General features: G+C 55.0%; 3 protein-coding genes and 1 long non-coding RNA gene across 31 annotated transcripts in view; 1 reads left to right on the top strand and 3 right to left on the bottom strand.

Moving 5' to 3' along the window:
* ABCC3 (ATP binding cassette subfamily C member 3) overlaps positions 1 to 49,564 on the bottom strand; it is a 57,250-nt gene extending 7,686 nt beyond the window's left edge. Inside the window, exons 1-28 of one of the 4 annotated variants that reach the window (XM_057300212.2) lie at positions 49,212 to 49,564; positions 27,861 to 28,037; positions 27,046 to 27,171; positions 26,690 to 26,827; positions 25,666 to 25,791; positions 25,377 to 25,438; positions 24,506 to 24,637; positions 22,760 to 22,951; positions 20,008 to 20,185; positions 19,755 to 19,916; positions 18,624 to 18,716; positions 16,109 to 16,312; positions 15,857 to 16,003; positions 15,349 to 15,436; positions 14,947 to 15,013; positions 14,600 to 14,726; positions 14,338 to 14,514; positions 10,740 to 10,907; positions 10,220 to 10,409; positions 8,495 to 8,609; positions 8,196 to 8,340; positions 7,881 to 8,088; positions 7,383 to 7,693; positions 6,027 to 6,226; positions 5,751 to 5,877; positions 4,069 to 4,170; positions 215 to 361; positions 1 to 22 (exon numbers count right to left, since the gene is read on the bottom strand). The exon at positions 1 to 22 is cut by the window's left edge and continues 137 nt beyond it. In XM_057300212.2, the coding sequence (XP_057156195.2) occupies positions 1 to 22; positions 215 to 361; positions 4,069 to 4,170; positions 5,751 to 5,877; positions 6,027 to 6,226; positions 7,383 to 7,693; positions 7,881 to 8,088; positions 8,196 to 8,340; positions 8,495 to 8,609; positions 10,220 to 10,409; positions 10,740 to 10,907; positions 14,338 to 14,514; positions 14,600 to 14,726; positions 14,947 to 15,013; positions 15,349 to 15,436; positions 15,857 to 16,003; positions 16,109 to 16,312; positions 18,624 to 18,716; positions 19,755 to 19,916; positions 20,008 to 20,185; positions 22,760 to 22,951; positions 24,506 to 24,637; positions 25,377 to 25,438; positions 25,666 to 25,791; positions 26,690 to 26,827; positions 27,046 to 27,171; positions 27,861 to 28,037; positions 49,212 to 49,256 (3,976 nt within the window). In that variant the 5' untranslated portion in view covers positions 49,257 to 49,564. Of the gene's footprint in view, positions 23 to 214; positions 362 to 4,068; positions 4,171 to 5,750; positions 5,878 to 6,026; positions 6,227 to 7,382; positions 7,694 to 7,880; positions 8,089 to 8,195; positions 8,341 to 8,494; positions 8,610 to 10,219; positions 10,410 to 10,739; positions 10,908 to 14,337; positions 14,515 to 14,599; positions 14,727 to 14,946; positions 15,014 to 15,348; positions 15,437 to 15,856; positions 16,004 to 16,108; positions 16,313 to 18,623; positions 18,717 to 19,754; positions 19,917 to 20,007; positions 20,186 to 22,759; positions 22,952 to 24,505; positions 24,693 to 25,376; positions 25,439 to 25,665; positions 26,160 to 26,459; positions 26,648 to 26,689; positions 26,828 to 27,045; positions 27,172 to 27,860; positions 28,038 to 49,211 lie in introns of those variants that run through there. The other 3 variants (XM_063599263.1, XM_055100972.2, XM_063599264.1) reach the window with 3 other exon arrangements.
* A 7,492-nt stretch (positions 49,565 to 57,056) lies between these two features.
* On the bottom strand, positions 57,057 to 124,057 carry CACNA1G (calcium voltage-gated channel subunit alpha1 G). Of its 22 annotated transcripts, none has more exons than XM_055100954.2 (38): positions 123,051 to 124,050; positions 115,774 to 115,886; positions 115,468 to 115,601; positions 114,963 to 115,060; positions 112,713 to 112,872; positions 111,896 to 112,196; positions 111,637 to 111,729; positions 108,426 to 109,209; positions 106,188 to 106,564; positions 94,042 to 94,193; positions 93,041 to 93,226; positions 92,804 to 92,918; positions 92,565 to 92,720; positions 89,588 to 89,656; positions 87,971 to 88,055; positions 87,694 to 87,887; positions 84,364 to 84,795; positions 83,397 to 83,497; positions 83,048 to 83,171; positions 81,334 to 81,402; positions 81,023 to 81,207; positions 79,957 to 80,083; positions 78,216 to 78,341; positions 77,257 to 77,346; positions 76,228 to 76,420; positions 74,263 to 74,316; positions 68,696 to 68,847; positions 67,803 to 67,912; positions 66,616 to 66,749; positions 66,258 to 66,328; positions 66,061 to 66,139; positions 65,844 to 65,965; positions 65,179 to 65,532; positions 64,345 to 64,488; positions 62,365 to 62,499; positions 60,102 to 60,270; positions 59,648 to 59,817; positions 57,057 to 58,161 (listed from the first exon to the last, which is right to left on the bottom strand). In XM_055100954.2, exons 1-38 carry the CDS (start codon positions 123,289 to 123,291, stop codon positions 57,427 to 57,429), a joined length of 7,134 nt encoding a protein of 2,377 aa, XP_054956929.1. In that variant the 5' UTR covers positions 123,292 to 124,050; the 3' UTR covers positions 57,057 to 57,426. The 22 variants fall into 22 exon arrangements, with proteins under 22 accessions (XP_054956929.1, XP_054956931.1, XP_054956932.1 ...); XM_055100956.2 differs by having other exon boundaries at positions 108,426 to 109,158; XM_055100957.2 differs by lacking the exon at positions 74,263 to 74,316.
* LOC130540915 (uncharacterized) lies at positions 122,173 to 128,550 on the top strand. Its single transcript, XR_010110687.1, has 2 exons — positions 122,173 to 122,821; positions 127,283 to 128,550. It is a non-coding gene; the product is annotated as an uncharacterized LOC130540915 (long non-coding RNA).
* A 354-nt stretch (positions 128,551 to 128,904) lies between these two features.
* SPATA20 (spermatogenesis associated 20) lies at positions 128,905 to 137,665 on the bottom strand. Of its 4 annotated transcripts, none has more exons than XM_003817441.4 (17): positions 137,494 to 137,665; positions 136,997 to 137,044; positions 136,311 to 136,481; positions 136,146 to 136,210; positions 135,800 to 135,954; positions 135,578 to 135,721; positions 135,277 to 135,478; positions 134,649 to 134,779; positions 134,452 to 134,556; positions 134,156 to 134,230; positions 133,849 to 134,058; positions 133,576 to 133,768; positions 133,087 to 133,255; positions 132,586 to 132,797; positions 130,291 to 130,490; positions 129,445 to 129,525; positions 128,905 to 129,265 (listed from the first exon to the last, which is right to left on the bottom strand). In XM_003817441.4, exons 1-17 carry the CDS (start codon positions 137,568 to 137,570, stop codon positions 129,095 to 129,097), a joined length of 2,409 nt encoding a protein of 802 aa, XP_003817489.1. In that variant the 5' UTR covers positions 137,571 to 137,665; the 3' UTR covers positions 128,905 to 129,094. The 4 variants fall into 4 exon arrangements, with proteins under 4 accessions (XP_003817489.1, XP_003817488.1, XP_008968903.1 ...); XM_003817440.3 differs by having other exon boundaries at positions 136,997 to 137,099; positions 137,494 to 137,510; XM_008970655.4 differs by lacking the exon at positions 137,494 to 137,665 and adding an exon at positions 136,603 to 136,721 and having other exon boundaries at positions 136,997 to 137,099.
* Between the last annotated feature and the right edge of the window lie 895 nt (positions 137,666 to 138,560).

The raw sequence follows: 138,560 nt of genomic DNA, 5'->3' as shown, positions 1-138,560 counted from the left end.
CAGTGCGGCCCACAATCCCCACCTGGACAGAGAAGGGAAGGGGCTCTGAGGGGGAAGCTGAGAGGTCAAAGGCGCATCTCCAGGACTCCCCTGGAGGCCGAACAAACATGTGGCTGGAGCACTTGCGCTCTCAAAAGACCCAAGCTCCCCACAAGGGCTGTGGCCGTGTCTGCAGGCATGAACACACACGCAGGCCCGCCTACCCCACGCATACCTTCTCGCCACCGTGCACATGCAGACTCAGGTCTCTCAGCACCAGGTCTAGGCCCGGCCGGTAGCGCGCAGAATAATTCCGGAACTCCACCTCCCCAAGTGGGGGCCAACCTTCGGGAGGGCGGCTGCCTTCCACCACCCAGGGCGCCTGGCAGGAGGGGCAGATGGGGTCACATCAGCTGCCCAGTGAAGCCCTCTTTCACCTTTCGGTCTCTCTCCCCCAAGGCCCCTCAATCCTCCCCAACTATGGTCCCTGGGAGGGTCTTTGGCACCCCTGTGGCTCAGCCTTGTGTTCAATGACTCCTTTATCCCTCTGACTTTATTCCCCACAGACCTACTCCAACACTCCCCTGTCCTTCCCCTCCCAGTCTCCCTGCTTGCCCATGTTCCTTTTTTTTTTTTTTTTAATTTTTGAGAGACAGGGTCTCAATCATGGCTCATTGCAGCCTTGAACTCCTGGGTTCCAGCGATTCTCCTCCCTCAGCCTCCCTAGTAGCTAGGACTACAACAGGCACATGCCACCATGCCTGGCTAACTTGTTTTGTTCTGTGACAAGTTCTTGTTCTGTCACTGAGGCTGGAGTGCAGTGGTGCAATCATAGCTCACTGCAACCTTGAATTCCTGGGCTCAAGCCATCCTCCTGCCTCAGCCTCCTGAGTAGCTAGGACTACAGGCCTGTGTCACCACGCCTGGCTAATTTTTTAAAGAAAAACTCTGAAGAGACTGTGTCTTGCTGTGTTGACCAGGCTGGTCTCGAACTCCTAGCCTCCAGGGATCCTCCTGCCTAGGAGGATTCCCAAAGTCCTGGGAATACAGGTGTGAGCCACTGTGCCACACCTTATATTCCTTGAAGTGCCCTCCCTGCCTGCCCTAACTCCCCCTCATTACCTTTACCCATTCATTGTTACTGGGTGGCAGCCCAGTGCCAGGCAGTGGGGACACAATGGTACCCCATTGAAACAGTCCTCACCCTCGTGAGATTTATGTTCTAGTAGAGGGAGGCATATAATCAACAGATAAGCAAATCTATACAACGCAAGAAGTGATGAGTGCTAGGGGCCAAGAAGTGCTTAGTGTTGCTGCTTTATACAGGGTGGTCAGGGAAGGCTTCCTGGAGGAGGCAGACTTTAGTAAAGACCCGAAGGAGGTGAGGGAACAAGCCAAGTGGATATCTGGAGGGAGGGCATGCCAGGCAGAGGGAACAGCAGGCATAAATGGCTCTAGGTGTGTTCTAGAGCACACTGGCAAAGGCAAGAGGTAAGAGGCTGAGGTAATGGTGGCTCCATCATGTAGGGCCTTGCAGGCCATTTTAAGGACTATTTTTTTTTTTTTTAACTCTGATTAAGATGCAAAGCCATTAGAGGGCTGTACACAGAGGAATGACGTGATTTGATTTTTTTTTTTTTTTTTAATCTCTTGGCTGCTACAAGCAGAATAGACTGGCAGGGCATAAGATGATGGTGGCTTTGAGATAGGATTGGCTACATAATTTGGGAGGCCCAGTGCAAAATGAAAACCTGAGGCTTCTTGTTGAAGAATGATGGAGAATGTCAAGGCACTGACGGCAGAGCATTACTCTAAACGTGCAGTTCTTCCAGGAGTGGGGACGCTGTGACTATTCCTGTGGAGCCAGCCCTGCTTCGAGGCAGGAGAAACCACACGGCCAGAGGTGAAAAAGCAGAGCAGCAGGCACAGATTGGTCTCTCGAGGAGGCGTCAGAGAACGGGCCGTGGGGTTGAGGGCAGACATTTATAGGATACAGAGACAGAAGCATGGGTATCCATGCAGGAACTGGGCTGCTAGACATGAAGCAGGAGAACTGGAAACTCCCAGACAGTGAGGGGTGAGGGGCCAGAGGGTGATGCCTGGGGAAGCCAGGCTGGGGTCAGGCAGGTGGACTGGCGGGTGCAATGCAGGCCACGGAATCCACGAGGACTCCAAGAAGAAGGGAGAGGTCATTTTATTGGGACGTTGCTAAGAGGTTGAATTAGACGAGAACAGAAAAGCGTCCCCTGGATTTGGAACCAGGAAGGTCACTGGTGAGCTGTCTCCGTGGAGCGAGGGCCAGAAAGAGGACTGCAGGAGGCAGATGAGATCAAGGCTGATGAGGAAGCGGACGCAGCTTGTAGAGACCATACTTTAAACCATGCTTCATGACAGAGGAGAGCAGAGAAATGGGGCAGTGGAGTGCAGGGGGGAGGGTTTGCGTGTGTGTCTGGAATGGAAGATGTGATGGAATATTTTTGCATGTGGATGGGAAGCGTCCAACAGAGGGAGCAAGAATGACAGGAGATGGAGGGCGGGACTGAGGAAGCCAGGTCCTCAAGCGGCCAGGAGAAGAAATGGAGGGGCTGGGCTTTGAAACAGAAAGGGATGATTCCTGCTAAAAGTGAAAAGGAGACAACGGTGAAGGAGACACAGGCGGGTTTAAAGACTGAGAGGCAGGAAGGTTGAGGGAGTTCACGTCTTAGAACCTACTTTTTATGGAGGTGTCAGGCAAGGTCGATGGCTGAGCAGGAGGGAGATGTGGGGTTTGAGGACAGAGATTATTCAACAGAATTCTTTCTGAATGTGAGAACATGGGCTTCTTGGGGAAGCAAAGCAGGAACATGCAGCCGTGGTGTGTGGTTATAAACTTGTCAACTCAGTGATTTTTCTCCTGCAAGCTTTTTTTTTTTTTAGACAGAGTCTCACTCTGTTATCCAGGCTGGGGTGCAGTGGCGCAATCTCGGCTCACTGCAACCTCCACCGCCTGGGTTCAAGCGATTCTCCTGCCTTGGACTCCCAAGTAGCTGGGAATACAGGTGTGCACCATCACGCCCAGCTAATTTTTTGTATTTTTAGTAGAGATGGGGTTTCACCATGTTGGCCAGGCTGGTTTTGAACTCCCGACCTCAAGAGATCCACCCACCTTGGCCTCCCAAAGTGCTGGGATTACAGGCATGAGTCACTGTGCCCCACCTCCTGCAAGGTTTTAAGTGCTCAGTGCAGGCATGAAGAAGGCAGATTGGTGGGCTCAGCTGGGGTGGGTTTTGGAAGTGAGTACAACTGAGAGAGAAGAAAGAGAAGGGCGAGGCAGGTGAGAGCGTTTGTGTTGGTGGAGCATAGACTCTAGGCTGGCCGGGGAGGGAGGTGAAGGCAGAGAAGCTGATGGACAGAGACACAAAGGGAGGTCATGGGATTGGGAGTCCCAGTGAAGGCAGACTGCTGTGACAGTGGGGGACTTGGAGCATGAGAGCGAGCAGGATAGGAGCGTGGGCCAAAGATGGGATGCTTGACACTGATGCTGCAGCTTCTGGGCATGAAGAGGGCTGAGGTGTGACCATGAGAGGGGGCGGTGGAGAAAAGTCTGGAACCCCCAGTAGGGAACAACTCCTTTTCCCCAACAAAGGGCATGCTGCCCCACCTCCACTCCTTTGCCCAGGCTGGTCTCTTTGGCTGGAATGCTCACCTTCCCACTGCCCACCCCACCATCTTACTTAGTCTATCAAAGCCTGTCCATCCTTCTCTTCTAAGCTCGTCTCCCCTGGTCACCCCAGCTGAAGGATCTCCCTCATCTGCCCTCTCCAGGTGCACCACGCCAGAGATCTGGTCATCCACTGCAAAGCCCTGCAATAGGTCTTACCCCTCCCACCAAATCAGAATCACCTGAGGGCAAACACCGTCTTGCTCAACTCTGATCTCTCTATACCTCCTAGCATAGAGCATTGGTTGATGCTCAGTAAGGAGTGAATGGGTAAATGAATGAAGAGCCCCATACGTGGCAGGCCCTGATGTTGAGGGAGAGAGGGCCACCAAGCTTTCTTCCCCAGCTACTTCAGATTCCCCCTGTCCCGGGCTCATGCCAGTACCCACCTCTGTCTCTGTCTTGGAGTACTCCTTGACCCTCTCCACAGCCACGATGTTAGATTCCAAATCTGACATCATTCGTATCATCCAGTTCAGAGCAAATGTCACCTGGCCAAAGGGACTGGGTTATACGTACGGCGATCTCCCCTCCCCACCGTAATGGCTTTGGGAGGAGTTCAGACTCCTGGATCATGTGCCCATCCATGGGATCCTAGCCCGTGGATGACCCAGGTGGGCCTGGATCAAGCCCACAGGCATGCCAGCTGGGGCTGTAATCACGAATGACTCCCTCAGGCGGTGACAGTGCAGACTTAACCAAGGACCACCTCGCCTTGGTTTCTGTTTCTCCAACTTTAATATGTATAAGACTTCCCAGAGAATCTTGTTAAAATGCAACGCCGGATTCTGTAGTCTGAGGTGGGACTTGGAACCTGAGATTCTTCATTTCTAACAAGCTCCCAGAGGATGGTGATGCAACTGGCCCATGGGCCACACTTTGCGTACCAAGGAATCTTGATCAAAATGCAGAGTCCTGAGCCCCATCCTAGGTCTACTGAATCAAAATGTACATTTTAACAAGTAGATTCATGTGCACACTGACCTTTGTGAAAATTGACCTTTCTGGATTGTTTTTTGTTTGCCAACGCGTTCAAGGTTTGAGCCACCTGAGGCATTAACAATGTGATCTGCTTTACAAAAATTCCGTTTGCAGTTAGGTGACTCTTTGACAGTACAAGCTGGCATCAGGATGACCTGCCTGACCTGCAGACCAGGCTTCAGTCACCTCGTCTGTGTACGTTCTCTGCAAGCATGTGAACGTGAGCGAGCGGTATGCCAGCCCTACACTGTCCTGACCTGTCACATGAGCCTACAACTTGCCCAGAGACAAGAGAAATTCTGTTTGTCCTTTGGGGCTAAGTTCCAAGATCATTTCTACAACACCCCAAAGCAAGAAAACTCCTCTGGACTTTTTTTTTTTTCTCTTGAGATGGAGTCTCGCTCTGTCACCCAGGCTGGAGTGCAGTGGCGTGATCTTGGCTCACTGCAATCTCTGCCTCCCAGGTTCAAGCTATTCTCCTGCCTCAGCCTCCTGAGTAGCTGGGATTACAGGTGCCCGCCACCACGGCTGGCTAATTTTTGTATTTAAGTAGAGATAGGGTTTCACCATGTTGGCCAGGCTGTTCTGGAACTCCTGGCCTCAGGTGATCCGCCCACCTCGGCCTCCCAAAGTGCTGGGATTAGGTGTGAGCCACTGCACCCAGTCCCTCTTTTGGGCTTTTAAAACATTTTGTTTCTCCAGCCGCAAAGACCTGCTCAGCCTGCAGCACAATCTCCTGCTGATGGGGGTCTCTCCAGTTGAACTGTGAGGTGTCAGGCAAGGTCGACGGCTGAGCAGGAGAGAGATGTGGGGTTTGAGGACAGAGATTATTTAACAGAATTCTTTCTGAATGTGAGAACATGGGCTTCTTGGGGAAGGAAAGTAGGAACATCCAGCCATGGTGTGTGGTTATAAACTTGTCAACTCAATGATTTTTTTCTTTTTTTTTTTTTTTTCTCACAGTCCTTGAGAACAGACCCTGTGGCTGGTGCCCATACTGAGCAGGGAGGGGCACTCGGGAGATGCCTGGAACACCTGTGTGGTTTCTGTCCCAGTGGTGGCCCTGCCCTGGGGTCCAGGCCCTTCATACCTGCAAGGAGTAGGACACAGAAAGGCCCACCAGCCCCGGGTTCAGGCTGCTCCTCCCGATGACGGCAAATAGTGCAGCAAAGAGCACCACGCAGTTCCCCACAAACTCCACTCCAATGCTCAGCCACCTGTGGGGGATCAGATGAGGAGGAAATGGGGCAGGGGCAGGGCGGGGCCAGTTTTCTGCTTAGGGGAAAGGAGGGACAAGGACCCTGAACACCAGAGAGCCTGCTGGGAATTCCTGGAGGAGCAGGGAGCGAGGGAGGCGGCTTCTGACCGGTTGGAGATGATGTAGGGGTAGCAGCTTCTCTGGTTGGCATCCACCTTAGTATCACTGATGATCTCAAAATCCCGGCTGCGGTTGTAGGCCCGGATGACACTGGCACCAGTCACTGTCTCCGAAAAGTGGGAGTAGATAGGTGAGCGGCTGACTGATTCCAGCCGCTTCAGTTGCCGTGATGTGGCTGCATAAAAGCGCTGATGGAGGGAGAAGGAGTTTGGGATCAGGGCCATGGAACCCCCAACGCAGTCCTGCCTGTCTCTGAACTCATCCATTTTCAGATGAGTCCTCCCAGCCAGCCTCACTCCCACCACGAGACATCGCTGCCTTCCCCCACCTCCAAGGACCCAAGACTTGGGGCCTTGATGTGTCATTCACTCCCTCCCTCTGATCATCTCTGCTTCAACCCCACAACAACACGGCTCTGCCTCCAGTTTCCATCCTCTCCTCTGTGGCCTCAGATATCCAGGCTATACAGGATGTCTATCTGATTCTCCCCTAGCCCAGCACAGAGCACAGCCTAGATCATGGTCGCTATACCCAGGTGTTGAGCATCTATCCCCGGGAACTGACTAATTCATTACAGAACAGGAGTTCAGTGTCTGCAAAGGCCTTTTACAGTTAGCTGTATCTGAAGGTTATCAACTCATCTATGTTAAATGCATGCATACACGTATGTTTAGATATGTATAAAAGGAAGGAAAGGATAATGTGTCCCAAACTGTTGACAATGTTTTATCAAAAAACAGCCAACAGGAAGGCCGGGTATGGTGGTTCCCACCTGTAATCCCAGCACTTTGAGAGGCCGAGGTGGGCAGATCACTTGAGGTCAGGAGTTCAAGACCAGCCTGGCCAACATAGTGAAACCCCGTCTCTACTAAAACTACAAAAATTAGCTAGGCGTGGTGGCGCATGCCTGTAATCCCAGCTTACCTGGGAGGCTGAAACAGAATTGCTTGAACCTGGGAGGCGGAGGTTACAGTGAGCTGAGATCGTGCAGCTGCACTCCAGCCTGAGTGACAGAGCGAGACTCGATATTCCGTCCCCCCCACCCAAAAAAAAAAGCCAACAGGAAAGTCCCAGTGCCAGCTACAATGTATAACTACTTCATTTTATTCTCTCACCAACTCCATGAGGAAGGTCTATGAGTCATTCTATTTTACAGGTGAGGCAAATGAGTTTCAAAGAGGTTAAGTAATGGCTCCCCTAACATAAATGTTAAGCAACGACTGCCCCTAACAAAACTCTGTAATGTTGGTGGCCTGAAGTGTCCCACCCCTGCTGCCCCCGCCCATGTGTTGCCCCGCCCCATACTAGCACCACGCCCACACTGGAATCACGCCCACCCCACACCTGCACTAAGGTGTAGAGCACAGCCAGGGGCAGGATGACCACAGTGAAGAGCGGCGTGCTGGCCACGATGACCACAAGAGTGGAGATGGCGTTGAAGAAGGAATTGAGCAGCATGAGGATGACAGGGGCCAGAACCTCATCAATGACATAGATGTCCTTGGAGAAGCGGTTCAGGATGCGGCCTGAGGGTGTGGTGTCAAAGAAGGACTGTGGCGAGCGTATCTTGTTGTGCAGCAGTGCCTGGTGCAACACACGGGCAGCCTGGATGCCACCCGCTGCCATGGCCATGGCTGCCAGCATCACCAAGAGCCCTGTTGGAGAAGGCAGAGGGCGCTGGCTCACCTGGACTAGTGAGTGGGCACAAAGGGGCAGAATCAGAGACACGGGTTGACCAGAGTGGGTTAGGGAGGCTTGGATGCAAGGGCACGGTTTGGGGGGCCTGGCAGCCCAGAGCAGAAGGGATATTGGAGCCCCTTCTGGACACCCCCACAAGCTCACCTTGCAGAATTCCTAAAGCAGCATAGACGCCCAGCCTCAGGGAAGTGTTGTTCTGTCTACTGTCTGCCATGGCATCATTTGTCCAGGCACTGAGCCACACATTGGCTCCAATGGCAGCCGCACTTTGACCCACATACAGGAGACAGATGGCCAGCGTGGTACAGAGCCCCACGGCCTTGGCATAATCCCAGAACACACTGAGCTCCACCTGTAGGGAGCAGCCATGGCAGTCAGGGACAGGGGACTCCATAAACCCTGGGGCTGCTGGGGCCTGCCTGTCCATCTCCTCCAGCCCCTCTTGCCCCACCGACTCACAGTACCAATGGCTGCTTTCTCCTCCTGGGTCAGTGCCCCATCTGCCTTCGCCTCTGTCACCTGCACCTTCTCTGATGGACCCAGGTGCCTCCGGGGTACAGGCCGACCCTGTCCCTCCCCATCTGAGGACAGGGCACTCAGCTGTCTGTGGAGGCAGCTAGTCAGGCCCAGGGAGGGGGCCTCAAGCACCCCCCAGGACAGAGGCTGGGAGTGTCAGGGAGAAACCTGCACCCCACCTGGCAGGGCTTGGGGAGCCCTGATACAGCCTCCGGGAGGGCTGGGAGCTCTCAGGAACTCACCTCATAAACTGCTTCTGGACCACATAGGTGACTGGATCATTGTCTGTCAGATCCGTGTGGTTGCTGAGTGTGTCTTCAATCAGCAGTGCCTCCTTATCCTCTGCACCTTCCAACGCTGCAGTGGGATGGGAGGAAGGAGATAGGGTTCAGCTAGTTCTCCCTGCAAGCCCCTGGTATCTCCCATTCCCCACTCTAATGAAAGGGGTTCAACGGACAAGCATGAAAATAAAATGAGGGGGATTGAAAGGGCAACAAGAAAGACTTGGGTTAAGCAACAAGAAAAACTGTCTTCACAAATTATGGAGAAACGGACTCAAATACAAGGGTTAGGAACTTGGGGCTCTGGAGTTAGACTGGCTGAGCTTAAAACTCACGTCCTTGGTCGGGCGTGGTGGCTCACGCCTGTAATCCCAGCACTTTGGGAGGCTGAGGCGGGCAGCTCACGAGGTCAGGAGATCGAGACCAGCCTGGCCAACATGGTGAAACCCCGTCTCTACTAAAAATACAAAAATTAGCCGGGCGTGGTGGTGGGCACCTATAATCCTGGCTACTCGGGAGGCTGAGGCAGGAGAATCACTTGAACCCAGGAGGCAAAGGTTGCAGTGAGCCAAGATCGCACCGTTGCACTCCAGCCTGGGCAACAGAGTGAGAAACTGTCCCCCAAAAAAAAAAAAAAAAAAATCTGCATGACTGTAGGCTTACAAGAAAATGTGTCCAGTGTGTGAGCAAGGGGCACAGCACTTGGTAAATGCTCAAGGCACGTTGGCTGTATGTATAGCCATAGGCAAGAAAGCCCAGGAAAAGGTCTGTGAGCCAATCCAGAATTGGGGGCTGGGGAGCTGGGTCTGGGCAACAAGGAGCCAGGGGCATGTTGTGAGCCCAGAGACGTCAACAAGCTCCATGAGGACTATAATTTTTTTGTTTGCTCACTGCTATAGCTTAGTGTCTGGAACAGTGCCTGTATATAGTGATTGTCCAATAAATTTTGGTTGATAAATAAGCGGCTTTGCTAAGCACTTGCATACTTGCCAAACTATTTATCCATGAAGCAGCCTTGCCACACAAGCTGGGCCTGGGCCCTCCTATGCTTTCAACAGATGGAAAACAGGCTCTGAGATCGGGCAAGGTGGCTCACACCTGTAATCCCAGCACTTTGGGAGGCCGAGGCAGGCAGATCACGAGGTCAAGAGATCGAGACCATCCTGGCCAACATGGTGAAACCATGTCTGTACTAAAAATACAAAAATTAGCCAGGCGTGGTGGCACGTGCCTGCAGTCCCAGCTACTCGGGAGCCTGAGGCAGGAGAATCACTTGAACCTGGGAGGCAGAGGTTGCAGTGAGCTGAGATTGTACCACTGCACTCCAGCCCGGCGACAGAGCCAGACTCTGCCTCAAAAGAAAAAAAAAGAAAGAAAGAAAGAAAGAAAGAAAGAAAGAAAGAAAGAAAGAAAGAAAGAAAGAAAGAAAGAAAGAAAAAAAAAAACAGGCTCTGAGACCGGGGTGGAGGATCTGAGTTCCCACAGTTAGGGTAGAGTAGGGTGGAGGAGGCAGTGGGACCCGACTATGTCCAGTTTACTTTCCCTCTGGTGACTGTCACACAGATGGCCCAAGTTTCCCAGAACCTGCCTGGCACAACACTAGGCCAGTCTAGACACACTCAGAGACCCCAGACAGGGGGAATGCTGGGAAGGCATGGGAATCAGAGGGCCCAGGATGGCAGATACCGGTCCAGCTGTCCTCCAGGTGCCCTTGGTCCTCGTCGGGGGCATAGTTGCAGAGAAAGTTGGCAAAGGAGTCGTTGCGCTGTAGCAGGGCTGGGTACGGGCCCATCTCAGACACCTGTCCATCAGCTAGCACGATGATGAAGTCTGTCTGGGGCAGGAAGCTAATGCCGTGCGTCACCAGCACTCGCGTCTGGGGAGAAGGCAGCAGGCTCTCACCCCTACCACCCTCCAGCACACCCCTGGCACAGGCACGGAGCCACAGAGTGAGTGTGAAGTGTGCCCATGTGCCAGGGAGCTTGGACAGGCACATGGGTGACTCACCCTGTGCTCGCCACAGCCTGCTCAGAACCTCGCAGGTGGGGGAGTTGTCCCCACAGGTTTCTCCTGATGCCCAACCCACATGCCCACTTCTTGCGCCCCCCACACCTCCAGGTCTCATCCAAACCCCTCAGCCTCTCACCAGCTCTCTCTTCGGGCCTCAGATCTCACCTTAGCCCCCTTAGCCTCTGGCAGGCCTCACCTTGCCTGCCAGCACACCTTCTGGCCCGATGACGTGGTCAAAGATGTGCTTGGCCACATGAGAGTCCACCGCGGACAGTGGGTCATCCAGCAAGAAAATATCGGCATCACTGTAAACAGCTCGAGCCAGACTGACCCGCTGCCGCTGGCCCCCAGACAGGTTAATGCCCTGGAGGGAGGTGGGGGGTGGGAAAAATGGGGTCAGACAGGCACAGGGAGACAACAGCCTGTCCACTGTTATTTGGGATGGCAGATTTTTTTTTTTTTTTTTTCCTGAGATGGGATCTCACTCACCCAGGCTGGAGTGCAGTGGTGCGATCTTGGCTCACTGCAACCTCTGCCTCTCGCGTTTGAGCAATTCTCATGCCTCAGCCTCCCGAGTAGCTAGGATTGATTGCAGGACCACCATGCCTGGCTACTGACTAAAATGTTTTATTTTTTATAGAGACAGAATCTCCATATGTTGCCCAGCCTGGTCTCCAACTCCTGAGCTCAAGCAATTGGCCCACCTCAGCCTCCCAAAGTAAAGTGCTGGGATTACAGGTGTGAGCCACTGTGCCTGACCAGAACAGCAGTCTTCTGAATCTATATTTCACATGGGGCCTAGTCTGTCCCTGCAATGCTGTGAGGGACAGAGGTAAAGGGTAAGTCCTCCTGGGGCAGGTGAGGCCATTCTGCTCCATTGGTCACCACCCTGCCCAGCTTGGTGTCCTGCCCAACCCATCTAAGGATAAATGGGCACACAAATGTGTATATACATATAATGAAATATCATTCAGCCTTACAAGGAGGGAAATTCTGACACATGCTACAACATGGATATGCCTTGAGGACATTATGCTAAGTGAAATAAGCCCGTCACGAAAAGACAAATGCTGGATGATTCCACTTACGTGAGGTACCTAGGTGATATGGTTGAAATATTTGTTCCTTCCAAAGTGCATGTTGAAACTTACCCCCCAGTGTGGCAGGATTGAGGGGAGGCATTTACCAGGTGATTAGGTCATGAAAACAGAGCCCTCATGAATGGTTGATCCATTTATGGATTAATAGGTTGATGCGTGAATGGGTTACTCGGGGAGTGGGACCGGTGGCTTTATAAGAAAGGAAGAGAAACCTGAGGTCGCGCGTGGTGGCTCATGCCTGTAATCCCAGCAATTTGGGAGGTCGAGGTGGGTGGATCATTTGAAGTCAGGAGTTCAAGACCAGCATGGCCAATATGGTGAAACCCATCTCTACTAAAAATACAAAAATTAGTCGGGCTGTAGTTGCGTGCGCCTGTAATCCCAGCTATTCGGGAGGCTGAGGAAGGAGAATCGTTTGAACCTGGGAGGCGGAGGTTGCAGTGAGCCAAGATCACGCCGCTGTACTCCAATCTACAGTCTGGGCAACAGAGTGAGGCCTTGTCTCAAAAAAAAAAAAAAAAAAGAAAGGAAGGAAGAGAGACCTGAGCTAGCATGCTAGGTCCCCTTGCCATGGGATGCCCTGTATGGCCTTGGGACTCTGCAGACTCCCCGCCAACAAGGAGGCCCTCTCCAGATGCAGCCCCCGGACCGTGGACTCTTCAGCCTCCATAACTGTACAAAATACATTTCTTTTCTTTATAAATTACCTAGTTTCAGGCATTCTCTTATAAGCAATAGAAAATGGACTAAGATACTAAGTAGTCAAATTCCTAGGAACAGAAAATAGAATGGTGGTTACTGGGGCTAGGGGCAGTGGGGAATGAGGAGTTGCTTAATAGGCACAATTTTAGTTTTGCAAGATGAAAAGGTTCTGGAGATCGGTTGCACAGCAATGTAAATGTACTTAAGATTGCTGAACTGTACACTAAAAAATGATTAAGTTTTTTCTTTTTTTTTTTTTTTTAAGACAGAGTCTTGCTCTGTCGCCCAGGCTGGAATGCAGTGATACAATCAATCTCAGTTCATTGCAACCTCCGCCTCCTGGGCTTACGCAATGCTCCTGCCTCAGCCTCCTGAGTAGCTGGGACTACAGGCACACGCCATCACACTCGGCTAATTTGTTTGTATTTCTAGTAGAGATGGGGTTTTATCATGTTAGCCAGGCTGGCCTTGAACTCCTTACGTCAAATGATACACCTGCCTCAGCCTCCCAGAGTGCTGGGAGCCACCATGCCGGGCAAGATGATATATTTTATGTTATGTGTGGTTTTTACCACAGTTAAAAATTGTTAAAAAGCAAAGCCCCAAATTTTCCCCAGTGTTCCATGTTTTTTAGAGTAAAGGCCAAAATCTTAACCAAGGTAATCAGGGTTCTGCCTCTCTCTATCTTTTCCCTCCATTTCCCAACCCCTAGTCATGCCAGAGAACTCCAAGACCCCATACAGGGTTCCATGGCCCCAGACAGAGCTTTCTGGCTCCAGACGAGGCTCACTCGGTCTCTTTGTTGAGTTCTCTGATTCTCAGTGAGGATTTCCCAAGCTACCTTAACCATTCAACTCTGCAGGCATTCCTGTATTCCTTCCCCGCTTTATTTTTTCCACTGAGCATTTATCTAACATATTATATATTGTACTTATTTATCTTACTTATTATCTCTTCCTGCCACTAGAATGTGAGCTATATGAAGGTAGAGATATTAGCCCGGCATTTTAGTATTCACTACTGTATACTATTTCCCAGAATAGAGTGGGTGCTTAATAAATATATGGTAAATGAATGAACAGATACATGATGAGCTCCTCCTCCTCAGTTGTTAAAACTGAGGTCAAAAGTGATGCTTAAGGCTAGGCGCGGTGCTCATGCCTGTAATCCCAGCACTTTGAGAGGCTGAGGCGGGGGGATCACTTGAAGCCAGGAGTTCAAGACCAGATGGGCCAACATGGCAAAACCCCGTCTGTACTAAAAACACAAAAATTAGCCAAGTGTGGTGGTGCGCACCCGTAATCCCAGCTACTCGGGTGGCTGAGACACGAGAATTGCTTGAACCCGGGAGATGGAGGTTGCAGTGAGCCATGATCCGCGCCAGTGCACTCCAGCCTGGGTGACAGAGCAAGGCTCTGTCTAAAAAAAAAAAGTGATGCTCAGCCAGGTGCAGCAGCTCATGCCTGTAATCCCAGTACTCTGGGAGGCCAGGGTGGGAGGATCTCCTGAGCCAGCCTGGGCGATATGGCAAGACGCTGTCTCTAAAAAAAATTAAAATTTTAGCTGGGTATGGTGGCATGTGCCTGTGGTCCCAGATACTCAGGAGGCTGAGGCGAGAGGATCACTTGAGCCCAGGAGTTCCAAGCTGCAGCGTCCCATGATGTCACCATGGCACTCCATCCTGGGCAACAGAGTGAGGCCTTATCTCAGAAAGAAAAAAAAATAAAAGTGATGCTCTTCCTTATGTAGGCTCCCTGCTGTGCCCTCCCTGTACCCTGCACAGGCCTTCAGCCTGGCTCCTGGAATATTCAATAGTTCCTACTTGTTCACTAAACAGATCTGCTAATAGATCTGTTTCCCCAGTGCCTGGCACAGAGTTGGGCATAACGTTACACCAATGTGTGAATGAAGGGATGAATATATGGACCCGGGCTGGGTTGAGGTGGGCAGCTCTATGCGCTAGCCTCTTAGGGATGGAAGAGGACTCTGTACCTTCTCTCCAATCTCTGTCTGATCCCCACCAGGCAGCATCTCCAGGTCAGCTAGCAAGGCACAGGCCTCCAGAGTCTGCTGGTAGCGCTTGGGGTTCAGGGCTTGGCCGAAAAGCACGTTTTCCTGAAGAGTGCAGTTCTGGATCCATGCCTGCTGGGGCACATAGGCCACGGAGCCCTGGCCACAGGAGAAATTTACCTCGGGGCTTGCCCAAGGCCTGGCTGAGCCCCACACCCTGCCCAGGAGCCCCTGCCTCTCTCACCTTCATGTGCACTTTGCCTTCTAGCTTCTCCATCTCTCCCAGCAGGGCAGACACCAGGGAGGACTTCCCACAGCCCACAGGCCCCACCACGGCCACCAGTGCCCCTTTCGGGACCTGGATGTCTAGGCTGGGGGCAAGGACCCCAGGAGTCCAGTTAGAGGCAGGGATCAGGGTTTTGGTCTCCAACCCTCCACCTGCAGAACCAAGCCCTCCGCCCTTCCAGACACCCCCCTGGCAGGCTGAAGCTCTTCCTGCATTCTTGGTCAAAGGCTTTGCAGGGTGCTGCTATCGATCTGAACTTCCAGCCCACCGTGGGCAGCTGGGAAGGGAGTGGGAGAAGCTGGTACCTGTGCAGAGTGGGGGGCAGGTCCTGGGCCCAGGTGAAGGTGCCACTGTGTATGGTGATGGCATAGCCTGAGAGGACCAAGGTGGGCAGGGTCAGGGAGGGAGCTCAAGGGATGGGGTAGCCTGCAGGGAGGCTGGGGGGCAGGGGAAAGGAGGACAGGGGAGGAGCCTGGGCCATGGGGAGGGGATCCTTGGGAAAAGGGAGGAAGAAAGGGATGTGGGGAGCCCTGTGGAGGAGGGCGGAGGAGAGCAGAGAACCCGGAAGAGGGAGGAGGTCAGAGTTGAAGCAGATGTGAACAGAGGAAGAAGAAAAGGGGTCAGGAGAGAACAAAGGAAAAGCTTGAAACAGAGGTTTTTCTGGAGCAAGGACTGGGGCAGGCAGCCCAGGTAGGGGCTCTCTAGACCTGGGGAGATGGTCTTTCTTTCCACACTCTGGGAGTCAAGTTCCTCTTGGCTCAGGAATTGCTGGATCCGTTTCAGAGACACACTCGCCTACGGGAGGATGTGAGTCAGCCCTAGAGACTGTACTTTCCCAACCCCCAACCCCTACCCTCGCCCCATCCCCAGCATCCTGGGCTAGGCAGGACCCCCTGAGGGCCCAGACACTAGCACTGGGGTCCCTCCCACGACTGAGTCTTCCATGGCTCCCACTGCCCAAAGAGAAAGTCCAGGTTGGTAAGAGGAGGCTATCTACAGAACTCAGGTTTCCAGACACCCGACCTGACCGCCTGTGACTCCAAATGACCCCTGACCTTAATGACCTCATTCAACCTTGAATAGCTCTTCATAATGCTGGCAACCTTCCCTGACCCCAATAACTCCTCCTGCTTATCCCTTGCCCTAAGTGACACTTCCCTGACCCCAACAACCTGTTCCAACTCCAGTAGAGCCCCCAGCCCTACCCAGGGTTACCTGAGTCAGGTTGCTGATTAACTGGGGCAGCATGTTGAGGGGAAGTCTTAAGATATTAAACAAGGACACAGACACAAAGGCCTTCTCGGCGTCCAGCACATTGTTTGGGTCCACGTACACGTACACCCAGAGGGTGATCAGGGTCACCTGAGCAGCGTGGAGGTGGTGTCAGGGTAGAGTCCAATGAGCCCTGGCCATGCCTGGGCACCCAGAGCCCTGGAGGCAGGGACCCAGCCCTGTGCCAAGCCTCACCAGGAAGGGGCTGCACATCCAGGTGAAGGTGGTTGTGGTGTGGAGGTAGGCCGCCGTGCGCAGCAGCTGGAGCTCACCCTGCCTGATGCCCTCCACCTGCTTCAGGAAGCTGGGCTCCCAGGCGTACAGCTTCAGCACCTTGATGCCGTTCAGGATCTCACTCATCAGCTTGATGCGCGAGTCCTTCAATTTCATTTGCTTTACCTGTGCAGGCAGAAAGAGTGTCAGTGGCACACCTGCTCCCTCCCCCGACCTCCTGCTCACAGGGTCCTACCTTCCATCCATTCTCATCCATTGCAGCCATTCCACGCTGCCCACCATTCCTTCTCACAACTCCTTGCTGGGCCTGTGCTGTGCCTTGGCCTGGAATGCACAGCCCCTGCCTCCCTGTGTCCTCTGCCTGACAAGATCCATCTCCACCCTCAGTGCCACTGCACTGGCCTCCCCAGGCAGCATCCTCTGTCCCCTGCCCTGGGTTTCTTCTCCTACTACTTCTTTTTCTTCTTCTTATTATTATTGCTAGTATTATTTATTTTAGAGATGGTGCCTCACTGTGTTGCCCAGGCTGGACTGCAGTGGTACAATCATAGCTCACTGCAGCCTCAAACTCCTGGGCTCCTTTGATCCTCCTGTCTCAGCCTCCTGACTAGCTGGAACTACAGGCATGAACAACCATGCCCAACTAATTTTTAAATTTTTTTGTAGGGACGAGGTCTCACTCTGTTGCCCAGGCTGATTTCAAACTCCTGGCCTCATGTGATCCTCCCACCTTGACCTCCCCAAGTGCTGGGATTACAGGTGTGAGCCACCACACCTGGTCGCCTTCCCTGGGTTTCTAAAGCACATTGCACTTTCCTTTTGTTCCATAACCATTCCTTTACATATATGTTTCTCTAATCAGACTGTGAGCTTCCTGAGGGGATGGACTATTTATCTCTCTTTGTTCTCCAAGACCTTAGCCCAAGGTATGGCACACCAGATTAATGTATTCATTCAACCCCTATTTATGGAGTGCCTACTATGTGCCAGGCCATGGGCTACATGTAAAATTTGTCACGATGAATTCAGACAAGGCCCCTGCCATCATACAGCTGACGATCTGATGGGGGAGGCATACAATAAGCAAACAATGATCTGAATAAATGCTTAATTATTAATCATTATGTGTGTTCTGATGGGAAATCACAGGATCCTGTAAGAAAGTAATGAGGTGATGGCAGGGAAACTAACTTAGACTGAGACTGGGCAGTCAGGGTGGACTTCTGGAGGAAGTGACTTTTTTTTTGAGACGGAGTTTCGCTCTTGTTGCCCAGGCGGGAGTGCAATGGCGCGATCTTGGCTCACCGCAACCTCTGCCTCCTGGATTCAAGGGATTCTCCTGCCTCAGACTCCAGAGTAGCTGGGATTACAGGCATGTGCCACCATGCCCGGCTAATTTTGTGTTTTTAGTAGAGACGGGGTTTCTCCATGTTGGTCCGGCTGGTCTCGATCTCCCAACCTCAGGTGATCCACCTGCCTCGGCCTCCCAAAGCTCTGGGATTACAGGCATGAGCCACCGTGCCCAGCCGAGGAAGTGACTTCAATGCCGAGAGGTAAGGGAAGGAAAGGAGTTAGGCAGGCAAGAGGGGGATGACAAGCATTCCAGGCAGAGGGAATAGTATATGTGGTGGCCCCTAGAGGTACCCTGAGCTTGGTGCTGTGGAGAAAAGAAAGAAGACCAGACTGGCTGAAACTTGGCCACTCCGCAGGGGGTGAGGACTTGCAAGGTAAGCAGAAGCCTGCTGAGTCTTCTTAGGGGGTTTGTCATTTTTCCTATGGGCAGTGGGAAGCTAGTAGATTTCAATAGGCCAGGTGTGATGGCTCACACCTGTAATCCCAGCACTTTGGGAGGCTAAGATGAATGGATCACCTGAGGTCAGGAGTTTGAAACCAGCCTGGCCAACATGGTGAAACCCCATCTCTACTAAAAAAAAAAAAATACAAAAATAAGCCGGGTGTGGTGGCATGTGCCTGTAGTCCCAGCTACTAGGGAGGCTGAGGCAGGAAGATCGCTTGAACCCGGGAGGCAGAGGTTGCAGTGAGCCGAGATCATGCCACTGCATTCCAGCATGGGTGACAGAACGAGACCCTGTCTCAAAAAAAAAAAAAAAAAGAAAAAAAACACTTCAAGAAATGTTTGCAAATAGTAGACTGAGTGACTGGCTATTCATGCTTAGCACAGTGCAGCGGGAAAACTCCTTGTTAGACCAGGATAGTCAGGTTTGAGTCCCAGCCCTGCCTGATTCTGGACTGCCATTATTTCTCTAAGCGTTGGTCTTCTGCTACAAAATGAGAATGTCAGTAAAACCCTCTGAGAGTTGTGAGGGAAGAGTGAGCTATGGTTTCTGCAAATGGCTAGTAGCCATCCATACTCAGGAAGCAAGGTAGTTGGGAGGCCCCAAGGTTAGTGGACACCTTCCCCCAGGCAGCCGGCCGGGTGCTGCAGGCAGGAGGATGCACCTCTGACAGCACCTACCTGGAAGGCGCGCATCTTCACGGCCACAGCTCCGTTGAGTGGAATCAGCAAGACCATGAAAGCGACTCCAGCCAGGACAGAGGGACCTAGGTTCTGAGGAGGCACCGGTGGATAGATGTCACATAGGGACAGATTACCAAAGTCTACAGAGAGAACCCAACAGGCAAACAGAGGCCTGTTAACTTGAAATGTGTAGATGGGCAGGAAGCAAAAGATGGTGGTTGGCCAAACAGATAGAAAGTCAGAATGACCACAACATTTGTAGAAGCAGCCAACCATTAGATAACGACGACAGGGACAGACAGCAGATATAGAAAGGTGTCCAGACACACAGGAAGGCAAATATAGACGATGACAGCCAGAGTCACACCCACCTCCCTCCAAGTCTTTCTTTCCTCCCTGGCTTCTGCAGGAAGGATAGCAACAGATGCTGGGAAGATTCCTTTGCAGACATCAGCATCCTCGAAGTCCTATCCCTCCATCCCCACCAATGCCTAGGGAAGCTCTTGCGTCAATTCTTTTTTTTTTTTTTTTTTTTTTGAGACAGAGTCTTGCTCTGTCACCCAGGCTAGAGTGCAGTGGTATGATCTCGGCTCACTGCAACCTCTGCCTCCTGGGTTCAAGCGATTCTCCTGCCTCAGCCTCCTGAGTAGCTGTGACTACAGGCACCCGCCACCACATCTGGCTAATTTTTGTATTTTTAGTAGAGATGGGGTTTCACCATCCTGGCCGGGCTGGTCTCGAACTCCTGACCTCGTGATCCACCCGCCTTGGTCTCCCAAAATGCTGGGATTACAGGGGTGAGCCACCGTGCCCAGCCAGCTCTTGTGTCAATTCTATATCCCCTCTGCTAACCCAGAATAACCCTCCTTCTTTTTTTTTGTTTTCTTTGTTTCTTTTTAGAGACAAGGTCTTGCTATGTTGCCCAGGCTGGAGTGTGGTGGCTATTCGCAGGCACAATCGTGGCGCACTGCAGCCAGAACTCTTGGGCTCAAGTGATCCTCTTGCCTCAGCCACCTGAGCAGCTGGGACTACAAGCATGTGCCATGCGCCCAGTTCCAGAATAATCCTCTCTTGCCACTTCTGCAGCATGTCAGAGGAAGGAGGCAGAGGTCAGGGTTGGAGAGTCACCTGCCAGAGGAAGTAGATCGCCAGGATGATCTGCAGGGGTGCTGACCACAGCAGATTGAGGAAGGGGGCAAGGTCCATGAAGCGCTGGGCATCCACTGACATGAGGTTGACAATTTCCCCCACAGTGGACGCACGTTTGACTGAGTTGGTGATAACCAGAGCCTGCAGGTAGACAGTAGTGGGTGGACTTGGCTGCGAGCCTCTTGCAAGCTGCCCAGGGCCAGCCTTTCCCCTGGGCCCTGCTCCAGCTGACCTTCCTGTAGATGACACCCATGATCCCAGTACGAAACTTCAGCCCAGTCACAAAGATGTAGTGGTAATAGTGTTGTAAGATCAGCGACTGCATCATGGAGCACAGGAACATCAGCCCAGCCACCAGGAAGCCCCACCAGGAGGGGGCCATGGGGTTGGAGATAAACCTGATCAGGATGCTGTGGGGAGGAGAGAGGAGTGAGGTGGGCAGTGCTGCCCCCATGGCTGCTCCCTCCTCTGCTGCCCTTTGCTTTTACCCGCAGTCTCCACTGCACCCCTGGCCTCTGAAACCTCCACCCCCTCCAACCTCTTGGGCCAGGGAGGGTCAACCCAGTACTGCCTCAAGACCACGACCTCCTGGCTCCACTCTGCCTTCACCTCCTTCTCTATCCACCATGGACCCTGCTGCACGCCCTATCGATCACGCTCTCACCACCAGCCTCACCTGCCTGCCTTCTTACCTCCTGACATATGGCGGGAAGAAATGCCACGTTTCCATTGACTGGACTTCCCTGCTCCTTCTCCTAGGCTGCTGGGGGCTCTAGATTCCGCCACATGACCACAAAGACTCTTGCCGCTCAAATCCACCTTTCCAAACTCAGTGGCCCCCAGCACTGCCTAGCAACCTTCTCTAGGTCCCTAATCCGCCCCCGCTCTTGGGGCCTTCTTCACCTCTCTTCTCTTCCCTTCAGGCCCATCCCAGCCCCCCACCCCTCTCAGCAGCTACCTGCCTTCTTGCTTAGCCACCCACTGAGAACTCCCTGCCACCCACAAACTCCTTGCCACTCACAAACTGCCCTCCAGTGGCTTGTCCTCCTTTTTCTGGTGCTCAGGCTGTCGGAGGCTGCCCCTGCCCCCGAGCCCTGGCCTTCCTCTGCCTCCTCAGGAACTTGCTGCGCTGTTGCCCCCTTTGCCGCTGAGCTTCACCCTGGCCACCTCTGCTGGAAGCTCTACACCTTCACCTATTGACATGACCGAGTCTCTTCATTGTTGGGACACTCTCCTCTCGACTACATGGAGCCCTCCAGCCATAATCATAGCCAGGCCTCCCCTTCTGTGATAGCTTAAGTTGTGTCTCCCAGAAAGATATGTTCAGCTCCCAACCCCTGGTACCTGTGAACGTGGCCTCATTTGGTGAGGTCATATTGGAGTAGGGTGGGCCCCAGTGGCCCCAGCCCAGTGACTGGTGTTTCTCTCTCTCTCTCTCTTTTTTTTTTTTTTTTTTTTTTTGAGACAGGGTCTCTCTCTGTCACCTAGACTGGAGTGCGGTGGTGCCATGACAGCTCACGGCAGCCTCAACCTCTCAGGCTCAGGCAGTCTTCCCACCTCAGCCTCTTGAGTAGCTAGGACTCTAGGCGTATGCCACCAGCCCTGGCTAATATTTTAACTTTTTTGTAGAGACAGGGTCTTGCTATGTTGCTCAGGCTGGTCTCAAACTCTTGGGCTCGAGAGTTTGACTTCCAGCTAGCTGGGAATCTCCCCTCGGAGGACCCACTGGCACCACTGGCCCCACATGACCAGACTCCATCCACCACCTTGCCCCCCACCCAGCCTCCTCCTCCCACCGAGCCCATCAGCTCAGCAAAAGATCCATCGTCCTCCAGTTACCCAGGCCAGCACCCAGGTTGCCTGGCACTCCTCTGTCTCTCTGGCGCACACGCCCATCTCCCAAATCGCTCCTGAATGCTTGTCTCATTCCTGGCCTGGACTCCATCTGACCGGGTTGGCCCACTTCCATCCAGCCACCCTGCCCTACATCCCCCACACTCCTGGCAGGAGATCCTTGAAGCCAGATGCCCCTCCCTGGCTCAGATCTTTCAAGGATATCCTTAGCTCTCCCTTTCTCTGTTTTCCTGCCCCTCCCTCTCATTGCCATTTCCTCTGCCACTCAGAAACACCTGAGTCATGCTGTTTCAGGGCTTTGTGACTAAGCTGAGGCTGAACTTTCCCCTGTTTCTTCATCTACTTGTCTCTCCAAATTCGTTGACCTCCCGAGCCAGTGGGTGCTTCCTGCTGCGTCCCAGGCTGGCTTCTTTGCCCCTCCCGGGATTTTCCAGACACCCGAGAACACTTCTGCCCCCACTGAATTCTAATTGATTTACACGCTGGTTTCTCCCATAAGACCTCAAGACCCTGTCTTATTGACCTCTGTATCCCCAGTATCGAGCACCATTCTGGTACCCTGGAGGTTCAATAAATGTTTGCTGAACAAATTAATGCATGCACGGAGGGGCAAGGAGGTGGGGACTTAGCTACTAGGCAGCTCTCCTTCCCACCCTCTCATTTGAGAGCTCGTTCTAGTCCAAGCCATTCCTGAGACAGATGTTAGAGCCTGATGGTGGCGACAGAGCACCTCAGTCGGAGCTCAGAGACCTGGACTCAGACCTGATTCTTTCTTTGCTGTGTGCCCTTGGCCAAGTCACTTCACCTCTCTGAGTTCCTGCTTTCTCATCTGTGACATGGGAATGGGGCAATTCCGCATAGGATTGTTGGGAAGATTTAAAGACCCAGTGCTTGTTAACGTACACACCATGGTGCCCGGCACATAGTATAGGCACAGCAATTCTAAGTTGAATGTGAGTGAGGAAACAAGTCAGGCAATGCCACTTGCCAAAGGTCACACAGAAAGTGGAGCTAGCCTCCCTGGTTCCTGGTCTGGGGTTCTTTTCACTGTACGTTGTTCCTTCCTCTGGGCTAGCCAGCCAGCCCTGCTGCCCAGGGCAGGGCTATAGTGAGCTGGAGTGTGGAGAGACCTGAGCAGCTGTGGATTGATGAAGGAGAGCAGGTCCTGGATAAGCTTGAAGCAGGCGCTGAGGAGGAAGCTGGAGCCGAAGGTGGCCAGCAGGGCCTTCAGGAAGGAGGGCTTCCGGGGCCTGGGCTGGGCACCCAGCAGCACCTCGTCCTCGCCGGAGGCATTTTTCCCAGGTGCTGCTGAAGCCTTGTGTCTGGTCCAGGGAGGAAGAAGCAGTGGGTTAGGAATGGGGACAGGGGCTCCAGGAAGCCAAGGGCTAGGCTGGGCTGGCTAGGAGTGAGGAGGAGGAAGGAGCTGTTTTCTTGGCTCTCAGAGCTGGGAGGGGAACAGACAGCATAAGAATTGCACAAGTGACTCTGTCCTCAGCTGCCAGAGGGCATCTGAAGGGGTGGCCAGACTGCTACCACAAGGACTCTAAAACCCAGCTATCCCCCCTGTCTGGCCCTCTCCCCGCCTCCCCAGTGCTGGCTCCAGGGAGGACGCCAAGAGGGAAGGTAGATAAGATCAAGGATGGCTGTTGGTACAGCCACCGGGCAGCTGAACAGGGAGGGGGTGGAGTGGCATGGAGGGACTGAGAGGGGGTGCAGCAGGCAGACTGGGGGCCCATAGGTCTTCCTGGAGGCTCCAAGCCATGAAAGCCAGGATACTGCTAACCACGCCCAGGCCCAGGTTCCTCCAACAGCTGGTGACAACCGGAAGCTCCGGGCTGAGCAAACATTGAACTCCTAGGCCTGGATTGTGGATGGGAGGAGGGAGGGTTCAATCCTGGGGTCAGAATTGGGTGGAGAAAGATGATGCTCAGCGCCAGCTCTCTTGGCGAGGCAGTTGGCCAGAGACAGGTTTGTGGTCCTTGATAAGAGGCTGCCAGTGGGAAGACCCCTCAGGGGAAGATCATCTCATTCAGCCGCCGCCTCCAGACAGGAGGAGGCAGAATTGGCAGGGGTGTGCTGGCTCCTGGCCCTGGAATCAGCCCTCTCAGTCAGGCAGGGTGGTGCAGTGATATGAGGAGAACCTCTGGGGCCAGCCGGCTCCATGTGGATTCCAGCTCTGCCACCACCAACCTGGGGACCCTGGGAGGCCCTCTGTTAAATTTCTGTGCTTCGGTGTCTCCATCTGTTTTTGTTGTTGTTGAGAAAAGGTCTCACTCTATTGCCCAGACTGGAGTACAGTGGCACAATCTCAGCTCACTATAGCCTTGACCTCTTGGGCTCAAATGATCCTCCCACCTCAGCCTCTCAAGTAGCTGGGACTACAGGTGCACACCACCATGCCCGGCTCATCTTGTTTATTTTTTGTAGAGACAAGGTCTCACTATATTGCCCAGGCTGGTCTTGAACTCCTGGACTCAAGCAATCCTCCTGCCTCGGCATCTCAAAGTGTTAGGATTACAGCTGTGAGCCACCACATCCGGCCCCAGTGTCCCCATCTGTAACACAGGGACACTAGAACCTGCCCTTTAGGGCTGTTGAAAAATTAAGTGAGTTCATTTATATCCTTAGGATGGGACCTGGGATGGGGTAGTTGCTCCAAAGTGCCAGCCATTCTCCTGCCCCCACCAGAGCTGGGAGAACTAGCCCCATCCAGGCCTAAGCTTCCCATAGAATGGTCCCGAGGCTGCCAAGAAATCACCTGGTCCTGCTCTGCTTGCCACCCCGGCAATGCCGCCCTCCAAGGTCTACCAGCGTCCTCTGCAGGAGATCTGGGGTAAGCGAAGGGGCTGGGTGTTGGGGCAAGGGGAGGGCCTCACCGTGCCGTCTGCTTTTCCTGCTTCCTCCATGCCTCCAGCAGCTGCTGCACCACCATCTGGGATCTGTCCTCTTCCTTCAGGGACCAGAGGTCCTTCTCCTCCAGGGGATGCCGGTAGCCATAGATGGCCATCCTGGGGGGAGGTGAAGCCCGGCAGGCAGCCCCGCAGAGGGTCAGGGTTTAGCAGCCTGGAGCCAAGGGTCAGTGTCTCCAGGGCCCCAGGGTCTCCAGAAAGGAGGGTCTCCCTCGGGCACTGTGACCATGAAAGGTGTCTCCTTCATTTCCTCAGCGAATAGGCTTGAGGTCACTGGCTCTCCCTCCCAAGTTCCTACCACTACCCCCTTCTCCTCCTCCTCCCCAGGTGTCCCATCTCCTCCCCACCCCAGGCCCTGGTGATGGAATCCACGCTGGCTGGGGCCCTGGGTGAGGACGAGGCCTGGGGAATTCGGCCCCAGCCTCGGGTGCTTCCTCAGTGCTGTGGGGTTAATGAGCTGTCACCCAGGTCACAGACACAGTTATCCTGCTCAAGCCGCTCTGAGGCGCAGCCAAGGAGATGACAGGCTGCAAGTTTATCACAAACAGAGGCGCTCAGAACTAATGACAGTCTTCTTCCAGCCTCCTGGGCCTGTCCCCACACCTGCCAGATGCAGGGCTGGCCTGTAACCTGGGGACGGCGCTGGGCCAGGCCAGGCCTCTGCATTTGGTCCCCCTCCCAGACCACTTCCCTACCCTCATCTGCCCTGTGCCCACTGCGGTGGGGGGTGGGGTAGGTGGCCAGCCCGGTCCCTAAACTGCTGCCCTGCTCCCCTTCCTCCATCTCACCTTCCATCCCTCCCCTCCCTCTGGCCTGGCTGGTGGAAGAGCCAACTCACTTTGTGAACCACCAGAAAAACAGGCGGGAGAGAAAGCCAGCGCTGGTCTCAGGGTAGGGGTTCTAGAAGGCGAGAGAATAGGACGGGGGAATCAGGAGTGCCCACCACCCTCTCAAAGCAGAGTAGGGAAATGGAGGGGACCCTTGTTCCTGCTCCAAGCCCCAGTTTACAGATTGTGGAGATGACCTCTCTCCCACTTTGAAAGGAACTGGAGGGGTTGGGGGCTGCTGGTCAGAGTTGGGCTGAGGACTCAGCTGTGGAGCCCCCGCACCCTCCATGGGAAACTCACAGGGTCGACATTCTTCACGGAGAAAAATGGAGGTTTCTCCCTGAAGCAGGCCAAGATGAGGGCAGAGAGTACCAGGGCAAAGTGGATGTAGAAGGTGGTGAAGCGGAAGGGGTCTGAGATCTCACCCTGGGTGGGAGAGTGGAGGGGCGTCAGAAGCACTGGAAAAGCCTGGGCCTGCAGCCCCTGCCCTGCGGAGTCCCTTGGGGCATCAGTCTCCTCTGGGGCAGGAGGCAGCACCTGGGGGCCTCCAGGTCCCCACTCAGAGGACTCTGAGAGATGAGGAAGGATCACAAGGGAGCTCTGGTTCAGCGAGGACCAGGTGTGGCACCTGTGCCAGGTGTGGTGCCATCACCTTACCTACATGACCTTGTCTAACTGGGACATCAGCCTACAGGCAGGACAGCTCATGACGCCCTTTCTGCAATTAAGGAAATGAGGCTCCAAAGGTTTCAGCGACCCGCCCGAGCCCACATGGGGAGTAAGTGGGTTGTTCACGGCCTATGTTCTTAGCTACTCTCCTTGCCTGCTTCCCGCTGAGATGGAGAAATGGGAGGCACTAGGTTGGCCTGCAGTGTTCCATCCCACCAGCCCAACATCACAGCCACTGAAGATCAAGAGGAAGGCCAGGAACTGAGGGAGGCGGGAAGAAAGGAAGGGAACATGCTAATGGGACCTCTAGGTAAGCCAGAACTCTTCACACGTGTCTGCATACATGTGTTCATTACACGGACACTGACTGACACCCACGTCAGACATTGCACTTGGTGGGTGGGTGCTGTGGAACAGCCCCCTACCCTCACATGACGGTCCAACAGTGGTGGCATCTTGGCTCATTCCTGTGTTACACTGGTGCCCCCTCCTCAGCCTGCTTCCAGGTAGAAATGCAGCAAGTGGAGAACAACACAATTGTGTTTGTACTTGAAGCCTCGAGGGAGGGACCTGGGACCCAGCAGTGACTTTGAACCCTGAGGTCACCCTCCTATCAGGGCTAAACCTGGCAGGTTCCCCTCTCCCCCAACCTTACCTCTGCCTTGGCTAAAAGGATCTTGGAGCGGAATGGGACGATGGCGCAGACCACACACAGGAACCAGAAGATAATGAGGACCCCCGAAGACTGTACGCCCTGCAGCCGCTCATACTGTATCAGCAGGGTGGCCAGCAGCTGTGCAGGGAGGGCAGGGAGGCCCGGGCAGAACACACACATCTGGACCTGCCTCCATTTCTCCCCATCCCACATGGCCAGAAGTTTCTGGGGCCACCCCCTTCTTCTTCCCATTCCCAATATGTCCAGCCCTCTCCTCAGAGCCCACAGTTTCCCTATCACAGTCCACAACCCAATGGAGACCTCCCCCATCCACTTTCCCAGGGCCCCACACTGACCATGGTGACCCCCACCACCAAGGGGGTGACAAAGAAAACAGGGGCAGGGGCCCGGCCATGGACCAGGCCATGGAAGGAGTAAAAAAGGTCCGCCCAGGAGACGCACCACAGCAGGACACCCAGGACCTGCGAAGAGAGCACAGGTTGGAATCCGCATCCCCAGAGGCAAGGACAGTCCTCACTGGGAAGGGGTCTTTGTACCTGAAGCCATCAGAATCCACTAGACCTGCCTGGGACTGGCACTGAGGTCTGGGAATGGAGCTGACCAGAAGCTTGCTGGAGGTGGGGAGAGTGTTGCTGAACTTACTTAAACTTTCCCAGGTGGGGAATATGTCAGCTGGCTGTATATATTCTCAGTTGTCAGATTCCCATGGCCCCAAGCAGGTCAGGTGAGACTGGGGAACCCAGTCCAGCCGAGGAGGTGGGAGAGGGCCTCATTAAAACCAGAATGCTGGCTGGGCCCAGTGGCTCATGCCTGTAATCCCAGCACTTTGGGAGGCTGATCACCTGAGGTCAGGAGTTGGAGACCAGCCTGCCAAAATGGCAAAACCCCATCTCTACTAAAAATACAAAAATTAGCTGGGTGTGGTGGCGCATGCCTGTAATCCCAGCTACTCAGGAGGCTGAGGCAGGAGAATCGCTTGAACCCAGAAGGCAGAGGTTGCAGTGAGCCAAGATCGTGCCACTGCACTCCAGCCTGGGCAACAGAGTGAGACTCTGTCTCTAAATTAATTAATTAATTAATTAAATTAAAAAAATAAAAGCAGAATCCCCAGGGCCCGGCCCCATCGGTAGGAGATCCCTGAGCCACTGACCGTCTTGAGCTTGGACAGGTGGGAGAGGATGATGTAGCCACGACAATGGTGCCGCAGGTAGAGCAGGTAGCAGGGCAGGGCGACCCACAGGTAGATGCAGGGCACCCAGGCCAGCAGGGAGTTCTGGAAGCAGGGAGTGAGGTCCGGGTTTTCTGTGTGCACAGACAGGTTGGAGTCCTGGGGACACAGAGAACAGTTTAGTGCTGTGGCAGCACCACAGAGAATTGGGCTGCCTTAAGGAAGATGGCTTAGCTGGAGAGATGTTCTATCAGAGACAGGGGTGGAGTGGAAGACAGGTGAGGAGGAGAGAGTACACAAATGAGCAGTTATCGTCCAAGTGTGAATTCTCCAAGGACGCCATGGCTGCCCCTATTTCCTTATATTCTCTCTCTTTCTCTCTAATTGAGGCATAATTTAAGGGCAACAAAACCTGCACCCAATTAAAGTGTACAGTCAGTGAGTTTTGACAGTTGTATACACCTGCAAAACTGCTCGCATGTTACCTTATGGTCCTCTGCAGTTCATCCCTCCCAGGCTCATTTTCTTTCTATCATTCTGGATTCCCACTCTTTTTTTTTTGAGACAGAGTCTCACTCTGTTGCCAGGCTGGAGTGCAGTGTTGCCATCTTGGCTCACTGCAACCTCTGCCTCCCGGGTTCAAGCGATTCTCCTGCCTCAGCCTCCCGAGTAGCTGGGACTACAGGTGCCCACCACCACGCCTGGCTAATTTTTGTATTTTTAGTAGAGACGGGGTTTCACCATGTTGGCCAGGATGGTCTCGATCTCTTGACCTCGTGATCTGCCCACATCGGCCTCCGAAAGTGCTGGGATTACAGGCGTGAGCCGCTGCGCCTGGCCCTCACTCTTTTTTTTTTTTTGAGATGGAGTCTCACTCTGTCGCCCAGGCTGGAGTGCAGTGGCGCAATCTCGGCTCACTGAAAACTCCGCCTCCCAGGTTCACGCCATTCTCCTGCCTCAGCCTCTGGAGTAGCTGGGACTACAGGTGCCCACCACTACGCCCGGCTAATTTTTTTTTTTTGTATTTTTAATAGAGATGGAGTTTCACCTGTGTTAGCCAGGATGGTCTCGATCTCTTGACCTCGTGATCTGCCCGCATCGGCCTCCGAAAGTGCTGGGATTACAGGCGTGAGCCACTGCGCCTGGCCCTCTCTCTTCTTTAAAACTAATATTTAATTTTATCAAAGTGATATATACACACAGTTTAAAAGACCACTTTCTCTTAAGGCCTTTCCCGGGTCAGGGATAGGGAGGTTCCCTGAGCCTTAGCTGCCTCTCTTCTGAAATGGAGGTGACCATCCACCGGCCCACCTGTACCTCACTGTGTGGATTTGAGACTCACAGGAACCAAAGGATATGGAGAGTCTTTGCAAATTACACAGACTAGAGTGATCAACTCTCCTAGTATGGATGGGACTTCTCTGGTTTTAGCACTGAAAGTCCAATGTCTTGGGAAGCTGCTTGGTCTTGGGCAAACCAGGATGGTTGGTTACTTTACTGGCTCTGACAAGACTGCCTCTTACCTTTGACTATAACTACACCTATGAACTTTTTTGGAAAGGGATGGGGGAATACATTCATTAATAAACACATGTTTTACTGAGATTGTTTCCTCCAAGGCCACTAATGTACTAATCTGTTTCTTATGTTCTTTGCAAAGCATTAGATGTTTTTTAGAGATGCACAGAAAATATCAACAACAAGAAAAACCACCCACAATCTCATCCACCTAGAGACATCTGTTACCTGAGGATATAACTATTTTCTAATTGCCAATTTAAATAATTATTATTTTTATTTTTATCAAAGTTATGCATGCTCATACATCTTTGAATTTTCTTTTTTCTGTTTCTTGGTTGATTTGGTTTGGTTTTGTCTTTCAAGCTGGAGGTGTTAAATTAGATTAAATTTGGCCTTAAGCTGCCTCCTTACATAGTGAACTGAAACCCAACTTAATATGTAAACAAACCTAACATGAGAGTTTCTTGTAACAAGTAGCTGAGTCTCAGCCAATCATTGCAACTGAGCTTTCAGCCAATCGCAGACTGCAAAGTGCTTAGACCTGTCCAGATAAAGCAAATGCCAAGTTCTAAATAGGCTATTTCTATATGTCACTTTTTTTCTCTCTGTAAGTACTACTTGACCACATGGTTAGGTGGAGTTCTTTGAGCCTTTACTGGTTTAGGTTTTTTTTTTTTTTTTTCTTTTGAGATGGCGTTTCACTCTTGTTGCCCAGGCTGGAGTGCAATGGTGTGATCTTGGCTCACTGCAACCTCTGCCTCCCGGGTTCAAGCCATTCTCCTGCCTCAGCCTCCTGAGTAGCTGGGATTACAGGTGTGTGCCTCCACGCCCAGCTAATTTTTTTGTATTTTTAGTAGAAATGAGGTTTCATCATATTAGCCAGGGTGGTCTTGAACTCCTGACCTCAGGTGATCTGCCTGCCTCAGCCTCCCAAAGTGCTGGGATTACAGGTGTGAGCCACCATGCCCAGCCGAGTCTTTACTAGTTTAGCATGCTGCTGAATTCATGAATTGCTTATTTTTTCAAATAAGCTCTGCTAAATTTGTCTAAAGCTTTTCCTTTTTTTTTTCTTTTTCTTTTTTTTTTTTGAGACAGTCTCGCTCTTGGCCCCCACGCTGGAGTGTAATGGCGTGATCTCGGTTCACTGCAACCACCACCTCCCAGCTTCAAGCAATTCTCCTGCCTTAGCCTCCTGAGTAGCTTGGACTACAGGTGCCCACCACCATGCCTGACTAATTTTTGTATTTTTAGTAGAGATGGGGTTTCACCATGTAGGCCAGGCTGGTCTTGAACTCCTGACCTCAGGTGATCCACCCACCTCGGCCTCCCAAAGTGCTGGGATAACAGGCGTGAGCCACCGTGCCCGGCCTAAAGCTTTTCTTTTAACAGATTGGTGTCAGAAGTGGGATCGGAAGTAGAACTCCAGTGACCCTCAGGAGCATTTAGTGACCAAGTAAGGGTACCTGACAGGGCACACTGTGCCAATTGTTCTCTTGTAGCAACTGGAGGTCATGGGTGAGTTCTGTCTCAGATTCCAAGCTTCAGGAATTTGTGTTTTGTGTTCTCCAAGTTTATTTGAACAATTCTTAGACTGGGTCAAGTAGGACTGGGTCCAGGAGCAAATCAGATCTGATAATTAACTGAAATGGATCCAGTTAAAAGCCTCAGGCAGGTGCCTTTTGAAAGTGAGTTCCTCCAAATCTAAGGAGTCTGGGACTCCAGAGTCTGAGACGCCACTTTCTGGGACGGTGGCTAACTTCATGAACAACAATTATGAGGAACATGTGTATTTTTGGAAAAATGGGTTAACTTTGCTGAGGACAACTTAAGAGTTACAGTGGCCACAGTGGGAAAGTTTTGACCTAGATAAAACTGTTCACTTGCAAGGTGCATTAGAAAAGAAAGGTTCAAAAATGCCACAAAAGCAATGGGATGCATTCTTTAATTGATACACAGAGGCATCTAAAAGATTAAATTAATAAAAAATTGCCTCTTTATAATAGGTTCCTTACAGAAATCAAACAAAAAAAATCTTAAAAGCTCCTTCACAAATCTTATTCAAAAGCTTTAGTCATCTGGGCAAGAAATCTTGTTCCATTGGCCAGAAGAACAATTTGGATCCAGATATTCTTTAATAAATTCAGGAGTTTTATATTACTGTACCTGGAACATGGCTAAGATATTTAAATGAAAGCTGTAAGATCTGTTGCTGTTTATGTTTATATATGTCTGTATGTATGATACAGGTATCATAGTTTCTTATCTCCTTTTAATGCTTCAAAATTAAATTATGAAAGAGCTCTATTTTGTTGGCTTTAAGAAAAATAAGTGCTTGTATAAATGAAGTATTCTCTCAGAAAATTAAGAACTACCTCAAATACTTTTGCAGCTCATCTGACTTGGGTAATCTTTGGCAAATAAGAATATTGTTGGTTTGACTGAAACAGACATGTTTTCATAGTTTTGGGGATTAAATATCATAAAGATGCATGATTTCCTATCTAGGTTTACTGGTAAAACAAGCTTATGTTGTCTTTATATTATACAATTTGTCAGCAAGAAAAACAAAATGATGACTAGTTGTTTATTATCTCATCTTTATAGGCAATCCAAGCATAAGTGTTGAAAATAAGTGAGTTAAATGAATGTAAGATAAAATTCCCATGTAAAAGATGTCCTTCCTATACCAGAAGGTTTTATTATTACTTTTTTGAAATAGGGTCTCTATCACCTACTCTGGAGTGCAAGTGGCAAGATCTCGGCTCACTGCAACCTCTGCCTCCTGGGCTCAAGCAATCCTCCCGCCTCAGCCCCGCCAAGTATCTGGGACTACAGACATAAGCTACCACATCCAGCTAATTTTTGTATTTTTTGTAGAGATGGGGTTTCACCATGTTGCCCAGGCTGGTCTCGAAATCCTGAGGTCAAGTGTTCCATCTTCCTCAGCCTCCCAAAGTGCTAGGATTACAGGCGTGAGCCACCACGCTCAGCCACCAGAAGGTTTTAACACTCTTAGCATCAAGAATAGAAAGTTGAGGAGGAGGGAAATCTGTACAAACAACAATTTAGTTTTCAGGCCTCACAAAACAAACAAACAAAAAACCTAAAGGGATACAAATGAAATTTTGCCTCCTTTACAGTTTATTTTTATAGAGAGACTAAAGACATTTTGGACCATTGAGAAACATGTTGTGTGCCACACTGACAAATTGTACTGTGAGAAAGCTCATGCTTCTAGACATCATGGTTCATAGATTTACCAATCTACAGCTGGTGTGACACACAATTCACAAATGCTTACTTTCTAATGTCCATGGAAATTAAGGTCACTAAGGGTTAAGAATTCTTTTTTTTCTGAGATGGAGTCTCGCGCTGTCACCCAGGCTGGAGTGCAGTGGCTCGATCTTGACTCACTGCAACCTCCACCTCCTGGGTTCAGGTAATTCTCCTGCCTCAGCCTCCCCAGTAGCTGGGATGACAGGTGTCCGCCACCACGCCCAGCCAATTTTTGTATTTTTAGTAGAGACAGGGTTTCAGCATGTCAGCATGCTGAGACAGGGTTTCAGCATGTCAGCCAGGCTGGTCTTGAACTTCTGCCTACCTCAGACTCCAAAGTGCTGGGATTACAGGCATGAGCCACTGTGCCTGGCCGGGGTTAAGAATTCTAATTAATATATGTAGCTACAATTACTAGAAACAATAAGGGGGGAAATCTATATGAAAATATACAAGGAAGGTAAGAAAAAGGAATATATGAAAAAGAAATATACAAAGGAAGCTAAGGAAAAGCTATAAGATGTGAGGATGTTTTGTTTTGATAACGGAAAAAGAGAATAAATTTTGTCCTAAAGTGAAATGACTGATTTTTCAAAAATAAGAAGAGGAAAGTATAGGACAAACAGTGAATGGATATAAGAGTTGTAGGAGGTTTGTGGAAGATGAATCTTGTGAAAGAAATTTTATGGGTGATCAAGCTGGTTAAGATTAGGAGGTAATTATTTACAAGTTTTTTAAGAATAAAAGTTAGCGACCGGGTGCAGTGGCTCACGCCTGTAATCCCAGGACTTTGGGAGGCAGAGGCGGGTGGATCACTTGAGGTCAGGAGTTAGAGACCAGCCTGGCCAACATGGTGAAACCCCATCTCTACTAAAAATACAAAAAATAAGCCGGGTGTGGTGGCAGGCGCCTGTAATCCCAGCTGCTTGAGAGGCTGAGGCAGGAGAATCGCTTGAACCCGGGAGGCGGAGGTTGCAGTAAGCAGAGATTGCACCATTGCACTCCAGCCTGGGCGAAAAGAGCTAGCATTAATATCAAAATTACACTGATGCAAAACTAGAATTTGGTTCTCTCCATTAAAACAACATGGTGTTCTTAGATTATTGGTCTGATCATAATAGGAAATTGTAAAATGTTTTTCTTTCTCTTTAGGTAATTGGCCTAGAAAACAAAGATTCTGTGTTCTACCCAGATAATTTCCTGTGCTTCATGCTGTCTTTGTCAGGTTTTTGATCACTTAAGAAAACTGAGAACTCGCTATTAAAAGAGCTAAGCTTTTTCTACAACTATGTAACTTTTTGTATATGCCTCCGAAGTCATTTAATGAACAGCTATTGTTCACAGTGACCTGTGATCCTATTAAAAAAATTTATTTTATGTGTTGCCTATTTCCTTCCTTCCTTCCTTTCTCTCTCTCTTTCTTCCTTCCTTCCTTTCTCTCTCTCTCTTTCTTCCTTCCTTCCTTCTTTCTTTCCCTCCTTCCCTCCCTCCTTCCCTTCCCTCCCTCTCTTCCTTCTTTCCTTCCTTCCTTCTTTTCTCCTTTCCTCCCTTCCCCTCCCCACCCCTCATCTCTCTCCTCTCTCTCCTCTCCTCTCCTTCTTTTTTTGACAAAGTCTCACTCTGTCACCCAGGTATAAAGCTGACTCCATACATAGTGGACTGTAGCATAATTCAGTATGTAAACAAACTGCAACGTAACTTGAGAGTATATTCTTACAATAAGCAGCCAAGTCTCAGCCAAATATAGCAGAATTTTCAGCCAGTCACAAGCTGCCAGATCATCAGAACATGTCCACATAAGGCAAACACCTCATTGCACCATGCCCAAATAAGGCAAATACTGATCTGTCACCAATCAAGCTGTTTCTATACATCAATTCCTTTTTCTGTCCATTAATACTGCCTGCCCATACTGCTGGGTGGTAAAACTCTGTGAACCTCTACTGGTTCAGGAAGCTGGCTGATTCATGAATTGTTCTTTGCTCAGATAAACTCTGCTAAATTTAATTTGTCTAAAGTTTTTATTTTAACAGAATTTTTCCTCAAATGTGTGGTGACTTTTTTTTTTTTTTTTTTTTTTTTGAGATGGAGTCTCCCTCTGTCGCCCAGGCTGGAATGTGGTAGTACGATCTCAGCTCACTGCAACCTCTGCCTCTGAGGTTCAAGAAATTCTCCTGCCTCAGCCTCCCGAGTAGCTGGGATTACAGGCATGTGTCACAATGCCCAGCTAATTTTTGTATTTTTAGTAGAGATGGGGTTTTGCCATGTTGGCCAGGCTGGTCTCGAACTCCTGACCTCAAGTGATCCGCCTGCCTCGGCCTCCCAAAGTGCTGGGATTACAGGCGTGAGTCACCGCACCCGACCTGTGGTGATTCTTGCGGCTTGGCTGTCTCAATATTTTGGAGTAAGACACTAAAGAGCTGGCTGCTCTGTGTGTTGGGGGCAGGTGGATTTGGGACTGGATCTGGGACTCCTCAGGACAATCTGTGAACAATGATGAGTGAGAGTACCAAGGACCAAGGACCAAGAAACAGCTACTGAATACAGAGTACCGAGGACCAAGCTTATTGGCTGTTGGGCTTCACTGCAGAGTGATCAAGTAGGAACCTGGTCCTTTAGGGAAGACTCCCCCAACAACTGGAAGAATCTGGAGGTCTTTTCTCTGGGACCAATTTAGGAGTGAGGGCTGAGGGTTCTATCCTTCAGTATGCAGACTTTTACTTAATTCCACAGAATAAACTGCTGGTCTTCTGTGAGGTGGCTGGAATTTGCCTGGCTTTGAGAGGAGATGGATAAGTATCTTGGGTGTTTCATCTCTCCTTATGCATTCTCCTAGCAGCCGCTGCTTTCAGCCCTGCTCTTCCCCTTGCCTCCTTCAGCCCTCCAATCCCCGAGCTTTTACAGACTCCAAATGGCCTTTGGTTTCAGTTGTTCTCTGCTGTGTCAGTGATCACTCCTCAACCTGTTTCTCACTTTCCAAAAAGGTGTTAATATCTTGTCTGCTGTTGTCTCCTCTTCTCTTTGTCCTTGTAGGTTTACATTTTTTATTCCTTACTGTCATTTTGATGGAAAATCAGGAAGGACTGGAGATAAAGTCTTGTGTTCAATCCACCCTATAGAACCAGAAGTCCTTCCAACTACAATTTTTTTTTTTCTTTTGGGCAGAGTCTTGCTCTGTCTCCCAGGCTGGAGTGCAGTGGTGTGATCTCAGCTCACAGCAACCTCCACCTCTGGGATTCAGGTGATTCTCCTGCCTCAGCCTCCCGAGTAGCTGGGATTACAGGCTTCCACCACCACGCCCGGCCAATTTTTGTATTTTTAGTAGAGACGGGGTTTTGCCATGTTGGCCAGGCTGGTTCTCAAACTCTTGACCTCAGGTCATCCACCCGCCTTGGCCTCCCAAAGTGCTGGAATTACAGGTGTGAGACACCACGCCCAGCCTCCAAGGGCGAATTAAATAGACCCGTTTCAGACTTTATGCAGGACCTCCCTGCAACAGTGTGGGCTTCCCCCATCTCTTGGAAACTACTCTTTCCTGGTCTCCTGGTTTCTTGGCAAGCATTCCTTGCTGTCTCCTTATCTTCCTTCTAGTTCACCCTGTGGACATGGGCCCTAGCTCCCAAGTTCTGACCTTGGTCCTTGGTGCTCTCTCTCATCATTGTTCACAGATTGTCCTGAGGAGTCCCAAATCCAGATCAACAGCTCAAATCACCTCCTGAGCCTCAGCGCCTACTTCCTGCTGCCTCTCAGATGGCGTCACCATCTGTCTGCAGCCACCTCATATTCAATACCTCTCAAAGTAAGATCCTTCACTCCCTGCCAGAACCAGCCCTTCCTTTGGTCTTGCCTGCCTCTGCCAATGGCATCACCATTCTGCCAGCTACCCTGACACCTGCAGGGACATAGGTCCTATTGATTCTTGATGGAAGCATAGTAGCTGGACAAAGAGGTGTTTGAGACTTGGCAGGGAAAGGTTAAGCACCTTGGCCAAGGTCACACAGCTTAAAAGAACTCACACTTGGCCGGGCGCAATGGCTTACACCTGTAATCCCAGCTCTTTGGGAGGCTGAGGTGGGCAGATCACGAGGTCAGGAGTTCGAGACCAGCCTGGCCAACATGGTGAAATCCCGTCTCTACTAAAAATACAAAAATTAGCTGGGCGTGGTGGCAGGCACCTGTAATCCCAGCTACTCGGGAGGCTGAGGCAGGAGAACTGTTTGAACCCGGGAGGCGGAGGTTGCAGTGAGCTGAGATTGTGCCACTGCACTCCAGCCTGGTGACAGAGGGAGACTCCGTCTCAAAAAAAAAAAAAAAAAAAAGAAGAAGTCACACTTCAGCTGTGTGATCTTGACCCAGGTGCTTAACCTCTCCCCTCTCTGGGCCTTGGTTTCTTTAAGGGTAACATTGGGATGATAATATCTCTTACCTGGTTCCTCCCACCTGGCCCCTTGGCCAGACCCTCATCTCTTCATGAGCAATTGCCATAGACTTCTGGTCTCTTCCCTTCAGATTCCCTGGGGGCCCAGATCCTGCGTGGTTTTCCCCTTCCTTTCTGGCCATGCCATCACAGTCTCTTTGCTGATTCCCCTGCCTGGTGCGAGAGGGTCCCGGAGCTCAGTCCTTTCCTCTTCTCTGCCTCCTTCCTATCTGCACTCAACCTCTTGGCAATCCCATGCAGTCTCATATGATGATATGATGTACCATCTATATGCCAATGACTTTCAAGTCTATCTCTCCAGCTCATTGCTCCCCAAATCTCCAGCTCCATATCTAACTGCTGACTTGACATCTTCACTCCATACACCCTACAATAGCCTGCATAGACCTGCACAATGTCCCTTCCCCCAACCCATGACCCTCTCCCCGCCTTTCCTGCTTCACTCCAGCCACTGGCCTCCTTGCTGTTTCTAAATGCACTTGCTGCTCCTGTCTCAGGGCCTTTGCACTTGCTCTTCTCTCTTCCTGGAACACTCCTCCCCCAGACATCCTGAAGTCTTTCTTTCTCGATGAAGCCTACCCTGACCATCCTGTTTAATACTGCCACCTGTGTCCCACCCCTGTATTCCCAATTCTCCCACCCTTCTCCGCTTTTTCTTTTCTCTATAGCACCTATCACCTTTTGACATGATATATAATTTACTGATTTATTATATTTTCTCTCATCTTTCCCTTTACTTGCTGACATGTAAGCTCTTTGAAGGGAAGAACCTTTATTTTATTTACCTATGTATCCTAAGTACTTAGAATGGTGCCTAGCACATAGTAGGTGCTCAGAAAAAAGATTTGCTTAAATAAATCAAATATTTATTGAAGACCAGGGACATTGCCCAGTGCTTTGAGAGGCCAAGGCAGGAGCATCACTTGAGGCCAGGAGTTTGAGACCAGCCTGGGCCACATAGCAAGACCCTGTCTCTACAAAAATGTAAAACATTAGCCTGGTCTGGTGACAGGCACCTGTAGTCCCAGTTACATGGAGGCTAAGGCAGGAGGATCTCTTGAGCCCAGGAGTTTGTTGCTGCAGTGAGCCATGATTATGCCACTCCACTCTAGCCTGAGCAACAGAGCAAGACCTGGACTCTTAAAAAAAAAATACACACACACATACACGTTTATTGAATAAATGAATGAAAGAATAATAGTATACCATCCCTTTAAACTTTCAGTAGCTCCCTACTGCCTAGAAGGCAAAGTTCAAACATTTTACTATGGCATTCAAAGCCCACAGCTGGCCTTGAACTATCTGGCTATGTGAACTGTTGAATAATCTATATGCTTGAGTTCTGAGTTCTCCCATCTTTTTTTTTTTTTTTTTGATGGACTCTTGCTCTGTCGCCCAGGCTGGAGGGCAGTGGCACAATCTCGGCTTACTGCAACCTCTGCCTCCCGTGTTCAAGTGATTCTCCCACCTCAGCCTCCTGGGTAGCTGGAATTACAGGCACATGCCACTACGCCAGGGTAATTTTTGTTTTTTGTTTTTTTGTTTGTTTGTTTTTGAGACGGAGTCTCGCTCTGTCGCCCAGGCTGGAGTGCAGTGGCGCGATCTCGGCTCACTGCAAGCTCCGCCTCCTGGGTTCACGCCATTCTCCTGCCTCAGCCTCCTGATTCGCTGAGACTACAGGCGCCTGCCACCACGCCCGTCTAATTTTTTGTATTTTTAGTAGAGACGGGGTTTCACCGTGTTAGAGAGGATGGTCTCGATCTCCTGACCTTGTGATCTGCCCACCTCGGCCTCCCAAAGTGCTGGGATTACAGGCATGAGCCACTGCACCTGGCCTTGGTTTTTGTTTTGTTTTGGTTTTGAGACGGGGTCTCACTCTGTCACCTCGGCTGGAGTGCAGTGGCACGATCTCAGCTCTCTGCAACCTGTGCCTCCAGGGTTCAAGTGATTCTCCTGTCTCAGCCTCCCAAGTAGCTAGGACCACAGGTGCACGCCACCACACCCAGCTAAATTTTGTATTATTAGTAGAGATGGGGTTTCACCATGTTGGCCAGGTTGGTCTGGAACTCCTGACCTCAAGTGATCTGCCAGCCTCAGCCTCCCAAAGTGCTGGGATTACAGGGGTGAGCCACCATGCCTGGCCAAGTTCTAGCATCTTAAGAAAACAACTCATGGAAGGGGAGTGATCTGCACTCCCTGCTTCCTTTCCCCAACCTCCCCAACCTGCCTTCCCTTCTTCCTTTTTTTTTTTTTTTTTGAGACGGAGTCTCGCTCTGTCACCCAGGCTGGAGTGCAGTGGTGCGATCTCGGCTCACTGCAACCTCCACCTCCCGGGTTCAAATGATTCTCCTGCCTCAGCCTCCTGAGTAGCTGGGATTACAGGTGTGCGTCACCACGCCCAGCTAATTTTTGTATTTTTAGTAGAGACGGGGTTTCACCGTGTTGGTTAGGCTGGTCTCGAACTCCTGACCTTGTGGTCCGCCCGCCTCAGCCTCCCAAAGTGCTGGGATTTCAGGCGTGAGCCACTGCGTCCGGCCTGCCTTCCCTTCTTAATCCCATCTGGGGCAGCCCTCTGCCCTCCAGTGCCCCTGCCCACCTGCGAGATGGCTCTTCCCAAAATACAGCTTTGTGCCTCTTGTCTCATGCCCACAAACCTGCAGTGACTCCTGCTGCTCATGAAGCCACATCCTAGCACCCAACCTGGTCCTCAAGACCCCCCCCCGCATGGCATCTCCTCCCACCTCCTTTCCCATTGCTCCCTTCCCCCACAGCCAACTCACTTCATCCTAAATCTGCTCTGAGATTCTTGCTCCTACCCCCTTGCTCAACCTAGTCCCTCTTTTTACCACTTGTCAAAATCCTAACCTAACCACTCCAGGGAGGGGTGACAGGCCTGGCTGAAAACCCACCTTCTTCATCTTGAGCACCCTTCCTCCTAGAGAGATCCCCTTCCCTGGAGCGTCACTCTTGCCCTTGACAATGTTTGGTGAGGGCCTTGGTGAGTCAGGCAGTGGGCTGGGTTCTGCAGATACAGTGGCACATTGGGCAGGCCTATCCCTGCTCTGTGAAGCATGCAGTCAGGGACATGCTGCCTGGGGGCATTTCATTGAAGGCCCAGGTGGGCAGAAGTTGTACCATGTACATCTTGTATTATAGAGTCCTATTCAGTATTCAGTAGTTGCTCAAACAATGTGAGCCAAGGACCCACATACTCTTGGTGAGTCTCTGACATGCTGGCCCAGGCCTGGACACTGGGTCACAGGACACACCTCTAGGCCTGGCCAGGTACTCCAGTTAGTTGCCATCCAGATAGCCTGTCCCAAAGCTGCCCTGAACCCAGATCTTCAGGTTTCTGGGCCGGAGTGTACATCCCATTTCTCTGGGCCCAGCCAGAGCCTCATCTACATGGGGCCTCTCTGGGGCACCCCAGCCTCTGACCTTTCCTTGCTTTTCCCTGGCAGCCAGTTAAGTGAGGAAAATAAAGGCCCCTAATGTTTCTCCAGCATTTTATTACTGCACTTACCTAGTTGTTATCTGGATGTTGTCTCAGAACAACTTCCAGGGGTATATAGGAGGGGCACTGTTAGGCCCAGTGTACAAAAGAGAAACTACACCCACTTTGGCAACAGGTTCAAGGACACCCAGCAGTGTGTGGCCAGGACAGGCACCCAGGCTTTGTGATGCCACACAGGGCCATTGACTCACAAGGGAGTGTGCATGTTGAGGACAGGAGCCCAGGCGTGGGGACATGGTGGGAATCGCTGTGTGCACTTGCAGGCCGGTGGCATGGCTCTGTAAGGCGGGTGGGGAGTGGCCACAGGAAGAACCCAACCCCGATGCGGAGAATCCAGGATGGCTTCTGCCACTTTTGAGCCATGCAACTGTTGGTGAGCCCCTTCGTGCCCTTGAACCTCAGTCTCCACCTGTGAGTAATGGGAGTGATGACAGCATCTGGTCACCTCCCCACAGCGGGGAGAAGGTGAGGGAGAATGAACAGCAAAGCACCTCGATGGCAACGGGACAACACTCAGGGAAGCGGGTGATGGAGCCTCCAGCTGTCAGGCCCGTGTTTTGGTTTCGCAGACACCTGCTCTGTGGCAACAACCAGGGGACTTTGGGGCTTTGAGAACTGGGTGGCTGCTTTGACCCTCAAGGGGATTCAGCCTGGGCTCCTTTCCTTGAGATAAGCATGTCCCAGCTGGGCAGAGCTCTCCCTAGGAGGCAGGGGGTACCTGCCCACACAGGCCCTCACCCCTAACTCCCTATTTGGTTCACTCCAGACCCTGAGCTAGGACATCATCTATGGGACACGTCATACAAAACACGTCCAGAACTGAGCTCTTGGCCGTCCCTGCCTCTCTAGCCTGCCTGGCCCGGGGATGGCAGTTCCTTCCTCCTGTCTCTCTTCCCAGACCAGAGTCCTTGGAGTTGCCCCTGATTCTTCTCTTTCTCTCACATCCCACATCCGGTCTCTCAGCAAACCCTGTCCATTCTACCTTCAAATTACAGGTTGAACGGCATGACAGTGCCACATTCAACTGTTCTTTTTTTTTTTTTTTCCCACTGTAATCTTGACCTCTTGGGCTCAAGTGATCCTCCTTCCTCAGCCTCCTGAGTAGCTGGGACTACAGGCATGTGCCACCACGCCCAGCTAATTTTTAAATTTTTTTGTAGAGATGGGGTCCCACTATGTTGCCCAGACTGGTCTCGAACTTCTGGGCTCAAGTGATCCTCCTGCTTCGGCCTCCCAAAGTGCTGGGATTACAGGCATGAGCCACTGCACTTGACCTTCAACTGTTATTATCCATAAAAAGGCAACTTCACCTGGTGCACCCTGATAGATCCAGAATCGACCATATCTCCCGACCTCTCCTCTCTGGCAGCCCCAGCCCCACTGGCTGCCAGGCAGGTTCTCAAACCCTCCAGGCCTACTCCTGCCTGGGGCAGCAGCCCTATCCCTGGATATCCACATGCCTCATGCCCTCATCACCTGTGAATTTGTGCACAGATCTCACCTTCTCCTGGAGGTCCACCTTGACCTTACTAATGAAAACCGTAACTCACTACCCAACCCCCGACCTGTCCCTGCTCCCCATTCCTTTTAGCCTGTTCTATTTTCCCCATAGCCCTTAACACCTTCTACAGTACTATATATGTGAGTCATTTATTTTACAATTTTTAAAATTGTTTTGTAGAGATGGGGTCTCACTTTGTTGCCCAGGCTGGTCTGGAACTCCTGGGGTTAAGTGATCCTCCTGCCTTGGCCTCCCAAAGTGCTGGGATTACAGGCATGAGCCACTGCAGCTGGCCTTTATGATTCTTGTTTTACTGCCTCTTCCCACTAGAGTATATGCTCCACGAAGACAGATTCTTTAGCTCTGTATTCTGCAGTTGATGGTATTTCCTGTTGCTTAGAGCAGGGCCTGGCACAGAGAAGGTACTCAATAACCATCTATTGAACAAAAGAATGAATAAACAAATGAATAGATAAATGGAGGGTGCCAACTCCAGCCCCAGCCTCTGCAGCTTCATGCCCAGGAACACAGTGTTCTCTCCCTGGTACCAAGGCCACAGTTCTTGGCACCCAGAAGGGTCTCCAACTCAGTTATGTGTAAAATGAAGGTGAGGACAGGGTCAGTGAAGGTTATTCCCTGGACCCTGTAACACTCCCTGAATCCCTGCAGGGCAGGATGACGATCCCTACTCAAGGCTCTCCTCTCATTCCCGCTCTGAAGAGCACTGCTGGGAGGTGAGAGCTGAGCCCACAGCCTCCTCCCCCACCATCACCCACACAGTTTCCACAGCAACAACAGCTTCCTTAATAATGCGATGAAACAGCTGGATGGGGCTGATAAGGGGTAAGGTCCCACATCCAGAATGGACCACGTGGCAGAGGCCCCCTCATGGCAGACTTCATGGTCACTGAAGCTGAAATCACTGTAGACTCATACAGGCGATAGGTGGGGGTGAGGACCCCGGAGCCCTCTGCCCCAGCGTTGCCAGGGACTTCCCAAGCCCTGGGGGCCCCAGGCCTGTTGACAGGCTCTGTCATGAGAAGAGTCATTACTTCCTTATTCCTGTGTGGTAGTGGAGAAGGAAGCCACCACTGCAGGGCAGCTCCTGAAGTCCCAGATAGGGAAGGGATGAACAGACAAGACCATTGACTCAGCAGCAATGAAGGCGTGGAGAGAGCAAGGACACGTGCTGATCCCCACTCACCCTCCCTCAGCCTTTGGAAGGCCTGGGGGCAGGGGTCAAAAACTGGCTGTGCTGTAATCCCAACACTTTGGGAGGCCGAGGAGGGTGGGTCCCCTGAGGTCAGGAGTTTGAGACCAGTCTGGCCAACATTACGAAACGCTGTCTCTACTAAAAATATTTTTAAAAATTATCTGGGCATGGTGGCGCATGCCTGTAATCCCAGCTACTCAGGAGGCTGAGGCAGGATAATTGTTTGAACCTGGGAGGCGGAGGTTGCAGTGAGCTGAGATCACGCCACTGCATTCCAGCCAGGGTGGCAGAGCGAGACTCCTTCTCAAAAACACAACACAACACAACAAACAAACAAACAAACAAAAACTGGTTGTGCTGCGCCTGCTGGCCCCTTGCAGGGATGGCTCACAGGCTCAACTGGCCAATGTGCTTCTGGAAGGGGCTTTGGTTCACTGAGCTCCTGCTGTGGGCCAGGATGATCATTTCACGCTCATGACAGCTGACACCCAGGGCTGATGCTGGGATTAGACCCAGAGAGTTTTGTTCCAGGGCCCAGCTCCTTCCCACAGGATTACAGTGTTTCCTGTACACCTGGTAGGACTCCGGCATGACGTCCCACCCTGGGGATAGAGCACTTGCACCCAGATCACCTTTCAGCTATGCAGCCCATTCTCATATCACCTGCTTTTTGCAATTATTCTCACAGAGCTGAGGGAGCAGAGCGGCTAACACCTGGGTAGTGGCCTAGCTGGGGTTCTGGGAGCCCCTGACTAGAAACCTGAATATCCAGTTAGGAGAAATCTGGCTGAATGCAGTGGCTCACGCCTGTAATCCCAGCACTTTAGGAGGCTGAGGTGGGCAGATGACTTGAGGTCAGGAATTTGAGACCAGCCTGGCCATCATGGTGAAACCCCATCTCTACTAAAAATACAAAAATTAGCCGGGCATGGTGGTGTGCACCTGTAATCCCAGCTACTTGGGAGGCCGAGGCAGGAGAATTGCTTGAACCTGGGAGGTGGAGGTTGCAGTGAGTTGAGATTGTGCTACTGCACTTCAGCCTGGGCGACAGAGCAAGACTCCGTCACAAAAAAAAAAAAAAAAAAAGGAGAAATCCAAAATCCAAGCCTAGAGTTAGGCTCTCATTCACTCTCCCACCCTGCCCCCTGCCAGCCCCAACCACTGCACCGAAGTACCAGAAACAGAAACAACTTCAGTTCGGGGAGGGGAGGGGCCCGGCCACCCTAGCAATGGCATACCAGGTCTCATTTCACCCCCAACTCCCCAGGGATCCTGCCCCAATGGGGAGGACTGAATACAGTCCGGGTGCTCTGGCCCTACTCCGGGGTGGCTCAGCTGGTCGTCCCTGCCAAGACCTTCCTCCCTGGAAGCCTGCCCAGTGTTTCAAGACCATTTCCCCGTCTGGGGACTACAGGCGGGCTTGGCAAAGCTCTCTCCTGAATGCCACTTCCCTGACTCACTTCCTTCCCCATATCTCTCTGGCCCTCAGAGACCCAGGCCCAGGTGAAGTGGGGGAACAGCAGGATTGAGGAGAAGCCAGCCTGAGGCCACAAGCAATGAAATGCCGTAGCCAGAAGCCAAGAGCTCAGAGGTCAAAGCCATCCAGCACTGGGTTTGCTTGCAGCAGCTGAGATGGAGGAAAGGAGCCCCGGGAGCTCTGGCCTTGCAGGGAGGACTCGGTTCCTGAGGGGAGGGTGAGCTATGGTGTCTGCTAAGCGGAGGAGTGTCTACCTCCCACTCAGCTTCCCCATGGATGTGCAGGACACTGTCTTCATTTGAGAGTCAAAATACATTGGCATAGGAGCCTTGCCCATTACTCATACATTTTTGTGGCTGCCTACTAAGAAGGCAGAGGAGACCCTGATACCCAGGAGCTCTAAACTTTGAAGGGCCCTAATCATGCATGGCCTTCGCCCCCAAGCCCAAGGCTCATCCTTCCAAAATTGGGCAACTCCAGACCTGAAGCAGGCCCCAGAGCCCACCTCAGCCCTGCTGGAGCCCAGAGAAGGTGAGTCATTTGCCCGAAGTCACACAGCTGGTGAATAGCAGAATTGGGGCTAGCTAAAACAGAGCAGGAGACACAGGGAGCTGAGCCTCCAAGGGACCAGGGATCTGCCCCTCCCTAGGATGGGTAAACAGCTAAGGGAACAATGAGGTCACATTTCCCATGTGGGCCTAACCAAGGGGAGACCCAGAGGCCTCTACCAAGAGCTGCTTCTAGGCAAACTCCATATGTAGAGCAGGGAGAGAGCCAGGGAAGGAGGAGTCCAGAAATCTCAGAGGAGGAACTAATGAATCCCCACTGGCCGCATCTTCCCTCTTCCCAGTCACAGAATCTCAGGACCCCACCTTCTTTCCTGGCTTGAATCCTCTCTCCAGCATCTCCGCCAAGCAGTCACTAACCATGTTCTTACATACCCCCCAGTGACAGGGAGCTCACTACTTCTCAGGCGGTCCTTGCCATCTTTGGATGGCTTTCATGGTCAGGATCTTCAGATTTCTAAGCTTCCTGGGGCTGTCAGATCAAGGCTAATTCTGCCAACAGGTGTTTATCTGGCGGGGGGTAAATAGCTCCAGGCCCTTCCTCCACATACTCCCTTCACCACCCAGGTGCTCCCAACCTCTGTGGTTCAGAACAGAGAGGAATCCTGCAGGCAGAGGATCCCACCTCCTCCCTTGTTCTCAGGCACCTCTGGCCTCCTGAGTAGTGAGGTGGTTTAATTACACAGTTCACTCTTTTGGAATTTATTTCCACAAAAACTCCCAAGGCACATTCAGGGAAGTTGGTAACCTGCCTCAAAGTCGATATAGGTGAGAGAGAGAAGGATTCACACAAATCATTCACCTGGCAGGTGGTGTGTGAGTACACAGATGTGTGTACACATGTCCCAAGGGGCATGGTCCTCTCCAGTCTCCTACCCTCAGACTGAGCCAGGAACAGCCCCCAGCTCCCCAGCAAACAGCTGAAATGGGAGCCACTGGCCCGACAGCCCTGCCAGCTCTTTCCCCGCAGGTCTTCCCACGTCTGACATTTTCTTCTAACCCCATTTTTCTTTCTCCTTCCTCTTCCGGGGAATGTCAGAACTTGCCACCCATAGAAAGCTTCTTAGTTCTTAAAATCATTCCACATTCCCTGTCTCATCTGATCAGAAAAATCTTGTGAGGTGGGTAGGGGTTGGGTTATTTCCCATTCCACTGGTGGAGAAACTGAAGCTATAAGGATGAGCTACTGAGCATCTTGGTAGATTAAATGAGTGGCCCAGAGGGGCCTGAACACCCCACCCCCTCCTTGCATTTTCACTCCTAGTTCAGGTACTTCCGGGCTGCCCTGAACCACTTCCCACAAAGTGGGTCACCCACAGGCCCCTAAGGTAAAGGTTCAGGGGGAGTTGTGCCTGAATAATGCACCATGCAAATGAGATGCAACACAGCACATCACAAATGAACAGCCCAGAACTCCAGGCCTTTTTTGTAATTAGGCTGTGGCAGAGGATCCAGCTTCCAGTGTAGACTCTCTCTCCTTTCAGCTGTACAAACCCTGTCATTCCCTCAGAGGATGAGCTGGGAGCCTCCTTTCTCTCTCCACGCTCCTTCCCCAGTCACCAGCCACACTAGGTGCGGCCTGGAACAGCTTTCAGGAGCCAGAAGAGAATGTGAAAGATGTTTAGAGATTGGGGTGGGAAGGGGGGTGGTCAGTTTGCCATTTAAGGTATCCAAGCAGAGATCTCACAAGGGCTTCATAATGTAGATGAGCTGACTCCCACTGAGCCTGCATCCTCAGAGGAGGTGCGTATAGCTCACGAGCATCAAGGAGAAGTGCGTGGGCCAGAGGGCCCAGAGGCTCAAAGGCTCACAGCCAGGCAATGGCAACCCTGTAACCACAGCCCCGGGGTCCGGTTTCCCAGCCCAGCACTCTGTCTTTGATTGTCCTGTGACCTTCACTCCCTTGGCCTCAGTTTCCCCAGCTCTACACTGAGGGGTTGGACTCGCTGCTTCAAACTCCCAAGCTCCCACTTTCTTGGATTCCACAATCCCATGTTAAGGTAGAGCCAGAGGATGTCTGAACATGGGACAAAAAGGGAGTCCTGAATTTCCCAACTCTGGGGTCCAGGAGACCTGTCTCTGTAGAGTCCTAAGCTCTCAGGGTTCAGGAGGCTACCCAGGAACAATGAGCCCTTGTGCCTGAAGCTTGGGCACAACTACCCTCTTGATTTTCTGTTTGGCATCCCAGGCACCACAAACCTGCCATGGTCATACCAGCCTGGCCCCAAGGGCAGTGAAAGGAAGTGTGCTCATGAGGCAAAGGCACAACCTCTGGACCCTGGTGGCAAGTGGCCTGTCCATGCTGAATAATACATGAAGTTCCTGTGGGACTGGGAAAGAAGGGCAGTGGCAGAGAAGTTGCACCATCTCTGATTAACCTTTGGGTCACCCACAGAAAAAGAGAGAATCCCAAATATGACTTTTTACAGTTTTTTTTTTACCTCCATTGCCCCAAGTTTCAAAAAATCCATATAACGCCTTCAGCCCATTCTAAATACAGCCCAAGAGCATAGCTCCAGACTTATACACCTGTGCACACACGTGCACAGCACGAACTCTTGGGTAACACCCCACGTGCCTGCGTGTGTGCGTACACACACACAGGGCATATATGTACAAATACTCAAAATAGGAAAAGATTTAGAGATTGGGATTCACAAGCCCTGGACACCCCTTTAATGACCACAGAGAAGCACCTTTAATCTGAGCTCCCTCTGTAAAACGGAGACCACATGATCACTTGCCTCATAGAGGCAAGTAGGTTTTGCAAGTTGGTAAGAAAGCTCCTAGGCTGTATGCACTTAGCTCACCTGAACTGTGCTGGAGGCTGGAGTCAGCAGGCTGAAGAGCAGCCTGTCTTAGAAAGGGATTTGGAGTGAGAGTCACCAAAGGCTTGATTTTCTTTTCTTATTTATTTATTTTTTTAGAGACAGGGTCTCACTCTTTCGCCCAGGCCACAGTGCAGTGGTGCGATCATAGCTCACAGTAATCTAAAACTCCTGGGCTGAAGTGATCCTCCCACCTCTGCCTCCCAAAGGGTGGGATTACAGGCGTGAACCACTGCACCTGGCCTATAGCCTGTTTTTCTATCCCAGCTCTGCCTTCATTGAACTGGGTAACTTTGGGCAAGTCCCTTCCTCTCTCTGGGCCTCCCTTTCTCCATCTGTGAGAAGGGAGTTGGACTACAGGAATCCTGACACCCTGCACCTGTCTCCAGACTGGGGTCTGCTTCTCCCTTCTGAGTCCAGAGTGGTGGGGATGGCCTGCTCTCAGACCTCAGTCTTACCTAGAGAAAAGAAGGTGGCAGGAAACCTTCCTAAGAAGGGTGGGACACTGCACAGCCGGCCTCCCAAAACACCTGGTTGAGCAGGTGCTCTGGATGCCCTGGGGGCAATCCATGCCCAGGTGGGCAACCGAGTCCTAACCTGAGGCAGATGCTGAGGGAAGACCCTCCATCACGAACCTGCGGCTGATTGCGAAACGCCCCTTCCGCACCCGACGGAGGGGCTGGGATGGAGCCGACTCACCCAGCCACGCACTGTGCCTTTGCGCCCCAGCCGCGCACTCTTCCTCACTTTCCCGGGCTCCCCAGTGCTGCAGCCGGGAAGGGCAGAGCAGGGCAGGTCCCGGACACCGCGTGGGACCCGGCTCCGGGCGGCGCCGCCAACCTCCCTCCCGAGCCCATCGCCCCCTCCCGGGCGCCCAGGCCGTCTCAGGGGCTCCGTCCCGGGATACCTGCCGGCCCCGCGGGAAGGCAGGCGGCGGGGACCGGGCGAAGCCGGCCGACCCTGGCCCCCGCGCAGTGACCCCGGAGCCCCGCGCCTTACCCAGAACTTGGAGCCGAGCTCCCCGGAACCGCACAGGGCGTCCATGGGGCCGAGGCGCGGCGGCAAGGAAGGCGAGCGCGGTCGGACCCAGCGGCGGGCAGAGCGGGCGCCGGAGCCGCCTCCGCCCTCCGCACCCCGCGCTCCGCCCGGACCCGCCCTGCCGAGCCCTACCCCAGTGCCTCTGGGTCCGGTCTCCCTGCCCCCGTCCCGCGGGTTGCGACAGCGCCTCCCTGGGAGGGACTTTGGGGCAGAGGTGGGGGGGTCCTTGGCACGGCGACAGCCCCTGCGAGCGGCCCCTGGGCCATGCCAGGGAGATGTCTCTCTAAATACCGAGGCTAACAGTCCAGGAGTCGAGTCTATTTCCAAGGGGGAACTGGGATACACAGGCGCTCCCACCCCCGAACAAGTCCGTGGGGCCGATGAGTCATTGAGCAGGGGACGTAGGGAGAGGGATTTAACAATCTTTCCTAGTAAAAAAGGAATCTTTGAGAAGGTCACGTTCCTCTCCGGAGGTCAGTTTCCTCATCTGTAAAATGGGAAGGGCTTCTGTGCTCAATCAGGAAGCTGACCTCTTCCCCATCAGGTTCCAGAGACCACTGGCAGGCGCCACACGGGGAGCACACGGGGTGTGCTCCGCGGGTGTGTACCCGTGAGGCGGGGGTGGGGGCCGCAGCATCGTCCAGCGGGGGCCTCTTATGTCCTCTTAAACTGCTGCCCTCTTAGGCTCTGTGGCTCCCTGACCTTGCCACATCACCTCGGCACGTCTCTGGGCCTCTACTTTCACATCCGTAAAATAGAGACAATCATAGAAGAGAATCTTCCTCCCAGGGTTCTCTGAGGATTGAATGGAAAGGGTAGGCAAAGTGTATTTCCTGGCACACTTAGTGGGCACCCAACATGTGTGAATTCCCTCTGCTTCAGCCTGATCAGGGTGGGGGGGAAGGACAGGTGAAGCCCCAGGAGGAGCCCCACGTGAGTGTCCTCGTCCTCGTCCTCCTCCTAAGGCTGAAACTCTACATTCCTGATCTGTAAAATGGGCTTGTCGGTGCTCTCCTTCTCCTGCTTGCCTCAGCTCTCCTTCTCCCGGTATCCCCTCAGATGCGGGGATCCCTCCATCTCTCAATCCCGCTGTTGCCCTGTCTTCCTTAACGCAGTCCCAGACGCCAACTCAGCACCGCTTGTTGGGGCTCAGAAGGAATTCTCCCTGGCAAATCTTTCCCTGGCCCTTCTCTTCCCTGCCTTTGCCCACAGGTCTGTCCAGTTTCACCCCGGTGACCCCTTTTCTGGCCCTTGTTCTCAAGAGAAGGTGTTTCCTTCCTTGGCTGCTCAGCGGCAGGTGTGGGTGGGAGCCAGTAAGAGTGCAGAAGTGGCAAGCCACCTCCTATCTCTCTGGGCAGCCAGGAGGTCACTAGAAGGGAAGTCTCCTTGGCTATAGGCTATCAGAACCAAGATCTGGCTGGGCATGGGATAGGGGTGGGAGTGGAGAAGATTCCCCTTTCCCAGGCAGTCAGACCAGGGACTTCTACCCCTCCACTGGGCAAGTTCTTTCAGCCCCTTCTTTGTCTGCCCTCTTCCTTTCCACTCATCCACACATACCCTCCCTCTCCTGTCCCCCTACCTTCATCTCTGGGCAAAATACTTTACAGAGCTTTACACCTTGTTACGGCGTGCCTTGGATTATATTTAGTTATGAAGAGTCTGTCTTCCCTGCTAATCTGAGAGGTCCCCAAGGGCAGGGACTAACTCAGTCCCCTCCAATCCCCCTCCATACCTTTTATACACTGTGTGATCTCAATAAGCTCCTTGATGTCTCTGGGACTTCATTTCTTGAGAAACGTGGACAGGGTGATATCTAAGCTCTCTTCCAGCCCTGGTGGGCCAGGCTTCTATGGCCTAGGAAGCTGGGAACCTTCCTCCACCCCTTCCATGACCCTGGTCATGGCTTCATCAGCACCCACTGCCCCTGTGTTTTGACCTTGTCTACCCACCGGCTTCCTCCAACTCTCCCTCCTCTCCCATTCCTTTTCTAGGGCTTGTGGGGTCATAGGCACCAGATTGCTCTGGGCTTGAGGAGACCTGGGGACTTTCCTTTAGGGCCCTTTGGGAGGTGAGCTCCCCAATCAGACCTCCTTTCTGAGATGGAGAGCCCAGAACTAGCCTGAGCTTCCGTCCGGGACTTTCCAGCCCCACAGTTGGCCAGGCAGTGCACTGGCTAGAGCTCTAGTTTTGGGCCAGGACCCTTGGGTTCTGGCTTCAGCATCGGAGCTGAAGCACCATCCCTTGCAGCCCCAGGCTTTTCTATCGCTATTGCTTTCCCAAGGCTATAGCACTGGGTTGGGCACTCTGAGGGCGTGGTGGGGGCCCTTAGCGATCCTCACCTTCCCCCATCTCTCTTGAGGCATTGGGGCTTTACCCCTCCAGGCCACTCAGGAAGTGTGTCCCCTTTCACAGAGCCCTTGAATAATAACCACAATATTTCTAGGATGTTATTGTTTTGGTTGTTCTCACCAGAGCAAGAAATCTGAGGCCCTGAGACACCCTACAGCTTGCTCAGGGCCACAGAGCTTATCCCAGCACACGCAGGAGGCGCCCCACGTCTGCCGAAGAGACTGTTTCTGCGCAGTCTCCTTGAGCGGGATGCACTTCCTGTATCTGTCTTCAAGGCTGCTTGGTGCACTCTCCTACCTACACCCTACCTCCCTTTCTGCAAGTGGCAAACTTCTTCAAGAGTTCGCTCAAGCCCCCCTCCCCGTCAAAGCCTTCCTTGGACCTCCCCAGCCCAGTCCTGGGCTAGGAGGCTTCCCCCACTTGTAATCACTGATGTCTTGCTTACCTCCCCCAGAGGACTGTGGACACCTTGAGGGTAGGGACTGAAGTTTGTTTATCACTGTATCCTCAGCACCCAGGACAGTGCCTGGAGAAGTTGGTCCTCAGGAAGTGTTGTTGACTGATTAAGCAAACACCTCATTTCCTAAGAAGGAGTCATAGGTAACAAGGCCACTGAGGCATTAAGTACAGTCCCAGCAGTGGGCACTGCCCACTTTGCTTTTGAGTGTTCAGAACCAAGATGGTTCTTGCTGGAAGGGCTCCGGAGAAGCAGTAACGGCCTTGTGGGTTGGGCTGCAGCAGAGAAATGGACCAAACCTCCCCCAGCCTTCATGGCCCAAGCCCCATCCTCCCTCCCCAACTGACTGCTGCTCCAGGCAGGATGGATGGAGCATGTGCGGTGCCTCCCCCGCAGTGAGTGTCCCAGGGGAACCCAGCGTCAGGGATTTCCTGGCAAGGAGATGGAAAGATAAAATAATTGCAAGGTACAGCTCAGAGCAAGCATGACAGCAGAGAGAAGAAAGCAGAATGGGGGCAATGGGGAGACCCAGGCACAGGAAATGCTTCGAAGGGAGAGAGGCAGGTTGGAACTGACAGGACAGAGGGGCAGGGTGTGGAATAGCAAAGCTTCCCCTCCAAGCACTGCCTGATTCCTTTTAGCCCCTTGTGGCTCCTTGGAGGCTTGGAGCACCCCCAAACCAGGCTGCAGCTCCCACGCCCCAGCCTCCCCCTTGTCCTCTCCCCTGAAGTGGGGTCTGCTTCCTCCAGCCCCCAGCCTAATGGTGGCCCCACTGGCCCCACTCATGGCCCTCAGTGAGGCTGCCCCTCTGCCGCCAACCTGCACTTGATCTGATTTGGCATGCAGGGGAGAGTGCTGGCTGCTGTGCCCAATTCTGGAGTTTTCAAAGCAAGAAGAATTAATTAGCTCTGTGGGCCACAGTTCGCAGATCCCACACCTGGAACCAAGGCTAAGACACACAGTTTCAAAATTCTTAGCAGAATTCCCTTTTGGGGGTTAGCTGGAGCAGCTGCCTCCTTGACCTGCCTTGCTGTGCCCTGGAGTGGGACTCCAGGCCACAACTCAACTTGCTTTGAGAGTTCGTTTCCCTCCTGGCAACCATTGTCCTGGATTAGCCCTGAGTCTCCTAGCTTTAGCCAAGGGATATTGAACACCGTGGGCTCAGCACTCAGATGGCAGGGATTCCTGTTTGGGCTTCTCCATACACAAAGTCCTTCACTGGGTCCTGCAGGCCTGCTTCCTCCTTCTGAGGTTATACAGGGCACCTGTCCCTAGAAGGTGTCCATCGGTGTTGGTGCCCTCTCCCTGGCTTGGTCCCTTTGCAGGAGGGGCACCAGGTGGCACCAGGTGAGGGTGCCCTGTGCCACCACCTGGTGTCTGATGCCCTCATTGCACTGCTGTTGCCAGCCCCACTCCACGGGCTGCTCAGCTGGCCCAAGGGAAGAGAAAATAGGCCATGGGGCACCAGGCTGTGGCAGGTGGGGACTAGGGTGGAGATAGGAGTGAAAGCTGTTTGGAAAGTGGGTGAGGTTTAGGTAGGGCAGGGTTAGAGGAGAGGAAGAGAGAAGAAGGCGGGATGGGGAAAAGAACAGGTACCATGGGGTTCAAGGGCAGCATTATGCCACGGAAGGGTGGAGCCTGGGAACCCACAGTGATTGCAGAGCTACCCTTGGCCAGCTCTTGGACAAGCGCCTGGAGCTGAGGGATGCCTTCTCCTGTGATTGAACCCCTCTCACCACCATTCCCTGTGGCCAAAGGCTGGTGGCCCACCAGGTGGGAGGCTGGGGGCCTCTCTAAGCCTCTGAGTTTGCCATGCGGGGAACACGTGTGCATATTTGTACGAACGTGAATGTGACTATTTTGGAAAAGCGCCCACCAGCAAGTCATTTTTTGAGCAGGATTCTTCCCATCGTGCCCCATTTCCTCCACACTGAGAAGAGACAGGAGTAGTGTGGGCTGGAGGTTGGCCAGACCTAGGGTCAAATCTCAGCTCTGCCATTTCCTGGCTGTGTGACCACGGGCAATTCACTTAACCTCTCTGAACCCCGCTGCCTCATGGAGAAATAGCAATCAGACTTCCCTTGCTAGGGTGTTTTGAGGAGTGAGAGACTGCATATGAGCCTCAGATTTGTTTTTATCCCCAGCTCAGCTCACTCCTCTTCCCAGTCCCCACCCCCACACAGACCTTTTCCTGGAGTCTTGGGGGTGGAGGAAGCAGAAACAGCCAAGCTTGAGGTGGGGGCCTACAGCCGCTGTCACAATTTCTTCTGAACCCCGAAGGGGAAGGCTGAGGACAAAGGCACCAGGGTAGATGTTCCTAATTCTAAAAGCCCCCACATCCCTGAAGCCCCTAGCCAGTTCCATTCTGCCCCTGGAGTCCTCATCCAAGACCTGCTGCCCCCACCATCCACTCCCCATCCCAGCCTCCTTCAGTTTCTCCACCCCCTACCCCCACCCCTTATGTATCCCAGAGCAGCATCAAATAACCACCCAGACAAGCAGCATGAGGTTAGCAGTTTGATATTATTATTAAGATCCAGCGGCAGCTGCTTTTCCACCTCAAAATCCTTTTAATGAGACACAACAGTTTCCATCATTGATAAAGATTTTACATCATTGGGGGGAGAGGTCACAGTTTTCTCTCCGACTGCCCCAAAATACCCGCTTTGATTCTGCTGTTAATATTTCCACATCACTATCCAGAGGCTCCCCTCCAGGCACTGCCCTCTTCCAGAGAAACCCTCCAGGCCACAGAGAGGGCTGCTGGGGAGGGAATAGGGGAACCTTTTTGTTTTCACTGGGCTGGTCCCTGCAGATCTCTACAGAGCAACCCAAAAGCATAGTAAGTTCACCCCAAATTCCTTGGTCCCTACTGGGAAGAGGAGGCCAGGGGAAGAGGAACGCACAAAGAACCAGGCATGCTAAGACTCAACCTAAGCAACTCTCCAGTACTCTAGTGCTGCTGGGCTGGTGGTCGGGAGCGGGGAGAGGGGGTGCTGGAAGAGTGGGGAGGGGTAGGAGTCCAGCTCTCTGGCTTCACCTTGACCCAGAATCTTCTAACCACTAGAAGAATGAAAGATCCCAGAACCCGCTCCCCATACCCTCCAACGTCATTAGGGAATAGACAGCTATAGAATTCTACAAAAATATAAAAGCTTAGTCTGCAGATCCAGGTGACAGAACTCTAGGAATTTTGTACAGCTTTGCTTTTTTTATCTTAAATGGCAGCTCCTACAAGCACTCCCTCTCCCCACCCAAGGAGGCCAGAGGAAAAAGTTTGACATTATTGCACACCCTAAAAGGATAAAACCAGGCTTTGGCTTCAAGGAGTGGTATCAGTTCTGTCCAAAAGAGCAATGAGAAAAGCTCTCACCCAGCTTAGAAAACAATGCTGGACAACGCCTCCAGGTCCACTCGCCCGGCAGCCTGGTGCCCCCAGCTCCCAGTTGACCGGATCAGACGGTTTGTGAGCGAGCGTTGCCACTGAGGTTTCAAAAACCCAATCCAATCCTGGGGTTTGAAGGCCCTGGGGGCGAGGGGAGGGGGCTGTTCAAGGGAGTGGGATTGGGACAGATGTTTGGGAGGTGGCTAGGTGACAGGCTGGCTGGACCCATGGTCACCACCTCTTGGCACCAAGATTTCAGACAAGAGAATATTGTCTGCAGTAGCACCAGACAGGTGGCCTGGGCCACGCCACTCCCCCTCTTCCTGTCTGCCTGCCCCTGGCCACCTTCACACCTCCCTCCTCCACTGGCTCCCACTAGGCAGGCAGCAGCAGCAGTGCATGTAAACATCCTGAGCGCTCGCTCATCACCGCCCAGGGGGCCAGCTCCCCACTCAGCACCTGGCCTCCGACCCTACCACCTCCACCAGGAGGTTGCCTCTGGACGCCCAGCCCTGGACTCTCATCCTCAGGAAGCACAGCCCACTCCGTTTACACGGTTTAATTCCATTGCGGGCAGGTGGACGAGGTCCCCATCGGACAGTGCCTGTAATGCCAGTCAGCTAAGCCCGCCCCCAAGGCAGGAGGCTGAAGTCCAGACAGCTCAGGTCACGCATCCAGCCAGAAGTGTGGCAAATCCGTGCTGAAGCTTCAGGAAGGAAAACCCAGAAACACTTCCCCCCTCCCCCACCAACCCACAGATCCAGATCTGCAGCCTCTGAGGCAACCTCCCCCAGCCTCAGTCGGCCCCATTAACCAAAACAGCTTCATTATGCCAATTTCCAGCTTTCAATGTGCGGCTGATAGCTGTCAGCAGAAATAAGAGTTAATCTGGAATTACTCCCATTCACTGAGCTGCCTAGCTAGAGGAAGCTGTAAAGCTTTGATAGCAGCAGAAGAGACCCTGCCTCCCCAGCCTGCACCAGGCGGAGGGGCTTCTCCTCTCCTTCACGGCTGGGGAGGGCAGGCTAGAGGTGCAGCCTTCCAGAGCAAGGGGTTCAGGTTCTCTCACTCTCAGACACACACACTCTCACACTCATATACACACACGCACTCATATACACAAACACATACACACTCATACACACACAAAGAGGCAGCCCTGAAGCTTCCCTCCCTGCCGCCCACTCCCCATCTCCAGGATCTCTCTCATCAATGCCATCTGGACGTGCCTAACTCTCCATCCCTTTTGCTTTTACTCTGGACCGTGATTAGCTTTTTATTTAGGAAAATTACTTTATTTTATATATATATAGATAGATAGATATGTATGTATGTATATATAAAAAGGTTCCATTTCATTTGTAAAATCTCATTTTTTCTTTTTCTTTCCCTACAGAAAATGATGACGAGGTTAAAGGAAAAAATAAGTTACATTACAGTTTCCAAAATGGTTCTCGCTCTCCGCTGAAGATGGGCCACCGTTGGGGCTGCAATGTGCTCGCGGTCCCAGCTTGTGCTTTGCAAGAAGAGGGAATATAACTAGACTGTTATTTTAGGTTAAAATAGCCAAGAGACAGACGCCTTCGCCTCAAAAATATTCTGAGACACATAAAAGTAGAAGGAAACAAGTCTCTTCAGTCACAAAATGTCGTACATCCCGCATATACTAGATTCAATTAATTTAATAAAATAGAATATACATAGAGATTCTGCACAAACGTATTGCTTTCCCCCAACAGCTCCTGGTGTCGGGAACCTCAGCTGCACCGGGCCTCTCCTTCTGCCTGGAGCCAGAGTTGCCAGGGCTGCTGCTTTTAACTCTCTTTGGAAGTTCTGCTTGCAGGTACCCAGAGCCACTGAGGCAGGGAGGAGCGCCTCTGCCTCCTTGGTGTCTATATGGAACTTTTGTCAGGAATATAGCCCAGGAGGAGGAGCTAGGACTTGGCACCCAGTGGAGAAAGGTGAGTGGGAAAGTGGGGCAGGACTCAGGGGTCCAGGTCTGCTGGGTCAGAGGATAAACCGGAGAGACTCAGCACATCTTTCTTTGGGGAGGGCGAGGCAGCCATGCTGTCAGGGGGGCCAGAGGCCAAGGGATCCTTGGAGTCGCTGGACGGAGCCCTCCTCCGGAGGCAGATGCCAGGGCTGGGCGGGGGCCGAGGACCTTGGCTCTCGGGGGGGTCTATGGTGATACTAGGCGGGCTGAGTTTTTTCTTGGGCCGGCTCCCGGGCCCCCCAAGAGGCTGGCCCCCAAGGTTAGAGGGGTCTGTGCCCAGGTGGGGTTGGGAGCCGCTGTCCAGGCAGCTGACGGCGATAGAGTGTCTCCTCTGCTCATCCAGCCAGGACGTGGGCCGGCGCTGGCAGCTCTGGGCCTCCACGCTGTAGCACTTCTTCAGGTCCCGTGGGGATGGGGGCTCCTCCTGGCCGCCAGGGGGCAGGAGGTCTCCTGAAATCCAGCTCAGCTCCGTGTCCAACTCTAAGCTGCTTCTGGTCTCTGGAGGGCCCTTGCCCCAGTTGGGTTCTGGGCCTGGGCAAGGGGCTGGCGGGGTCATGTGCTTGGAGATCTTGCTGTGGCTGCGGGAGTGCTGCTGTGCCTGGGTACTTGACTGGCCCCAGAAAGAGTAGGCCCGGGCCAGGGGCGGGGAGGGCCCACTCACCTCTGCCAGCAGGTCTTCCCGGCTGCCCAGACCCTGAACGTCCAAGGAGTCAGTCCTTATTGCTGCCTATATGGGGTGGGGGAGGGCTCAGCCCAGCAGTCTCCTCTCCAGCATGGACTAGCCCTCCTGTCAAGCTGGCTGTGCCCCCCGCCCACCACCACCAGGCACAGCAGGACTATCCTAAGCAGAGGTCCTGGTAGCCGCTCTTACTAGTAGATAGGGGTCATTGCAGCCTGACCTCTGTTGTCCACCATGCCTCCTCTCTCCCCACTAAACCCTGTCTTCCCTCCCCCATGCTCTGGTCTCCCCTAAGCCTGCAAGAATCGCTCTCTCTGCAGCCCCTGCCTCCTGGGATATGAGAGAAGCCAGGCCATCTCTGCTCACTGAGCTGGCTCCTTCACGCCTCCCCGCCTCTGCCTAGACTTCCCCTTTGGCTCTGAATACCCTTCCTGATTGGCAAGAATCCCTCGATTTTACGGACTCAGGTTCTCTGTGACACAGTGTGTGACAGTCTCCATCCCCAAGTAAAACCGACCCCTTCCTCTTCTGTGTCCCTGCTGCCCTCCACACATGGGTGTCTGGCAGCTGTGAGCTGAGGCTGCAATGATCTGATGGCAGGTATGTCTCCACTATTAGACTGTGAGCTTCAGGGGGCAGGGGCTGTGTCGCCAGTGCCTGGCACACAGAGGCTGCTTAGTGACTACTCGCAGAATGAATAAGGACTGTGCCTGCTCCCCCAAGCATGTGGGATTGAGATTCTCATGTGTCCACGCTCATGCCTCAGGACACACACATGGCATGGGCTGTGGCCTTATCACAGGTGGGCTCTGGGGCCGGGCGCGGTGGCTCACGCCTGTAATCCCGGCACTTTGGGTGGCCGAGGCGGCCAGATCATCTGAGGTTGGGAGCTCGAGCTCAGCCTGACCAACATGGAGAAACCCCATCTCTACTAAAAATACAAAATTATCCAGGCATGGTGGCGCATGCCTGTAATCCCAGCTACTCAGGAGGCTGACGCAGGAGGATCACTTGAACCCAGGAGGCGGAGGTTGCGGGGAGCCGAGATTGTGCCATTGCACTCCAGCCTGGGCAACAAGAGCGAAACTCAAAAAAAAAAAAAAAAAAAGAATGTGGGCTCTGGAAGGTGGGCCCTAGGCTTGGCCAAAAGTGAAGACACTTAAAACCTGCCTTGTGCCCCATAGCTCAGTCCAAAGTGGGGAGAAGAATTGGGAGGCAGCTCTGGTTGGTGAGGAAGGAAAGACCAGAGACTGGGGTTCTACCTCCGACCAGATAGGCATGACCCTGGGCAAGCACTACCCCTTCTGGTCTCCAGGCCTCCTCAGTGGAACAAGGAACTGGGTGCAAATTTCAAGAAGGCACAGACCACTTCTGCTTTGCCCAGTACTGTGTCCCTGGTATCTGCAACTGAGCCTGTCACATCACTGGCACACAATAAATATTTGCTGGAAGAATGAAAGTGTCAACACAGGTCATCACCAGCAGCAGAGGGTCCAGCCCCCAGGCCTGTGCCTGCCTTTCCACATCTGCTCACCTGGCGCCTGAGTGGCCTCTGAGCCAAAGGGGAGCGTCCTGGTGGGGGCAGTTTGGGGATGGTGCCCCAGGTTGGGGCGCTGTGGGGCTGGAGCAGATGAGGTGCATCTTTGGGAAGCTGCAGGATGTAGCTGGTATCTGCTGGCTGGGAGTGAACGGACAAGACGGAGCCTGTGGAGGGAGGGAAGCGGGGGAGGGGTGGGGGGAGAGAATGGAGCTGGAGGGTTCAGGGGAGCAGGTTCTCACCTGAGCCCTCCCTTCCACTCTCTCCCCCTCATCAGGGCCTCTACCCTTACCCCCAGGACTCAAAGCCATTCCCCCAGGCTGGAGGCTCCCCTGAGGTCAGAGATACCTCTTTGGCTGCCTCAGTTCCCCATCCCCTCAGATCAGGACTGGCTTAGGCCAGGATGGAATCTCCCTGTGTGAGCCAAATTGGCCTGCTCTAGCCCTGGTACCTGACTGAGCTTTGGGGAGCCCCCAGCCCCTGTGTCCCAGGGGCCCCTCGGCAGTGCTCCCATGCCGACACATGTAGCTGTCATTGGGCAGAGAATGCGTTCGGCTGACCCCAGACTTCCGCACAGTCAGTAAGTCTGGTCCTGGCAGCTCCGTGGGGTGGGGCTGCATCTGCAAAAGGAACAGGGGAGGGAGGTGGAGGAAGAGGGTGTGTCTGGGTTTGGTAACTGAGGCAGCGCTGACAATAGAAAGCAGCAGCGCCCCCCGCCCAGCCCTCACCCCCGTGCCCTCCCAGGACAAGGTAGAGATGGGCATGAGCATGGCTGGGGAGAGGGGCAGACACATGGATGAGCCCTCCACACGCGGGGAGGAAGCAGGTAGGAGGGGGTCTGGGCAGCCGGGAGAGTCTGCAGGCCCTGCCCCCCACCCCCTGCAAAACTGCACACATTGTATCACCTTTAAGCTCCCACTGTGGTGGTGGAGGGGCGGGGAGGTATCCAGAGAAGGGAGAGCAGCCCCCAGCCCTGCAGGTGGCTCACAAGCTGATTCTAAAGGCCCCATTTAGAGGCTCTGAAGGGAGTCCCGGTGTCCACAGGGATGGGCTGGGGCCCTGACCCAGAGCAGCTCAGGGGAGGATTAAAAGCTAACAGCAGGCCAGGCACAGTGGCTGGTGGCTCATGCCTGTAATCCCAGCACTTTGGGAGGCCAAGGTGGGCAGATCGCTTGAGCTCAGGAGTTTGAGACCAGCCTGGGCAACATGGCAAAACCCCATTTCTAAAAAAAAAAAAAAAATTAGCTGGATATGGTGGCGTGGCACCTGTAATCCCAGCTACTCCAGAGGCTGAGGTGGGAGGATTGCTTGAGCCGGGGGGGTCAAAGCTATAGTGAGCTGGGATCATATCACTGCACTCCAGCCTAGGCAACAGAGTGAGACCCTGTCTCAAAAAAAAAAAAAAAAAAAAAAAAAAGCCAACAGCAGCCCCTACAACCCTGTGCTGTCGGTGGGGGAGGTGAGGGGGAGAGGACCCTCCCAAGGAGCAGGGACCTGGCAGCTCAGGAGAGCTTGCAGGTTGCAGGCTGTTCATCCAGTTCTTACAGCAGCCCCAGGTCCCAGCACAGGGCCTGGGTTGGGTTCAGGTGGGTTGAATGGCAGATGACCACGAGAGGCATGTCACAGCTGGCTCCCTGACCTCCACTTTAACCAATAACTCTGGCAGGTGAGGGTGGAGGCCAAATTCAGCTGCTCCCTTAGTGGACAGACTCGGGGTGGGAGTGGGGTTGTTGCTCTGTTTCAGAGAAGGGAGGTACTCAGCCTTGGACTCCAGCATGAGGGAGCCTAGTTTGTTCTCAAGAGGTTTCTCCATCACTCTGTGACCCCCTTTCCCCTGAACCCTTCACCCCTTGTTCCCAGGGAGGCTGTAGGGGTCCTGTCGCCATGCAGGCCCAGCCAGTTAAATAGCCACAGCAGGCCTGAGGATGGCTAAGTTGGAGGACAATCTTATTTTGCTTCCCCTCTCAGCCCCAGGCTCCACTACTGCCAGCCACCCAAGACCCCTAGGGACACCCCAGCCGGTGGTCCAGTCCCTGCCTCAGCTGGGCCCTCCTCTGACAACAGGAGGGGAACAGTGGAGAGGAGGGGGCTGCTCACAGTCAGAAGGGACGGGAGCTGGAGAAGGGAAAGGGTAGGGAAGCTATCAGAGCACAGAGAAGCCCCTTTCACCCCACTGAGTTTGGTGAAGACGCAGGGACACACGGGGACAGTGACGGAGGAGACAGGAACAGCGCTCCAAGTGAAGAAGGGCATGGCAGTGGTGGCAGAGATGCGGCTCTCACCCACCACGTGGTGTGAAGGTCTCATGTTGTTGGGGGGTGGGGTGGGGTGGGGAGGAGGGGGGCAGGGACAGGGAGGGCTGGCTTGCACAGGGCTCCAAATTCATAGATTGACTCTGATGACACCTGTTTTGGGCCGTGTCACTCCTGGGTGTCTGGATTCACTTTTTCATAATGGCTGCCGCTGCTCCTATACCCTTCAGGGCAAGGCCCCAATTTAAACTTATCTAATCTCTTTGTCCCCAACGGGGAACCTGAAGACCTTGTGCCAGCAAAGCGTGGGCCACCGAGGTCCTGACAGTTGATGCCTCTGGGTGGAGCCTGGCAGCAAACTGAGAGGAGGCGGCCCCAGGACCCTCCCTGGGCCGATCTGGAGCCCTGCAGCCAGCCCAGCCCCGGGGGTGGCCGGGAGCAGTGAGGGCAGTGTGTATGTACATTGCTCTCCAGGGCACTAAGTAAGAGTGTGTGCATGTCATCAGGCAAAGAGTCATCCGTCAGAGCTAGAGAGCAGGACGGTTCAGACACAATCTCTGACGTCAGAGACAGAGCCTCCATCTCAGCTAGAGGGATCTAGACAGGGAGAGAGATGATCAAGCATGAGAAACCAGGACAGCGCACACGCGCGTGCACACGCACACACGCGCTCTCTCTCAGTCCCCACTTCCCCCTTTTCACGAAGCACGGGGGGGGGGCGGGAAAAAAGGCATCCCTTCTCTCTCCCCACCCTTTCCCCAAACAAGCTGACAGTGCCTCCCTGCACCCACTTCAACCCCCCTGCTCTGATCAGAGAGGCTGCGGCAGGCACTGAAGAGCCAGAGCAAACACTGACAAAGCGAGGAGACACAGAAACGCATTCTAAAGATACCCCAGGAGCCTCCCCAGCCCCTCCCACACTACCACCACCCAGGGAGGGAGCGGGAGGACCGAGGGCTTTCGACTCTCAAAAAGATGATACCAAAAAAAAAAAAAAAAAAAATGAAGAAAGGCCAGCAAAGCACTGTCTCTCCTCCCGGCACAGACAGAGCGGCACGGGGGGCGCCGGGGACAATGCCGCCAATCTGACGGCTGTTTTCTGCCTATTCTCTCGGCTTCCAACAGCCTGGCAGGATTTGGCCTGCCCCCAGATTCTGGCTTCTCCCCTCGTGGGCCCTCCTCCGCCTGCCTGCAGCCCGCCCGCCCTCTCCAACTTGGGCTCTGGGAGATGTTCTCCTCCCGTTAGCCTGAAGTGGGCGCACTCGGGTGGGCTGCCACACCATCTGGCTGGCTCACCTGGGACCCAGGGGGTGCCTCAGTGCCCACAGGATGCTAGGGGACAGTTGGACTGTCCCTCCCAGAACCCCATCACCTTCCCATCGTGTCCTCTTCTCCCACAACCTTTCCCTGTGAGCCTCTTTCAGGAAGGGGAGGCCTCGGAAAGGGACTCACTTTCCCACTGATCATTCTAGGTCATTGCCAGATCTGAGACTGAATCCCAACAAGAGGCAAGGTCCCTTCCCACATGAGGATCACTGTCCATTTTTCTGGGATCAAGCTAAAGGCTTCCTAAGAACCTGCCTGCCCCGCCACCCAAAAGGGCCTCTGGAGGACTCGGCTTTTCTATCTGCAGCTGACACCTGTCTCCACTCCGGGTCTGCAGCCTCTCATCTAGGTGGAGGGAGGGTGGGGCCCTCTCTCACGTGGTAGTGGGTCGTGGTGAGGGGATCAAGGGGAGGGGAGGAGGGCAGGAACAGCCCAGAAAGCAGAAGACCTGGAATTAAATGGGACTGGGGAGAGGGCCATGTGGTGCTGTGGGAAGGGGCTGGGCTTGGGCAGGAAGCCAAGTCCTATTTCACACCAAGTTCTCAAAATCCACTCCCAGCTGGAGCCTTCTATCTCTCTCAGGACAGAAATCAGTGGCTCCTGACAACACTCACCATGCCCAGTGGGCTCCATGGCTTAAAAAGCCACCAAACTGAGGACTGGCAAGTGTGTGCTGGACACGAGCAGATAGAGAGACTGTGGCTTGGCAGCGGGCTCCCTGGCCACCTACACTGTCTCTGGAAGCCTTCCTCCCTGGATCTGATACCTCCTTCCCTCCACCCACTAAGGTCCCCCTGCTAACTTATCTTCTGCCCCATCCCCCCTTTTCTCTTCCAGATTCTTACAAATCCCCTCTCCCCTCCCCAAGCTCCTCCTCCACACACCCTTCTCATCAGAGGGGCAATCTCAGCAGCCCTGCCTTCCAGCTCTTTTCTGGAGGTGATCTCAGTCTAGAAGAACCCCTGACTGCCTCTTGCACTCAACTGAGGCCCCAAGGCTGCACTTTCTACAGATACCCAGTGGGCAGGAACACTCCCAGCTTCCCCAGAAGCATGGCACAGCATGGCACAGCCCAGCACGGTCAGGGGAGAGGGCACAGCACAGGGGCACAGTAACCTGTGGGTCGGAGCCTCCCAGGCTGGGGGCAGAAGGGAAGGCAGAGGGCTGGCCCCCTGGGCCTGCCAGCTCGTCCATCAGCTTCAGCTCCCACTCCAGGGAGCCCTGGATCAGCAGGGATATGGTGTCAAACAGCTGCCTGTCCTGGGGAGCCAGCCCGTAAGGGGAGCCGGAGAGGCAGGGGAGCAGGGGTCAGAGGGCAGTGATGGGAAGTGTCGTGGAAGGGGATTGACAAGAGACACAGAGGAGAAAGAGGTGACACCCAGACAACACACATGCACATGTGCACACACACAAAAACACACACACACAAACACACACACAGCAACAAAGAGACAAAGAGGAGGGGGTGGGGAAGAGGGAAGGCGAAGGAGGAAGGAGAGATGGGAGATGGAAAATGAGCAGAGCCCACGGCGGGGGGAGAAAGAGAGAGCGGTAAAGAGAAGATAAAAGGATGGAGAGATGGAAGAGAATCAGGCAGGTTAAAGGGTGGGTAGGAAAGAGATTTGGCAGTTGGGCAAGGGTAAGAAAGAAACAGGAAGGAAACAGAAAACTTAGCCTTGACCCTATGAGTCAGGAAGGGGAGGCCAGACCAGGCTGGAGGAGGAGGGCATGGCTAAGCTGGCCCGTCTGCTGGAGTGGCCCTGTGGGGTGAGTGTGGGCAGCCATCCCTGGGGAGGGGCAGTGACTGCTAGCTCAGCATCCAGGACGGAGGGCGGGAGGCTCCAGGAGGAGCCTAGGGTTTGCGTGCTGCCCGCTTGGCTCCCGCCCACCACCCTCCACACCCTTCTCCTGCCCCAGCTCCTCTCACGGCTGGGATGGGTGTCTGCTCACCGTGGGGTGCTCCAGGGAAAAGTGGGAGGCTGATCTCGCATGGGCCGCTGGGTGCAGAGCCCCAGGCTTGGGGCTGTCGGGGCTGTCGGGCCCCTCGACCCCAGGCCAGAGGAAGGGGCTGCCAAGTGGCGAGTGGGGCTGGGGGCTGAGGGTCTTCATCTCCAGCTCCAGCTCAGCCTCCAGCTCGGCCTCCTCCTTGGCCTCTTTGTTGCTCTCCTCCAGGTGCTTCATCAGCACGGCGATCACCACGTTGACTAGCACGAACTGGGCCGTCAGCACGAAGGACACAAAGTAGATAGGCGAGATGACCGTGTTGTAGCAGGTGGACTCCTGGTCACAGTCCCGGAGGGTGTCCTGGGGAGGGTGGAATAGAGGGGTGAGGCTGGGGAGGACAGTTGTTGGAGCTGTTGTGGAAAATCAGGTCACTGGTGTCACAGAGCATTGGAGGATGGGAAGGAAGGGGAGGAGGAGGGAGTGTTTGGGGGCAGAGGAGCACTACAAGTGTGAGTCAGAGCATGTTCCTGGGAGAGGGAGTTCCAGAGTGTTCTAGCACGGGGGAGAGAAGGTCACATGCTTTTATTTGTGGCCAATTCATCTTCCCAAGGAATCCTAGCTCAGGAAGTGGGGCTGCCTCCCTGGAGCCTAGGCCAACCCTGGGCCCTTACCTTCATAATGCCATTCCAATTGTCACCTGTGGAGACTCGGAAGAGGGTTAGGAAGGCCATGCCAAAGTTCCGAAAGGTGGCATGACGGCCCAGGCCCTCACAGGGGTGTGTCTCGTCACACTCTGGGGGAGGAGGGAAAGGGGGAGAGGCCCATGTTAGTCCAGGAGCCCCCTGGTCTCCAGCCCTGGCTCCTCCACCCTCCCCTACCCCAACTCACCCAGGTCTCCAAAGAGCTCCACGCCCAGAGCTGCAAAGATGAAAAACAACAACATGAAGAGAAGTCCCAGGTTCCCCACCTGGAAAAAAGGAGAAGAAATAGAAACGATGCCGCTGGGTCTCCCAGTCAGCTTCTCTGAGCCCCTTCCCTCTGGAAAGCACCTCCCCCTCCCCAGAGGCCCCCCACCTTCCGGCTACCTGGGGCAGGGCCTGCATCACCGTGTCCAGCAGCGCCCGCATGCCCACAGCCATCTTCAGCAGCTTCAGCACTGCAGAACAGGACAACGTCATGAGCTGGCCTCTTTGGGTCCCCGGCCAGACAGCTGGCAGAGTCAGGACCAGGGCTGGGCTGGGGCTGCTGGGATGGCCATCTCCGGGCCAGCCAGGTTGCATCCCCATCCTCAGCCCTGTCTCCAGCCTCCCTTGGCAGAAGCTGGGAGAAAGACCCATGGGAACCCACAGCCGCCCAGGCCTTGACCAGCCACAAAGCCGACCCTTGCTCTCTCTCCCTGGGCTGGTCACCCTAGGAGGGCAGGTGTGTGGGCTGGGCACCAACCTCGGGCAATGCGCAGCACCCTCATGATGCGGATGATGGTAGGGTTGATGGGCAGCGAGGCGTTGACCTCAATTTCCTCCAGCGTGATGCCCATGATGGACAGCAGCACAATGGCCAGGTCCAGCTGGTTCCACCTGGAAAGCCCAGAATACAGCTCCCTGAGTTGGGGGAGGGGGTTCCTAAAGGAGGGGGCAGTCGTGGCACAGAAAGACAGGGCTTGAAAGGAGGGCAGACATCAGCGGGTCCAGCCTCCCATCCCACAGAGAAGAGGCGTGGCTTATCTAAGGCCACACAGCCAACTGGTGGCACGAGTAGGACTAGGACTTTAGCTCAAAAGCCTCTGCTTTTCATTTGTATTCATTTGCTTTTTTTTTTAATTTAGCACTTACATGGTGTTCACTATGCACCAGGCACTTTTAAGAGCTTTACAAATAGGAACTCACACCTGCAGTCCCAACACTTTGGGAGTCTGAGGTGGGAGGATCACTTGAGCTCAGGAGTTCGAGAACAGCCTGGGCAACATAGTGAGACCCTGTATCTACTAAAAATAAAAATAAAAAATAATTAGCTGCGTGTGGCAGTGGGTGCCCGTAGTCCCAGCTACCTGGGAGACTGAGGTGAAAGGACAGCTTGAACTCAGGAGGTCAAGGCTGCTGTGAGCCATGACTGAGCTGCTGCACTCCAGCCTGGGCATCAGAAAACAAAACAAAACAAAACAAAACGAAAAACACCCTCAAAACCAAATAGGAATTCATAATCTCACAGCTCTGTGATGTGGATACTATTATTTTCTCTCATTTTACAAATGAGGCAACTGAGGCACAGAGAGGTTAAGTAACTTACCCAAGGCCACCAGCTACTAAGTGGTGAGACCAGGATTCAAATCCAGTTCAGGCAGTCTGGCTCCAGGCTCTGTGCTCTTAAGCCCCAGGCTAGGTCACACTGATTTCTAGCTTCCAGCATCCCCCAGGCCCTGTCCTGTCAAATTCTCTCCATGCCTTCCCATCTCCTGGTCCTGGAGACCATGCCTTCCCATCCCCTAGTCCCCTACGTCAGCCACAGGGTGGGGGCTGAACCTCAGGAATTAAGAAAAGTCTTAGACACTAGGTCTTCCTGGGTATTTCCCCAAGAGACTCATTCCTTTCTATCTCTACGCAAGTCCCCAAGACCCCCCTTTTCTCCGTTACCTGTCCTGGAAGAACCGACGGAAACCAAAGGCCACAAGTTTGAAAACTGACTCCAAGACAAAGATGACAGTGAAGATGTAGTTGCAGATCTTCAGAGCCTCATCCAGAATCTGGCAGGGATGGGGGCAAGATGCAGGGTCCCTTAAGGCCCAGGGCTGGGGCTTGTACCCCCGCCCCTCCATCATACCGCCCAGGTCTGAGAGGCAGGGGAACTCCAAGGAGACCTGTCTTCTCTGTTCCCATCATGATGGCTGGCCATTAGCCACCACCCCAGAAGGGAGTAGGGTACTTATTCACATGAATGAATCAACCTTATGCTAAAGGATCTTTCTCCTTGGGAGATGGTGAGGAGACCACATGAGAATGTACTAGGAGACCACATGAGAATGTACTAGATGACACGGCATGCCAGGACTGGAAGGGGCCTTGTGCATTACAAATTCAACCCCCTCATTGGATGGACGGGGAAACCGACGGCTGGAAGGCAGCCAAGGGAGGCTGACTGGAGAAGTGGCAAGGTCACAGGTGAGCTTTGGAGCTGGACGTTCGCTAGAATCTCAACTCCAGAAGGGCAGGCATCCATCTGCCTTTTTACCCTCAAAGACCCAGAGCACAGCTCATAGTAGACACTCAACATTTGCTGGGTGAAGAAACCAGGTCCTCCACTGCCTTTCTGTGTGACCTTGGCCACATCAACTAACATCTCTGAGCCTCAGTGTCCTCATCTATAAAACAAAGATGATACCCACCTCCAAGGGGCACAAGAGGAACCCATGTAGTGTGCCTAGCACTTGCTTGGCACAGAGGTACCCTGGCTCAGGCTGTGTTAACCTTGCCCAGAGGTTCCGCAGCTGGAGGTGGGGGGGCCAGATGGCTGGTCCACTCGCTCCTACCTGGGGCTGCTGGTAGTGCTCCATGGCCATGGTGACCACGTTCAGCCCGATGACACCTGTGATGAAGAGATCCAGGTAGTGGCTGGTGCACAAGTGGTGGACGAGGAGCCGGAAGCGGGAGTAGTCGGAGTAGTAAGGTTTGCACTGGGCTTCTGATGGGGCAGGGGGAAGAGCAGAGCAAGCGTCAGGCTCCTGCCCCCCGCACCCCTCCACCCCCAGTCCCTCACAGCCACCAGCCTCTAACGCCAGAACTGAAACATTCCATAATCATCACCATCCTCGCCCTCCCCACGCTGCCCCTTGGTGGGGGCAGCCGTCTGGGCGTGTCCCCCTCCAAGCATCTGTTGTACTGGCTGCAGTTGAGGGCAGGATGGATCAGGACATGCAGAGCCCCCCACCTACATTAGACGCCAGGTGAGCCCCCTCCCCTAGGCAGCCTCCAAAATCCACCAGCCCCTCATAACACCCTCGACTCAGTGTTCCGCAGCAAGGCCAGATCGATACGATGAAAAACAACTGGTCTCCTCAGGCTTAGAGGATGCTCCATCAACGGGGAGGCAAAGGCTTTTGCTCCTTCACCAAGCTCAGCCCCTCGGGGGAGCAGAGGAGATTACACAGAGCTGGGATTTGGAGATAAAACCGGAGATTGGAAATTGGACATCTTCTTGGCTGGCTGCACTGACCCACCCAGAGGGCCTCCAGAAGGCAGGGCCTGGGCCTCCTGTACCCTCATGTCAGTGAGGGCAAGAGGGGAGGCCTTGGGGCTCTGCTCCATCCCAGACTCAAGCTGGGAGGGCCCCACCTGTTGGACTCACCCAGTTTCTAATGAGGCACTGCCCAGCCTGCTCCTGGGTGTTTGGGCAGCCTTAGACTGCAGGCCGGGCTGGAAGCACTGTCTGAGATCTGTCAGAGGCATAATATTTCTCTCGTAATTAGTGAACCACTTAGTTATGAAAATCACGGAGCCAGAAGGTTGGGCTGCCAAGGAGGCAGAATAAATCTGGGGGCAGGAGATTTCAGGGGGGCCCTCTTCCAGGTGCTGAGGAAGGGCCAGGCCAAGTTGGGGCACATGTTCTCGGGAGGAAGTTGACAGATTGGTCTCCCACGAAGCCACAAAGAAGGAAGAGGCTTTTCACGGGGAGGTGTGTGGCAGCCTCAGGTCCCAGACAGCCCTTCCCCGTCTCAGGAGGTCTAGGGGGAAGCCAGCCAGTGAGGGCTGCCGCCTCTGAGGCCTGAGCCAGGGAGTAGCTGGCTTAGGGGCAGCAGGAAGCTTTGGGCCCAGGCCAGCTCAGATGTAACTGTCCTTTCCCATGCACAGGACCATTGAACAGAGAGGTAAACTGAGGCAAGGAGCGGCCTGGGGTGGGCCCCCACCCGAGGCTGAAGGAAGAAGAGCACCCAGGTATTGCACATCCAGCCTCGTGGGCTGCCATGCTCCGGGCCCACCTGGCCACTCTCCAGCATCGGCCTTGAGGTGTGGATGACCACGGAGCAGACAGTCCCCGGCACTCTGCTGCACCTTAGGCATGCATGAGGCCATCTTCCTGTTTTCAGAGATCGGCCAGCCAACTGTGGCTCTGTTTGTTCGAGAACAGAGCCCCAAGAGTGTGGGGCTGGAGAGCCTGGGGCAAGGGAGGACAGGAGGCTACGGGTCATCCACACCGCGATGGTGGAGGGTGGGCCGGGTGGGCCGGGCCTCTTCCTTCCTTCCTTGAGTACCACAAGAACCAGAGGGCGCTAGTCGCCCTGCATTGCCTGAGCAGCCGGAACGTTTTCTCTGCATTAATCTCCATAAATGCCGAGAGCACCCGATCCCATTATGCTAAAATATGAATGGAGAATTAACTAAAATGTTTGAATACAATTAGGTTAGAAAAAGCGGCTCCTTATTAGCCCCATTATTAGCTGAGACAATGTAGAGGAGAGGCTGGGAGAGTTGCCCTCCTCTCCCCGTCACCCCAGCCTGACTCTGTAGGCAGTTCCAGGCCAAACGGAGCAGCTGCTCCCACCAACTCTGGCCTTGCGCTAGGAGTCTGTGGGGTGGGTGGGCTTCAATTCAGCCGGGACCCTCCTCCAAGAGGCCCAGAAGGAAGGCGGGGCAGGAGGACTGAGGCAGGGCATCTGCTTATAGACAGGTCCCGGCCCCTGAGGTCTGTACAAACGCCCCTCCACCCTGGCCCCTACCCCAGACGGCAGGTGCTGAGGCTGCCAGAAATCCCCCATTAGAGCACAGGTCCAAAGAGTACCAGGCCAATCTGATCAGCATCTCCTCGGGCAACCCCTTTGTTTTTCAGAGGGAGAGAATGAAGCCAGGCAAAAAGTGACTCATTCAGCTAGCTACGAGGCATGACCGAGCTGGACCCGAACTTCCAGCCTGAGTCCCTTGCCAGTTGCCAGGTGGGCACAGACACAAGGCTTTGAGGCCTTGGCCCAGAGGACACCCCTGGATGGTCTGCCCAAAGGCCTCCAAAGTTGGGGCCTGGCGATGCCACCCTCCTTTGCTGCTCTCTGGACCTCGGCTCTGCAGGCAAGCACCCAGGTGTGGAGAAGAAATAGAAAGCCCCTGGGAGGAGCCTTGGGCAAGCCTGCTGCTTTGAGAGCTCCAACCATAGTCCAGGAGGAGCCTGGACCTGTGGTCACTGATGCATTGGTAGCTGTGGCACCACCTCCCTGCCTCCCACCAGGATGAGCTGCCTTAGGTGGAGAAAATACCAGAGTCAGACAGTGGGGGGAAGGGCATATCTAGGGCAGCCCAGGTCCCCAGTTAGGGGCAGGGAGGGAGGAAGGGTGCAGAAGGAGGGCTGCAAGGCAACAGGCACAGTGAGTTAGTAGGAGTCACGGGGAGCCCAAGGCATGGCCAGGGCGGAGGGTTTGCAAAGGGGAGTGGCAATGAGTAGGCGGAAGACAGGGGTCACTCCCAAGGACACAGGCCCCCCACGGCAAAGGCCACACCTTCAGCTGCCGTGGCCAGGCCTGATCACTGGGTCCCGGCCTGGTGGAAGGAAAGAGGGTGAGTGAGTGAAGGTCGATGCCGCAGGTGGCCAAGGAGAGTGGAGCTGGTGTTGGAGGCTTAGCCGTCCCGTGGGGCAGCCTGATGACCCAGCAGCCCCGGTCCCTCCCTGCATCTGGGAAGCCGGGGTGGACCCAGGCTTCTGGTCAGGCCCATTCCCCAGATAATCACAGGCTCCGCTCTTCTGCCTTTCCCTAGGGTCTGGCTCTCCCCCTCCTGCTGGGAGCAGCACCAGGACAGGAGTGCTAGCAGGGAGGTGTGGTGCACGTGTTTGATTCCCAGCAGCCCTGGACTGCGTTTGACTCTGTCCCCATCGCCCTGGTGGGTAGACCAGTGCATCTGCACTGCTGTAGGAGAACCTCTGGGGTAAGTCCCAGGAATCTGTGTTTATGCTTTCCAGGTGATTCTTATGCACATGGAAGTTTGAAAAGCTCTGGCATAGGCCACGCAGAACTCCAGGTCCTAGGAAGTGGGATATGGGATGACCTGAGCCCTTGTTCGGGGTCTCTGAGTCCTCATCAACAGCCAGGGAAGGTAACTGGTGTACATGCCTGCGTGTGCCACCCCAGGATACAGTGGGGTCTATCCACTTCAGGAGCACAGCAGAAAGTACCCGGAATGGGAGTGCAGTGCAAGGGTCACGAGAGTGTTTAGCACTGAGTGGGTGAGTCACGTCTTAGGAGCCATGAGAGTCTGCATGTGTTATTTCTGGGATAACACCCAAGGTGGAAAAGTCTCTGTGGGCTAGCCCTGTGCTAGGATGTTTTGGGGTGAGTGTGAAAGTGTGCACACTTCAGTCTACAGACCAGGTGGGCCCGTAAGGGAAAAGCTGAAGGCCACTTCTTCCCTCCCCTCATCCCCTAACAAGTCAGGAATTTGCAAGACAGCCTGATGCAGAGATGTGGGGACCCTGGCAATCCAGACACAAACCAGCCAGAGACTCCTGAGCCCCAGAGAGGCAGTCTCTCAATGCCAAACACCACTGCTTGGCATCATGGGGCCATAGCGCTGAGGGCCTCAGGGATGACCTACTCAATGGAGGCTCAGGGGTTCTCTCTTGGGTGGGTCCCTGAGGCCCCACAGATCATGACACCCAACATCCCCAGGGCAGCATCTGCCTGATTGTAGCTTCCGGAGGAGTGGGGAAAGTGGAGCTGGTGGTTCCCAGACTGAAGTTCCAAGCCTGCAGCAGCCACGGGGGTCCTTATGTTCTCACTCTCTCTCTCTTTTTTTTTTTTTTAAATGGAGTCTCGCTCTGTCACCCAGGCTGGGGTGCAGTGGCGTGATCTCGGCTCACTGCAACCTCCGCCTCCCGGGTTGAAGTGATTCTCCTGCCTCAGCCTCCCGAGTAGCTGGGATTACAGGCGAATGCCACCACGCCTGGCTAATTTTTGTATTTTTAGTAGAGACGGGGTTTCACCATGTTGGCCAGGCTGGTCTCAAACTCCTGACCTCATGATCTGCCCGCCTCAGCCTCCCAAAGTGCTGGGATTACAGGTGTGAGCCACCGTGCCCAGCCCTTATGTTCTTTCCAATACTTCAAAAAGCTTGAAAGAAACCCTATACTTTGCCTGTGTTAAGGCCCCACAGACTAATTTAATGACGAAATGGTCTTTCTTTGCCATCATTTAGTGCGTAACCTTCTGCAGCTCAGAAGCTGTGATTAGCAATTAGATGCGCCTCTGATTAGTAAAAATGATGAAAGAAAGTCATTATTGAAGTGCTCTTAACTTCATAGACAGCCTTCTAAAGTGTGAAGTCTGTTGGAGGAGATGATAACTGGGGGCCTTGGGGATGAACAGCTTGGGAACCACCAGCTGGAGACATAGTGTTATGAGGCCCCACAGCCCTGCCACGGACTCCATGAACCTCCACACCTCCATCTGGGGGCCAGTGGGGGAGAGGAGAGCAGGGGACCGAGGGACCATGGAGGGTGGGCTGGACCAGGAGGGTCTTCCCAGAGACATGGCTCTTGAAAATAAGGACCCAAGTCACTCCCAAATCTTTGGCTTTTTTTGGAAGAAGCTCGTGGCCAACTCAGGCCTTTGATTCCCAATTCCTGCTGTTTGTAGCGATGACGCAGCCACCGTGATCACTTGACTATTAATGAGTCTGTTCAATTATTCATTGTTACATTTTTAAAACAAATCCTTCCCCTCTCTGCTCCTCTCATCCTGCTCCCTTGGATCAAAGTCTCCCCTCAGACAAAAGGAGACAGGAGAGATTTGCAGCTCTAATAATCGACCGGTGAGCTACAAGGAGGAGGCACAGGAGGGAAGAGGTGGCGGGAGGTGGGGAGCTTGGCCGGCCAAGGAAGCCCTTGCTGGGAAGGTGGGCTCTCCAAAGGGCGTTGGCAGAGAGGCCTCAGGCCCTCGCCTCCCGTCCAGTTTGGCGCAGGCCTGCGGGGTGCTGCAGAGCCCAGCGCTTCAGCCCCTGCCCTCTTGGGGGCCCCAGGGACCCTCACCCCTTCACCCCAAGAGGATAGAATCAATGAGCCACGGGGAGGGAGTGAAGAGCATGTCCCCACGCGCATGAGCCCACACCCCAGACGCAGTACCTGACGCAGCGCTGGCTGAGCTGCCGGAAGCAATTACATCGTCCAGCATTAGATCTAAAAGAACGAAACACGACATTGGTCACTGGCCGGACCAGGTGCGCTGGGCAGGGCCCCTCAGGGGCGGCTTCCCCTCAGCTCCCACCTCACTCTGCCTATGGGTGGGGTGCGCTGAGCATGGGTGGCTGGCTCTGAATGTCCAGCCCGAAGCTGGGGGCACAGGGCACTTGAGGAAGACAAGCAATGTGGCTAGCTGGTCAGGGTCACGGGGCAGGGAGGCACCGGGAGGGGCAGGCAGCCGGTCATCAGAACAGATGTCCGCTTCTCCTGCGTTGTGGCCTCAGCTGCACCTGAGACAGCTACAGACCCCAGAAGGGGAGCCAGCTGGGCAGGCAGGGGCCACAAGTGCCACCTGCCAAAAGAATTCCATCTGCCTGTGAGGTGGGGGTGGGGAGGATGGAGCAGGAGTGGGACGGTGGCCACGGGGGACAGTGCACCTGCTCAGCTGCAGATATCCACAGGGAAGCCGAGCCCGGACCCCTACCCTGAGCCGAGCAGAAGGCCTTGGGGGTGCTGATAGTGAGGGTTGGGGACATGGAGAACGGCACCTCCCATTGCTGCCCAGAGGCCAGTGTCTCCCCCACATCCTGGAGCAGCTCCTGCTCTTCACAGGGAACACAGGCCCCCTCCCACCTCCACCCTCGTCTGCAACTCCCACACTCTCCCCCTGCCTCAGAGTGCCACTCCCAGGCCGAGGGAGATAGAGCTGAGGGCAGAGGGGAGGCAGGGGCACGGCAACCCCTCACTCATTTGGTGGTACTCACATGTGAACACACCAAAGGAAAACTCAGGCCACCGCACCCATCTTATCGGCGGAAGGAAGACGATTTGTGAAAAGGTGAAGAGAGCATGGGAAACCCTCACCCCAAACAGAGAGAGACACACAGACAGACACACAAAGGCTTAGATAAACCCACACACAAAGACACTTAGAGAGACGTGGGCCGTGACTGAGAGAGAGAGGCGCGGAGATTACGCTGTACCAGGCAGATGGGAGCCCTGGAGCCTGGGAGAGAGGGAGACAGGTGCAGACGCATCTGGGGATGCCCCAGAAACAAAGGGGCCTGGGCGCCTGCTGCATCTCTCACATCCTTCCTGGCCTCTGTCTTCTCACTTAGTCTCGGCCCACCCATGGCATAAGGGCATGAGGACGGATGGATGGGGGCTTCACCCACCCAATGCCAAGAGATGCTGGGGAGCACAGGTGAGGAGGTGAGGGGCTGCAGGGCCCCAGGTTATTCCAGAACTTCCCCAAGCCAAGGGGAGTTTTCTTTTTTTGTTTTCGTTTTTGCTTTTTCTTTTTTTAAGTTTAGCAGAAATATATATATATTTATATATATATATACCATTATATATATATATTTATATATATATATACCATTATATATATATATATATATATAATGGTAGAAAGTTTTGTTAGAGATAGGGAGGGAGGGGTGTCTGGGTTCTCTTTCACGCTGTTGTCCATTACTGAGATCTGCTGAGGCTTTGCTCGGCAGCTGCAGACACTAGGTGGCTGCAGGGTTGAGATGCTTGCTGCCCACCCTGGGCCTCTGGATGCTGGCATGGGGCAGTGGAGCAGCCAATGAGGCTCCTCTGAGAGTCAAGCTTGGGGAGGCTGGGTGTCAACCTCCATTTGGCATCATCTGGGGAGGATGATGCTGAGGTCCTGGGAGGCCCCAGGGTGGGGACAGCTCCCCCTACCCATGGGGCTGAAGTGGTCTGCTTCATGCTCGCTCTAAAGGCAGACATGCTCTTGGGGAGAAGGAGGTGAGGAGGGGGGTGGGAGCCTCTTCTCCCTGCCCCCGGCCCCAGCGCCCAGCCCCCTGCAGTCGCAAGGCCAAGGTCAAGCACGACCCAGAGAGAGGTGGAAAGACTACCGACCAGCCATCTGCTTCTCCTTACTCCTTCTCTTTTTCTCCAGTCTTCGTAGGCGCTTCTCCTCCCGCCGCCGGGCCTCCTCTTCCTCCTGGTGCTGCCGACACTTGTGGAAGTTCTCCACCACCACACCCACAAACATGTTCAGGACAAAGAAGGCCACAATGAGCAGGAACGAGATGAAGTACAGCAGCATCCAGGGGTTGTGGTTCATGATGGGCTGGCGGGGAGCAGGAAGGACAGGCGGAGGCATCAGCCCGAGGGCAAGCTGTCTTAGGAGCTGCCCACAGCCTGGGTTCCTGCAAACCCAAATAGCTACAGCCACCTGACAGGCGATGGAAATGAATGGTGTGGGTTTGATGTGAAGCAGTAGGGAGGGGCGGGGACTGTGGTAAAGGGGAGTAGATTCTCCATCCAAAACTGCCTCTTTGTTCTGGCTGACTCCTGCCTTGAGGGAATGCAAGCCCAGTCTTCCCAGATCTTCAGACTTTTCCTGAGTAGACACAAATCTGAATTTCTGTGTAAAACTCACCATTTTTTTTTTCTTTTTTTAGAGACAGGGTCTTGTTCTATTGCTTAGGCTGGAGTGCAGTGGTGCGATCACAGCTTATTGCAGCCTCAAACTCCTGGGCTCAAGAGATCCTCCCACCTCAGCTGGGACTCCAGATGATACCACCACACCCGGCTAATTGTTTTCATTTTTTGTAGAGCTGGGGGTCTTGCTATGATGCCCAGGCTGGTCTCCAACTCCTGGCCTCAAGTGATCCTCTTGCCTAGGCCTCCCAATGCACTGGCATTACAGGTGTGAGCCACTGCACACAGCCCAAATTCACCAGTTTAAAAATATTCATCACTAATTCAAAACGTGTTAAACATGTTGTAGACCAATAAAACATGCCCAGATTTGGCCCACAGGCTACCAGCAACAGCCTCTGCTGTAAAATATGGTGCTTCTTTCATGGCATTTTGCCACCCTGCCTTGCTCATTCTGTCCTGGAATCAGCCCATGCTGAGTGACCTGAGCCCACAGATGGATCCTGCCCACCTCAGCCCTACCTGCTGGTCCACGCCCACAGCATCCAGCCCATCGTACATGATGTCCACCCAACCATCCTTGGAGGCCAAAACGAACAGGGACATCAGGGCCTGATGGGGAGGAGAAGGAGACATTTGAAGTCTAGGATGTGTGGCTGAATCACCTATCACCTGCCCCCAAAGTGCCTCCTGCATCAGCTCCAAGTACCCCAGCCCTCGAGGGGTCAAGCTGGAGTCACACTCCAGGCTCCAGGAGAGCCCTCCCTCTCAGGGTTCCATAACTGAGCTGCAGCTGGAGGGGCCCTGAGAGATGGTCACACCCTCTGCCCTCCGCCAGGTAGAAGGGACACAAAAACCCTGGAAATCCGGAAACCAAAACCAGAGTGGGTCTGGGAATCAAAACTGAGCGAGCAACTTCATTTTCTGCATTTCTGTTTCTGCAAATATGGAGTGAGGAAAGGAATTATCTTGACAATATACTCGTCCCTTCCACCATGTTAAAGAAATATACACATCATCTCATTGCATCCTTATTGTGACCTCCGAGGAGATTCTATTATGACTCCATTCACCAGTTAATGAAACTGAGGCCCTGGTAAGTCAGCTGCTCCAGGTCATTGAGCTGACAATGGTGGGGTCAGGATTTGCACAGGATTCACATCCAGGGCTGCCTGCCCCCACTGCCACGTGTGCTTCCTGCTCCACCATGTAGCTCTGTGGCCCTGGGCAAGCCCCTTACCCTCTCTGAGCCTCTGTTTCTTCATCTTTAAGGACGGCTAGAGACCCCAGGGCCCACTTTTTGGGGCACTGCAGGATGGACTGGGCTTTGCGACATGCTGGTGGTTAGACAGCAGAGGGTGTGAAGGGCTGATCTCTTCGTGGAGCCCACCTCCACTGGAGTCAGCAGGTATCACTAAGCATGGCCCTGTGCCCCCTCCAGCCTCCTTCACCACAGCCCCACCTCTGAGCCTGGGGCTCACCTGGCCAAGGTTGTCAAAGTTGTACTTGTGCCGGACCCACCGGTAACTGGCCTCGGCACAGTCCGATTTATTGGTGATGTTCCTGGTATCCTCGCCCTGGCACACGAAAAACTTCCCTTTGAAGAGCTGGACACACATTCCCAGAGACAGAGAAAAGTGAGCTGTGACCACAGGAAGCCCAGGACTCCTGAGCCCCACCCCCACACCAGCCTGGGCACATTTTGAGTGAGTGTGGGGTGCTCTGCTCTGGGGCCAGCCAAGTCAGGGAAACACTGACAAGAGTCTCCCCTGCCGACACCCCCTTCCTTTCCAAGAGTGGGGAGGAAAGGTAATCGGGGCGGGCAGTGGGAAAGGGTGGAGGCGGGTAACAGTCATTCATCTTCCACCAACGGGTAGGCCAGGCATGTGCCAAGTGGGAGTCCCCAGCATCATCTGGGAACATGCTAGAAACACACCTTCTCAGGTCCAGCCCAGATCTGCTGAATCATACACTCTGAGGTGGGGGAGCAGCGATCTTTTAACAAGCCGTTCTGGTGATTCTGAGGCAAACTCAAGTTTGAGAACCACTGAGCTAGGCATTTAATTCTCACAGCAGCTCTGGGTGGGGGAGTGGGTATCATCAACCCCACTTTACAGATAAGAACAACGGAGGCTCAGAGAAGTTAATCCACTCACTAAGGTCCCATAGCCAGCAGGTAGCAGAAAGGGAGCTCGAACCCAGGTCTGTCTGATTGGAAAGCTCACCCTCATTCCATTATAAACCAGGCTATGACTACTAGTGAAAAAGGGAAGGCAGGACCAGGGGGCCTGAGCAAACTGCTCGAAACAGACCTAAATCCACCGGAAGGACTGGGCTCAACAATGCTTCACTCTACTGACCCAAGGAGGCTGGGAAGTGAGGAAGGGGAAGGGCACTGGGTGGGAGTGGGGAGGGTGTACAGAGAGGCACCACACAGCTTTGGTAAATGCACCTCAGCCTGTTCCCTAGGGCTAGAGAATTTCTAGGAAGTCAGGAACAGCCCCCGACCCAGGACAGAGTGGACATCCCAGGAAGCCAAGGGAACGAGGGGCGGGGAGGGGAGGGTGTAGCCACCCAGGGGCTCCCACGCTGCCTGAACAGCCAGCTGTCTACCCTGCAGCTGAAACAGCTGGAGCCAAGGGCCCTGGAAGACTATGATGGAGGGGCTCCCTGGCCCCCTGAGGCGTCTGCTGAATCCTGCAGGCAGCTCTGGCTCTTTCTCTTCCAAAGCCAAGTCTCCTCCCTGGGCCCAAGGCCAAGTTTCCCCAGCAGCCCCCACTTCCTGCCTCGTCTGGGGTCTGCACCCGCCTGCCTGCCAGCAGGCTGCTAACCTGGCCCAGCTGTCTGGGCCCTGGATCCCCAGACCTGGCCTGCAGCCCACTGTGCTCGAGCCGGGAAGGAAGGGAGGGGATCCCGGAGTAGACCGTGGGCCAGCGTCTGTGCTCAGGGAGTGCGTGCAGAGGGCAGGAACAGCAGCCTGCGGCTCCCATGGCCTGAAGCCTCTCTGCAGCCCCGGTCCTCCTTGGGGCCTTCCTCTAGGCTCCCACTTTTCTTCGAAATGCCCAGGAGGTAAAAGGGCCTAGAGCCTGGAGGGAAGCGTCCCTGCTTATTCCTTTCTGGAATGAAGGCAGCAACAGCAGCTTGAGCCATAGGACCCAGGGGCCAAGGGGAAGGGCCCTCTTCAGGCTTTCACCCACAGCTGGCCCCCAGAACCCCACACACCTGCACCCCCAAGATGCCGAAAATGATGAAGAAGGCACAGCAGATGACTACAATGTTGCCGATGGGTTTCAGTGAGGACATCAGCGTCTCCACCACCAGCTTCAGCCCCTGCGCCCGGCTGATCACCCTGGGGAGGGGACGGAGGGAGGTGATAAGGCTTCCCCCAGCCCAGACCCTCCCTTGTCCCTTGACCCTGCTCCCCACCCCCAACCTTGACCACTGGTCCCTTCCTGGCCTCTGGTGGCAGAACACAGTCCTCTTTTCATGGGACCCCTGCCATCAGGACCCCTATTGTAATCTCTCAAAACAAGTGGCAGAGATCCCCATGCCCCACATCTCCACCTCCATCCCAGGATGTCAAACGTACGACCTGTTTGGGTTGGGAGTGGGGAGGATTCAACTCAAGCAGTGTATTGTGGGTTGGGGGCACCAGGAGATAAACTTGTAGGGGAGCAGGCAGAGAGGGGAAGGGGCAGAGGGAGATGGACTATCACAGTCAGGGAAGCATCGCCATTACATTAGTCCACATCATCCCCATTAAAAAAAAAAAATCTGAGTTGGGGGTGGTGACTGGCTGATTGGAAAGGGATTCCTGAGAGGGTGGATCCCTGGTCAGGAGAAATGTCACCGGGGGATGGTCACTGGCAGGCGCCTGAAGATGGGGAAAGCCAGCAAGAGGAGTCTGTCACCTCACGGGGAGGGGCTGAGTGTCACCCCTAGAGGCCACACAAGGGAGAGCCGCAGCTGAAGACTGTGAGAGTCCTGCTCGTGGCCCCTTGTGCTGTGTGCTGCACAGGGCTGCAGTCCCCTTACATCACATGGTGCAGCGGCCCTGAGGAATATGTCATGTTGAAGAGGAGGAAAGCAGGTGTGCACCTGGAGGGAAATTACTGCGGCGGTAATCTGAGTGTTGTCTGGGGCGGGGACAGGATCGCCTGTGGGGGTCACAGACAGGATGCTGGCCTGTGTGGGCTTTTGTTTCGTGGCAGGGAGTGCTGGCGGTGGGAGATGTCCCTGCGGAGGGGGCCACCTCTTGGAGGTGTTCCAGTGCTGGGGAGGGAGTCACCTGAGCGGGCGCAGGGTCCGCAGCAGCCGCAGCACCCTCAGCATGCCCAGGATCTTGGTGCCGCTGTCAGAGACCATGGATACCAGAATGTCGATGACGGAGATGAGCACCAACAGCCCGTCCAGCACGTTCCAACTGCTCCGCAGGTACGCCTGCTCCCCGAAGCACCAGCCCAGTGCCACCACCTGGGGACCACCGCCACGTCATCGGCCGCCCTCCCTGCGCTGCAGCCAACCCTCCCACCCTCAGCCCAAGCTGTCTCCACCCCCACCAGGAACCAGAGGTCCCAAGCCAACACCAGCCCCCATCACCTTCACTGTCATTTCAGCCAGAAAGACTGCGGTGAAGATGTAATTGGAGAGGGTCAGGAAGATGCGTTCCTGCAAGAGAGGGGAGGCAGGGGTTGCCCGCCAGGAAGCCCCCACCCTTGGGCCAGGTCTGCTCTGCATACACAAGTCAAAACCTGCTTCTAACATTTGACTCAGAAAACGACCCCCACCCTCCACAACAATGTAGATCATGCCCCTCTCATACACGCACAGAGCCAGTGCCAGGCCCCCTGACTCCCCTGCAGCTCTGTGGACAGTCACACCCCTGTCTGTGACCAGAGCTCCCCGCCCCCACAGCCACTTAGCCCGAGGGGGAGAGGATCTGCACTGCAGTGCTGTGATCTGCGTCCCACGTCCTAAGCCCTATTCCCTGGTTCCTTTTAAAAACTGGGGCAGGATCTCACTTGATCTCTGACCCTTGCCTGCCATCCCACCCCCTTCACTTGCTTTCCTGCTGTGCGCCCCAGAAATGGAGCAGCAGTGGAAGCTGGGGTCCTGACACAGACTCTGCACCACCAGGCACAGGCTGGGGCAGGGCAGGGAGGAAGGTCATCTAGTTCCCTGGCATCTGTGGACTGAGTCCCTCCCTGGGTGGCCAGGAGGCAGGCGCAGATCTCTAGAGAGGTGGCGGGCAGGGTGTGAGCACAGAGAGGAGGGAAGGAGAGGAGCAGGTACAGTGACAGAGCTGGAGATGGAGAAGCTGAGTGGGAAGATGGTGAGAGAGACGTGGAGACAGTGACATGGTGACAGAGAGCTCTACAGCAGGGCCTCAGGCGGGAGGCAGCCAAGGCTGGAGTGCAGCCAGCGCCCCTGCCTTACCCTGTGACTCCGGGTGTGAGGTCCCCAGTGCGGGTGCTCTCTCACCCGCCTAGTCTTGGGCTGCTCCCGCCATTCCTCAGGCTCCCTCCACCCCGACCCTAATAGAAAACAGAAGCCCCAGCAGCGCTGAAATCTAAACAATGGTGTGGGAGATGGCAAAGAGGGATGAGAGGCAAACCCTGGCCACCTCTAAGCAAGTGGTGCAGGATGCCGTGAGCGGAAACACAACCACCCCCCACCCATCCTTCTGGAACCAGAATTGCTGCCGACAGCGAAGGGCTATAATGCCAGGCTGGGAAGAGACAGCTCCCAGGGCGAGCTGGGCCCACCCTGAAGGGGTTCGACCCTGGGGCGGTATGTCCAGGGCCTCTGGCTCTCCTTCTGAGAAGGACTGACAGGTTCGCAGCCAAGCAGAAGTGACCCATGTCCCCACTATGGCCCCTGAAAATCTACTTGTTTTTGACCTGGAAGGACGACCAGGAGCAAAGAACGGCTTCCATGGCCACTCTGCATGCCCCCGAGGCCCTGAGGCAGACTGGGCAAGACGCCTCCCCATCTGCACACAGCCCCTGCACCGCCCCAGCACTCCCTGACTCACGCGTGTGCCCCACAAGGCTCTGGCTCATGAGAAATAGCCTGGAATGAGACAAAGCACCCAGCTGGGCTGATGTATCATAGAAGGGAAACTGAGGCAGGAGAGGACACAGGGGGCATCCCGGGGACCAGGATCTGGTGAGAGATCTAAAGGAGAGTCCTGGCCCCCTCATTCCCTGCTGTGTGACTTGCAGGTCAGCAACTGTGGCCTCCTTGCCTCCCTCACTGGTCCTGAGTGCAAACCCCAGGAGAGGCCTTGCCCTGAGCGGGGCTGGTGACTCACAGCGCTGTGGGGGTCAATTTTGGGGCGCTCCATGGCGATGGTGATGCAGTTAAGGAAGATGATGACAAGGACCACGTGGTCGAACATCTTGTGGGTGATGATCCGGTGACACAGGAGGCGGAACCTGCCCAGGCATGGAGGCAACGGCTGAGAGGGGGAGGCAGGGCAGGTGGCAACGAGAGGCACCGCCCGCAGCCCCTACCCCTCCAGAGCCCTCTCAGCTGAGGCCACCCTGCTCACACCCCCAGGCAGGGTGCCACTTCTCAAATCCCTGACAGCATCACCAGGGGTAATTTCCCATGAGAAGAAGAGGTCGGGACACAGGTCAGACCCCTGCCCTGTCACTTACCTGGACTGAGGAGGGAAGATGTAGGCTGACCAGGAGTCTCGCTCGAGGCAGCAGGCAGGGAGTCGGGCTCGGATCCACGCGCGGACCCGTTCCCCTTTGCTCTGCAGAACAAACACTGGAGTATGAGCAGGACCAGGCCTCCAGGTTCCCCGGCTCCTGGCTCCTCAGCAGAGTCACGACCCTCACTCCTTGTCTACCCTCTCCCACCTGGGGCCCAAGCTCTGCCCTGCCTCTCTTCCTTTATTCCTAAAGCCACCTCCTCATCTCCCTGTCAACCTTGCCAGGCCCCCTCCCCATCCCTGAGGACCCCTTGCCTCTCCACCTCCTCCCTCTCCTCCCCTGCATCCCCAACCCCGCTCTCCCCTCTCCCCACCCCTGCCTCCAGCCCAGCCCCCTGCCTGTCCTCCCTGCTGGGCTGGGAAGCAGCATCAGTTATCAGACACTGGCCCCACACAGCTGTCTGTTCAGAGACACACCTCAGCTGAGGAGACACTGGCCCTGCTCTTCACGTGCTAACCCTGAGGTCACTGCACCCCATCCCCAGGGGGAATGGTGGTGATGAGGGGCTGGGGCAGGGGCACATGGGTATGGATAGAGTGGGAAGTCATGGCTTGTGATGAGGTTGAGATGAGAAAGGGGGATGCGGGGCATCAGTTTGGAGAGATGAGTGATGGGTCTTTCTGAGTCACAGGGGGAGGGCCATGAAAGATTCATACACATCTGTCCAAAATCATTCATATCCACCAAGGGTGGCAGAGCCGCAGCCCCAGGCATAGGCATGACAAGGATCTGGGGCTTGGCAAGGCAGGCAGAGGGAGAAAAGGGATTGTTTGGAGCTCGGTTTCTAGGTGCCCCTTGATATTCCATGGGCTTGGAATGGTAACTCCCTTATACCCTGCCAGGCCAGGCACAGCTCCCCTCTTTCAAGGTCAGGGGTGAGGGGTCACGGTGCCCACAGGGGCCTCACCAGGTTGCCCTCGTCATCGGCATCATCCCCATCCAGTGGGGGGTCATCAGGCCGCAGGGCCCGGGCCAGGCGCCCTGAAGCCGACTTGCCATTGCAGTCCTGGTGCTCAGAAGCAGACCCTCGGCCACTGGCAGTGCGATGCAGCCCTGGCACCTGCAGTGTGTCTGGCAGGTCAAAGGAACTCTTGGCCTCCCGCTCCAGGGACCCCCTGTGGCGATGGTCACTGCCCGCAGGGCTGGCCCGCTCCTCTTCTGAGCTCTCCTCTTCATCCTGGCTCTCCTGGCCTTCTCCCGACAACAGGGACCGCCGCTCTCCACTTGGGCTTCTCCGCTTCAGGCTGGGGGCACGGCCGAGGCTGTTCCGGCTGGAGCGCCTGCTAGTCCAGCTGCTTGCAGCGCTCCAGGGGCTGTGCGGGGAGCTGCGGGCGCTGGGCTGTGGGTGAGCAGGGGAGGAGTGGTCTCAGGCAGGGCCCAGCAGCCCTGTCCTCTCATGTGCACCCGGTCTCCTGGGAGCCTCACTGGCATCACATCAAGTGTAGGGATGTGAGCAGGAGCTCTGGACTCTGATGCCCGGGTTCAGATCCTGGCTCACCCCAACCAGCTGTGTGACCTGGGGCAAGTTATTAAGCCTCTCTGTGCATCTGTTTCCTCATCTGTAAAATAGATATGGCAATAGAGCTCATCCCTCATTTATTTGGTGAGAGAAGTGTTATCATCAGCTGAGTGGCAGTATATATAATGGGGTGAAGAAACACAACTCAACAGCAAAAAATCAACCCAATCTAAAAAATGGGCAAAGGGCCTGAATAGACATTCCTCAAAAGGAGACACAGGACTGGGCATGGTGGCTCACACCTGTAATCCCAGCACATTGGGAGGCCGAGGCGGGCAGATCACCTGAGGCCAGGAGTTCGAGACCAGCCTGGCCAATGTGGTGAAACCCCATCTCTACTAAAAATACAAAAAATTAGTTGGGCGTGGTGGCGCACGCCTGTAATCCCAGCTACTCAGGAGGCTGAGGCAGGACAATCACTTGAACCTGGAAGGTGGAAGTTGCAGTGAACTGTTGCACTCCAGCCTGGGTGACAGAGTGAAACTCCATCTCAAAAAAAAGGAGACACAGATGGCCAACAGGTACATGAAGAAATGCTCAACGTCACTAATCACCAGGGAAATGCAAATTAAAACCACAATGAGTTATCTCACACCTGTTGGATTGGCTACTATGAAAGTGATGAAAGATAACAAGCGCTGGTGAGGATCTGAAGAAAAGGGAACCCTTGTGTCCTGTTGGTGGAAATGTAAATTAATACAGCCATTATGGAAAACGGTATGCAGGTTCCTCAAAAACCTAAAAATAGAGTTGCCATATGACCCAGCAATTCCATCACTGAGTATTTATCCAAAGGATTTGAAATCAGTATGTGGACGAGATATGGGCACTCCCATCTTCATTTCAGCATTATTCACAATAGCCAATATATGGAATCAACCTAAGTATCCATCAATGGATGACTGGATAAAGAAAATATGGGCCAGGTGCAGTGGCTCATGCCTGTAATCCCAGCAGTTTGGGAGGCCAAGGCAGGTGGATCACTTGAGGCCAGGTATTTGAGACCAGCCTGGCCAACATGGCGAAACCCCATCTCTACTAAAAATACAAAAAATTAGCCGGACATGGTGGCACATGCCTATAATCTCAGCTAATCAGGTGGCTGAGGCAGGAGAATCACTTGAACCTGGGAGGCAGAGGTTGCATGCAGTGAGTTGAGATCGTGCCACTGCACTCCAGCCTGGGTGACAGAGTGGAAAGGAAAAGAAAGAAAGAAAGAAAGAAAGAAAGAAAGAAAGAAAGAAAGAAAGAAAGAAAGAAAGAAAGAAAGAAAGAAAGAAAGAAAGAAAGAAAGAAAGAAAGAAAGAAAGAAAGAAAGAAAGAAAGAAAGAAAGAAAGAAAGAAAGAAAGAAAGAAAGAAAGAAAGAAAGAAAGAAAGAAAGAAAGAAAGAAAGAAAGAAAGAAAGAAAGAAAGAAAGAAAGAAAGAAAGAAAGAAAGAAAGAAAGAAAGAAAGAAAGAAAGAAAGAAAGAAAGAAAGAAAGAAAGAAAGAAAGAAAGAAAGAAAGAAAGAAAGAAAGGGAGAGAAAGAAAGAAAGAAAAGAAAAGAAAGAAAGAAAGAAAGAAAGAAGAAAGAAAGAAAGAAAGAAAGAAAGAAAGAAAGAAAGAAAGAAAGAAAATATGGCATACATGCACTGTGGAATAATATTCAGCCTTAAAAAAGAAGACTGTCATTTGTGATAACATGGATGAACTGGAGGATATTATACTAAGTGAAATACACAAGGCACAGAAAGACAAATAAATACCATATGATCTCACTTATATGTGAAATCCAAAAAAATTGAACTCATAGAAGTAGAGAGTAGAATGGTGATTAGCAGAGGCTGGCGTTGGGAGAGGTAAGGATGGGACCAATGGGGAAGGCTTAGCCAAAGGATACAAAGTTTCAGTTGGACAGGAGGAATCAATTTTCGAGATTTATTGCACAGCATGATGGCTATAGTCAATAATAACGTAATGCATATTTATTTCAAAATTGCTAAGAGTAGATTTTTAAATGTTCATGCCACAAAAAAAAAATAAGTATGTGAAGTGATGCATATGCTAATTAGCTTGAGGTAATCATCCCATAATGTATGCATATATCAAAACACCACATTGTGCCCCATAAATATACACAATTAGTATTTGTCAATTAAAAGCGAAATTTAAAAAAATTAAAAATAAATAAAATCATGAGAGCATGGGCACCAACACTAGCCTCCTGGATTAAAATGCTGGCTCTGCCATTCCCTTCTGCAGTCTGAGGCTCAGGTCCCCTCTGTAAAATGGGGATCATTGTGGTACCTACCTCCCAGGGCTGGTGTGAGGATTAAATGCATTTAGAATGCTTCGGAGTAGTGTTTAGAACAGTGTCTGGCACAGAATCAGTACCTAGATGAGGGTCTGCTATTATTATTATTCAGTCTTGAGGAGGTATGGACACCCCACCTCCATTTTACAGAAGCAGCTCAGAGTGGTGGCGTCTTGCCCGAGGTCACTCAGCTAGGGTACAGAAGAGGTCAGCTTAGGCCCTGTTTTCAGCCCCCAGGCTAGGGCTCCTTCCCTGGTTTGCATGACCGGTGCGGACTCCCCAGGGGCTTGTCCAGGCACACCCAGGCCCCATCCAGCCCATGGGGCAGGGGCTGTGCCCTTGGACCCGCCTGCCTCCATCCTCTCTTCCTCCTGTCCTCCTTGGAATATCTCCCACCATCAGGGTACCCACATGCACCCCCTACCGGTGACTTCATCTCGTGGGCCGCCCCAGGCTCGGCCGACCCGCTGCTGCTGGTGCGGCGCGACGCAGGGCCCAGCGCCTCGCCCAGGCCCGTGCTGGTGCTCTTGGGCAGCGACATGGGTGTGGCGGCCGTGTGGATGATGAGAGGCGGCAGCAGGCTCTTCCGCAGCTCCGGGTGCTCTCCCAGGGACACCACTGCACGGGGAGAGAGGGAGAGATCCCGAGTCCACTCAGGGCTGGCCCAGGGCCAAAGGTCACACCCCAGGATAGGTACTCACGGGCCAAGCACTTCTTCCTGTCCCCATCACCATCCAGGCTGGGTGAGAAGAAATCGGGCTCTGATTCGGACTTGTTGGCATCTCCCTAGGGCAGGGGAGCAGCGGACCATTAGGGATCCGGCCAGGCTGGGGTGGTTGGGATGGACGGGGTCTCCCTCTCTTCACACACGCACACCACATATAGGCCACAGGAACCAGCAACCACGGCACGAGACATGCACGGCGCAGGCCAGACCCCCCAGGCTTGGGGCCTGAGGCTTCCCAGGGCCCCACCACCTCTGCCTCTCCAGCCACACCTCAGAAAAGGCCACGGCTTATGTGAGCCCACAGCACAACCAGCCTGGCTGAACGGTCACCAAGGCTGGCTGGGGAGAGAAGGGGTAGCTAGGTGGCAGGTGGCACAGGTCAGAGGGGGCTGGGGACCTGGGGACCTGAGTGAAGTGGTCACTAGAGCCTCTCTTGCAAAAGTTCACTGGAGGCCCTTTGCTTTCTCTCCACAGCTCCCCTCCCCTGAGCCTCAGACTCAAGGACCCCGGAAGGAAATTGAAAGACCCCAGACAGAACAGCTCAGCCCGAGGACGCCACTTCAGTCCCTCGGTGTCTTCCCTTCATCTTCCCCAAGTCCCGGCCCCCTCCCTGGCCCCATTTTTACCTCTCTCCCTGTCTCTGGGACGGTTTTTTCTTTCTTCTTAGCAGGTCAGTAGGTTCCCCAGTAATTACACACTTCTGCTTAAGAAGTTATTAAAGAATACTTGATTGCTACTTTTGATAAGGACATAAATATTGGGTAATTGGCATCTCAGGGGATCATTTTCATTAACTCAGTTTACAGCCCTAACGAGGCCTTTAATTATCAAGTGGGATCTCCAGGGGGCTGCTCGGGATATGCAGCACCATGGTGTCCCACAGGAATGCTGGCTTCGCCCCGAATTCTGGTGCTGGGGCAGGGAACAGCAGAGCACAGGCTCATCGTGGGGCCAGAGCGGGAGCCAGCCCTGACAGCGCCAGCTGGACCCAACTGGGTGATGAAGGGGCCAAAGGCTCAGAGGTGATTTAAAATATTGGTACATTTTGGCAAGAGCCACATTCCATCCCCACATCCTCCAAGGACTTGTCCTGAGCTGAGACAGCTTGCGGGGTCTCCAACAGGGGCCTGGGGCAAGGGGTGAAGGGGTGGGAGATGGGGGAGTATGGTCTACGGCCAGATCTTGACTCCACCGAAGCCGGACGTCTGGGACTCCTCCGGGACCTCAGCACAGGCACGCACACACGGGGTGCCCCACACACGGGGTGCCCCACACACGGGGTGCCCCACACACGTGCACACAGAGGATTCTAAGTCCCTTCCTTCTCCGGCCCATCCACCGGTCTGGCAGGGATGGAGATGGTGCCCTTGGTGGGTTGATGGGGGCAGAGGCAAGGAGGTGCCTCCCTTCCGTGTCCTCAAGGGGGAAGGGACTTAAAATCGAAGCAAACCTCACAACACCAATGACCATCACGGCTATGACAGGTTGCACAGCAGCGGAGCGTGAACACGAGCACAGAGACACGGAGGCGGAGTGGAGGGGCACGGGCATGGGGCACGGGAGGCATGCCGGCTCATGATCGCGTACCTACCCCCTGGGAGTCGACAGGCAGCTGAATACAGCTTAACTGTCCACTCGCATCTTCCCGTTTGCTGATTTCCTACAGGGAAAGGGGGAGGCAGGGGAGGGCTGCTGGTCACAGGCGCTCGGGGCCTTCAGATATCGGCAGTGTCGAGAGAGGATGAAGAAAAGGAGGGGCGCAAACCCCACAGCAGGGGAACTGAGAGACACGGGGAATGCGGGGGCAGAGAGGGGACAGAACAGCCTTCCAGAATTCAACTACAGGCCCTCAGGCCAGAATGAATCTGAAGGGTGAGTGCAGAGGCCAAAAAGATGGGGACAAGGGCAGGTCCCCCCATAATCCTAATAATAACAGCCACCATTCATTAAGGGTGTGCCCAGGATGGGAAACTGCCTCCTTAACACCAGCTGGCTTCCTTGCAAGGTAGGAAGTGGGTTCCAGGATCGCCATCTTACACAAGAGAAACCCGAAATTTGGAGAAGTTGTGGAAACTGCCCCAAATCATACAGAGTAAGAGGTGGATCTGGGCCTGGAACCCGAGTCTGTGGCTCAGAACACCACTCTCCTCTCACCGGTTCGGAGGCAGTGGGCTTGGGGAATGGGTAGGAAGCAAGGAAAGGAATGGACGAAAGTCAGAGTCAACACGGAGCCAAGTCAGGCCTCATAACGTCTCATGCTCTCAGCTTAAGTCCCTTCAGATCAGAATAGATCCAGCTGCTCCGTTTGAGATGGGATGTGACAAGTAATGCTGAGATGATGGCTCTGATGTTGTTTAGTATCAATTAATGGCCTCACACAGGGCCTGCTGCCTGTTCATTTAATTAAGTGTGTGAATGATAAATACACAGGGATTCAGGGCGCTGCCCCCTGCAAGTCAGGAAATCACCAGCCAAGCAGGCTGTGTCCCTGGACCACCCCCTCCTAGCTCTTGGCAAGGTAGCAAGGCCAGCAGGGGGCTACACTTGAAGCCTCCTGCTGGGGAAGCCCACCAAAATGGGGGCAGCCACTTCCTCTGCCAAGGTGGGTTGTCTTATTTGTCAAAATAAAAACAAAAATCCCAGGCCATCACAACAGCAAAACCAGACTCCCCTGCCAGACCGTGGGGCCCCCTGAAACCTTACCCAGGAGAGGGCAGGTGCCTTGGAGGTGTCCAGGCCATGGGCATCGAAGGACACTCCCCAGCCCTACCCACCACATGCAGGACAGGGAAGCAACTGGCCCAGCCCCTCCCATGGGCACTCCGGGGCCACAGTCACTGCCCACTCCCACGGAGAGGGGATGTTCTTAAAGTCCTTTCTCCATCCCACCCCAGGCCTGAAGCATCCCAGCCCAAGACACCGCATCCTGAGTGAGACCCTCCCTGCAAAGGTCCTGATACTGCGAAGGTTGGGGAGGGTGTGGCTGCGTGGGCCTTGTTGAGCCCTCACACTGGGGCAGTCCCAGGCCCCCAGCAGGGCCAGAGTGACCATGCCGCCCCAGGGCCAGGCTGCGCTCATTCCCACACTCCGGCTTTGCTGTTGCCTAGCAACCAGGCCGCTCAGCTGCACTCAAGTTAACAAGTTAACAAGGTGTTTGCTGAAAGGGCTGAGTGCTGGGGAGGGGGCCATCTGTGCTGGGCACCTCCAGACTGCCTTGGCGGCTGAGTGGCAGAGGAGGGGAGGGGAATAGGCCCGCGGTGTTTTCCATTTCCCTCCACAGAGTTGCACGGGAATTTTTCGGAGGGAACCGTGGCTGGCAGGAGCTGCCTTCAGAAGGGGCCAGGGGGCCCGGTCCTCACTCAGCTCCTCCTCTTATAGACCCTGAGCAGCAGCAGAGTGAGTCTACTGGCTCTTGTGGGAGTACTGTGGTGCCCCTTAATTCTTCAGGCCTCAGGGAACCCCCAAATTAGTGTCCCATTCCAGGGAGCATACCGGCGTCCCTCCCTCCTTCCCTGCAAGAGGCACAGCCATCACCAAAGCCTCCCCCACCAGCTGCCCTGGCTGCCCCACAGCAGGGAGGAAATGCGATAACGGATAACTACAGACTGAAAAGGGTAGCGGGGAGAAAGACCAGTGTGGGACAGATACGCTGCACCCCACCAACCCAGCCGGCCCACAGGGAAAAGCCCTCCCTTGAAAGACTGGGAAAGAGTCGGAAAATAGATTTTTGTTTTTCCACCGTGTGCCAGGTATTTATAGACCAGGCCGCAGCGGGAGTTTCCATCCGGGTCACCCAGAGAGAACTGGACCAAGAGCTTCTCCAGACCCAACCTGGAGCGTTTCTAGGTTGGGTCAAACTGCCCTGTTTGAAGCCCCAGCAAGCTGGGGTGGGTCTGGGGGCTCGGGTGGGAAGAGAGGCAGAGCTGAGGGAGAGGAGGGGGTGCAGCCCTCTGGGCAGAGGCTGCTCGCTGACATGGCAAGGGCAGGATCAATGTAAATCAATATTAATTGATGACGCTGCCTGTGACGAAGGTGATGGAGCCTGGGCTGGAAATAGGACGCTCATCTCTGCCATGCCCGTAGCTAATTGGGCTCATTTCTCACCCTGGGCAGCTCAGCCCTGCTCTGGTCTTAGTGGCATCTTCATCTGCTCAGTCAGAGCTCAGATAACTTGCACACAAGCCTCCTGCACCCCTCGGCTCAGAGGGGTCCTCTCCGGGTGTTCCATAGAGCACTGTGCTGAGGAGTCCAGCTGCACCACAGGCAGACACTTATCTGGTCTGCCTCTCTGGGGAAGGGGTCTAGCCAACTCTGAAGGGGATGTCTACTCGGTAGCTAAGCTTTGGTGGAGGGACCCCAAACAACCACCCTGTGTCCCATGTGATGAGGGGCTGCACGAGATCTGGAGCCTCCTGCCCCTGGTCCACCCCGGCTTAGTCTAAGAGGCTCTTCCTGTGGGACTTCCCAGGCCCCCAAAGTTGGCAACAGAGGGAGGAGGCTCAAGACAGGCAGCCAATTGGAAGTGGGACTGCTGTGGGCAGGGTGAGGTGGGCAGGGCAGTGGGTTACCTCCGCCTGGAAGCCCTCCACCAGAATGGCGACCAGCAAATTGAAGAGCACGTAGTTGCCGAAGGTCATGAGGGCAATGAAATAAAGGGCCGCCCAGGACGACGTGGAGGCCATACCATTGTAGAGGACTTTGTTCCAGTCCTCCTGGGTCAGGATCTGCGGGCAGAGGACAGGAATCAGGGCCTATACTAGGGGCAACTGACGGCCCCTGTCCACGCCCTGCCCTGTTACCCTCGTACCTGAAAGACAGTGACGATGGCCCAGAGCAAGGAGTCAAAATTCTTCCGGTCTGGCAGGGTGTCCCCATCCCGCTCAGAGGCAAACTTGCAGCCGAAGAGATGCATGCCCAGGATGCTGTGGGCACAAGGGGGCCGGCCACAAGCTAGGGATGAGAGCCCAGTGCTCCTCACCCCTCAGGCCCTCCTGCCCCCAGCCTGGCCGGTCTCTCAGCCGGCAAGGTGCCATGCCGCCCTCACCTGAAGATGAAGATGAAGAGCATGAGCAGCATGCAGAAGGTGGCCACGTTGTCCATGGTCTTCATGAGCACCACCAGCTGCCGCTGCAGCGCCGGCAGGAAGCGCACCAGCTTCAGCACACGCATCAGGCGGAAGGTCCGCAGCACCGACAGGCCGCCCCCCTGCTGGCCCACGATCTCCCACACGCTGCAAAGGGGGCAGGCAGCCTGAGCCCCCTGCACCTTCACCCTCTCCCCCTACTCCCTCGGAGAGGACTCAGTAGCACCCAAGGGCCTGGCTGGGTGGGCACGTCGAGAGAAAATGGGGCACAGGTGGGCCCCCAGACCTCCAAGCAGGAGCCTCCAAGATAGTGAGGATTTGGGTGACAGCCCCGGCCCCCTCCACCCTCTCCTCCCTGCCAGAGATCACATCCTGGCAGCAGACAACCCCCTCCCTAAATCTGGCCAATGCAACTGCATCAAGTTATGGAATATTTGCTTTGTTCTCTTCTAATGAAATCTAAAGCCAATTCCAAAAGCAATAAAGTGGTTCTCCTGGCCCCAGGCCTTGCGGGGATGGAGCACTTTCCCAAGGTCTTGGAAACCCTAAAGCAAGTTGCTGGTGTCTGAGATGATTTCCAAGCACTTTTCGAGCCGGGCAGCTGGCTGGGCCTCATACCTCTTCCAACTCCTCTCTAAAGCCAATCTCCAACCCTCGCCCATCCCAGGCCTGGGTGGGGTCAAGGACAAGAGGTAGAAGTGGAGAGAGGAGACTAAAGAGGGGCCTGGGCAATGAAGAGGTGAGCCCAAGGTCAACAGGAGCAAGGTGGGGCCAAGAGAGAGATGGAGGGGGCATGGGGACACAGAGACCCCCCACCTAGGAGGAGTGGCAGGTCCTGTGGGGTCAGTGGGGCCTGACTCCAGACCCCTCCACCCCAGGGGAATAGGTGGCATGGCCCCTGGCCCCAAGCCACCCCTGCTAGCATTCCTCAAGTGAGAGTCAGTGCCGGGGGGTAGTCATACCTGATGACCACAATGACACCATCGAAGATGTTGTAGGGATTCTTGATGTAGCCAAAGGGACCATACACAAGCAGCTTCAGCAGCATCTCCAGGGCAAAGAGGCTGGTGAAGACGATGTTGCTGATTTCTAGGGCGTTGGTAAGCTCCTCGGGCTGCAGGGCAGGGTGGGATGTGAGGCAGCTGGCTTATCACTGAGCCCCTCGATCCAGTCCTCCAAACATGGGACACCAGGGAGAGGAGGAGCAGGAACAGCAAGCTTGTGCGGAGGGGTTGCTGGATGCTCAGGCCCATGGGGAGGACCCTGCCCCAAAGGCTCCAGGAGGAAATGCACCCAGGGGCAGCGGCCCCAGGAAAGGGCCAAGTGAAAACCCATAGCCCCAGCTCTGGGTCTCAGATTCAGGGGCCACAAACTCAATGGGAGGCCTGTGCCGTGGGTTCCGCCCTATCTCCTGCTGGGAGCTGCATGGCCCATCTTGACCTAGGCTACAATGCAAGCCTAGCGGTCCCAGGCCAGCAGCACGACAATGCTGGCGGATGTCAGAGGGTGATCGCCAAGGCCTCACAGGCACACCCGGTCATCAAGCCCCACACAACGTCACATGTATTCCACAATTACTCTGTGGACTTGGCAGCTTTCTCTTGGACAACAGTTGGCTACTCTTGCTTCCTTCCAGACACACACACACACACACACACACACAGAGAGAGAGAGAGAAAAATGCACGCATTCCCAGTCACACACATGGTGATAGGCAGAAGGAAGACACGCAGACACCCAGGAAGGGTTGTCACAGTTGAGGAGACACCTGGAGCCTCAGCCTGAGCCCGGGACACCCGGGTTAATCCTCAGCCTATCCTGTCACTCACTCTGTGACCTTCAGCAAGATTCTCAACCTCTCTGGCCAAATGTGAAACACCAGAGGTAATTCCTTTCATGCTCCCTACCCAAGTCTGGGACTGGGACTGAGGATGCACCCTAGAGTCCTCAGAAGGACGAATGACGAACCCTGTCTCATCTGCCATTCCAGCTCACTAGTGACCTCGCTTTCAATATGAAGTGCCTAGCAATGCACCAGGCATTAAAGGAGCTGCAAAAACATGCCAGCCACACGCCCCGCCTCCCAGGAGCTCAGTGTCTGCTAGAAACACGTTGTACACACACAAAACGGCTGAATAACCACAAGAGGCCTTAAATGCTTCGGTGCCAAAATAAATTATCCAGGCAGCAAGTCCGGGAGTTCAGGGGAGAAAAGGTGAGGGGTAAACACACAGAGAAAGGCTTAGCTGGGAGAGAGGCAGCACTTGAATGCCTAAGGGTTTGTGGAGTCTCCCCAGCCAAGGGTCTAGGTGGTGTGGCACGGGGTGGGGGGATCATGAGCAACCTCAGCCTGGTTCTGGTTGAAGAAGGGAGGGGTGTGGCCAGGCAGAGGGCTGGGGAAGCAAGAAGAGATATGGTTGGCTCAATGGACCCCACTGTCCACCTGATGGATGTCTGGACAAACTAGGTGTCTGGCCTGGAGGGCAGAGGCCAAGTCCATAGTAGCTGCTCAAAAAGTATGGGTTAATGAAACATTCCAATGAGGCACTCATTCCATCAGACACCTCTCCTTGCTTCTCACTGCCTCGCTGGCCAGCTGCCCAACCAAGCCTGCAGTCAGGCCTGAGGACACCCAAATGTATCCTAATGGCCCTAGTTTGTGCGGCCAGCTTGGATGGGAGGTGAAAAGACTCGGAACAAGGGGCTTCTGACTAGCAGGTGAGCGGCATTTGGGGGCCTCGGGGACAACAGCTACTCAGAGAGAGATAAACTTTCAGACTGTTCAAAGGCAGGCCTGGGGGCAGAGTCAGGGCCAGCAGGCAGGCAGACAGCCAGCTATGCAGAGGGGGAGTGGCTGTCGTGGGGGCCGGTATGGCATGGAGCCCGTTGCTCCAGCAGATCTCAAGTAAGTCGTAGCTCCGTGGATTGCGAGTGGGGGCACTGCCACCTGACCTGGTTAGCCCGGTCACACAGGGCCATTAGTGTCTCCGGCGTGAGCACAGTACAGGAGGTGGGGCGGGGCCAGGATCAATGCATATAAAGCCCTGGGCTCAGACCCCACCTGGCTAAGTGGATCCCCCCACTCTGTGCTTCCAAGTCCGGTCTGCCAGGGAGCTGGAGTTGGCAAACCCTCCTCCCTGTCACTCTGCCACTCGCCGTGTTTTCGGGCCTTGGATTAGATTAAAATGAACATGGACCGCACAGGTATGATGTTTTATGGGTTCTCTGGCCCACCATGCACCTCCCCTCATGCCATTCACACAGTAGTCCTGCCATGCTCGTCTCATAGGGGCAAAAGACGCCAAGAGATGGAGGGTGACCAATTCAAAGTCACAGGGCAGGAAGAGCTGGGGTGGGGCCCAATCCCACATCCCTCTGACTCCAAGAATATTAGACAGTCAGGATTCAGAACCAAGCCACGGTGATGGTGAGGGGCTTGTGAATCCAGATACACGGTGGACTGGATACACAACGTGTCTTCTAAAATTATATTCAAATCAACAGAGTTCTAGGAATAAAGACCAACTCGATGTGAAGACACAGCTGAGGTACGCTTATAATGGGCAAATTTCATGGCATATAAACTATACCCCCAAAAAGCTGCTAAAAATAAAAATTAATGAAACGTTCTTTTAAAAGTTGCTGAAAACACAGTAGCTTTTGATGTCACGTATTTACTCAATCAGTGAATTCTAAAAGTCCGACTACTACTGTGTGTGGAGAAGGAGCCTGTTCTCTTCACTCCCCGATGTTATCCACGGGGCTCTCAGGAGTCTGTACTGACGGCTTGTGGACACGTGCACACCTCACTCTCCTGCACACCACCAAGAGGCTTATGGAGAAGGATGATGCCAGGCTCCTGCGATGCCTGCCGTCCCATAAGGCTTGCTTCATTGGACCTTGTCAAGGGCTGTGCCAGCAAAGGCTGGAACCCCTGTCTTGCCCAGCCAAGTGACTCCAGGCCTGGAAAAGCAGGGCAGCCTGATGCAGGTGGAAAGGGGCCTGGCGCACTCCCTCGGCCCTGCCTTGCTCTCTCTAGTCTCCCTGCAACACTTAGGGTCAATGCCTCTTCTTCTCCAGGGCCCCGGTATTCCCTCCAGTGAGCCATGGAAAAAGAGCCCTCCTCCCCCAGATAGCCAGGTCTGTCCAAGTTACTAAATTGGAGGCTGGGAACGATCTGCGAATGCAGGACGAGGACATAGAGACACAATCTTAGCAACAAAGTTGCCCCAGGGACCAGAGCTGTAATTATGGCTGAAAAGGGGCAGGGGTGGAGCCAACATCTGGCAGTGCCCACCACAGGCCAACTAGGCTGAAGACCTCCTCGTGGGATTTCATTTCCTCCCTGCTCACAACAAACGAGGGAGGGCTGTGAGCCTCCTAGATAGTCTGGGAAACTGAGGCTCCGAGGGGTGTGGTGCCTTGATGGAGGTCACATCACCCTCCTGGAGAGGTGCAGAGCCAGGTCCGTTGTGCCTCCCTCTACATCTCTGCCCTCAAGACCTTTTCCACAACATCGCCCCCACCATATACCCAGACAGAGCTCACACAGAGAGCACACGAACTCATCAGGCTGGAGCCAGCCACCCCTCACTGGCCATCCCCAGCTGTGGAAGCCCCTTCCCAGGTCTAGCCTGCATCCTTCCTGCAGTTCACAGATGTCAAGGCCCAGTGGAGGTTTCTGTGAAATGAGGCCAGGCAGCCTGAGCTTATCCCACCCAGAGGTCCCAGGTCTCTTGTCTGTGCTGATGTTGACTGTAAATCTCCATCTCCCATCTCCTAACACCTCCCCTCCCCTCCCCTCCGGCTGTCACCTTGCAGCAGCGTTAAGCTGCTCAGTACTTCCCAGCACTGGGGCTCCCCAAGCCTCATAGCTGCTCCATCAACTAGCCCTAAAAGTGCCTTCTGTGTGCCAAACACTGGTGTTAGAAAGGTGCCACCAACTCTGAGACTTTCTTCCTATGTGACCTTGGGCAAGTCCCTTTGCCTCTCAGATCCCCAGTGGCCTCTTCTGTTAAACAGGGTAACACTACCTCCTGGGAGGCTGCTCTACAGAACAAAGGAGTGAAAGGCTGTGAGAAACCCCAGCCCAGGGCCAAGCTCACACAAGGCAGGACCGATATCTGCAAGGCTGCAACTAAACACCACACTGGGGGCAAAACCCAGGAGCCACGGGAGCTCAATCCCGGCTGAGGTCAGTGGGCCAGTGGGGAGGACAGCCTGGGAGGATGTCCATGGAGGGTGTCCCCAGCTGGGGACAGCAAGGGAAGGGGTGTGCAGGGCACAGTGCAGAACCAAGAATCAAGTTGTCTGCGCAGATCAGAGGGTGAGAGGGGCTGGTGGGAGAGAAGGCTACAGGGTCGGCAGGGCCAGGTGGAACAGCCTTCCTCTGCTCCCTCTGGACCAGTCTCTGCCTACCACGCTGCCACTGAGGCCCTGGGGGCGGGTGGGAAGGGAGGAAGGAGATGTGCAAAGCAGTGTATTAAGAAGATTAATCTGGCTGCAGTGGTGGCAGCGTGTGGACGGCTTGGAGGGTAGAGACAGAAACCAATTAGGATACTGCAGCAGTCCAGGCAGGAGGCCTGAGAGCCAGCTCTGGCAGACAGTGATGTGCCTCTTGCAGAGAGGGCATGAGGGGCTGGACAGGCCTCGTCAGAGCTGAGCAGAGGCTTGGACCAGTCACTCCTGCTCTGCCCAAGCCCGACCCCAGCCAGCTGCCATCGCCCCAGCTTCCACCTGCTCCACTGACCCTGAAATCTCTGCTCTTCTGTTCAGACTCCTCAGCTCACCTCACCTCTGCTTTTGATGGGCCTACCTGCTGCTCCCACCCACCCAGGACAGGGGCGCAGACAGGCTGCAGTGAGGCAGTGAGGGTCACTGGGTCAGTGGGAGGCAAGTCTTCAAGGAGGTGTGGGAAGTCAGGGAACACCTCGGTGGCAGGAGGTTTCCTGGAAATCTCACAGGCCTCATCATGTAGATCATGGTCCTGGTCTTCCCCAGCCCCCGGAAGCTCTCCAGTTTGGATCCCCCCTCCTGTGCCCTCCTGCCCACTGGGCACACTGCTAGGTGTCATGGTGTCCCCAGGGCCTCCTAATCAGAGGCAGTGCCAAGGAGAGGCTTTAGCCACAGTCACTGCCTCTCTGCCCTCAGGGCAACATTCCTCAGAGTTCATTCTAAGCTTATTCCCCCCACCAGCACCCCCACTCCCACCTCTCCCACTGTCATTGGGGTGTAGGTGACATGATATTTCCCAGCTCCCCAAAGCCCTCAAAAGTAAACACACAAGCTAACTAGGCACAGCACACTCACGGTGCCCACTCAGCTTCAAGACAGCTGACCCAAGGCCCCTGCTACTTAAAATTCTGGAGCTATAGCCAGGCATGGTGGCAGGTGCCCGTAGTCCCAGCTACTGGGGAGGCTGGGGTGGGAGGATCGCTTGAGCCCAGAAGTTCCAGGCTGTAGTGAGCCATGATCAAGCCACTGTATTCCAGCCCAGGGGGCAGATCAGGATTCCATCTCTTAAAATAAATAAATAATAAAATGCTGGAGCTGCAGCCCCTGTGCTTTGTCCACCTGGACAGCGTCTAGCCCATGGTGGGCCACAGTAGGCCACATAAAGGCTGCCCTTCTGACGAAGACTTTCAAGAGCTCCTGCCCCGCCCAGCCCCAGCCCAGGTAAGTGCCCTTGCCCTCCTCCTCTCCTCTGCGGCTCTGGAAGTGCTGAGTATCGCTAGAGAGAGGCACGAACATGTGCTGACTGGACAAGTGATTCCCTGTGGGTGGTGGCCCCACGGCTGTTTCATGCCTTTATTCACAGTCCCTGGTTCTTCCCTTCTTAGGTCTCCTGTCTCCCCCAGGAGCTGCCTCAAACCTTCTGGACTCTGCAGCCCCCAGCCCTACTCCCCACCTGGCCCCTCATTGCAGGCTTACATGGGGGGCTCCACGTCCCTCCTCCAAAGAGCTCTGTGTTGTGCATCCCACTGTCCCTCTTCCTCTCCTGGAAGGGAGCCAGCTGTTCCTCCACCTGCACTTTGATACTTTGATGTGCTCCCCCGCCGCCCCCCTGTCACCCCCCACCCCCGCCCCCGGCTCCCCTGGGCCCTGGCCTATCAGTTATGCCTGCATCCATTACTTCTCCAATCTCCTTCCCCCCTGCCTAAAAGCAGAAAGCTTCTGTGGGACTCCAGACCCATTCAGTTCTGAACTCTGGGCCCCACAGCTCCAGCTCTGTCCAGGGACCCTCTTCCCAGCCCTCCTCTTAGTGGATGCCTCAGCAGCAGCTGAGCCTCCCTTGGCTTCCCCGACCCTGAGCAACCGCCTCTTCCCCTTCCCAGTGCTCATTTCACCGCCTCTCTTCCCTCAGGCCAGCATTCCTCAGAGTTCAGTCTAAGCCCGCTCCCTCCACCAGTACCCCCACTCCTACCTCTCTGGCTGTCACTGGGGTGTAGATGACACTAAACAATCTCTCCAAGCCCCTGGCTTCTCATCCAGAGATCCAGAGCCTGCCTGATCTCCCTCCTGGGATGGCCCACAGCCATCTCAAACTCAGTGCATCCAAAACAAACCCTCTCACCTCCTCTCCCAAACCTGCTCCTTCCCGGGCGGCGCCATCATGCTCGGGATTCTGCCTTAGAAACTTCGGGTTATCTAGGATTCTTGCCCACCCTTCATCCCTCTGGACACTAAGGTGCCCCAGCCCAGAGAACCTGCCAGTGAAATTGCGTCCTACCCACACCCCCTCGTTCCCATAGCTATGGCCTTACTTGGGGCCCTCTTTGCCTCTGATCTGAACAACAGAAATAGCCTCTAGGCCCTCCCCCACCCAGCCTGCACCTATGGGAAGCACCGGCTTCCTCGCTGGGCTAACATCAATCACTGCTCAGACACCTCGGGGCCAGGGCAGGGAGGAAAACCTGACTGTCCTTCAGAGCATCGAGTGCCACCCTGTGCATGTGCCTTAATCCCTCCACCTAGATCTCTCTGCTCCTACCCACCCCTCCATCTCCCACCTCCCCCCACCCCCACCACCCAAGCCACTGTCAATTCCATTCATCTTTCGAGGCTCCGTTCAAAAGCCACCACCTTGGTGAAGCCCTTCCGAAGGAGAGCTGGGGATGAGCAGCTCTCCTTTGTCCCCTGAAGCCTCTCTTGCGGCATTTGGAATAATCATCCATGAAACAGAATGACTTTTCCACCAGAACCTACATTTCTTGGGTGTTTCTGGCTCAGCCCCCAACCCCCTGATATTCTAATATTCTATTCTAGTGTGCTGTGCACAGGATATGCTCCCCTTGTTTGCGGAACTGGGAGAGCCTGGAGCCAGGGGATGCCTAAAAGAACAAGAGAACACCTTAGCAGACATCTCCAAAACAATGCCCCTCTCCCTCCCACACCAGATAGCCTTTGAATGTCTGCGGCCAGTCAGCTGTAAAGGATCATCCCCCAAAGCTCTGCTTGGTCCTCAGCCCTAGCTCTTCAGCCAGGGCTCCTCTATCTGGAGACCAAGGGACTGGCTGGGGTGGGAGGTGTCCATCAACCTTTGCCCTCAAAGGCCACATTTAGGGTGTCCAGGCATATGGGGATTTTCTGGGGAGAGGGTCCCCAGCCTTCAGCAGAACTGAAAAGGAGTCTATGACCTCCTTCAAAGTTCAGACTTGCCATATCTGGACCACCTCCCCCAGCTTCTCTCGCCTTGAACAGCCAAACTCACTCACTTATAAATAGAAACCCTCTCTGGACATGTATCTGGAGTGACAGGATGGCCCCAGAGTGTGAGCAATGAGCAGAGTCATCACCTGCCCTGTCCTCTCTCAGCCTGCAAGGCCATCTACCCTGGTCCCTCCCCCTCCTCTCCCCGTCTACAGCCCAGGAGACCACTGGGCTACATGTAGCTCCCCTCTCCCCATATGCTGTTGTCCCTCTTCTAGAACATTAGACTAGCACCTGTCCCCCACCCCACCATGACCCAGAGCCAGGAAGGAGATGTTAGGAAGCTCCTGTGTCTCCGAGGCCCCACTCCTGCACTCCCCTCTTCCTGGAGAGGTCTGGCCCCAGTGCAGAGCCAGGCAGGACACAGAAGAGAAGGCAACTTCTTTTCTGAGCTCCGACAGTCTGCTGGATATGGTCAGGATGGCCCGCAGGCACCTTGTATGCAACATGTCTCCCAGCCCACATCTGCTCAAGCCACATTGCTCCCACCCCAGGTAGAAGCCTGGGAGTCATCCTTGCTGCCTCCTCTCAACCCATGTTTCCAACTGATTGGGTCCTGCAGATCCAGCTACCAGCCAGCTCTCCCCAGCCCTCTGCTCTCCATTTCCAGGGATGAAGATGTAGTATGAACTGCCTGGACCACTGCCGGAGCCCTCATACTGTGCCCTGCCCTTCACCTTCACTGGCTATGTCCTACTCTTCCTTCAGACTCAGCCCAGAGGTCACCTCCTACACAGAGCCCTCCCTGAATTCCTTCTCTGGTCTGGGTTAAGGGCTCCTCCTCCACGTATCCCTCTCTGAGCATGTGCCACATCAAGTAAATATGACCGTTTACTTGTTGTGACCTCTTTAAAAAGAAGGACAGTGCCTTGGGCCCAGTGGTGTGCTGGAGCTGTTTCTCACTGGCTTGGGAGAACCAATTGTCCACGTCTCTTCCCAACCCCACATTCGGTGGAATCGTGTTGGTAGCTTAAAACCAGCTATGGCGGGAGCATTTACACCATGGAAATTGGCAAATGCTACAGATCAGGACTTTATTATTTTAGAAGGGCTAGTTGTTAAACATTTACCAGCAAATCACTGCTTAGGCCCAACTCCAGTGCAAAAGGATGAATTGGAAAAAGGTTCTGGACTCCATGTACCGCCCTGAGCGGATGGGGCACACATGTAGGCTGGCCCCATATCAGATCACACTTCGACATCAGGTCATTTTCTTGCTCTCTCCTCAGTCTCCTGGGTTCTTGTCCTCCTCACCAGCCCTCTGGGCAAACCCAATCCTGCCAGTTCTCCTCCAGCTGGTGGTTAAGGGGTGGAGGAAGCAGGAGACAGAGGACAGCATGGGGCCAGCCCCGGGCGGGGTGGGGTATGACATATAGGTGCTTCCTCAGTCAGGAGGATGGTGGGGTAGTGCAGGTTGGGGGGACGGGACAAGCGAATGATGAGTCAGCCAGGGGATGGTGGGAGAGGACAGGGCCTGGGGAGGGCAGCGGTGACGGCCAGGAGGGAGGGCAGGGACTCCTCCTCTGGCGAAGCACCAGCAACACCCTTTCCAGTGCCCGCCCCCCCCCATCCAATCGATTCCGGGATCAATGGACACAATTGCCTCATTAAGGGCACTGCAGGGAAGCCATGAGCCTCCTCATGCAGCCAGCTCCAGGGGAGTCTCTGTCTCCCCATCCCACCCCGTCTCTGCCCTCATTTGCATCTGGGACTCGGTCTCTGTCTTCAGCTCCCTCTCTGTGTCTCTGTCTCCCTGTGTGTCTCTGTGGCTCCATTTGTCTCTGTCTGTCTCCGCTGTGGCTCATCTCTCCCTCCATATCCTTTCTCCCCTGCCTGCGCATCTCTCTTCCTGCCCTCCTCCCCCGTCTCCATCTTGCCCTCTGTGCCTCTGTCTCGCCCCCATCAGTCTCCTCTCTGTCTCCCTCTGCGTCCCCATTCCCGCATGTGTCTCTGTCTCCCTCTCTGTGCCCACTCTGTGTCTCTGTCTCAGCCCCCCACATCTCCTTGCTGCCTTCCCTGGCAACCCCCCACTCCCAGCCTGCTCAGGCTCCAGGGCCCAGATGGCGGGACGTTCACGCCGCAGTGCCTGCAAGCACAGGGCCATGGCAGCTTCTGGGACTTCTTACTCTCCGCACCCCTGAGCCCGCTGGGCAGCTGTCAGTCATCTGCCCAGCCTGCTGGGGACTCCCGCTCACCCCCATGGGGCCCTCAGCACCAGGTATGCGGACAAAACCCTCCCTGGAGCAGACACTGCTGTCACTGAGTGAGGCCTCCCTGCTGCTGAGGACTTAGTGGGAGCCCTGGGCTGTCTCTGCCCTTCCTCAGGAGCCTGAGCAAGAAGAAGGTGCAGGCACCCCTGACTGATGGCTGCTGCCTTCTCTCCAAAGGGGCGTCCTTCTTGACATCTAACTGAAAGCCCTCTTGCCAAGGCTTCATCTGCCCTGGGTCTGTGTGACTCAGCTTCTTCCCAGTGCAATCAAAACCTCCACCAGCAGCATCGGCTGGGCAGGGACTGCTGAGTGCTCCCCCCGGGGTAGGGAGGGGGCACTGGGGAGGTGCCCCCTGGGGGAGGGGCACCTGACCATGGCCGGAACAGGGGTGAGGGAAAGGAGGCTGAGGTTCAGGGAGCCTGAGTAATGGGAGGTTAGGGGCTGTCACCACCTGGGTCCCAGAAGCAGAAAATGCTGCCCACCCCCCACTGCCACCAATCTGGCAGAGTGGAGCACCTCTCCCTGGGAGGCTGGCAGAGTTGGCATGTGCACACACACCCACACCCACGTAGCCCAGACACAACATGCCCACCGTGGTGTCATGTGCGCCCACCCGCTGGCACTGCAGCCAGGGTCCCACTCTCTCTCCACCTCATGGCTGCTTGGAGGGGGCCCTGTGGAGGTTAGAGGAAGGGACGCCAATGTGTGATGGTGATGGGGAGGGGTGCACCTGGCCAGGTCGAGCAGTCTTGGGTAAAAGCTGGGTGCTCGAAATATTGCAGGTGCAGAGGTCAGTGGTGTCGGGGCGGGCTTCGAATCCCCCAGAAAAGTGAACACCTCACTGTCTGCTCCAGACCCGGCTTGTCCTGTGCCCCTCAGCCTCAACCCAGACCTCCCAGCATGCCCGTACCACCCTGCCTGTACCACCTTTTTGAGATGCCCCTTTCACAGAGTGCTGTGCTGGTGTAAGAGCCACTCCACACCACTGGCCCCCTCCGCCTCTGCTCCTGATTGGGAGGGTGCGGAGGTGGGGAGGTGCGTGGCCTTCGTTCCAAACCAGGGAAGGTTGGGTTCTGATGGCCCAGTGCCTCCGTGCTGCCCCAGGGAGGCCAGAACACCCAGGAGAGCAGAGCCTGGGAGGACTGTGAACTGCAGCACCTGCTTGCTAGCCTCTCTCCTTTTCTAAGAATCAGCCACAGGGGTGACCTGAAAGGCCAGACTGTGGGGAGGGGGAGCGACTTCTGAAAAAAACCCTGTGGAAGAGGGAGCCAAATCCAGTTGTGAGGACCCATGGTGCCTGCTTGGACCGCCAACAAGCGGGCATCTTCAGCTCATGGTGGGGGATCAGTGGGGTCCCCCAGGCTACCCTTTCTATCTCTGCATAGCTCTGAGGGTTAGAAAAGCCTCCTCCCCCTCAGCCCAGATCCTATTGCTTGCAGCCATCAGCCCCACAAAACAAGCCTGCTTCCTCTTCCACATGACAGCCCTTCAAATATTTGAAGACAGCTTGCCTGTCCCTGCTGAGCCCTTGCTCCTCCTCACTAAACATCCCGGTTCTTAGAATCATTCCTCAAACGCGATGGCTTCAAGTCCCCTTGCCATGCTGGGCACTCTTATCCACCCTGAGCTGCCCTGGTTCACAGCACGGCTCCCAGACGGGAGGCCAGGAAAGACTGCCTCCCTCCCTGACCCCAACAGGCCTTCATTCCACCCAGGCGCAGGCACCAACCCTCCCCTCTGCACCCCTGTTTACATGGCCCCTCCTGCCTCCAATCAGTCACACCCGGACTTAGTGGGTCAGATGGATGCCACAGGACCTCCAACACCCGCCCTCCACACTACACCTTCTCCAAAGACCCAAACGTCTCCCAGTGACGCGCCTCTCCCCACATGCTGACGCTCACCACTTGTTCACATCCTTCAAAGCCAGCCTCCTCTGAGCAGCCTTCCTGGGTAGAACATACCCTGTGGCCTACCTGAGGCAACCTCCATACTCAGAGACTTTAAGCACTCCCTCTAGAGAATCTCCATGCATTGCTCCATCACCCACCTCCCCTCCTACCTGCCAGGTGGGCTAGCAGCATGGAGAGGAAGCTGAGCTCAGGAGGAGGGGTGCGGAGGGAGGTAGAAGGCCCCAGCCCCAGGCGAAAAGCAGCTGGCAGGAGCCCTGCCTCTGCCCACTCTCCTACCTGCTCGTGGTATTCGATGCCCATGCTGAGTGTGTTGACCAGGATGGCGATCATGATTCCCCGGCCAAAGTACTTGCTGTCCACAATCTTTCGGAAGGTGTCACAGATTAGCCTCCAGAAGGCCAGCACAGAGCTGGGCTCTGCATCTGGGCCCAGGCTCCGTTGCCGCCGGCTGTGGGGGTCCCGGAGGTCGCTGTGCTGGGCATCCTGTGTGAACTCATAAACTGCCTCGCTGTCTGAGTCAGGCATTTCGCGGTCGGCGAGCTCCACCTCCCCTGCCCCGGCCCGGGCACAGTAGGGGCAGCTGTCTGGACCACAGGCTCCACTGTCTACTTTCAAGCAAGGGCTGGAGATCTTGCAAGAGCTTTGGCAGGCACCTGGAACAGGAGAGTAGAGATGAGAGGCTCCAGAGTCTCGTACCTGGGGCTACCCCGCCCTCTGAGTATGTGTAAAATGAGTCAGGGAGTCTGGGGTTGTTACAGTGATGGGGTGCTAGGCACTTAGTGGGCCAGGGGTGCTGAATGTCAGGCAAGGTGGGCAGTCTTGACCCACAAGATGCCCTAATGTCAATAGCACTTCATTGACAGTCACTGCTAAGTGTCCTGGGGCTCAGAGAGGTGGCCTGGATGTCCTCTGAGGTCCTGGACAGCTCCTATATCCTAGGTGCCTTCAGCAAGGAGCCTCGCTCCCCTTCCCCTTCCCAGAAGCCAGGACTACATCAACACTGTTCTGAGCAGCACTTTCCATGGGATCCTTAAGACACGCCCACACACGTGCACTTGCACACACACCCACATCAGACACGTGCACCTGCACACGTGCTCCAGATGCACACACTCGTGTACACATGTATACTATTTGCATACCACCATATGGGCACACATACATGCACATACCAATACATGTGTGCACAAACACATTCACACACGGCACATATGCCAGACATATGCACACATGCACACACACCAAGGAAAGAGCTTCACATCGCACATGCACCTACACACATCAAGCACATGTGCACACATATGCATATGAACACCAGACACGTGCATGCACACACGCACACACACACACTGGACCCCTTCATGGACATAGACACATACACGCATACTAGATGCACTCGTGCGCACACACTCAGGGACCTAGCCCAAGACATCAATGTCCCTTTAAATCCAGCTTTGATCACAGAATATGAGAACCTCAGAGAGTACCAGGTAAAGCATGGATGTGGAAGCCCCCCGCTCAGGGCCTGGCCCCAGGTGGGCTCTCAGTGACATTTCTCCCTTGACTGCATCTGCACACAGGAGGGAGTCAGTAAGCACCCACTGACAGTAATTATGGGCCCAGCCTTGCCTTTTACACAGGAGGAAATAAAAACGTGGGTGCATGTGACTGGCCCACGTCCCGTGGCAGGGTAGTGGAGGAGCTGGCATAGAAACCTTTCGCTCTGGGTTCTGTGATAGCACCTTCTGGTCCCAGCCCACATTCCCACGTAACATCCCCACGAATATCCCGCTGCTCCCCACGTGCCACATCCTTCCTGAAACACAGGCCGTGGGCTGCAGCTACAGTGAACCTGTCTGCTGGGGAGAGCCCGACGTCCCTATGTGTCTCACTGCCCCCACGACACTGGGAGTGTCACCCATCAGACAAGCAGCTCCCTGAACTGGGTCTCCCTGTGCGGAGCCAATGAGACTCAGGTTTAGCCAGTGGGGCATGAAGCTGGGCACAGTCACACACCATTTCCTCTCTGAGCCTCACAACAAGGAGTCCCGAGTGCGGGCCCCGAGTCCGCCCCTCACCAATAGCAAAGCCTTGGGCAAATCATGCAATCCCCTCAAGCCTCCTGGTTCTCATCCACACAATGGGGATGCTAAGAAAGGCTATCACTTAATGGATAGAAAGGATCCAATGGAATTTTGCCCGCAAAGCATGTGACAGGCACACAGCCATTGCTGTGTGCAACAGTTGCTAGACATCATTGCAAACAGCATGAAGCAGGTGCTTATTACATGATAGTTACTGCTATTACAATGTAGGAATTATGAGTTCCACTTTAGCAGATGAGAAAATTCGAGCTCAAAGCAGGGATGTGACTGGTTGAAGGTGCCTAAGCCATGAGAGGCAGCATGAGAATATAAGCCCTGGTCCCTCTGACTCCAGACCCCCTAGTCCCCTCTGGGACGCCACCCAGTCCCCAGACGAGGGCACCCACATGCCTCCACCCAGAGTTCTCACCTGTACTCTGTGTCTCCAGCAGCTTGTGCATGGAGCTGTAGGGCCCGGGTGGGATGTTGAGGCTGGTGAGGGTTGGGGGCCCAGAGCTGGCAGCCACCTCTACTAGTGCCTTCTCCTTCAGCGTCTCTGGTGGAGGGCTGGTGTGCACGGTGGGATACACCTTCCCGCTGCCCACAGTCCTGCCGGATGCCTCAGATGGGGACCTGGGAGGGGGCGCCTGGCAGCGGACTGGCTCTAAGTGGCAGTCGGCATGGTAGAAGCTGTGCACAGACTCTGCGCCACCAGGGGGGGCCCCGGATAGGGCAGGCGTCGAGGGTGGTGGCAGCATGAGCCGGCGGGACCCATTGGCATCCCTGTCCTGGATCTCCGGGCTGGCCCGGGGGGCCCTGAGCGTCCCATTGCCCAGGTGGTAGTGGTGGTGATGGTGGTGGTGGTGGTGCACCAGGTGGTGGACGGATAGGCGGCGGTGGGCGCGAGAGCAGCTGCTGCTGGGCTGGGTCTCCTGGCCCCCGAGGGGTGCTGGGCTGCTGAGCAGCCCAACCCGCACACCTGCTGCCCGAGAGACCTGAGCCAGCCTGCGGGCTGCCTTACGAAGGATGTATACCAGGTACTTGAGCAGCTCCTCATAGCAGCTGCCGGGCTCAGAGAAGCTAGCCAGGGTGCTGGCGTTGGACAGGAACCGCACACGCTGCTCCCGCATCAGCTGGCTTTCCCGCTGCTTGGTCTCTGAGAACTGCGTGGCAATCACCACCAGGCACAGGTTGATCATGAAGAAGGAGCCCACCTGTAGGGGTGGGGAAAGGAAGAGGAGACGTCCTGAAGAAAAGTGAATCACAATGCCAGCCACCGCATACAGAGGCATTCCTATGAGCCAGGCGCCACGCTCAGTTATTTTCCAAGCATTATCTCATTTTATTTTTAAGACAGCCTCAGGAGGTGATGCTATTGTAATCTCCATCAGACAGGTAAGGAAACTGAGGTCCACAGAGGTCAAACATTTGCCCAAGATCACTCAGCTAATTCAGAGCAAGGCTAAGACTGGAACCAAGCTCTATGAAATTCCAAGATATTGCTATTGAACATGGTGTTATCCTGCAATCTCTCAAATTCCCTGTCCCTAAACACGCACACCTGCAGAGACGCAGCACCCCTTCCGCAATTTCCATTAGGAGTAGCGAATGCTGTGGAAATGAATGCAATATTAGGGACATGCGGTTTTCAAATTATATTGAGCCTTGAGATCTTGACGAAAACATCATTTACAAGACTCCTGCCTCTAGCCCCAATTCTAGCTGTGTGACTTTGGGCGAGAGACCCTTAGCCATGGGACCTCATATCCTCATCTGAAAACAGGGACCATTGGCCTTGTCTGTCCCCATTTTCCCTGTGCCCCCCTCCTTCAGATGTGGGAGGGGCTGAACCCTTGACCCTACAGACTAGTCAGGCTGCCACCTGACTTGCTCACACCACCCCAGTCCCCATCTCCACACCTCAGTTTCCCCAGAACTCTGGAACAGCCATTGCTTGGACAACAATCCCAAATGAAGGAAATGAATATTTATGGTGACAAAGCAGATTTTTTTTTTCTAGATCGTGTCCTAGTAATTATGATAATTAGCTTCACTAGTGTGATTCCAGAGAGCTGTTAGGAAAGATTTTTCAGGGGGTGTGTGGGAGGGTGGAAACTAGGCCCCTTATCTCCCTGTCTGCTTCCTTCCCCCTCTCCCAAGCCCAGGAGGGAAAGGGAGTGGGGGTGGGGGGGCCACATGGTGAGAAGACCCCACTTCCCTGAAGCACTGGCCTCACCCCTTGAGGTGGTGGCCAGGGATGGGAACAGGCCTCGTCAGGCTTCGCCCCAAGCCTGCCCACTCTTCCGCACCAGGGGAAGTTACGCAGGCAGAAGGAGGTGGCCTTGGGGACTTGCTCTTTCTCAGGGCCTACCCTCTGTCTCTCACAAGGAGCTGCCTTATTTTGTCTTCATCTCTCTCTGGAGCTAGTCCTAGGTCCTGAGTAGATCTTAATCTTTCTTAATCTCTTTCTCTCAATGTCTGTCCCTCTGTCTGGCTCTGTCGTTGGCCTCTTGGTGACATGGAAGAAAGGCTGAATGTGGAGTCGTTAGCCTGGGACTGAATTCTCAGCCCCAGCCGCTTACTTTCTGTGTGATCTTGGCCCAGTGACCCACCCTCTGGGGCGCCGAATTCTCATTTAAGAGATGGGGACCACAATCCCTGCCCTGGCACCTCACAGGGGACGACGAGGATTAAACAGGCAGCAGATGTTACAGCATACGTCAGCAGTGATGCCCCACTCTTGGAGATTAATACACAGCATAGGCAAAGCGTCTGGTAGGGTCAGATAAATGAGGAAATGTCAGTTTCCTCATCTGTAAAATGGAGAGGATCACGGTGAGGATTAAATGCACCAGCACATTGAAAGTGCTTAGATCAGGGGCTGGCGCATAGTAAGTGCTCAATAAATATTAGCTCAAAGTGGTGGCGATGAAGTTATTAACTATGAATGGTAGTGATTAAAACTATTAAATATTCCTGCTTTTGCCTCCGTCTTCTGCCTTCTTAAAGTCTGGCAATTTCTGAACTGGCAGGAATAAGAGATCAGGCAGCATTTAACACCAATTGATCACTGATCAGAATTTTGGGTAGAATAATTCTTTATTTGCAAGCATTTCAGGATGTTTAGCTTCTCTCCCCTCCCCCAGTAACAAATTGCCAATTGCACTCCCCTTGTCCTTACAAAAAAACAGAACTCTGTAAACATGCTTAAAAAAGCACTGGATTCATTCAAAGGGATGAATTGAATGATATGTGAGTTATGTCTCAATAAAGCTATTAAAAAAAATCAAAACCAGAATCACCCTTTCCCATTTCCAAACGCCCTCTGGGAGAGGTGGTATCATCTCAGGTTGAGAACCATTCATTTTACCCATGAAGAAACAGAGGCCCAGAGCAGTGCTGGAGGCCTCATGGAGAATGACTTGCCCAAGGTCCCAATAGCAGTTAAGTCCCGCCTTGACCTTGGATTTCCTCCTGACTCTGCATCTGGTGTCCCTCCTACTATATGATGGATGCCCTCTCTACAGGACTTGTCCTGAGAGCTAAAAACTTCAGACAGAGCAAACTATCCCCTCTCTGGACTGCCCCCACAGGTGTCCCCAGGATCGCCCATCCCCACGGGGATCTGAGGAGTCACTCACGATGATGAGGAGGATGAAGTAGATGAAATTGTAGAAGGAATGAGCATCCATCACAAAGTACATGATGTCGACCCAGCCCTCCAGCGTGATGACCTAGGGGGTGCAGAGGGGCAGGCTGACTATGGGCCCACCAAATCCTCCTTCAGTCTCCTCCAGAGGCCTTGACCCCCACCCCAACCCTGAGAGCGACCACTCCGATCCTGGGCTGTGTCCTGGGGCTGGTGTTCTGGGGAAGCTCCCGGGGCCCAGGCTGCCCCACCTGGAAGATGGCGATCCAGGCATAGCCAATGTTGTCAAAGTTGATGGCGCCCTTGAAGGGGTTGTGCTCCCCCGCTGAGCAGTTGGTGTAGTACTGGTTCCAGTTGACACAGGTGGTGTTGCTGGAGCTGTTGTAGGCCTCATAGTCCAGACCGCAAGGTGGGCCACCGCCCCCCTCCCCGCGCAGCGTGGGCACGCTTCTGCAGGACCGCATGCCGTTCTCGCGTGGCTGGGAGCAGATGAAGGGGCTCTCATCCTCGTTCTCTGTCTGGTAATAGCGCTCCAGGTCCACGCTCAGGGGGCTGCAGGATGGGAAGGGGAACAGGGGTGAGACTGGGGAGTGGGCTCTCCAGGGAGAGGGCCCAGGAAGGGAGAGATGGCACGAGTGCTCGAGGCATATAGGGTGAGCAGGGCAGAACCAAGAATGGGGAAGGGACTGGGCAGGGCAGGGATTTGTGGGCACCAGGAGCATGAGGCCTGAGTGGGGAAACTCCAGACTCAGGATGTTGGAAGGTCACATCCTGGAATAGTGATTTTCAAATTTCACTGCAAGTTAGGATCACTGGAGGGGTTGAAAAAATCCTTACATCCAAGCTGAGCCCCAGAGCAATGAAATCAGAATCTCTGGAGGTGGCACCCAGGCATCAGCACTTTTTAAAACTCCCCAGGTGGTTCCAATGGGTAGCCAAGTTTGAGAACCAGATATGTCTCAGATGTTAGAACAGATATGTCAGTAGCAACCGGAAGTGAGGAACTTGGGGGGGTGCCCAGCCCCATAACCACTCCCAGGTCCTCCCTGGACCCTGTCCACCGCTCACAGGCTGAAATTCTCAGGTAGGAAGCATCGGTTCCGAAGCAGCCCTGCCCACAGCTGGACGCCGACGATGCCGAAGATGAAGAAGACGAAGAAGCAGAGCAGCAGGACGTTGCCCAGCATGGGCAGCGTATCCAGCAGCAACGTGACAAGGATGCGCATGCCTGTGGGGGCAGAAGCCACGCTGGGGACACCAGGCTGGCCGGGCTAGGCTGACTGCCACGGCCCGGCAGCACTCCCGGAGGGGCCCCACCAGGGACTCTGAGGCTGAGACGGCCCGGCTCAAGCTGGAGGGGAGACCAACAGACACCTCTGACTCCCCAGATAGCCTCTGCAGCCCCTTGCCCTGACCCACTTCCCCTTGTGGCTTGCCCACGGTAATCTGCACAGTACCACCAACAGTGAGCTGGGGAAACTGTGGCCCCTCCTAACTCTCCCAACATCATCACATGTGGATAATATCACTCCCAATTCACAGATGAGAAGTCTGAGGCTTGGAGAAATGACTTGACTCACCCAGTATCACACAGCTGCTAAGTGTAGGTGCCGGAACTCGAACCCAGGCTTTGGCTTCCGAATCCCTCTCCAACACACACCCACACCCGCACACATTCACACGCACACTCCCTACCTACTTCCTTCTCTCAACAGGCACAGTCACTTGACCTTTCTAAGTTATCACCACCAGAGTCATTAGGGAAACTGAGGCAGCGAACTCCAGGAGGAATGACAGCAGGCAGGAATCTCATTTTGAGAGCCAGCTCCTAGGCAGGGGCCAAGATGCCCTGTGCTTCACTATGGCTCTGAGCCCTGCTTCCCTGAAACTATTCCCTGCTTGGTCCAGATCCCCAAATCAGGACCTGAAGAGATACAATACTGTCTTCTCAGAAGTCCATCAATTTACAACCCCCTCCATAGGGAAAGCCACTGAAACCCCCTCCTCAAAAGCCCTGTTAGGGTTACTTCCCTCTCTCCGTACTCCAGGTCTAGAACCCAACCGGCCCAAATGGTCTGAACCAGCCCCCAGTCCACCAAGCCCTCGTCAAGCAGACAGATCTCTAATGGCTGGCTTCACCCCCAAAGTGCCATCTATGGCCCCCTGGCCCCTCCAGGGCAAAAGCTGCTAAGCAGCAGCTAATTAACCCTCTTGGTGACTGCAGCGCCCAGCCTCGCCCCTGCCAGCCCAGTTTTCTCACTCAGTCTCCCTCCCCCTCCTCCTACCCCATCCCCCTTCAGCTTCTCTGTGCTCCAACTGAGATCAATTCCTCAGGGTTTGCATTAAGGGAATTACACCGGTGGTTAGACAGAGGCCTATAAATCTGCCAGCAATCACCTGGGGCGGGAGAGGAGGCGAGGCATGCCCCTCTTCTGGAGCTCCTGTTAACACCAACACACCCCGAGCCCCAGAGGACACATTCAACAGCTCTGCCCTCCCAGGGGCAGCAGCAACATCACACACACACACACACACACACACACACACACACACACACACACACAGAGCGCAGGGGGCTGCTGCTACATCAGGTACACAAACAGGCACTGAGCCCCAGAAACATGCATTCCTCGCCAACCACCCCACTCCTAGGACCACAGCAGGGACCATCTGCAGCTTGTGTAGGTTGGGGAGTTGCAAAGGGGGCCTGAGCAAAGGGAGGGGGCAGTATGTAGGGGGAACTAGAGCTGCCAAAGCCTCGCTGGCTCCAGAAACCAATGCAGTTTAATTTAGATAATGGGCCTGGCAGTCACTGCAATGGGTTGGAAGGGGGCGGGAAGGAGGAAGGGGACAGAGGCGGAGGGTGAGACATGGAGTGGCCTTGTCTTGAGAGAAGTCACGTTCAGCGTGGCCAGCGTGTCTCACCAGCAAGAACCAGATTGCACGAGAGGCTGTTCTGGCTAGAAAAGGCCATTAGCACTTTGCGTCCACTCCTTGCCTGTCAGCCTCTCCAGTCCCCACACCCCTATCCTCCCGGGGGGAGTGGTCATCTAGCTGAAGGGAGAGGGTCATCTGAGATGTTTCTGAGACTCTGACCTAAAGCCAGGCTAAAATGAGGTGGGGTTTTCCCAGGTAACTCCCATAGTGCCACATTCAGGAGTTCCATTTTGTTCCAGCAACCCCAGCTCCCCACTGAGCCCTTCTCTGACGGGGCCTGTGAGGGGTCAGGTGAGGACACAGTAGTAGAGGTGGGGTCTGAGAGTTCCACATTTCCTCCTGGGGCTCTCTTCAGGGGCTGAGGGCTGAGGGGTCACTCACTGGGCACCCGGTTAATGGCCCTGAGCGGTCGCAGCACACGGACTGTCCTGACAGCTGAGAAGCTGACGTTCTGCAGGTCCAGCGAGTACTCCAGCATCCTGCAGGGAGGGGCCCAAAGGGAGGCCCTTTGAGTCTGAGGCCACAGTGGGGTCAAAAGAGGTCAATGAGGAATCCTGCTTTAGGGGCAGCAGGATGACCTCTGACCCCTTCTTCTCCTTCACCAAGGGACCCTGAAGATCCGGCTCTCTGTCTGGGGGGCAAGGCTACCCCGAGACAAGGACAGATTGCCCATCAGAGAAGGGGGCAGAATTAGGAAGAGGGCCTTGGAATTTAGAATATAGGCTACAGTGCTAGAGGCAGGGCAGCCTCAGACCCTCAGGAGATAGCCAGGGAGAAAGTGGTGCTGTAACTGGGCTGGAGCTGAGAGGTCACAGGCCCAGAACCCTGGCCCTGGGGAAGGGACCGATCTGATCCATTGCTCTCCCACCCCAGCCCAGGCCCTCACCCTGCGATGACGATGAAAAAGTCAAGCCGGTTCCAAGTGTCTCCCAGGTAACACTTTTTCCCAAAGATGCCCAAGGCCACCATCTTCACCACCATCTCCACGGCAAAGAAGGCAAAGATGAAGTCATCAAAGGCCTGATGTGGGGACAAGAGGTGGCTGAAACTGAGACGTGGGTGAGGGAATACCCTCTAGTCCCACCCTAGCCCCCACCAGTTGGGTCAGGGCCTCTTGCAGAGGAGTAGAGGGTATTAAGATTAAGAGGGGCCAACCCCCAACACACACACACACACACACACACACACTCACCTGCAGGATCCGGCAGCGCTGGGAGTCACAGGCGATGTCCTCGCACGGCCGGAACATGCCCAGGGTCACGCAGTTGAGAAGGATGACCAACATGCTGATGCGCTCAAACCAGGTACTGGCAGTCAAGGAAACAGCTGGCCAAGGCTGGAGCTGAGGCCGGCCCCCCGACCCCACCCTAACACCTCCTCCTCGTTTACCTCCTGGCTCCATCTGAGGCTAAGCAGGTGTGGTGCCAGGGCCCTGACATACACGCAGACCAGCCCCCAGCCCCAGACTCCCCATCAGAGAAGGGGAGTCCCACCTTGGTCATCTCACCTCTCTGGACCCAGCTTCCTCATCTGTAAAGGAAGACAAGCCACAAATACCCTGACTATTTGCACAAGCCATTTGGGGAATAAATCGATCATGCCTGTGGAAATGCCAGACACCATGAGTTTGCTGCAGAATCTGAATCCTATTCTCCCTACCTCACAGGGTAGATGTGAGAAGCAAATGAGATACTGTATGTGAATGTGTTATACAAACCTAAAGTCGGATTATGCCTGCCTTACAGTTTACCAAGCACTTTCACACAATGCCACAGTTGATGCTCACAACAGCCCTGTGAAATATCTGGGGTAGATCATTTTCTTCCCCAGAACTCGAGGAAGTTGAGGCCCAGAAATGCCGAAGTCATGTGCTGAAGGTCACCCGAGAAGCCAGGATGAGACGGTGGTTTCCAAGCTCCTGATCTATGATAGTTTCCTCTGCACACCATAGCTGCTCAGGCAGGCAGAACTGCCTGTCATGACCGCCCTGGCACTAGGTGGAAGGCAGACGTCCACAGCTGCAGTCCCCCCTGCTACAGCACCAGAGCCCGGGGCTCCCTCTTCCACCACCAGCCTCCCAACCTCTCAACACCCTCAAATGACCACTAGGCATATCCACACATTTAAATATTGAGGACCCATTATGTGTCAGGCACCACGCTGGGCATAGCTCCCAAGCCGTGCAGAGTGGACAATGTCTACCCCCTCCCCCAAGAGGCCATTGCCGCCATCACACCTGCTTGTGGCTTCCAGCCCAGACCAGCCAAAACAGCAAGCGGGAGAGAGGGGTTCTTTCTAAACCCTGGGTCTTTCCATACAGTGGATTCTATGGAGTGACTCATTTCCAGCCCATCAGCAGGAGAATGTACAAAACGGCCTCCGGACCTTAGAAGGTTCCAGGCACTGGACTCACAGTTAAATGACCAAGTATCCTATTTTCTTTAAGGAAAATATGAGAAGGGTGGGGAAGAGTAAAGAGGCTAGAAAAGATCAGAGAGCAGGAGACTGGGGAAAGGAGACCAGAGACCCCCTGGGGAATGGGGATGGGGGAGGTATTGTGGCAGCTCCTGGCATGACCCACCAAGCCAGACTCTGTAGGGCCCAGAGCAGGTGGAATCTTGCTTCTGGAATGAGAAGGCTTTGGCCAGGCATGAAGAGGCCAGCAGGAATGTTCAGGAACCTATGCACCTTCCTCCCAGCTGGTCCCAGCCATAGCCCATCTCTGTTCTGACTCCCAAGCCACATGCCCTCCCCCATAGCCCATGAATCCCTCAAACCCCTGACAGCCCTCCCCTTTCTCTTCTCCACCACCCAGGCCCTTCTCCCCTAGACTCACATGCCTGCTCGCCACCTGTCCGTGGTACCCCGAGAGTCCTAATGCACTGCAGTTTCCCTAACCCCCACCCCCTCACAAGAATAAGAGGGTTTAAAAAAAAAGTTCTAGGTTTTTGGGGGTAGGCAGATGACAGGGAGGAAATAAAAAGTGCTCTGTTTCCATGGAATTGTTTTTCTGAGTAGAGCCGGAGTGCAGTGGATCTCTCCCCAGAATGGGGGTCAGCCAGGGGTCACCCTGGAAAAAGGGGGACAGGAAGGGAGCCATCATTTGGAAAGGGAAAGACACAGTTACCCTCAAGAACTGGTCTGCTTTCCCCATGCAGGTCCCCTCCTCTCCTCTGCAGGGAAAGGGGGGTCTGGAAAGAGCCCCTGTGAGTGAATGTCTCTGTGTGGAGGCAGTAGATCTCTGAGGAAGAGGGGCTCCCAGGACATCTGCTTGGACCCCTCTAATGGCAGAGTTCCACCATGTTAGTAATCTGTGCACTTGTCGACCTCCCCTGCTGAGCTGGGGCTCCTGACAGGCAGGGGCATTCTGATACGTCTTTAGATCCCCTACGGAGCTTGCTGCAGTGCCTGGCACGGAGCAGATGATCAATACCTGGGAAGACTGAATGAATGAATGAACGAATCAACCAATCAATAAGTCTCCCTGCCTAGAAGCCAGATGTGTGTCCCCATTCAGGTCTTCCTGCCTTGTTTCCCTTGACAGAGGTGAACTGCTTATAACTGGGGGAAGGTACAGAAGTGAACTCACAGAGGAGTTGCCCTTCTTTCTGTCCCCACCTTACCCAGGCTCAGACTGGAGGCCTCTTACAGGCAAAGCCTGCCCCCAAATAACCTCATGCACAGCTCTTGATCATGTCAGCCCCTTCTTAAGGGTCCCTTGGCAATTCAGCCTACTTCCAAGTAACATCCTGCCCACCCTGTACAGCTCTCCTTCCACAACAGGTAAGCATAAACGGACAGGGAAGAGACCAAGGCACACGACAATTTGGGACACTCTGAATAGAGGAATAATTAATGGGGGGGTCTTTCACCCTTCTCAGAGTAGGGCTTGTTTCCTTGGGAACATGGCAGTATGTCACTGTGTGATGTTCTTCTGTTGCCATAACGACAGGAGGATGTGTCACCAGGTGGTGTGGATTTGTTGTCATGGTAATTAAAAAGACCCCTCTCACATGATCTCCCCTGACTGAGGCTGTTGTCTTGTCCTTATGCAGGGGACGAGAATCAGGGAGACCCACAGGTTATCAGGTTGGGGGAAAACCATGTGACAGATCCCCATGGTAACCAAGGGAACGGGGGACACTGGTTGCCATAGTGACTATGAGAGACCTGTGCAGTCACATGTCTACTGTTGCTATGGTGACTGTCCGGGCTGGAGTGGATCCCAAAGAGGGGGTAGGAGAGGGGAGGATCTTTCTTCTCCCCACAACCCACCATCAAAAGCAGAGAAAAAGGAAACGGCAGAGAGAGGAACCCCACTTCCATCCCTCCTCCTTTCCTCCCTCCTGGGAGAGAGAACTACAGCATGTTATCTCCACAAATGAGTCCTCTGTGTGGGGCTTTATCTAGATAGAGCCCTTGCTTAGCCTGGCAGCCGCAAGGGTGAGGAAAGTAGGGAGAGGAGGGGGGTGGCTGGGACACCTCTAGGGGCACAGGGGCTCTGGGCATGAGCTGAGAAGGCAAGCAGGCCCTCCAGCTGCCCCATTCTCACCTAGGAGCCTGGAAATGTGAGACTAAGGAACGTTGAGGAGAAAATGGGCCTGGACCCAGGAGTCCTGGCCTTCTAGTAAATAAGGAGGTAGGGGGATAGGTCCTTGCCTCACCCATCCCACAGAGAGGCTCCTGGTGTCTATCGGATTCGGCAACCCCTAGGGTAACAGGAGATGTAGGGGCTCCGCCCTGCTCCAAAGCTCAAAGGGGGATTCCCCCAGCAGAACCCCCCCCCCCACAAGCCTATTTCCCTGTGGTTCCCCCCTCACCATGCTTCAGTGCGTGGGTGTAGGGGGAGAGAGGCTTCCAGCTGAATTGAAAACTGAAGCTCACAGAAAGGCAGCCGGCTCCACCCAGAGACAGAGACATGAGACACAGAGACACAAGAGAGACGGCCCGCTGGAATCTTTGGAAGGGGAAATAGGCCAGAAATCTGATTCAAACGTCTGTGACTCTGTGTGTGTGTGTGCGCGTGTGTGTGTGCGCGCGTGCGCATGTCTGCGTGTGAGCAGTTGTGTCTGTCGCCATCCTGGCTGAGGCAGGCAGGGCGGGGTGAGTGCTGGGCGGGAGCAGGCGAGGGTGAGGGGGGGCTGTGTGGTGGGGGTAATCCCAGGAATGGCTCCAACTGGCACTACGGGTGATGGGGAGTCCCCCAGCAGAGCGGTGGAGCAGAGCCGGTAGGAAGGAGTGTGTGTGTGACCCAGAAGGAAAGTGGGCCTGGGGCAGAAAGCATGCCAAGGGGTGATCTGGCCCCCCCTCAATCCCATTCAATTCTCCAGCCCCAGCCCTTCTCCCCAGAATCTCCTCTGGTGAGCTTAGGGTTTGGAAATTAAATTGGAGGAGGGAATTGATGAAGAGACAGGAAGAACACTCCCCCCACCATTTCCTCTGAGGACAGAAATGGAGAATTCTCCCTAGGTAAGTAAGAGAAATAGGCAGACTTGGGGCATTGGGACAGTGTGGCAAGGAAGGCTCCAGAAACTCCTGTGCCCCCACCCCTCTAGAGGGACACACTCAGACACACAGAGTGACGCACAGTCACTCACTCACACTCACTTCTGGAAGCCATTAGGGCTCCTGCCGTTCAGGCCTCCCCCCCCTCCTCCCCCCACTCCTGGCAGGCTCCCCTCTCCCCCTCTGGCCCCCCTCCCACTCCCCCTCTCTCGGCATCCCAAATGCCAGCCTGTGATTTCCAAATGAGAAAAAGCTGTGCTGGGCTCTGAGCTTGGAGAAACTCCTACACAAACTTCCAGATGTGACACAACAGCCAGAGAGGGAATGCGGAGGAACTCCTCCCCGAGAGGGGAGCGCGCTCCCTCACACTTGCAGGAACACATATTGGAAAGGCCAGCATGCTCCCCTCTGATCTGAGGCAGGGGTGACTGTCTGCCAGTACCCCTGCTCTCCACACCAAAGCTTGCACTTCTGAGCCTTTTGCTGTCCTCCCTTGCAACACACACACACACACACACACACACACACACACACACTTCCTACCTGGGTCTAGATCTCCTCTCTAGGAAACCTGGTCCCTTAAAAAGGAGAGGCCAAGAAGCAGAATGTACCAAGAAAAGCCTAACTAGCTTCAGTTAGTTGGGGGTGGAGGGGAGTGTCCTTATGTCCCTCCGGCTCAGAGGCGTAGAGGGACCCTCCTGAAGCCTGTGGGGAGTCACAGATACCACAAAGAGAAAGAGGGAGGCCCTGGAGGCAGTTCAGAGCCCCTCTGGCAGCAAAAATACAGGTGTCTCTTGGTACTTGGGTAGGATGGCAGTGGTGAGGGGCACAGCTTAGGCAGTCCCCTGCCAAAAAATTGTTCTCAACCCATCCTCAGCCAACCCAGGCTTCTCCAGACCTAGTAATGCTGATGCCACACACCCAACTACCACTCCCCTGGGGGAAGCTGCTCCCCAACTCCCAAGGTGAGTGCTGTCCTCCCACCTCTCCTCCCCCATGCCAGGCCTCAACACTTGCCCCCGTCCAGACCACTCAGTGAAGGAGTCTGCCTCCAGACCCTCCACTAGCACCTGGAGATAGGGCAGGCGAGAAGAGATGTTAGCCTAGAGGTCTGTTTTCAGGGAGAGGGGAGAGAAGAGCTCTCTCTACCTCCCCTGGGACCCTTGAGAAGGAGGACATAGAGGTTGATGCTTTTTCCCATTCGTGGAAGGGGCAAATGATTAGGGGCAGAGAGGAGAGTTGCTCGGAACCCATCCTTTCCAGCCATATCAGTTCTCCATCTCCATCCCTGCCTGGGAGAAAGGGGCCTGGGGCTGGGGGCTCAAACCTCAAGATTGTGCCTATTCAGCAAGAACACAGACCTCTGAGGCCTGCACCTCTCTTTCTGCATCTCAGAGAGAAAGGAAGAAGGGGCAGTGGATGAGGAGAGGATGTGATGAGGGGAGCTTCCTAAAGACCCACAAGGTGTAGAGGATGGGGGTGGGGGGGCCACAAGCTCATCCCTGCTTTGCGCACTAGAGGCAGCAGAGCTGCAGAGAGTGAGGGCGGCACCAACCTTCCACCCCCCCTTCCCCAGAGCAGAGTCCCTGCTAGGCTCACAGGGGCTACAAGGGAGACCTGGGGTCTCCCACCCTGGGTCTATAAGAACCTCTGAGCTGGAAGGAAGGAGCCCAGAGAAGCTGTCCAGACCTGAGATGGCAGCAACACCTCCCCTCCACCTTTCCTTCCCCCGGTGGCAGGACCCACCAGGGAGCTTGGGGCCAGGCGTCTGTCAAGTGGCGCTTTGAGCTAGGGTCTGACTGGGCTGGGGTCTCCCCTACCACTCCAGCCTGGGCAGACAGGGAGCAGTGCTAAATCCATCTCCCTGGAATGTGGGGCTTGCATTCCCCAAACCTATCTGCAGAGTCTACACTGGGGTGGTGGACCCGAGTCCTCCTTAGTGAACACACTGACAGTATTACTGTCCCCTCAAGACTTTCGCGGGCCTGCAGTCCCCCATACCTGGTCTGCAGGAGCACTCTTTATTTGTGAAAGGGGAGGAGTAACCTGGACCAGCTTAACCCCATCCCCCACTTGCTAAAAAAGCTCTTGACACAGTCTTTCCCTCCACAAGAAAAATCCAGCATAAAACTCCCCAACCCAATCTTAAGCACCCTGCATCGAATGGAGATCGGGTAGGAGGCACCCGCGGCACTGGGCTCTAGCGGAAAGGGGCTCCACTCCCAGCTCCGGGGGCAGACAGCTCCCCTCCACCACATCTTGTTCTCATTCTGCGCCCCTGACATCAGCCGCCGCCGGAATCTCCTTGTTGTGCCTCCAACCCGCGAGGTGGGGGGTGAGGTGGGCCAGGACCTGGTCCCCGCCCCCCAACATCTCCCTCTGGGTCAGTAAAAACCTCAGCCTCAAGGACCAGGTTGGGGGATCAGACCCTAGAATCCGCCGCAAACTTTGGGGCGGGGGAAGGAGGGAAACCCAGGAGATTGCGGTCCCCCCTCCTCCGTCCCCGCAGCTTCCTCCCCACCGCCCCCACCCACCCCCCACCAAACTCGGAAACCAAACCCAGCTCGCTAACCGGCGCGGGCAGAGTACAGCTCCCAGGCTCCCGAAGCTTCCCACATCTGGAGGATGACGACCCTCCCCTGACCACATCTGGAGGGCGTCCAGCTGCGAGCCAGCGGGGCACAGCTCTCTTCTCCTGGCCTGGATCCCCACCCCCCCAACCCAGGAGGACTGAGGTGTGTGTACGCAGGTGGGGTAAGCCCGGGTTACCGACGAGACCTGCTCGCGTCTCCGCTCCCACTCTGGTGCCCCCTCCCCTCCCTGGCAGCTCCCCCCCCTCATCCGCCTACCCTCCGGGCTCACTTCGACTCACCTGGAGGTGGGTCTTCTTCCCCCCCGACCCCCGGCGGTGCGGCCCGTCCCCCTTCTGACCCCGCGCCTGGCCGTCGTGCCCCGAAGGATATGGGTTACAGACCGTGCGGAGACACCAGCTCCGCGGGCGGCTGTCCTGGCTCAAGTAGAAGAAAACCACCGGGGCCAGCGCCGGGTACGGCAGCCCCTCCGCCTCGGAGTCCGCGCTGCCTGGGTCCTTTTCTGCTGACCCCGGCCCCGTCCGGCCCCCGGCCCCCGACAGGTCGTTGAGCCGCATGAAGCTCCGGGGCTGTCCCGACTCCTCGGCGCCCGCTCCATCCTCCTCCTCGTCCATCCTCTGGCCAGCCGGGGCCCCGGGCGGTCCGGAGAGGGGCAAGCGGCGCCCCTCCGAGGAGGTGTCCTCACGCAACCCGGGGGCCCCGGCGGGGGCACATCTGGTGGGCTCTAGGGCGCAAGCTGAGCCCCCGGGAGGGCCAGTTCAGCCCAGCTCCCCCTGCCCGCAGGGGCATGCTGCCCGCGGGGCGCCGGGGCGCAGGGAAACCCCGCCCGGCGCGAGTCCCGCTCCCCCTGCGCCCCTGGGGCTCCCCGGGCCAGCCGGCCGGCTCCCCCTCACTTTGTTCCGGCTTCTTCGCTTCGCGCCCAGGCTCCGGTTGCCGGATTCGGCGCTACCTTCAGCGAAGCCGCCCCGAGAGGGCGAGCGAAAAGGGGGGCAGCGGCGGAGGGCGGGGGTCCGGGGAGGGGCACCCCCTCTTCCCGCGGCGCAGCTGGAGCCGGATCTAAGGGGTCAGCATCGTCCCGGCTCCGCGCCAGGCGGCGGGGGAGGGGAGGAGGGATCTCTTTAGGGGTGGGCTTGGAGGGGGTGGGGGCGGCTCCTTCCCCCGCCCCGCCGCGGGCTCACTGTCCGGGAGGGGCGGGGAGACAGTGGGGGGCAGTCCCGGGCGGGAGTGGAGGCGGAGATGCCGCCGCCGCAGCCGCCGCGGTGGCTGCCGCTGCCGTAGCTGTCGCCGGCGCCACTGCCTCCTCCTCCGGCCGAGACGCGGAGCGAGCGAGCGAAAGCGGCGGCGAGGAGCCCGGCGCACACCACAGCTGGATCCCTCACTTCAACTTCAAGCCTCGGCCCCGCCCCCAGACAGCCCCGCAGCCAATCGCCGGACGCCGCCGGCCCCGAGCGGCGCGCCCATTGGCCGTCCGCCGTGGCAGTGCGGGCGGGAGCGCAGGGAGAGAACCACAGCTGGAATCCGATTCCCACCCCAAAACCCAGGACCGCCCCTCTCCCCTCCCCTTGCCCCTGGGTCCGCTCCCGAAGGCTGGAGCCAATCAGACTGCTGCCCAGACCGAACCCACTTTCCTATTGGCCATTGGGGTCTTTGGGACTCCCTTGGAGGGACCCCGAAGAATCAGAGTATTCGGCGCGGGGTCCTGGCGCAGGGCCGCAGGCCCCAGGCATCCTTTGTCTACGACCCCTGATTTGGGCAGCAGCCGGAGGACGGAGCTCAGCTCTGGGCGGGCCTGGGGAAGAAAGGAGACAGGCGGCACGGGGGTGAGGGTTGTGACCAGGGGGTCCCAGAGCGAAATCCCAGGTCTCCACCTGGTTAATCTCCCACCCTGGAGTTGAGCTTGGCTGCGGGACTGGGGAAGGGAAGGAGCGGAGCTGGATGTCCTGGGGGTGGGGCTTCAGGCTGGAGGGGCCCAGTCTTGGAGAAACGGGCGGAGCTCGAGAAAGGCTAGGGTAGGCATGGTCTGGGCGTGGCCTCCACAAATCTCTTGGGCTTATTGGTCATACTCCCGAGTCAATTCTGAGACTTCGACCCTGACCTCGTAACCCTAACCCGCTGGACCTGACCTCACGTTGACGCTCCTGGGCTTCATCCCTTTGCCCCTAGGGACCTTTTGAAGGGCGTGGACTCCACGCAGGGGCTCCGTGCTTGAACACATGGCCCCAGGCAGGTCGCGCTGGACCGCAGAGCCCGGATCCCCAGGAGGGGCTGCGGAGCAGAGCGAGGACCCCTAAGAAGGAACCTGTGGGGGTCTCGAGTGTGTGGGAGGGGGCGGAAGCACAGAGCTGGGCTTTATCGACTCGACCTTCAAAGTCCCCACCACCGCCACCCCCCAACTTCGTGCCTCAGTTTCTCTTAAGTCCCTATGTGGCTTAGGGAAAGAGTGTCCGCGGAACTGGAACTTCGCGGGTCTGCCGCCTTCACTCACTCACCTTAACCCTACCGGCAGCGGGCCCTCGTGGGTTTGTGCTTTCCATGCGTGCACACGCACGCGCAGACCCCGGCCCTTGCCCCGCCTACCTCCCCGAGTTCTGGGGCTCAGTCGGCTCTAGCTCTCTCCTGCCGCCGGCGCCACTCCAGAAAGCTGTGGGTACCCGGGAGCGGAGCGCCGCGGGTGTGCTGGGCGCCGGTGGAGGGGGGAACAGCGAGGATTAGACGCCGGGAAGCACTTCCCCAACATCTGCGAGAGGTAGACACGGCGGAACCTAGTGGGTCAGTCAGTTCCCTCTCCGGAGATTTTGGGGCGCTTGCGCCACTGCGGAGAGGCGGAGGGATGGGTCGGATGACCTCCATCACCACCCCTCACTTTGCTGAGGCCATCACCCCTGGGCGTTGTTCACTTTCCTAAGGCTGCGCCACCCACGTAGCCCCCGCGCACCTCCCGCCACCGCAGAGGGTTGGGGTCGTCTCAGTTCCCGCCCCGGCCGATGGGGGGAGGGGATGGGGGAAGTGGCAGAGTGGCTGCTGCGCCGTCGTCTCCCTGGTTGCCCTTTCGCCGAATCCATGCACCGAGTTGTGTAAATGAGGCCGGGCGGGCTCATTTGCATTTCATGCTAATGAGCAGATCCCCTAAGTGCCTTTTTTTCCTGGCGGGAGTCTCTGCTCTCATTCTGAGTATGCGGCGCCTGAGTCTTGAACCCTGTGCCGTCTTCTGGGAAAGGGGGGCTATTTATGGTTGCTCCGCGCGTCTGACACCTTCTTCCCTCCCGAGAGGCCGCAGTCTGCCGGGTCGGCCTGCCCTTCCCGCCAGGATAGAGGCCCCGGGGCTGGCGCGAGAAGTAGGGACGCCCAACACCCCTTCTTTGCAGAGGGGAAAATGAGGACAGAGAGGCTGGCCCAGCCCAATGATCAGGTCCCCTGGTGGTCAGCAGGCCCCACACCCTTATCCATCATCCCGGCCACCCCTGGGCTCTGGACTGAACTCTGTTCTAGAACATGCCCGAAAGGAGGGCAGGCACAAACGCACCATCTAGATAAATTGAGATCCACATGCACTTCCCTGGGTTCAGGACCTAGGGGAGACCGGCCACGCAAGACAGGATCTGATCCCTGTACTCGGCATGTTGGGGCTGATGGCCAGTCGGAGATGCTTACCCTTAGCCTGAGTGCCAGAGAGGAGGCAGAGGCAGAACCCACAGGGAAGGCAAAGAAGACCTGAAACCATCTTTATTTAACTCCAGCCCTCCAAGCCTCAGTTCTGACATCACCTCCTCAGAGTGGCCTTCTTTCCAGCAAGTATTTCAATGCCACTTAAGTGCCAAGGTGCTTAGGATACAGCACCGAGCCAGACACAAGTCTGGAACTTCACAGCACTTAGCCCAGGCTGGGATTATATGTTTGTGTTTGCAGTAATGAAATGATCATCTCCCTATCTAGGCTCTGTGTTCCCAGAGGGGCTATGTTCATTTTGCTCACTAGGGCCTTGTCTAGTGTCGGGCACAAAGTTGTTAGGTGAATGAATGACCTCGGGCAGGGAAAGGGAAACAAAGGGACAAGAAATTCCTTTCTTTGGGCCTCAGTTTCTCAACAAAGACACTAAGCCTAACTAAGAGCTTTTCTGGGTTTGAGGAAGAACCCCCCCATATATACCCTGCTCAGCCAGCCCCCTCCAGCCCTGCCTTTACCCCTCCCTCACAGCCCATCTGGCTCCCTGCGGAGCTAAGATAATCTTCCCATCTGTGATACCCTTTGCTCAGGGATGATACAACCATTATCCCATTTAGTCACCTTAACAGCCCTGAGAGCTGGGTGGATGGCCCCCCACCTTTCAGATAAGGAAGGGGGGTGCTCAGAATGATGAAGTTACTTAAGTGACTGCCCAGACGGTATGGCCCTGTCTCCAGTGACCCTGGCCCACAGGTGTTCCGCTGGTAGAACCGGGTGCACACTCAAGAGGGACCAGCAAAGGGGAAGGGATGCTGCAGGAACTCCTATAATCCTGCTTCTGAGTGAGATTTATGTGGGACCCTGCCCCCTTTAGAAATTCGAGCACTCCTGGGAGAACTAACCCTTTAAGGAGGTAACTCCTTCTTCCCAACCCATTTACAGAATCCCATCATCGCGTGCACATCTCATCCCAGGAGGGAGAGAGGAGCTGCCGAGTAGAAAGCAGACTGGCTGCAGGGACAGAAGACACCAAGGGCACCCTCCCCCACAGCTGCGCCTGGACCTCCTGCGAGAAGAGGAAGCCTTAGGGGTCTTTATTGTACCCTCAAGACCCCAGAGAGAAACAGAAGTGCTGAGGGGTCGCAGGCAGGTCTCTTACCCTCTCTGGGCCTCGAATATTTATCCCTAGGAGGCTGAAGGTAACTGCCTCGCAACTCATTCATGAGGGTCAATGGGACGACAGTGGCAAGAGGGGTTGGCACACTGCCCAGACTGTTCCAAAGCCAGGGCTGGGGCTGCCAAAAAGGCCACCTGTGCTTCACCATGTTCCATCCTCCCTCTCTTCCACCTCCCCAGGCTGGGCTCCACTTGTCCAGCTCTCTGACTTCCTGGCAAGGTTGAGTGGGCTCCAGCTAGGAAGGGGCCAGCTGACCTTGTTGGCCGGAGCACTAATCCCCTCCAGATGGGCTGGTGGCTTGCACTGAGGGCCTGGCTGCCCAGACAGAGCTGACTCTGGTCCCAGTGACCATGTGTGGCTATGTGTGACCGTGTGAAGGGAGCAATTCCATCCAGTCTCCCGGTTCCTTCCTGCTTCACTCCTCCCCACTGCTGACATCCCCCACAAGCAGTGGCCCCATGAAGGCCTTCTTGTCTCTAGTAGCCTCTTTTGGCTCTCTGTGTTGCTTAGCTGGGGGGCTGAGGATGCCTGGCACAGCCGATTCCCAAACGCCTCAGAGGGACAGCTCCTCCCCCTGCTTCCCCTACCCCCTGTCAGCCCCATCACTCTGCACCTGCCCTTCCCAAAGCATGTGTCCCAGTCCCCATCCCTCAACCCAAGGAAGCTAGACCCAAGGAAGATGTATGTGTCAAGGACAGGACTCAGGAGCATTTCCCAACATTTAGGGGAAAGGATGAGGTCACAGGAAGGCTTTCTCTGCAGCAAGAAGGACTCAGATAGATTTGGGGAAGGACTTCCAACCCAACAGATGTTCCAAACGAAAGAGAACTCTTTCTTTGGACCAGCTTGTATGAAAGCAGACGAATGGACAACATGACCTCCTGCAAGGAGGCCTTGCTTCCATCCTTTCGAGGCTGGGGCTAGATGGATACCCCAAAAGAAATGTCTTAGTCGTGACAATAGCAGCTCCCACAATGCACCAGGGCATATGCAAAGTCACCATTCTGTGAAATATAAAAGCTCATATAAAGCATCTCTGCCCCCTTTCCAGCTCAACACAAGGAGACAATGGGGAGGGGAGGGCAGGTTCCCTTCTTAACCTCTTTCTGAGGGCAAGGATTATGCTTTCTCCCTCCTGGGCCAGTCCACACCCCCATGCCCACCCCTGGGCATCTTTACTTGGTTTTAGTCCCCTGACCTCAGTTCAGGGGACTAAATTCATTCAGGCTACAATGACCATGGAAGGGAAAGGGGCAGTCTGCTGACCCCTGGAAGATGAAGGAGAAATGGGAGAAGGCAGAGGGGTCAGGTGGGGGCTGCCAGAGGAAGCGGCCCTGAGCTGCTGGTTCCCAGTCCCTCCCTCATAAGCAAAGCTGAGGCCCTCAGGTTACCACGGGACACTGTTAAGTTTATTCTAGGGTGAGTGGGTGCCCAAGGGGGGCAGTGAGTATGGCCGAGGTCACCTGGTGGCAGGGTGCTCAGGGATGGCCACAGGTTCTATAGGGCCCTGCAGGGCCTGAGTCTCTAGTCAGTTGGGATGCTTCACCTTCTGCCCCACCCCAAGGGGGTTGGGGCAGTCATGGATGTAGTAGTTTTCGTAATTCGCAGGGATCAGTGATGGGCATTGAGCAGGCTTGATTCTCACACACATATGCAGTGGCCTGGTCTTCCAACCGTCGGAGGGTACTCAGGAAAGGCAGCTGGCGGGACAGGAAGCTCGAGGGGTCCCCATCAGCCAGAATCAGCACCTAGGGCAGCAGCAGAGCAGGGAGAGTCACCTGCCAGGGTGGGGTCACCTGCCCATTAGAAAGGCCCACTGGGAAGTTCCCTCTTCCCAACATTCTGAGGGGAAGGAGATGTTGAGGAGCTGAGGATGGGAGGGGGCAGCTCTGGGGAGGTGGCAGGTTGGGCTCACAGGGATGGGTACCTTGTTAGGAATGTAGACAGAGTGGACGCACTGCACCAGGGCCTTGGTGTCCTTGGCCTGACGGTCTCCACAGATCACGATCTGACCGGAATAGAAAGGTCACTCCGGTGTGTCAGGGGAGGGAGGGCTGAGCCCTAGACCACCAGGGCTTCCCCATCCTCCCTCCGCCCCACCCTATATCTCTAAGAAGGAACAGGGACTCATCTCAGCTGCCAGGATGAGTTAATGCTTGGCAAGTGGGAACACACACACACACTCACACATGAGAATACCGAAGTGGAAATGTCATACATATACACAATGGTACAGATACAAACACGGGGAGACACACACCCAGAAGACCCAGAGCACACAGAGACCCATCCAGACAGACACCGAGTAGTCACACACACACACACACACACACACACAGTAGATGCCCACACAGAGGCAGATACCACACACACAAACACCAGACACACACGCATGCAGGCAGACACAGAGGCAAACCTGCAGATGGGGCATCCACATGCAGACAGACAAACACTCACACCAGCATCCCCCTCAAAGGTAGGTGCACAGACACACACCTCCAGGGTCACACACACCCGGAAGTACACACACACCAGTAACACAGTACGGACAGAAGCAATTACACTGACACCAAGACGTACAGAGAAACACTTCATCAGCCACCACGGACTCATATTAACTTCTGCCTCCCTGTCTGACAGGCCACGTGCCTGCACACACACAGACCTGAGCTCTGGGGACAGCCCAGGAACCCCACCCCCTGTTCCCATCTGCCATCGCAGCCCCAACTTCCCTCCCACCCGAGGTCCCAACCCAGATGCCCTCACCCCCCACCTGCTTGAGGGTCTGCTGCTGGGCTGAGAGGGCGCGGACCATCTCGGGCAACGCCACCGGGACACGGCGCATGCGCTCGGAAAAGGCGGTCAATAAGCACACACACTTGTCCATCCAGTCCTTGTGGCCCGTGAAGCCATGCAGCCGGAGCAGGTTGTGGGCTGACACGGAATTGGCGCTGGGCTCTGCTCCATCCTGGTCTACAGCACACAGGGAGGCAGGGGGTGGGGGTAAGGGCGGGTCACTGAGTCCCAGGACCCTGCCCAGGACTGTATCCAGGGCCACTTGGGGGATGGGACAGAGAAAAAGCCCTGCCCATCCTGCCCCTTCCCCGCTCTGGGTGTGGATGCCACTCCAGCTGTTATCAGTACTTTGCTGTCTTTTTTATGGCACCCTTCACTCTACCTGTCCTAGCCTCAACTGTTGGTCTCCAGGCTCCCTCCTCGCTGCTGATGCCTCTGTCCAGCCACCCAGCTGCTCAAGCTAGAGCGGCATCATCCTGTCCCCTTCCTCTCCCTCTCCCTCCGCTTCTAATCCATCTGTGAGTCTTGCCAGGGCTGCAGCCAGAAAAGATCCAAATCTCACCATGTCTCCCCATCTCATACTTCCACATCCTCTGAGCCTTCACCAATGCCTGCCTGGACTGAACACGAGTAATGGCCTCCTAACTGGTCGCCTGTTTCCCCCACCCCCACTTCTCTCCATCAGTGGTCAGAGTGACCTCCTTAAAACCATACCAGAGCAGATCACAATCCACTTAAAACCTCCTTGCCAGCCGGGCATGGTGGCTCACACCTGTAGTCCCAGCACCTGGGAAGCCGAGGCGGGAGGATCACCTGAGCCCAGGAGTTTGAGACCAGCCTTCTTTTCTTAGGAAAAAAAAAAAGACGGCCTCCGTGCTCTGCCGGCCTCAGCATTCTCCTTGGTGCCCTCCTGGAACACGCGGGCCCTGCCTGTCCTCCAGGATACAGGCTGCCGGATACAGGCTGCCTGCTCCAGGCCTGTCATGCACTGCTCCCTATGCCTGAACTCTCTCCACAGCTTCTCCATGGCCACATGGCCCCTCTTTCCCTCCAGGCCTTGGTTAAATGACACCTGTCACAGGTGTCCTCTAATCTCTCCCTAGGCTGAGTTGGTCCTCCTCTGTGGTTCTCTCCCAAGGCCCTTTCATTCACTCAGTTAACATTTATTAAGCACTTACAATGTGCCAGAACCACACTAGACCCTGGGGATACAACAATGGCAGAAAGTCCTGATCTTTGAGGAGCTAAAATTTGAGTTTCGGGACAGAAACCTTTAACCACAGACAAGGCACATGGGTGATAGGGAGCAGGTACACATAGAGCATCCTACTTCTTCATGGCACTCACCACAATTTTAACTGCACATTTGTGCATGTGTTTTTGCATCATTACTGCATATTCGCTGTCTCCCCTACCATACTGTAAGCTTCATGAGGGCAGAGACCAAGTGAGCCTTGGTCAATATCTGAATCCATGGGTGTCAGTTACTGTGCTAAGCATGTTTACAGAACAGCTAAATTCATCTTTACATCAGCCCTGTAAGGTAGTACCAATGTTAGCTCCATTTTACTTATTAAGAAACAGGCCAGGCATGGTGGCTCTCGCCTGTAATCCCAGCACTTTGGGAGGCTGAGGTGGGCAGATCACTTGAGCCCAGTAGTTTCAGACCAGCCTGGGAAACATGGAGAAATCCCATCTCTACAAAAAATTAGCCAGGCATGGTGGTGCATGCCTATAGTCCTAGCTACTCAGGAGGCTGAGGTGGGAGAATCGATTCAGCCCCGGAGGCAGAGGTTGCTGTGAGCCAAGATCATGCCACTGCATTCCAGCCTGGGTGACAGTGAGACCCTGTCTCAAAAAAAAAAAAAAAAAAAAAAGAGAAAGAAAGAGAGAAAGAAAAGAAAGAAAGGAAGAAAGGAAAGAGAAAGAAAGAAAAAGAAAGAGAAAGGAAAGAAAAAGAAAAGAAAGAAAGGAACGAAACAAAACACGCTGAGTGTAGTGGTTCATGCCTGTAATCCCAGCACTTTGGGAGGCCGAGGTGGGAGGATCACTTGAGCCCAGGAGTTCAAGATCAGCCTGGGCAACATAGCAAGACTCTGTCTCTATTTAAAAAAAAGAAATTGAGACACAGAAATATTACAGCAGCCAAAAATCACACCATTAATAAGTAGCAGAGACACAAAGCCAGGAGGGCTCCTGCCCACACCAGCTCTTCACCCACGCTGCACTTACACCTCCCAGGACCCCAGACTAGCCCTGCACCCCCACTGACCGTCCTTCAGACGCAGGGGCAGGCCAGCCCCCAGCTCAGCCTCACTGCAGAAGTAGCCGCCACCCTGGGAGTCCCAAAAGAGCCTGTCCTGTGTGTCCTGCAGCCGCAGAGCCCACTCGAGCCACGCACTCTCCTGTGAGGCCTCATACAGGTCCAGCAGGCCCCGCACCACGAAGGCGTAGTCCTCCAGGAAGCCCCAGCAGGGTGGGTTGCTGGTGGACAGGCATTAGGGGAGGGGCTGGGGAGAGCCCCAGGAGAGAGGGCCTTTCCCAGAGGAGGCCCTTTCACCCATTTGTTCACTTAACCCTCCAGATGAACCCTCTTGGGCAGGTGCCATCAGCCCACTTCCCAGATGAGTAAATGGGCCCAGGGAGGCTACAAACTCACAGCAAGCACCTGGCAGAGCCAGGACTGGAGTCCACATGGAGGGGAGAAGTAGGGCAGAGGTAGGCTGGGGACACGTGGGGGAGACGAGCCCTCCCGGTCTACCCAGCCCCCAACCTGTGCTCCACAGTCCCCCCAGGGCCGGTGTAGCAGGTCCGCATCAGGCGGCCACTGGCCACATCAAACATGTGCCGCTTCAGGAACTTGGCACCATTGGTGGCATAGTTGATCAGCCTGTCTTGGCCCAGGACAGCCCCAGTCACAGCATAGCCTGACACCATCAAGCCTGGAGCCAGGAGAGACAAGTAGTGGTAAGAAGCTGGCCAGGACCCTCCAGGCATGTCCACCCTATCACCTTAGGCCCCAACACCTCCCTGGAGCCATGGGTGATCCCTAAGATCTTGGGCTCCAAAGCCAGACATGGCGGGGTTCCCAGCCCTTGCGCGTGACCTTGGGCGGGTTACTCAAGCTCCTTAAGCCTCTTTTGTCAACTGAGAATAATAACGCTAATCAAGGGAGAGTGAGCATTTAGCAGGTGCCGGAAAGACAGGGGCTTTGTGAAGGGGGATCCTCCAGACAGGCTCGGTCTCAGGTGTGCTGCCCCACCATTCCAGGCAGCCAGCATCTTGCTGTCCAGGTGCGGCTTGGGCCGATGCTTCCGGGCCTGGAAGAGCTTCTCCAGCCCTGTATTGAGCAAGGTCCGCACGGCCTCCACATCCAAGCCAAAGCGGGCAGCAGTCAGCTCCAGCGAGTACCGGACGGTCAGCACATTCTGGCCCTGCAGCTCCCCCTTGGGGTCCTGAGGAGAATGGCCTTTGTCTGCGAGCTCACACGCCTGGCAGGCACCAGGGCCCGTCAGGTGACCCCAGAAGTCCTCACCTGACTGGGGCTGATGTTACCAGCCTCTGTGAGGCCGTAGTGCTTCATGAGGAGCTGGCCTGAGGTCAGCGGCTCAGTGGCACCCAACACAGGCTCCGGGAGGAGCTGCTGAACCTCTTTGACCGTCCACACATAGTAGGCGCCCTCTTTGGGCCGCAGGCCCCGCTCTGGGGGCGAGTCTGCATCCTCTGCGCTATAGAAGCCTCCGGACTGTGGGGAGGGGAGAGTTGGCTGGCCCCGGCCCACAGGGCAGTGGAAGCCCCAACCCCTCCCACAGCCAGGCCTGCCTGCCACCATGGACACACACCCGGTGGCTCAGGCTCCGAGCCACATACTGCAGGATGCCTTTGGCCACATCAGAGTAGAATTCATCACCAGAGAGCTAAGAAGGGGAAGAAAGGAGACTGTGAACAGAGGTCACTGGGGAGGCCCAGGTGGAAGGTGGCAACATTCTCTGAGGCAGGTGGGGGAGGGAAGCCTGGGTAGTGGGTACATGGGAGGGAACAGGGGATTCAGATTAAGAGAAGCCACAGTCACCAGGAAGGCCTTGGGAGGGGCAGCCAGAGTGAGATGCCTGTTCTCTGGGCTGGGGTCAGGGGTCACCTGGAAGGCCTGCGAATAGGCCACAGCGAGCTGTGCCTGGTCATAGAGCATCTTCTCAAAGTGAGGGACGTGCCACTGGCGGTCTGTGGAGTAGCGGTGAAAGCCCTGTGCGGATACAAAGCTGGAGGCCAGTCCCAGCTTCTGCCCCACCCCACAGCCCCCTGCTGCCCCTCCAGGGAACACCCAGTGCCCGTCACCTGCCCCACATGGTCCCGGATGCCCCCGTTAGCCATCATTTTCAGGGTATGCAAGGCCATCTGCTGGGCCCGAGAGCCATCCTGAGTCAGTCGATGGCTGAGCCAGTAGGAGAACAGGAAGCTCAGGATCACTATGGGGGCACCAAGAACATGCAGGTGAGAGAATGGGAAAGTGGGGACAGAGATCGGGGTGGTCAGGAGGCCTTGGGCCAGGCAGAGGCTGGGAGTTCACTCAACAGGCAGTCTCTGGACAGGCTGTGAGGTCAAGAGTCAACCCACAGGACAGAAGGTAATAGCCTAAGCCAGAGGTCAGAATATCATTGGTTCACAGAGGACCAGTAAGTTACTTGTCCCCCTAGAGCCCAGAATGTCATTAGCCAAGTCAGGGTCACTGGGTCACTGACCAAGTCAGGGGACAGAAGGTCATCATCTAGGTTAAGGTGAGAGGGTCACTGCTGACACCAGCAGTCGGGTCTTCACCGATAGCTACCGACAGGCTAGGGGCAAGGAGGTCACTGCCAGTCAGGAGGACAGGAAGCTATGGGTGAGGCCAGGAGCCAGTAGGTCCCTGACCAGCATAGGAATCAGAAGGCCAAAGCCTGGGCTAAGGCGGGCGTGGGGCACTGACCCGGCGTGGGAAACTTGGGGGCCTCAGCGAAGCCACCGTATTCCTCATCATAGCCCTCGTCCAGCTGCTGGAAGCAGCGATTGTTCACGGTGGCGGCAGAGGGCGGCAGCTGGCGGTCACCCACGCTGATCTCTGATCGGGCCAGCAGGGCAGTGGTGACACGCTGGCTATTTTCTAGCAGGGTGTTCTTGTTCTGTTTCCACTGCGGGAGGTGGGAGCACACCTGGAAGTCAGCTAGGGGGAGGGGCTCTTGTTTCCTAGTCCCCCACCCTGGTCCCCCAACTCCCGGAGGCACACCCACCTGTTCTCGTATTCTCAGCAACACTGTGCGGAAGCCGACTCGGGTCAAGCCATCCTCAGGAGGGAAATAGGTGCCCCCGACAAAGGGCTGGAGGTTGGGAGTCAGCCACACATTCATGGGCCAGCCCCCGCCGCTGCTGGTGGCCTGGCGGAGAGAGGGCGAGGGTGAGGGGAGCTGCTCTGAGCCCATGTGGCGCATACACTCCCGAGGAGGGCTGCTCACCTGCACGAACATCATGTACACCTTGTCCACGTCAGGCCGCTCCTCACGGTCTACCTTCACACTCACAAAGTCCTCACTGAGCAGGCGGCCGATCTCCTCATTCTGGAAGGACTCCTCTTCCATCATGTGGCACCAGTGGCAGGTGGAGTACCCGACTGAACAGGGCCATGGGGAGAGGTCAGGGGGCCAGCAACGGGTCAGAGGGAGGCTGGCCAAGTGGCCCTGGCTACATGGAAGACGTCCTGGCCTCTAGTCTCCTGGAAGACCCGCCAGGCCGAGAGGACCCTCCCCCATCCACTGCCGCTCCCTGCCCACACCCCCACATCAGGGAAGGTGGGAGCATTACCTGAGAGGAAAATCGGCTTGTTTTCCTTCCTGGCCTTGTCGAAGGCTTCCTGTCCCCAGGGGTACCTAGACCCAGCAGGGTGGGGCATCACTCAGTAGCCCAGGGGGTCTGGGAGGGGCCCAGGACCCCAGCGATTCCAGGCAGGGCCCCAGGAGAGGTGCTCACCAGTCCACAGGATTGTAGGCATGTTGTAGGAGGTATGGTGACTTCTCGTGGATCAGGCGGTTGGGGACCCTCTGGGGTGTAGATGAAGGATGGCTTCCCTTCCCTCCAGCAGGCATGGGCACTGAACTACTGACTGTCGCACTTCGGTCCTTGTCCCGGGAGGAGCTACCCCTGGCGAGGACTGGTGCGTCAGGCAAGCCAGCGGCCTCCACCCACCTTCTCCCAGGCCCCCCAGCGCCTGCTCCATTTCCGTCAGCACCCCAGTAGGACCCCTGCTCCCAGCCCAACCCACCTTTCTGAACCATGGGGGAGACTGTGGCCTTTGCGCTCCCCCTTATGTTTTTTGGGGGGTGAGGAGAGGTGGCTCATTGGGGGCTCCTTGCCGGGTTAGTCTCCCCCAACCTCCTGGGCCTGGCGGTGGGAAGGACGGCTGTGAGGTCAGGGCGGGTCACAATGGGCAGAATGATTCTTGGGGCTCCATTCTTACCCCTCCCCAGGCCCCTCCCCCGGCCCTTCCTGGAGCAGCTGCTTGGAGGCATCTCTCTGGCAGGCCTGGGTGTGGCCCCACTGGAAGGCAGCCTACTGCTGGTGGCTGGACAGGCCAAGATCAGTAGGGTCTGGGACTGGACCAGGTGAGGGACAAACAGAGGAAACCAGACATGGGGACTCCCTCACTCAACGCCCACCTGCTGGGACTCCTGTGGGGCCAGGTCCTGGGCCAGACTCCAGGACACCTAGGGAATCAGAGACCTCAGGGAGTTCAGCCTGGAAGTGGGACTGCAGGCAGACCTAAATAACGAAAGGTCCATGCAGCAATAAAGGACTGTGACAGGGCACAGGGTACTATTGGAGAAAGACCCTTGACCCAGCATCCAGCACTGGGGTGCAAGGAAGGCTTCCTGGAAGCAGTGTCAGAACAGTCCCTGAGGAGCTGGCACTGCACTGGAAGGAAGGGGAGAGGAGGGAAGGGATGAGGACGGGAGGGGAGGGGAGGAGGGCCTTACAGCCAGGGCCAGGTCTCAGGAGCAGACCGGAGGTGGGGTGGGGGAAGGGCCAGGCATGCAGGGGTGGGCCAGGCATGCAGGGGTGGTCCAGACTGGCACTGGGGACCGGTGTCCGGAAGACCCTCCACTGGGCCCGCAGGCAGGCGCAGGGAGTGCCCTAGGGGCCCGCTCGCCCGTACCTGCGGCTCGCGGCGAGGCCTGCACCGGCGCGGGGCAGCAGAAGGACGCGGCCCAACCAGGCCCGCGCGCCCAGCATGGCTGCTCGGGGCCGTGGGCCCGGCCGCTGAGGACAGGAAGGGAAGGCAGGAGGCTGCGAGGGGCGGGCCGGGCACCTACGGAGCCGCGGGCGGGTCTTCGCCGGGACTTGGGACAGTGTGGCTGGTCTCCGAGCGTCGCCCTGCGGCGGAGCGCAGAATTGCAGATCAGGCACCCGGGCCTTGGGAGGACCCATTCTGTGCATAAAACTGGGCTCTGCCCCTGCCTGGGGAGGACAGCCCTTCTCAAGGGAATAGGGAGAGTTGTGGGATCTAGGGCTGGGAGATGCTAGGGCCATGGGATGCCAGAGCTTCAGCTCATTTTGTCCAACCCCTGCCCATTTTACAAATGAGAAATGAGATCCAAGGCGAAGGCGTACCTTGGCCAGGTCCACCAGCTAACAAGCTTTGCTTTTTGCAGCCTCCTCGTCTCTAGGTCCTACTCAAATCCTACCCACTCCAGGAAGCCTTCCTTAAATAATACTGATGAGCCCATTTTATGTCTCATAGGTTACACATGGCCTCATTGGCTACATTCAGCCAATATTTATTAAGTGCCTGCCGCCTGCCACTCTGCAAGGCACTGAGTATACAATGGTGGGCAGAGAGAAACAAGGCTCCTGCCCTCACATGGCTCACAGTCTGTTGAGAGCGGCAGATGCTAATTCGACAGCCATACCGATAAACACCCACGTGACAAGTCCGTGAGGGTATAACGTAACAAGTGACCTGATCTGGTGGAAGGGGCAAAGGATGAAGGCTTCCCTGAGGAAATCACATTTGTGAAGCCATGAAGAACGAGAGAAAGGAACTTGGAGGGTGCTCAGGGGGAGTGCTGGGGAAGGAGGCAGAGGTACAGTTTGTGCAAAGGTCCCGTGGCTTGTCAGTGAGTCAGGGCTGAGCAACTGCAGAAAGAGGGAAGACAGGCAGTAGATGAGGGCAGAGGCAAGATCTTGGAGACACTCGTGAACTGTAAGAAGGGGATTTTTATT

The sequence above is a fragment of the Pan paniscus genome, chromosome 19, assembly GCF_029289425.2.
Source record: "Pan paniscus chromosome 19, NHGRI_mPanPan1-v2.0_pri, whole genome shotgun sequence".
Classification (NCBI taxonomy): Eukaryota; Metazoa; Chordata; class Mammalia; order Primates; family Hominidae; genus Pan; species Pan paniscus.
The sequence above is the reverse complement of the archived record's forward strand: the minus strand, read 5'-3'. Positions and strand labels throughout refer to the sequence as shown.

Bases quoted from the DNA above. Each gene is read 5' to 3' on its own strand.
- SPATA20 (XM_003817441.4), bottom strand. From the start codon at position 137,570: ATGCTGGGCGCGCGGGCCTGGTTGGGCCGCGTCCTTCTGCTGCCCCGC. The intron at 137,045-137,493 runs GTACGGGCGAGC...CTGATTCCCTAG, and splicing joins GGCCTCGCCGCGAGCCGCAG to GTGTCCTGGAGTCTGGCCCA. The intron at 129,266-129,444 runs GTACCCATCCCT...CTGCTGCCCTAG, and splicing joins CTGTCTACATTCCTAACAAG to GTGCTGATTCTGGCTGATGG.
- CACNA1G (XM_055100954.2), bottom strand. From the start codon at position 123,291: ATGGACGAGGAGGAGGATGGAGCGGGCGCCGAGGAGTCGGGACAGCCC. The intron at 112,197-112,712 runs GTGAGCGGTGGA...CCCATCCTGCAG, and splicing joins CTACCTGAGAATTTCAGCCT to CCCCCTGAGCGTGGACCTGG. The intron at 77,347-78,215 runs GTGAGCCCCAGG...CCTCCCCATCAG, and splicing joins ACTTTGACAACCTTGGCCAG to GCCCTGATGTCCCTGTTCGT.